The sequence below is a fragment of the Taudactylus pleione genome, unplaced genomic scaffold (genome assembly GCF_031769625.1).
Source record: "Taudactylus pleione unplaced genomic scaffold, aTauple2 ptg000619l, whole genome shotgun sequence".
Taxonomy (NCBI): domain Eukaryota; kingdom Metazoa; phylum Chordata; class Amphibia; order Anura; family Myobatrachidae; genus Taudactylus; species Taudactylus pleione.
In genome coordinates this window covers 4,442,859-4,587,037 of record NW_028285021.1, presented here as the reverse complement: position 1 = coordinate 4,587,037, position 144,179 = coordinate 4,442,859, and the positions used below count along the sequence as shown (strand labels likewise).

Below are 144,179 nucleotides of genomic sequence, written 5' to 3'. Positions count from 1 at the left end.
GTAACAAGTGTCAGCAGCCTCAGGCTATACAAGACCTCTCACACCCAGTCACTCGCATACACATTGTCTCTCACCAGCTCCCCCGCTTCTGGTACAGTGAGCACTGGGATTGGCTGCCATGGGAGGTCTGGCTGAAAGACCTAGGAACCTGCTGGTGGGTAAAGACTCGCCAAAGCCACTCACCTCTGTGCTAATACGTGTGTGACCTATGTGTGTGCTCCTTACATAAATCTGATCACACGCATGCACATAGGAGGCTGTGATACTGTACCCAAACACTGAGCGTGTGTGCTTTCATTAAAGAGGGGAGAACCAGGCGACCCCCAATGTCTAGAAGGATCCTTATAGGCAGGCTTACACAGTGACCGGTGTGTACAGCAAGTAACAGCTGTGTATCAATAGTAGCTACTGATTACATAACTTTACTATATACTATTTACTCGTATCTAACACTGACTATGGACCTGATTCAGACCCGGTCGCTAAGTCGAGCTCGCTCGGTCTGAGCGATTTTCGCCCGTCTGCGCATGCGTATAATTCGCAGTGCGCGTGCGCAAGCCAGTCTTTGCGATCGGATTTTGGTTGCTCGTAAGCCACTAACAGGTCGCTACTTTGAGTGACAGATAGTGCCGTCTGTGGGTGGTAACAGGGGAAGGTGCTTGTTAAACGGGGGAGTGGTGTTGCGGATGCAGGCGTGTCAGGCCGACAAAATGCCGTTTATTGGGCGTGCATAATTAGCAAAGTAGCATCATTGTACACGTCACCTGCATGTATTTCAGCCAGCACTGATGGCTGTGCTTGCGTCGGGGAAAGGCAACTCCAAGAGCTGCGAGCAGCTCCGATGGCTCTCGATGTTACCGATTAATCAAACAATTCCAGGAGATGACGTGTGTTGCGAGGGGAAAGGGGGCTTTTGAATATCTGTCCCCTTTTCGCCAGCGAGCGACAGCATCTTGCGAGCAGGTCTGAATGAGCTCCTGTGTCCATAACCAGTGATACAACAGAAAGGAGTTGTGCACTTTTGGACACGTAACCCCCCATATTTTGTTCTGTACCCACAATGTACCAAACAGGAGTGTCCCTCCCCTGGAACTGCCCACCTTACCAGAACTAGGGGCACTGGCCACAGAAACTACACATGAGAAGTGGCTGGAACCAGTCATGCTATTTGGTGAGGACACAGAGTGTATCTGCGCCATGTCTTCAGGTGGTAAGGATGGGGTGGTGGAAGGAGCAGATCACAATGAGGCAGGGTGGGCCCAGAAATACAACATGTGTGAGCTGGGTGCACAAATAGTGACAGTAAGGACCAGGCATTGGACAGGCACCAGAGGGATATTTATATGTGAGTGCAGCAACTCTGTATAAATGACCCAACACTGTCATTCATTTCTCCTGCATGATGTAACATGTCACCGTTTGCACTTGTCTGTGTGATGTCACTGGCTCCTAGCAACCTGTATGGGCCTCAGATCCAGAGTAGAATATAATGGTGGAAGGTTTGTCAGGCAAACAGCACTGTTATGTGTAAGTGTAAAGGGGAAACTGACCTCACGCCGATTATATGGCTCAGTAAGGAATCTATTGTAACATTCACGTAGCGCTTACCCAAAATCGTGTGATATTTCATCCCAATCTAACTATAGATAAGAGTCACACTCAGCGGCTTATTTATTAAGCACATATTGGGGAAATTCTATGAAAACAGAAGTTTCATGGGGATGCCCGGAAAACTGATACAGCCCCTGGATGTATGACGGGTGTTCTGCTAACAAACAAGAAAAGCAATAAAAACAATGATACGTATTACACTGGCACTAAATAAATAAACTCTGCTCTAATCCATGTATGTCTCCATTGGTGATCATAGAAAAAAGGAAGAAAGATGGAATATATTACAATGACAGTAGAATACAACGCTTAATAACTCTTTCCAGCTTAATAACTCTTTCCACGCCCTCTACAGGGGAGAATACTACAAATGCTCATGCCCCAAATAGGGTATGAAGGTAATGCTGGTCATACGATTACGATGGATAATATGGGCTGCACATCTGATCATAAGATACGATTTAAGAGCGGCGGATCGTATACTACCTAAATACTACACGATCTCCACACAATTCATCGTACGAGGCATCTAAAATTGTGTAATCGCCCCGAAATCGCGCTAGTGTATGGCCAGCATTAGACGCGTGTCACCACCATACACAACAAGATACTAAACTCACATTAAATACTACTGAACTACCAACCTGAGGCACCCCTTCAAGTGGCCTGAGGCAGCCCAGGGTACCACAGCACACAGTTTGAGAACCACTGGTCTATACACATTCAGACGCATGCTTGTACACCAGGGAAAGGGCTGATACTAGCATCTGGCAACAGATGACATAGCGAATACAGCTGCGTCCATCTCTGAATCAGCCCCAAAGAGAGCACTGCTAATTATTCCAATAGACTGTAATTCTGCAGTGATCTATGCAGTCAAATTAGTGCAAAATCTGCCCACAGTGCCCCTGGTGGGGATAGGAGGGTAGTGCATTCTGCAAACGTAGTCAGTGTCAGACTGGGGGACCCAGTGAAAGACCCACAGGGGGAATACAATGGTAGGGGGTGATTCATGTTTCCTTTTGGTGCATTAAAACAGGCCTGGGTATAATCAGTGTGAGGTTGCTTCCTGGCCCTCTGCCATCTCACTTTGGAATAAATGGGCAATGCTGTGTGCACAAGTAGGTCCTAACTGTTACAGAGGCAGCCAGTCCTATTCTATCATACAGACATAATATGTATCCACACTATACCCGTCACTATACACAGGTAACCCTGATATCATACAGCCAATATACACCAATCTCTATACACAGTCTATGCTGATTTCACACACCTGATATACACTGATCATTATATACAATTAACACACAGGTCACAATTTCATCACACAACCAAACACCTACAATATAGATCCTAACTATGTATTCGGAAGACCAATTACTTTATGCCATTTTATACCCCCCACTGAATCACTTTCTGCAGGGTCCCTTGGTCCACAGTCTGACAGTATTCTATAACCATACTATGACCTCTAAATAATAACACAAGCTATAAGATGGGTATACTATACACTATACGCTTTTCATGAATTATCAGGCGCTGTTACCTTTGTGACACGCAGACTAAAATGTCAGTGCGGTCACTTATATCATTTCCCATTTGTTCCTATTTGCGGATCGGGAATTTAACCACAAATTTACCATCATAAATCTGGATACATCATACAGTCTTACAATTATATACATTGGTCAGTGCATCACTCCTGAATACTCTTTTTGCGGTAATTGTACATGTATGTTAGGTCCGCCAAGCACAGCGTGCGCTGCAGTCAGCTTCTGGTGACCTGGTTTGTGTGACAACAACTGTCAGTCAGGTGTATAACCCGTCTCCGTGTTACATGTCAGTCAGGTGTATAACCCGTCTCCGTGTTACATGTCAGTCAGGTGTATAACCCGTCTCCGTGTTACATGTCAGTCAGGTGTATAACCCGTCTCCGTGTTACATGTCAGTCAGGTGTATAACCAGTCTCCGTGTTACATGTCAGTCAGGTGTATAACCCGTCTCCGTGTTACATGTCAGTCAGGTGTATAACCCGTCTCCGTGTTACATGTCAGTCAGGTGTATAACCAGTCTCCGTGTTACATATCAGTCAGGTGTATAACCAGTCTCCGTGTTAACTGTCAGTCAGGTGTATAACCCGTCTCCGTATTACATGTCAGTAAGGTGTATAACCAGTCTCCGTGTTACATGTCAGTCAGGTGTATAACCAGTCTCCGTGTTACATGTCAGTCAGGTGTATAACCAGTATCCATGTTACATGTTAGTCAGGTGTATAACCAGTATCCGTGTTATATGTCAGCTGGGTGTATAACCACTATCCATGTTACATGCCATTTGGGTGTATTACTGGTATGTGCGTTACCTGCCAGTAAGGTATATAACCGGTACCCGTATATCATGCAAGTCAGGTATAACCAGTAAATGCATGTCCTATGTACATATAGGTCTCTGATACTACAGGACATGGAATATTGCCCAGAAATACAAAGGGCTTGGACAAGGCCAACATTGTGGACCCTTATGTAATGCTTTAAAAAAAGTATTGCAGCGTAATATCTTTTATCCTGACATGACGTATGATACAGAGCCGCCATTTCCTGTGCAGGGCAGGGGAATGTCGGGACTCTCCCATGGTGCTGGGGAGAATATAATGGCCAGTCTACAGGTGGGGCAAAACACAGAGCGACTGACATCCGCATTATTCCCCAGTAGTGTCCTACACTGAGCTCTGTCCTTATAGAAGATGGAGCAAAAACACTCCGATAAACAGCTGTTTTGCTATGAAAGTCTAGGTTAAAGTAATTTACCATGGTATTTTTTCAGTGGTGGACACGTATATTAATGCTGAGGTAATAAACAGTGTTCCAAACCAAGCATAAGCCATCCCCCAATCATTTATAAAGTATTTCAGTATATTGTCACTCTGTAAAGGCTATTATAGCAGGTGACAATTCTATTACTCAACTTTGATTAATAGGCCCGGTATGCAGTCGGGAAGCCGGCGGACCTAATCCCGACAGCCGGCTTCCCGACTGCTTAATCCCAGCGAAGGTTAAATGAAAGGCGTCTAAATCTAGACGCGTGTCATTTTACCGACGCTGGGAGACCGGTGCCCGACATCCCGATCGAAGGGACGCCGGCGCCGAGCACGGACAGCCGCGGGGGGGAGGGGGATAGGGGGAAGGGTTAGGTTTAGGGCTCAAGTGGGGTACTTAGGGTAAGGCACTCCCCCGGGAGGTTAGGGTTAGGCTAGGGGAAGGGGGTTTAGGGTTAGGCTAGGGGAAGGGGGGATTAGGGTTAGGCTAGGGGAAGGGGGGATTAGGGGTAGGCACTGGTGGGGAAGGTTAGGGTTAGGTACCCCTAAGGGAGGGTTAGGGTTATGGGGGGGGGGGGGGAATTAGATTAGTATATACTTACCTTAGGACGATCGGGATTTCCTCCTCTGCCGGCCTGCTGGTGTCGGGATTCCAACCGCCGGGCATAGGTCCGGCGGTAAATCATACCGATTCCATAGGCACATAACATAGGAAATCAGTGACCCTAAAATGGACTCACACAAGAACTCTTCATGATTTGTAAATCACTGTCAGCTGCGTGCAATGATGTAACACACTGCATGACATCACCTGCCCTGTGTGAGGGTGAGGGGAGCCTGCAACAATGACCAATGCAGAGTATGATAATGTGCAAATCCCATCAGCTACATCGTCCTCTGCACAGACTCTGCACTGTCCCTGCGCTGCTCCCCGGGGTACAGACACCGAGCTGTGGGGGATGGAAGGGATCAGCTGTAGGTACACATACCCACACTCACCCGGCATGGGGGGGCAGCACACAGATTTCCTCTCCACCGTATGTTGGCAGGCATTGCCAGGCTGCTGCTGCTCTCTAAACCTCCCTCGCTGATGTTGCTCACAGAGCCACCGTGACCTCCCTGTGACATACTCCCTGTCTCAGCAGCCAAGAACAGGGATAGTCATAGTGGCACTGCGTCCCCCCCTCCTCGTCACTGAAGGCTCTACCCCCTTCCTCCAAGTGCTGCCACTCAGAGTCCAAGAACGTATACAGAAATAAACATTACGCGATTTCAGTGGCACCCCGCCGAGCTTCCTTGCTATGTTACAGGGCTCCCCTTGCAAACAGTGGCAGCGCCATAAGCCACACCCTCCCACAGAAGTGGGAGGGACTCAGAGTCACTGGGGCCCACAGGGGAATACCCCGGCCGGCCAGTCCGACCCTGCTTGTAGTACTCCAGAATTTACTGCTCTCAAGATACAGGGGTCTATTTACGAAGCAGTGAAAAGTGTTAAGTCTGTGATAAGGTGCCAGCCAATCAGCTCCCAACTGTCATTTTTCAAACACAGCCTGTGAGATGACAGTTGGGAGCTGATTGGCTGGCACCTTATCACAGACTTATCACTTTTCACTCTGTCTCCTAACACAGCTTAGTAAATAGACCCCATAGATTCCAACAAACTTTTCACACACAGCATCTGATTTATCTGATTTATTATTTTTAACATTTACTTATATAAACCCAGGCTCCAGCATATTCAGTTGGATAGAAAGAAATCTTAAAGGTGTAAAATTCTAGTCAGACACTAGGATTTGTACGAATGATAAGAAATAGATCTGCCTGTACCCCATCCTCTGGTACCTCCAGCTGTATCAGAGTTAGTGACATACCTGCCAACATTGTATGTGCCACCTCTCCGGGTAACAGGGTAATATAAGCACACCAGAGCTTACTACGCAGACACTCCCTACTAATAGCTTACACAATTATACACAGGAATACAGGCTTACAGTAGGTTGAATTTAGCAGACAATGAATGCTGATAACCCATTCCTAGTTACCTGTACAGCGATAGGTCTAACAGCGTGGGCAGTTAAAAACTAATATATACATTTTTTACGCTTCTTTGTAGTTATATAGTAAAATATCATCACTAACTTTCACTAGAAATGACTTTGCAGCATCAAAACCTTGGTGCACCTAAATATCTTCACACAATGATGTATTACCAGTACTAACACACAGCCTGCCCAGAGACACACATGGTAAGATGTCAGCTCACTTCTATGGAGCAGGGACACAATATCCATGAGGTATACAGAAATTCAGGATAAAGTACAGCAGGCCATGGACTCTATACCTTTGTGTTATATTAATATTACAGCATGAACATGTCCTACGGTATTAGTACATGGCCACATTGTGCATCTTCTTCTGGAGGCCACACACCTCACTGAGGACCAGGGTTATCAGTCTGTTATCAGGGTGGGGTGAGGAGCAGGGGCATTATGTTACCGGGCTCTCCCTGCTGCCTAGTGACACCTGGGCATATGTGCAGCTAATTACAGTAACCAGGGATCAGAGCTACACTGTGTGCTAGCAAAATGGAGGGTGGGGGAGGACTTGTTGTATACACCCACACTCACCACATATAAAGACAGAGCTGCAGCTGACCTCTGAGTGTGGGGAGTACAATAGAGCACAGAGGACACAGCACAGGAGCAGTGGAGGTGAGGGCTGCTTACCTGGTTCCTGCAGATAATTACAGCCAGGAGCGTCCTCTGGAGGTCCCCATACAGCGTTGCCATGGTGCAGATGAGCAGGGAGGAAGCTGCAGGGAGAGACACGTCCTGTGGTTGGAGCGCAGGGGAGAGCAGTTAGTGCTGCTGCTGCCGCCTCCTCTTCTGACAAACCTGCCACGTGGTACGATGTTTTCATCCCTGATTGGCTGAGACAGCTAATCCCTCTGTGACGTCATAGTGCAGGAGTTGACTGAGGCAGCAGCCGCTGATGCTGCATAGCCAGAGAGTTCCTCACCCAGAGTCAGACTGTACCCACAAACACATCACATGGGCTGAGGAGGTTACACAGTGTCACTGTCAGACAGATGCAGCTACTATATTCCCATATATGTGCCCCAACTAGTGCTTATTACTGTTATGCTGAGAAGTGAGCACTATGCTGGGACATCATACTGCATTAATATCGCCACCATTTACTCCTATCTCACCATACTGTACCTGTACCTTATCTGAGGCTTCTGTATCTTCCACCCTATGTTACTGTCCTTCCCACGTTATTTACACCTGTCCTCCCGTCTGTAATGCAGAATATAATCTCTCAGATTACACACCGAGCTGCTCTTCATCTGTCAGAGAACTACAAGTCCCATCCTGTCCTGCCAGTACACAGGGGCATATATATTTGCCTATTTATACCATAAAATCATATATACACCCACTACACTACAGAAAATTATAGAGGAAGTTTTATATTATTATGGCACAACATTTATAACTTTATTTATGGTGGCCCATATATTTATTAAAAGAATAAAGGGTGCTCAATTGGTATTTAATTATATAATGGGGGGACATAAATAGTATTATATAAAAGGGACATTTTTTATTTGATTTATTAAAAGTTTCTTATATAGTGCAGCATATAGCATTGCGCTTTACAATTGTAAGCATTAATAGAACAAAACTGGGTAATAACAGACAGATATATAGGTAGGAAAGCCCTGCTCGCAAGCTTACAATCTGTAGGGAAATAGGCATTGATACACAGGGATAGGTGCTATATATTACATTTTGGTCCAGCCAGAATGCAGTCATATACATTATCATTTTGATATACTGTATAGGGCTACATTTTATTTATTTATTTATTTTATTTATTACCAGTTATTTATGTAGCGCACACATATTCCGCAGCGCTTTACAGAGCATATTTGGCCATTCACATCAGTCCCTGCCCCAGTGGAGCTTACACTCTATATTCCCTATCACATGTATACGCACACACATACAAACTAGGGTTAATTTTTTGGTAGGAACCAATTAACCTACCAGTATATTTTAGGAGTGTGGGAGGAAACCGGAGTACCCGGAGGAAACCCACGCAAGCACAGGGAGAATATACAAACTCCGCACAGGTTTATCATTCGAACATATAAAGTGTTTATATAAGTAACATATTATAAAGAAGACACTGCTTTATAGATGGAGCAATTTAAAAAAAATGTCATTAATGGAGCAGAGATGACACTTTTATAACCCAGGTACCCACCAGCCAGGAGTACCAGGTTGGGCCAATCTCACTTAGCATTTAATGGGCATTCCAGCCTCTTTCATGTCATGTCTGAGGGTTGGTTTGGGCTGGAATAGGTGTGGGATGCTGAAGAGGAGACAGTGTGAATAAACCTGGGAGGCTTGAGCCAGGACTTCCTCGTGTATTGGGAGGTAGAGGAGCTGCAGAGGATGATGGGCCCGAAGATAAGAACAAGAATATAATGTCTTTATTAAACAGCAGGTTGGAATGAGAACTGGAGATGATAATACTGAATGGATGAGCAGAATCGAATGGGGCCGATGATGCTGGATTGAGAGCTAGATCGGTTTTTCAGACCGATGTTGATGATTTGAAGAACTTGATGGATTCGAATCCGATGTTGAAGAATTGATGAACTTGATCGGTTTGAGACTGATGTTGAAGAATTTAATAACTTAATTGATATGAGTCCGATATTAATGAATTGATGAACTTGATCTGTTGGGACCGATGTTTATGAATAGAGGAACTTAATTCCAATGTTGGAAGCATCGGATGAGACTGATGGTAGGAGGTATCGGCTGGAACCAATGGTGGTTGTAAGAACAAGTCTCAGTGGCAATAACCAGACTGGTGTGCAAGATTGTATAGGAGACTTGATTACCAGAACTACATTAGGAACTGGATAAAATGGACTGGACCATTCAGATACAGAATACCTGGGCGCTCAGTACTGAGCTGTAACTTCAGCAAGAAGCAACGTTGTACTGGCAACAGAGGCCAGTGTGGAAATGGAATTTATAGGGGAGGATCCCCAGGGATTGGTTGCTGCGATCAGCTGGTCTGGGAGCAGCGCTCTGAGTGGAGGAAAAGCATTGTGACAGAGTCCAACATGGCTGTGCCCATACTGTTGTTTAGGAGGGATCCCTGGCGTGCAGCTTGTGTGCCATCATGCTGGGAAGACACGTTGTGAGCAAGGGGCTGCGGAGAGCTATCTCCATGCTCAGTGACAGGACACTGAGCGGATGGGGCAGGAGCAGCACAGACAGACCTCAGCACCAGCCGGGAGATTTGTGCAGCATGAGTGGACGTTAAGAAAGTGGTTTTAATAGTCCGGAGCATGGCACACCACCATTAGCGTTGACGATATTCATTTTAGTCTCGAATCCTCTGAATAGTAAATCTGTTCGTTTGGGGTTTAAAAGATTCCCGCTATGTCAGTTGCTGTTACTGACAATAGCCTTTTCTCTCCATTACTTGCTGCACATCTCCCTAAAATATATTTGTCACCTCATTATGGCAATTTCTCTTCTTCGGAATAGGATTCACCAACCAAACTACCGGGATAATATCAAGAGACCCCTGAGGACTTCAGGCTCAGATCACAGAGGTGGTAGAAGTCAATATTCCCTCAGCTCCAGAGCCTCACTAAGGGGGAGCACAGGGGACAAGAGCCCCCAGGCCATCCCACACTCAGATGCCCCCTGGACTAAGGGATGTTGTACACAGCTCTCAAGTTAAGTTGGCATCCGCCGTGCACGGAGAGTAAAGCTGCGCATATAGGGGGAGCTTTATAGATAAAGTGCCAACCAATCAATGTATGTAATTTTCAGAGCCGTAACTAGACATTTTGGTGCCCTGTGCCAGAAAGAGTATTGGCACCCCCCTCATTTTTCAAAGGGACATAATGCACCCAATAAAGGGCCATGGCTTCATGGGGAGGGCCAGGGAAGAGATAGGGGAGGCCAGGAGATGCTAGGGATGAAATAAGAGGAAGCTACAAGTGAGAATGATAATAAACAGAAATTTGATAGGCCCAAACAGCGCCCCCTGACCTGTGGTGCCCTGTGCGATGGCACCGGCCGAACTACCCTAGCTACGGCCCTGGTCATTTTACAGGCTGCAGGGGCGGATTGGGAATGTAAAGTGGCCTTAGAAAAATTTCAGAAAGTGGCCCACGTTGGTTAACTGAAAGAGCAACACAAGGACTTTATTGCATGCCCAACAAGTGGCGCTTATTAGAAGGGGCGTGTCATGTGAAATACCATGGCAGCGAGCCACTCCCCTTGTTTTTGTCACACTTGGGGTGTGCTCAGCTCTCCAGGAGCTGCTGGGCATGTCCCCAGTCTCTCTCTCCAGTGAATAGACACCCTGTGCATGTGCACAGTATCTATTCAGTGGGTTAGAGAGAGCCTTACCAGTGGCGTATCTATAATGGGTGCAGTGTGTGCGGGGCACATGGGCCCCTGGGTCCAGGGGGGCCCAGCACCGCACACCCTGCACCCATATTTTTTTAAACTTACCTGTCCGTGGTCCCGAATCGGGTGTCAGCACTGCTCAGAACATCGGAAAAATGGCTGCACATTTTTCCGGTGTTCTGCGCATGTGCAGTAGACTCCGGACACACTCTAGTGCCCGGAGTCTACTAAGGCACCGGTGGCTGGCCAGCCGCATCAGCCGGCTGCTGGAGGGGGCCCCGCACGGGGAGAACACACGGGCCCCCTCCTCTCTTAAGACACCCATGGGCCTTACCTTACCTTTTTGTGGTTTCTCTGCAATGGGGAAGAAATTGATCCTTCCTGGACAGGTGTACGTTGGGGCTAGCATTGCCAGGAGCGCTTGCATGGAAGAAAGGGCTGGCTGGGACCTGTGGTTCCATGGTTGAAAGTAGCATCGGGAGATGCACTATTAGCAGGCAGCGTCTTAAGCTAGATGGATGCGCCCATGTTCAGGCGTCCAGTATAGCGAGGAGGGGGGGTTGATGAAGGGGTGCACTGCAGCGCATGGGGGTGCCTAACAATTATGGACAAGGCCTGCAAGGTGTACTTTGGGGCTAACATTGCCAGGAGCACTTGCATGGATGAAAGAGCTGGCTGGGACCTGTAGTTCCACGGTTGATAGTAGCGCCGGGGGATGCGCTATTAGCTGGCAGCGTGTAGGATATGTGTACGGCGCTGCGGTCAACTTGTGGCGCCCTATAAATAAAATGTAGTAGTAGTAATTTGTGTGGTGTCGATCTATTAACAATCTATTATTTGTCTACCTATTTGGTTTCGAACTTGGAACGTTGTCTATTAGTTGTCGATCTACGTTGTGTCGCCCTTATATACCTTTCGATCTTACATATTCGATATATTACATATTGATCTAAGGTCCCGTTCGACTATATTACTGTCTGTCTAAACTACATGTCGAACTAACATGGTCGAACAAGTTGTGTCCGATCTAATAATCCACACCTGTCAAACCCACCTCAGGAAGTCAAACCCTTCTCCTGTTTTTGTGTTCTTCTAGTGCTTCATTGGTCTCAATGATTTCTTTATCTATGGACTCAAATTCTGATTCATGGGTTTCTATCAGTACAGTATGTCTATTGGGAGGTTAGAACACACATTAAGGGCTCCATTTACTACAATCCGCATATTGAATGCGGATTGTAGTGTGATATTAACGACTGAATTTGCATTGCGAATTCAGGCAATATCACAGAGATTTACTACAAATCCCTTACAGGGACAGAGCTTGCGATAAAGCTCTGTCCCTGCGAATCCCCACCGCACACTAGTCACGGTATTTTTGCAAAAAATACCATGACAAAGTGCCCGCATGCGTCGACCGGCCGCTGCTGCTACCCCCCCGACGCTAAGCCCCCACCCCCCGTGAACCCCCCTCCCTTAATTACACTTACCTGCATGATCCTGGCCTCCGGTGATGTCCTCCATGCCTCCGGTCAGGTGATATCCCATACTGCACTGGGACTCGATCACCTGATGACCGGGCAGCAGTGCAGCATGGGAGACCAGCTGACCGGAGGGGAGTCATCACCGGAGTCCCGACCACCGGTCCCTGGAGTCAGGTAAGTGAATTTATTTATTTTTTTGCAGTGAATCAGCTTGCGGTCTGTTTAGACCACACAGCTGATTATTAGGACCGACTCCCGGCTCTGCTCTCCCCGTAAGAGTAGAGTAGGAGTCCGGTAACCGGTGGAGACCCTGGATAATGCCAACTTCAGGTGGCGTTATTATCACAGGGCCTCCCCAGGTATTTTTTTCACAATTTATTTATAGTAACTACCAGACAGATTACATTTCCCATTACAATTATGGGAAATGCAATCTGATTGCTAAAAATAAGTGATAATTAGGGCTTGGAGTAGAATTTTACGAATTCTACTACAATTGCCCTATAATAACTATAGGTGATACTAAAATAATGTGACTTTATTTTAGTCAAAATAATGTTAATAAGTAGAGCCCTAAGAGTGGCTTCCCATTTTGTCATGCAGGTTCAGTTGTATAAAGCAAGCCTGGGAATACTCACTGGCTGCTCTTTCTCCCGACACTATATATAATAAAAGTATACTGTATTGATAAAAAATTATAATATTTTCAATTAATCTGCTAGTCAGTATGAGCCAGCTGCTGGTCTAGCTCTAAAACAGTAAAACACACAAGAAAAACAGTCAAAATTTGTGACCTTGCACTGGAAAGGAGCAGCTCAGGATTCTTACCAGTGTTGTCAAGACTGGACAAATAAACATATACCAAGAGCAAAATAGAATCCTTGCGCTACATGGTGGAGTTACAATATGTAATGGAATACTGTAACCCCACAGTGGAGCGCAAGGTTTCTATTTTGCTCAGACACAAGAAAAACAGGCTGTGCTAGAATGAGTATAAATTGAAATCTGCTTTGTGATATTAATTACAAGAAATGCTTCTCTTTAAACCACATTCAATTTATTACTAAATATATCATAACAACTGGACACAATTTGCGAATATGTTGCAAACGCCATAATAATTCTTTGCTTGCCCATTGGGAATGGTAAACTTCAATTGCCATGTTTAGTAGATATAAAGGGTTGGGTACGGGACGCTGGGATCCTGACTGGGTTAGGATACCGACATCTGTCTGCAAGTATCCTAACCCTACCCGCACCCTAAACCTAACCTTCCACCCTAGTGCCTAAACGTAACCCCTAACCCTCCCCTCTAGTGCCTAACCATAACCCTCGTGCATGTCCCTAAAGTCTAACCCTAATCCTCCCTGTAACCCTACTACTTACTGACAGGATGCCGGTGCAGGGATTCTGACAGCCAGCATACCAACTACCTCCCGATATAAATATATATTGCAAGTGATTTGCCACAAGAATTATGGTCCATATAGGTCAAGAGACTCCTCTTATTAGGGGAATCACTTCCACTGTGTTTGTGGGTCTCTAATGTTGCCGACCATCTCTCTTTCCACCAGCTGATAACATTAGTGATGCGGGGGTCACAGTGTGTAGACAGCCTCTCATGTGAGGATTTCACGTCCGGTGCTCTCAGAGGTTAACAGACCTCACCTGTTCCCTCAATGCACTTTCGGTTAATGGAGATCTTGCTTCTGTACTAGGAATAGTGTCTCCACTGCTGGTATCAATGCATAATCACTGCAGCAGTCTGGATGCCAGTATAATTAGCGGTATATACATTCACAGTGAGCAAGCAGCATTCACTGTTTCAAATACCGGGACAAGGTATTAATGCAGTAATTCCGTAGGATGATGACACTTAACCTGGGTACACACTAGGTCAACAGGTCGTCCATTCGGGCCGACCTGACGATTGGTAAGTGTATACACATTTACCAATCGTCTACCTGATTTGCCAAGTTTGACAGCTCAACTGGGCAGGCATTTATATTACCCACCCAGTTGAGCTGTCACTCATCGGGAGCTCACCTGTAACCACCAGTAGATGAACGATATATCTTCCAGAGATATCAGCCATCTGTTGTGCGACACAGATAGGTCTGTGAACAACGTTGTTCACAGACATAGCCGTTGTATATACCCGGCGATGCACTATAGATGTATCGCCCGTTCAATGGAACGGGCGATATATCTATCAGTGTGTACCCAGCTTTATGTGTCTAAAACAGTGGTTCTCAAGCTTAAGCTGGCCACACATCTATTATCTGTCCAACCAGCCAACTAGATGATCGGTTGGAATGAAAATCTGGTAAGGTATGGAAGCAAATGACAATCAGCAATTTGCTCCTAAATGCTGGAAAATGGACAAAAACTATTGTTTGAACAAATAGTTTAGATCAAACATTTAACAAACATGTCTGACGACCATTATCATCTGTTTTCTGGCATGTAGGAGCAAATTGCTGATCATCATTTACTCCCATTCCTTACCAGATTTTCATTCCAACCAATCAACAAGTTGGCTGGTTGGATGTAAGTTGGTCTAGTGTGTGGCCAGCTTTAGTCCTCAGGACCCCACACAGGTTACATTTTCCAGATCACCTGGCAGGAGCACAGGTGTACTCATTACTCACTGAAACATTTTAAAAATATTCACAGGTAGAGCTAATTATTTCACTTGTGATTCTGTGAGGAAACCTTGAAAACATGCTCTGTGTGGGGTCCTGAGGACCAAGTTTGAGAACCTGTAGTCTAAAACTGCCCATAGCAACCAATTGGATTCTACTTAACATTTAACTAGCACCTTCTAGAAGATAATAGCTAGAATCTGATTGGTAGCTATGGGCAACATCACTTTTAAAATTCACTTCTAAAAACTCTCACTTCAGTAAATTTACCCCCTATTGTCAACGTGTTTTATCTCTACCAGAACTTTTTCATGACACATTTTTATCTTCCTGGACCTTCCTTTATTTAGAGCATCTTAATTGCTACAGTAAATCGCACTGAGTTGGGTCCAATTTAATTTCCAAAGTTCTACATTAAAAACTAAAGTCTTTTTAACATGTCACTTTTTTTTTAAATTGCTAAAAATAATTTTTGATCAGGGACCGGCTGGCAACCTTCAGCCCAGGGGGCAAACACAAGCAAACAAATGGCCCTGGCCTTTCTACCAGGAAACTGCAAAGAAAAAATGTGTGTAAAAAACTGTGTGGGGTTTGGATTAAGTAGTCAATTAAGTAATGTCAAAGAGCTATAAACAAAACAACACTTACCAGTCCCATCTGTTCAAACCAGAGAGCATTACAGTGACTGCTATACAATACACAGAGCATTCTAGTAATTAGCGGTTCGGTTCTCCAATGTATACAACACATATCTTTCGTGCGAGTTTAGCACCATCTAGTGGTGGTTTGTTTTATTGCATCTGGAATAAGGCGCTATCCCTCATGTTTTTGCAGCTCTCCGTCACCTCAAAATCACACTGCATTTTACATATATATTGCTTTTTTTCTCCTGACAGGCAAGGGGACATATAGCAACAGGGATACACTATTGTGCACTCTTTGAATTTGTTTTGACATAACAATAAAGGAAAGGGACCCACATGTCATCATTCGGTCCTTGTCCTTCCTCCTGGTTATGGCCCGTATTCAATTGGCGGCAAAAGTCCAAGACTTTTTCCATGTCGAAGTTTTCGCCGTCATCGCCAGTTTTGCCTCCGGAAAAGTATTGCGCTTGTCACCACGATTCGCCCTATTCAATTGCAAAGGACGCGAGAACGCGTCCCAGCAAAACTAAAATTGGCGAAAAGTGCTGTCAGATTTGGGGAAATCAGACTGACAACCCCCAAAAGATGCACTGACATGGGGGATCACTATGGGTACCCCCGATTAGCCCTGCTAAAGGTATTTGGGATGCTTTAATGCTCTCAATTGGTGCTATTTAGCGTCTTTGCACAAGTGCTAGCATTTAGCAGATTGTTTGTTTTTTTTGGGGGGGGGGAATAAGTAGTCCCAGCAAATTTGGGGTACATGAAAATGGGTGTAAGCATGGTTAAAAATCGCTAACGTGTTTTTTAAAAAAAGTTCAAAACGCACCTTCAGCATGCACCTGCAATCAAAAAAACAGCTTCGGCATACTTGGGGGACCCCCTGGAGACGACTTCGCTAGTTTTCAAGTTTGTCCCCCAACTTTGTTTTTTTTTTAAACAAACAAAAGTAGTTTTTTTGGGTGATCTAAAGTATTTTTTTTAACGCAGTTTACCTTTGGGGGACTGTCCCAAGGCTGCAGGGGTGTTGCCGGAATTTTGCACCCCAATCCCCCAATTCTGCACTTTTTTCCGTCTCCTTTCAGAGGCGAATCTTGTCCACTGGTTCCAAGGCGCAGACTTTTCGCACCAGCGGAAACTCTTTACAATTGAATACGGGGAAGTTCTCACCCGAAACTGCTAACGTTACTGCAGGACAGGAAACCGTAGGAACCGTTGGTGGATTAGAGTAATAGGCACATTAAGGTATGCATCCAGAGTGTCCATAGAACCATAAAATCCGAAGGCTTCAATGCCAGGACAATTGATTGAAGCGTTTCCATTCGGAACTTGGGCACTCTGATAAATTTGGGATTTGAGATTCAGAATAGGCCGATGAGACCCGTTCGACTTCTGTACCAAAAAAACAAGAGATATGGTAAGAACTTACCTTTGTTATCTCTGTTTCTACGAAGTCCATAGGGTCCACAGGGTTGACCTTGGGGTATAGCTGGATCTGGATCCACGGGCACCACGCAGTTAAAGCTTTGCTGCTCCCAGGATGCACTTGGGTCCGTCCTCCTCTATACCCCGCCCCGGCCACAGGCACCTCAGTTGGTAAGCAGCTAAGGCCGGAGGAGGAGACTAAACAGAGAGAAGGAAGACTGGAACACACAAGAAACCATACTCACAGAAATGGGAGACGGAAAACCGGTGACCAGCCACACAGCCCATTTGAAGCCAGGTGCGTCAGGGCGGGCGCCCTGTGGACCCTATGGACTTCGTAGAAACAGAGATAACAAAGGTAAGTTCTTACCATATCTCTTGTTTTCTACTTCAGGGTCCATAGGGGGTCCACAGGGTTGACCTTGGGGATGTCCCAAAGCAGTTCAACTAAGGGCGGGGACGCTCCTGTGCTGAAAGGAGTACCCGGCGCCCAAAGGATGCATCCTGAGAGGCGAAGGTGTCAAACGCATAAAACCTCAAAAACGTCTGAATTGAAGACCAAGTAGCCGCCTTACACAGCTGAACAGCGGAGGCGCCACGTCTAGCAGCCCAAGAGGGACCCACAGAACGAGTGGAATGAACCTTAACAGAGGCTGGCACAGGTAAACCCTCCTGCGCATAAGCCTCACAAATAACTGAACGAAGCCAACGGGCTAACGTTTGCTTGTTGGCAGGCCAACCCCTCTTGTGAAAACCGAAGAGGACAAACAAAGAATCCGACTTCCTAACCGAAGCAGTCCGGTCCACATAGATTCTAAGTGCCCGGACCACATCCAAGGAAGCCTCACCAGCAGAAAGATCAGGTGACTGAAAAGCTGGCACAACAAGTTCCTGATTAATGTGGAACTTTGAAACCACTTTGGGCAAAAACTCAGGACGCGTGCGGAGCACTGCCCTGTCCTGGTGAAAAATCAGAAAAGGAGGGCGACAGGAAAGCGCCCCCAATTCTGAAACCCTCCTGGCCGAAGCAATTGCCAGGAGAAAAATGGTCTTAAACGTCAGCCACTTGAGCTCCACCGACTCAAGCGGCTCAAAAGGAGGACCCTGCAAGACCCTCAGTACCACCGTCAAGTCCCACGGAGCCACCGGAGGCACGAAGGGAGGCTGGATCCTGAGAACACCTTGGAAAAAGGTGTAAACATCTGGCAGTGTAGCAATCCGTCGCTGAAACCACACGGATAAAGCAGACACATGAACCTTCAGAGAGGCCAGGCGTAAGCCGAGGTCCAAACCCGATTGAAGAAATTCCAAGATTCTGGAAACCCGGAACACCTGCGGATCATAGTTTCTGGATTCACACCACTGAAAATAAGTGCGCCACACCCTGTGGTAAATCCGCGCGGAGGCAGGCTTGCGTGCCCTAAGCATGGTACCAATCACTGAACTGGAGAAACCCCTAGACCTCAAGACGGCTGTCTCAAGAGCCACGCCGTCAAAGACAGCCGACCCAGATCCGGGTAAAGGCAGGGCCCCTGAGACAACAGGTCCCGACGCTGAGGAAGAAGGTACGGAGCGTCGATGGAGAGGCACCTCAGATCGGAGTACCAAGGACGTCTGGGCCACGCCGGAGCCACCAGCACGAGCGTGCCGCCGTCCTGCTTGAATTTCCGCAGAACCCGAGGAAGTAAGGATATCGGAGGAAACAGATACGCCAGGTGAAACGTCCATTTCACCGACAGAGCGTCTACCAGACAGGCGCCTGCGTCTCTTGTCCTTGACCCGTAAACGGGCAACTTGTGATTGTGACGGGAGGCCATCAAGTCCAGCTCCGGCAGCCCCCACCTGTCCACGAGTAGCTGAAACACCTCTGGGTGAAGCGACCATTCCCCGGGATGCACATCGTGACGGCTGAGGAAGTCCGCCTCCCAATTGAGGACTCCGGGAATGAAGACTGCCGAGATCGCTGGAACGTGACACTCCGCCCAAGCAAGAATGCGAGACACCTCCGACATTGCTGCCCGACTGCGAGTTCCCCCTTGGTGGTTGATGTACGCCACCGTGGTGGCGTTGTCGGACTGCACCTGAACCGCCCTTCCGTGAAGAGCGGGGCCGGACGACTGCAGGGCCCTGTACACAGCCCGCAGTTCCAGGATGTTGATGGGGAGAAGTGCTTCTTCCGCGGACCAACGACCCTGAAGCGATAATGAGCCGGTCACTGCCCCCCAACCCCGAAGACTGGCATCCGTCGTGAGCAGGACCCAGTCCGGGATCCAAAAGGGGCGCCCCTCGACCAGATGCACCGTCTGAAGCCACCAAGCCAAAGACTGCCGAACCTCCGCGGACAACACCAGCATCTGAGAGCGGATCCGGTGAGGTAACCCGTTCCATTCCGATAGAATCAGCCCCTGCAGGGGCCGGGAATGGAACTGGGCAAATTCCACCATGTCGAATGTCGACACCATGGACCCCAGAACTCTCATAGCTGAATGGACCGACAGGCGGCAACTGCTCAGGCAACTGTGTATCCGCAGCTGCAGGGAGGAGACCTTCTCTGGAGTCAGGAAAATCCGCTGCTGACGAGAATCCAGCAGGGCTCCCAAATGAACCATCCGTTGTGATGGAATCAGGGAGGACTTCTTCCAGTTTATCAACCACCCGTGTGCTTGAAGACAAGCAATGGTCAGGTGGAGATGTCGAAGAAGCACCTCCGGGGAGCTCGCCAGCAGCAGAAGATCGTCCAGGTACGGCAACAGACGTAGACCCTGACCCCGAAGGTGGGCAGCCATAACAGCCATCACCTTGGTGAACACCCTCGGAGCCGTGGAAAGGCCAAAAGGCAACGCCCGAAATTGGTAGTGATGGTTCAGGATAGCAAACCTCAGATACCGCTGATGTGCCGGTGCTATGGGCACATGGAGATAGGCGTCCTGGATATCGAGGGAGACCATATAATCCCCGGGTTCCATCACCAGAATGATGGAACGTAACGTTTCCATCCTGAACCTGGGAACTCTGAGGTATCTGTTCAGAGACTTCAAATTCAGGATAGGGCGATGAGAACCATTGGGTTTCTGTACCAGAAACAGAGTAGAATAGTACCCCGTCCCGCGCTGAGACTGCGGAACGGGAACAATGACCCCTGCTTGTAGCAAGGATTCTATAGCTACCTGAATCTGACCAGCTTTGGTCTTGTCCAGAGAAGGACTCGTACAGAAAAACTGGTGGGGCGGCCTGAACCGAAAAGACAGGGCGTACCCCTGAGAGACTACTTCTCGAACCCAGGCATCCGTGGTGGTATTGTGCCAACACTGGGCGAATTGGAGAAGTCGGCCTCCCACTCTGGGGTCCCCCAGAGAGAGGCCCGTCCCATCAGGCAGCAGGCTTATCCTCCTGCTTGGAAGAAGGGCGCCGAGCACTCCATGGCTGCTTCTTGGGCTTGGGTGCGGCCTTGGTCGCCGAATGTCTCGGGAAGGACTGGCCCTTGGCCTTACCCTGAACCCGAAAGGACCGAAAGGCAGAGCTCCTCACTTTAGCCGGCGCAGAGGCCGAAGGGAGAAAAGCCGACTTGGACTTAGCCAAAGTATCCACTATTCTGTCCAAATCCGGACCAAATAGTAAATCACCATTAAAAGGCAAGGCCTACAGACCCTTTTTTGAATCTGCATCAGCCCTCCAGGACCTCAGCCACAGGGAGCGCCGAGCAGATACCGCTGCAGCCGACACCCTAGAAGTGAGCAGGCTGGCATCCAAAGACGCTTCCCCAATATAGGAAGCTGCATCCCGCATCTGTCCCACTAACGCTCTCTGGATATCCGGAGCCTCATCAGGAAAGGTATCCTCCAAGGCATTGGCCCATGCCTCAATGGCTTTAGCCACCCAGGAGATAGCCATGGACGGGCGAGCCACCGCCCCGGAAAGAGAATAAATGGACTTTAAACAAGTCTCCACCTTCCTGTCCGTGGGATCCTTCAAAGAGGAGATAGACGGCAATGGCAACGTCGCGCTTTTGATCAAGCGGGTAACGTGGGAATCCACTGCCGGCGGAGTTTCCCATTTCCTGCCATGAGCTTCAGGAAAAGGATAGTTCGCCGCCAACCTCTTCTGTGGATGGAACCTCTTACTAGGTAATTGCCAGGCCGCCGCCATATGATCCGATAATTGATCAGACAGGGGGAACACAGTTGAGGTCACCTTGGCCTTTTTAAAATTAGGAAACTTCGACCTAGGAGCCGGCGCATCATCCTCAACATGTAGGATAGCCCGCACCGCCCTAACTAAGGCTGGAACATTAATGGAGGACTTAGCTTCCACCTCCTGCCCCATGACATCAGAGTCAGAGTCCTCATGGATTTCTCCATCATCTGAGGACACTTCCGAGTCCGACAACTGCGCAGCTAGTGAACTCACAACCGGACGTTTAGACACCCTTGGTGGCACATCCCCTTGCAACATAGACTGAAACGCCGAGGATGAAGCCGCCAGACTCTGTACGGAGCTGGATAGAACATCCACCCAAGGCGGAGGAGCCGTCGGAGCAACACTCTGCAAAGGCACTACAGACTGACACGTCCCTGGGGAAGACTGCACATACACAGGCAGTCCCGAGTAAGGACCCACAGTCTGGGCCCCGGGGGAAGACCGCAACATTTGTGGAACCCTCGGGGAATGGGGGATGGTGGGCTGCGGTAACGCCCTAGAAGGGACCGCTGATGGGACCGATAACCGGTCCGCAATAGACGCCAGCACCTGTGAAAACATCGCCCAAGGAGGGTCCTGTGATACAGGGGGGTTGGAGGGGCCCGGTACCAGCTGGCACCGCCCGCACAGACCATCCTGAGATAAGTCCTCCCCATCAACTCCAGCAGCACAGCGTCTGCAGGAAAATAGCACAGGAGCCACAGAGCGCTCAGTCTCCTCATCCGACATGATACCGTAAATACACAAGAAATAGGTATCACCAGAGTAATTACGGTTTTAACACCCGCGCACTCACCAGTATGCGACACAACAGCCCAGATATGGTACTGTGTAGCACACAACAGTATGTGACTGACCCCACAAATACGTGTTTTATATAAGTGAGGGTCTCAGAAAAACGCCCTTCCCCCACACACCTGCCGGGCCGTAGGAGAAGGAAAGGGATAGTTATAAGCTGACAGTAAGGAGAATAAGTCACAGACAGGCAGCACTAGCAATAGTCACATACAATGCAGAAAAGTTATACTCACTGCACCTTCCGCTACAATCAACCGCCCAGATTCAGTGTCTGGGAGGGCTATAGCGCTGTGTACACTGTCCTTTTGCAGGGGAGAGGTACACAGGGGGACCGGTCCACTTGATACCGCCTGGGAGTCTGCGATGTGCCAGTAAAGATGGCCGCCGGAGACCTCAGAGGAGGAGTGGCCGAGAGATAAGAGCAGCTCAGCGACGCCAGACTCCTAGTTGAAAGGCGCGCTGAGCTGAGGGGAGGAGCCGCTAGACAGGGAAGGCTGCCTCCCCTGGCTAGCAATTAACCCCCGGGTTGCCGGTCCCGCTACCAGCCTGATACCCTGGTGGTCTAGCGGACACGCGGGGTATTCCTCAATTGAGGGGGAGCCCGCCGCCGCCGCTAGCGCCTCCGGTCTGTCCCCAGAGACCGGAGGCTCCTGACTGCATTGAAGTATCCGCGGGCCGCCGCACGCGGCGACCCGCGGCTTACCTGATCCCCGTCGCGTCCGGCAGCAGTCAAGGGAGTCCCCAGAGCCCGGCTAGTACAGGCTCTGGGGTCCCGCCGCGATCCCCAGAGCTGTACTGGCGTCGCGGCGCCAGCGGGGAGAAGGAGCGGCAGCGTGGACGTCCTAAAGGACAGTCTGATGCTGCCGCTCTAACAGTGTAAAAAAAGAAGAAAAAAATAAAAAATTTCTCTTTTAAAATAAAGCTTAGGGGCTGCTCCTGCAGCCCCACTGCGACAGGGTGACCCGACTCCGGCCGGGCACCAACTAAAACTGAGGTGCCTGTGGCCGGGGCGGGGTATAGAGGAGGACGGACCCAAGTGCATCCTGGGAGCAGCAAAGCTTTAACTGCGTGGTGCCCGTGGATCCAGATCCAGCTATACCCCAAGGTCAACCCTGTGGACCCCCTATGGACCCTGAAGTAGAAAAGAGTGGAATAAAAACCAGTTCCTCCCTGAGCTGAAGGAACCGGTATTATCACACCTGAACATAGCAGGGAGTTGATGGCTTCCTGGAGGGCCAAGGCCTTGATGGGATCTGATGGGGGACCTGTACAAAAAAAAAAAGCTGGGGAGGATGCCTCAGAAAGGTGAGGGCGTACCACTGAGAGACCACTTCTTGGACCCAGGCATCTGTTGTTGTTTGACGCCAAGAGTCGGCAAATCAAAGAAGTCGGCCTTCCACCCTGGGATCCCCCAGGAGGAGGCCCGCCCAGTCAGGCGGAGGGTTTGTCATCAGACTTGGAAGCTGGACATCTGGCTGACCAAGACTGCTTGGATCGCAGCTTGGTGATTTTGTGAGAACTAGACTGCCTGGGAAAGGAGTGTCCTTTTGCCTTACCCTGGGGACGAAAGGACTGAACAGAGGACGGCCTAGGTTTAGGGGCAGCTGTTGATGGCAGAAAGGCAGATTTTGAGGCTGCCACGATTTTGTACAACTCTGCGCCAAACAGCCTGTCTCCAGAGAAGGGTACAGATTACAGAGCCTTCTTGGATTCAGTCTCAACTTTCCAGGACTGTAGCCAAAGGACCCGCCGGGCAACCACCAAGGTCGCAGATGCCTTAGAGGCAAGAAGTCCAGTATCCAACGCAGCTTCTCCCAAATAAGAGGCCACTTCCTGAATATGGGAAATGTAGACCAGTTGTTCCCTGGTAGCATCTGATGGCAGGCTATCTTCCAGTGCCTCTGTCCATCCTTCGATAGCCTTAGCTACCCAGGCCGCTGCCATAGCCGGCCGAGTAATAGTACCAGTAAGCGAGTAGATTGACCTGAGGCAAGTTTCCAGTTATCTATCTGTGGCATCCTTATGGGAGGATGTAGGTGGTAAAGGCAGTGCCACATGCAAATCTACAGCAGGAGGGACTTCCCACTTAGTACACTCACCAGTGGGGAGAGGGTACAAAGGCGCTAGTCTTTTTGGGACCTGGAACCGTTTGCCAGGAGTACCCCAAGCTTCCCCCATGAATTCAGTGAGCTGGTCTGATTAAGAGAATTCAGCCTTAACCACCTTTTGACAATTAAATATCGGGGTTTAGGCTTAGGGGTCGGTTCATCATCCTTTATGTTCAGGATCGATTTAACCACATTCACTAGACATCCACTGTCGAATGATGGTCCTCCTCGCCCGAGAGGGACCCGGGGAGAGAACCTTGTGCATCATCTGCCTCCTCAGATGATGATTCAGAATCTGGAAGCTGGGTAGACTGAGAGGATGAAGTCAGCCTATGTGCCTCAGCAGCTAACGGACTGTCTAACTGTAACATTTGATAGGAGGCAGTCGTTTGAGCCATATTCTGAGCTGAGTGTGCAAAAACATCCATCCAAGAAAGATGAATAGGGGATACCGACATAGTGAGCTGTAACAGCTGTGGGTATCCCATGGTGGGAGGCAGCATAGGAGCTGACAAACGGTCCACTATCTGCGTCATAACCTGGGATAAGGACGACACCCAAGGTGGCTCCTGGAGAGGGGCTGGTACAATGGGCTGGAGAGGTGGTAGATAAACAGCACACAGACCATCCTGCACAGAATCCTGAGGGTACAAGCCCACTGAACAGGATTTGCAAGTAACCAGCACAGGGGCCTTTAGAAGACATAGTGAAAACCAGCAAGCAGCACACAATCAGTGTATAGCTAGTAATGCAATGTGACACCCTTCACATATACAGGTAAATGTGAAGTAATATTTACCCATACACACCTGGTAGTAGAGGGTTAAAAATGAGCAGCAGGGATAGATATAACGGACAGTCAGAAAGTTTTAAGACAGTATATCACAACAGCAGAGCTAGCACAAATCACATACAATGCATATAAATATACTTGTAATGGGAACTGAATCAACTTACTCAAGCCTCAAAAGGCTGGTAGGTTTTTGCGCTGTAGAACCTGGGTACTGGACCCGAATCTCCTGAGACCTGGAGCTTCAAAAAAGCCCTCAGTAATGGCTGCTGAGTGGTGCAGCTCAGAGGCAGGAAACCTCTTGTGAGGAATCACGCTCTGGGCTGGGGGAGGGGCTGCCGAGGGAGAGTCTACCTCCCCACTGCTGTATCAACCGCTGGCCACCAGTATGGTCCCCGATGCCAGACTTAACGGCCATGGTGGTCTAGCAGAAGTACGGACGAACCAGACGCCCCAGTACAGCATCCTCCGGCTGGTCTCCACAACAGGAGGTAAGGACTGCATAAACATGCCATTCCCCGCGAGCGGGGCATCTCCTTACCTGTCTTCCCTGTTTGCCCAGCTGCAGCCCAGGGATCCAGTGGAGTGGCTAGCCGAGTTCCGCCGGTGCCTGCCGTAATCACCGGACTGCTCACCAGTGTTGCGGCGGGGGTAGACGGAGCAGTAGCGCAGGTGCTCATTAGGACGCCTAGCGCTGCTTGCTCTTATGTTAAAAAAATAAATAAACAAATTCATAAAAATAAAGCTTGGGGCTGCCGAAGTAGTCCCCGTCTAAAGGCACGACCAGTCCTGCCGACATGAAACGTAAAGCGGTCTGCCTGTGGCTGGGTTATATGTAGAGGAGGACCCGTGCATCTTGGGAGCTAAAGCTTTGACTGTTTGGTGCCCAGATCACTCCAACCACAACCCCCCAACCCCCCTGGTATCCCTGTGGATCCCTATGGACCCTGAAGAAACATGGATTTAGTGAGGAGCACACTTCAGCGTGCCAAGACTAACTTTTAATACTATTTAAGACTATCTTCTTAGTGGATACTTGTATATACACAAGGTATTATAAAGCCTTATATGTAATTACACATATACATTTTATTACAGGACAAAAACAAAAAGTAACAGAAAATATGCTAACGGCATGTTTGTAAATGGACTTAACAAAAGCCTGTTTAATATGGTTTAGGACGGGAGGCAGACAGTGACGGCGTAGTTATCCTGAGACGGGAGGTAGATGGAGTCGTAGTACATGCTTCTTATTCAAAGGCTTAGTACTGCCAACCCAAAAACATAAAAATGAAGTAAAACATAAAATAAAAGCTTAGGACTGCCAGAGCAGTACCCCGTTACAAAGGTGCGTCTTGATCCGCCCCTGGCCAGGGCTTTCTCTCTGTTGTGATGAAGGCAGAGGAGAGGGTACACACCTGGGGAGCCAGGCACAGCATGGGGGGTGCTCATGTGATCACTGCTCCTGGAGACGGGCTGTGCTGCTTCAGCCGATCCAACCCGAGCACACACAGCAGCAGTAAGCGGCATCTCCTGACTTAAGTGCCGGACGCAGTGTGGACAACTGAATAGCTCCTGGGCACTCATTCCCAGCGCCATTCAACATCGCGTTCAATTGAATTCCCCCCATTTACACTAAATAACAGTTTGGTCCATTTGCTTCACTATACAGCACAAAAAGATGCTGAAGAGAGGAGCAATGATAGGTAGAAAATGATATTATATTCAGATTAATTAGATATTAAAGTTGATGCTGGAAGTCGGCTATGTATGCGTACAGGAGTGTGACTGGCCCACTAGTCAGGGAAGGTGGAGACCGGGACTTTAACAAAAATGTTTTATTTAGAACAATACTTTGTGCTTTATTTTGTATAAATGCACAATAGTAAAACATTGCTGTGTCAGTTGGCAGCTCTGTTATAAAGGAAAGAACATGGGAACACAAATGGAGATGTGCTAAAATACAGGGTCTGTCTGTCTGTCTCTCTCTGTGTGTATGTGTATATATATATATATATATATATATATATACTACATATAGTAAACCTCATCAGGTATGTGACACAGATCACATCAGGCAGTATCTTATCCTGGGCAAGATACTAATGAATGCGGCTCCTCCAATCGGTCTATGACAGTGTCTTTCCTATGGTATTCCCTGGCACTGTCACACCACTAATTCTGTACATGCCTGTACCATTATTACTCCTTTGTCCTTTTCATAATCAACATTATGACACCTACTGTATATTCTTATAGTCCCTCAGACAGCTGGACCCGCTCAAATATGAACATAGAAGTTGTGGAACTACAAGCCCCAGCACACAAGGCATATAACGTTTTATTGTCAATTGGTTGCTTAATAATGGCCTGTGTAATCTGACTTCACATTGCTCCCAATTAAGTGTAATTTAAAACTCTTTACCTTAAGCTGGGTACACACAATGTGATCCATTGAACGATCTATTGTTCCGACGCGGATTGGAATGATAGATCACAGTGTGTAGGGACTATCTGCGTGCTCCCGCAGTCGCATGCAATATCATCCAGCGGGCTGTGCTGCATGGCCAACAGGACGATATTGTATGTGGTGCCGTTGCAGATAATGAAGGACAGACCAAGAGATCATTCCGTCCTTCATTACATTGTTCAATGTGTACCCGCGGTACAATAGGTCAAGCCGGCATAATGTGTACCCAGGATAAGTACCTTTGTCTGTTGATACTGCAGTGCTGGGTGCCGATTACCCATTCAGTGATCTCCCTGTTAGTCATGAGACTGAGCAATACAAGACTCAGTAGCTTGTGCTTTCAAGATTGGAGAAGCTCAGCATATAATAGCAGAAGTGCCGAAACAGCGCAGCACATGACCAGGACAAGTCTGAGCAGAACGCTCTGCACTGTAAAGTATAGCTACCTGCAGGTCTGGGTCAGGCGCACCTGGTTCCCATTCACAAGTAGGGTAGTGTGAAGTGGATTATAACTACTGGCTGTGCAAGATGGACAAAGTCCTGACACTGCTGGACAGTCTCCTAAATCTATTACTGCCCCACCAGTGCCTGATATTGCTCTGCTCTTTGCTACCTGTTCTTGCAGCTTATACGACCTGTAACTTCTGATACCTTACAGTAGCTCTGTTTCTGCGTGGATGGAATGGACAGAAAAGGGATAGATACTATTCACCACCTGTGAAGCCGAGCAACAAGTGAGAGCTAAAGGGACAATTCTAAATGGATTCAGCTGCATCAGTTTCTGCGTCTTTTCCGGTCACACGTCTGCGACTTTATACACATACTGCTACAAGCCCTTCCCTGGTATATATCCGTGTATCTGTATCTGCATGGAATAAGATGCCTACACAAACACCACTTGGCGCATCATTAGATACCACCATAAGTTGCACTATTGAAACTTGCATTAAAAAAGTAATAGACAAATGTATGTGCGATAAATCAACAGGATGCAGCCTAGCAAATACACAGAGAGGATGTCACATTAGCTTCTTTACATGTTGCTCAAATGAGTAGATCTAAGTGTCTCAGCCTTGGTGCATCTGATGAATGTGTGTGCTCATTATGACGTGTATGGGGAAATAAAAAAAAGAAGCAGCATAATCAATAACAGTTCAAACACCCTTTAGTGGAGGGTAATGAATAAGGAGGAGAGACAATAGACCCCTCAAGCCTTTAGCGGACTGTCCAGAGTGCCCGCTCTGCCGCCGCAAGTGCCTACAACGGGCATGTCAGTGTCAGAACTGGACCATGGAGCAATGGAAGAAGGTGGCCTGGCCTGAGGAATCACGGTTTCTTTTACATCATGTGGATGGCCAGGTGCGTGTACCTGGGGAATAGGTGGCACCAGGATGCACTATGGGAAGAAGGCAAGCTGGCGGAGGAGTGTGATGCTGTGGGCAATGTTCTGCTGGGAAACCTTGGGTCCAGGTATTCATGTGGATGTATGACATGTACTACCTACATAAACATTGTAGCACACCAAGTCCACCTTTTCATGGCAACAGTATTCCCTGATGGCAGTGGCCTCTTTCAGCAGAATAATGCACCCTGCAAAAATTGTTCAGGAATGGCTGAGGAACATGACAAAGATTTCAATCCGCTTGAGCATCAGGAAAACAAGGCCCGAGCCATGGAGGTCCCACCTCGCCCGTTATAGGACCTGCTGCCAACGCCTTGGTGTCAGATACCACAGGACACCTTCAGAGGTCTTGTGGAGTCTATGGCTGACCGATGTGCACATGTGCCTCCACCCTGAATGCAATGCGCTGCACACGGTGACGCCAGTCTTGCTATTTGTATTCTGCTAGCATTAACAGAAACTGAAACCGGATCAAATAGTGAACTATTGTCTGGGGAACTTTCACATGTAGCTTTGTGTTGGCTACATAATGTAATATGGTAAATATAAAGGTTTCATAATCTACTACATACATTGTCCTCATTAAGACCAAAATATTGTTTTAGAGGTGTGTATTGTATAATTAATACTCATTTTAACATGAAACAAAAACTTGCTTCCACAATTGTAACTTACGAATAATCATAGTGTGCTAAAACAAACTAAACAAACAAAAAAAAAATTAAATCAGACAACTCATGTAAAAGATTGACAACATTATCAAGTTTATTCACAATTTCCAGGTGGAGAGAATGAATATTTATGGAGGGGTGAATTCCTTTCTGCTGGGGTGACAGAGATACCCATAAGCTAGTACAAAGCCCCTCCCTCATAAGGTGAACAACTAAAAATCCTGATGATTTATATTTTTTTCTTCTCTTAATATGTTAACAAAATAAAAAAAACAAAATAAAACAACTTTTTAGACTGAGCACTGAACTCACCCCTCCGTATCGCAGTCCATAGCAAACCTGTTAAATGCAGTCCCCTCCATACAACCCTAGTGACGCGATTATGGCTGGATGGTGCAGGGAGAACCGGTCACCATCCACACAGTAACCAGACCCCCCCAACACCACATTCAGCAGTCATGCAAACACACCCCCACCCCAGGCTGCCAACCAGAACGAAAAGATAAAAAAAAGAAGATCAGACATACCAACTCTGGGCACTTACAGACAGACATGAAAGTTACATACGTCACTGTATAGAAGTTAATTTCACTTTATATAGGTAACCTCTTAACATGAACAAAATGCAACAAGACTAAAACACTGGGAAGAATGCAAGGAAAAAGTGATCTATAGACACTGCTTCTAATGGGGGGGGGGGGGGGGGGTGATGCACAGATGTTCCAAAAAATATATATCACTTTGGGTCTGCGTTGTGGAGAGAGAGTACGGCTTCTGAGAGAGTCCAGGCGAGACTGTTGGATGGGAACGGTGGTTGAGACCTGTGCTTTAGTTGGTCCCTGCATGAAATGGAATAAATCCCAGAGGGGCTGCAATAACAGTTGTCACTTTTTGTTGGAGGGCCAGGCATCAATTCTAGGTCACGACAACAAAATGCGAGTCTCTTACTTTAAAAAAGAAAAAGAAAAAACAAACAAAATGCATCTGTGCAGCATTCTGGAGACCTGCAGAGAAAAGACCACTTGGTTACATATTTGTTCTCAAAAATTCCATAACGTAATGCACCAAGCTTCATCATTTCTAAATCAGAGTCCGTGTGGGCTAGGTTACAAATGATATCACACTAAGCTAAGGGAAACAATTCAGGCTTTAAGGACAGCACTGGCTTAAAAGCAAAATGGTTGTTTATCTTACATGACTTTTCTCAACATGTGTGGCCAGGAGTAAACGTGACTATTAAGTTAGAATCTTGGAAGATATAAAAGGGACATCAAAGATATTACAAGTTATGAAGCGTCTCTCAATCACAATTACAAACACTAAAATTGGGAACTATACTGGCGCCAGCATCCACACAGTAAGTATTGGGGTTAGGGGTAGAGCACTAGGGGGAAGCAGTATAAAATGTGTACCACCAGGAGTAAAACAGGCATATCATACAGTGGATCTCGAAAGTATCAAGAGTAAAAGTACAATTTCAGTGCATGAAGCTTCAAGTGCCTGTTTTACACTTGCTGGTGAGGATCTAGTACACATTTTATGGTGTTTACATAGACATTTTTTAATGCACTATGGAGTCACTTGTCTAGGTTTTTTTTTTTTAGATTGATTTTATACCCTAAGGATTTGGGTACTTCGATGCACATTTACAGGTATCTTGGCGTTAAACATTTTCAAATAATCTATATATAGAACATATGTGGTTAGCATGAACACAGGAGAAAAAACACTAAGGGAACAGGATTGATCTGTCATTTCAGTATTTAATACACTTTCATCAGGGTGCATATCAAATACGATATACAGGTTGAGTTTCCTATATCCAAAATGCTTGAGACCATTAGTATTTTGGATATCAGATTTTACCTATTTTGAAATATTAGCATACCATAATGAGATAACTTGGCAATGGGACCCAAGTCTAAGCACAGAATGTCTATGTTTCATATACACCTTATACACACAGCCTGAAGGTCATTTTATACAATATTTCTACTTCAGGGTCCACAGGGTTGACCTTGGGGTATAGCTGGATCTGGATCCACGGGCACCACGCAGTTAAAGCTTTGCTGCTCCCAGGATGCACTTGGGTCCGTCCTCCTCTATACCCCGCCCCCGGCCACAGGCACCTCAGTTTTAGTTGGTGCCCGGCCGGAGTCGGGTCACCCTGTCGCAGTGGGGCTGCAGGAGCAGCCCCTAAGCGTTATTTTAAAAGATAATTTTTTTTTCTACTTTTTTTACTCTTTGAGAGAGGCAGCATCAGACTGTCCTTTAGGACGTCCACTCTGCCGCTCCTTCTCCCCGCTGGCGCCGCGACGCCAGTACAGCTCTGGGGATCGCGGCGGGACCCCAGAGCCTGTACTAGCCGGGCTCTGGGGACTCCCTTGACTGCTGCCGGACGCGACGGGGATCAGGTAAGCCGCGGGTCGCCGCGTGCGGCGGCCCGCGGATACTTTTTATGCAGTCAGAAGCCTCCGGTCTCTGGGGACAGACCGGAGGCGCTAGCGGCGGCCTCCCCCTCTATTGAGGAATACCCCGCGTGTCCGCTAGACCACCAGGGTAACAGGCTGGTAGCGGGACCGGTAACCCGGGGGTTAATTGCTAGCCAGGGGAGGCAGCCTTCCCTGTCTAGCGGCTCCTCCCCTCAGCTCAGCGCGCCTTTCAACTAGCAGTCTGGCGTCGCTGAGCTGCTCTTATCTTACGGCCACTCCTCCTCTGAGGTCTCCGGCGGCCATCTTTACAGGCAGGCATCGCAGACTCCCAGGCGGTATCAAGTGGACCGGTCCCCCTGTGTACCTCTCCCCTGCTAAAGGACAGTGTACACAGCGCTATAGCCCTCCCAGACACTGAATCTGGGCGGTTGATTGTAGCGGAAGGTGCAGTGAGTACTAACTTTTCTGCATTGTATGTGACTATTGCTAGTGCTGCCTGTCTGTGACTTATTCTCCTTGCTGTCAGCTTATAACTATCCCTTTCCTTCTCCTACGGCCCGGCAGGTGTGTGGGGGAAGGGCGTTTTTCTGAGACCATCACTTATATAAAACACGTATTTGTGGGGTCAGTCACATACTGTTGTGTGCTACACAGTACCATATCTGGGCTGTTGTGTCGCATACTGGTGAGTGCGCGGGTGTTAAAACCGTAATTCCTCTGGTGATACGTATTTCTTGTGATTTATGGTATCATGTCTGATGAGGAGACTGAGCGCTCTGTGGCTCCTGTGCTATTTTCCTGCAGACGCTGTGCTGCTGGAGTTGATGGGGAGGACTTATCTCAGGATGGTCTGTGCGGGCGGTGCTAGCTGGTACCGGGCCCCTCCAACCCCCCTGTATCACAGGACCCTCCTTGGGCGATGTTTTCACAGATGCTGGCGTCTATTGCGGACCGGTTATCGGTCCCATTAGCGGTCCCTTCTAGGGCGTTGCCGCAGCCCACCATCCCCCATTCCCCGGGTGTTCCACAAATGTTGCGGTCTCCCCCCGGGGCCCAGACTGTGGGTCCTTACTCGGGACTGCCTGTGTATGTGCAGTCTTCCCCAGTGACGCGTCAGTCTGTAGTGCCTTTGCAGAGTTTTGCTCCGACGGCTCCTCCGCCTTGGGTGGATGTTCTCTCCAGCTCCGTACAGAGTCTGGCGGCTTCATCCACGGCGTTTCAGTCCATGTTGCAAGGTGATGTGCCACCAAGGGCTTCTAAACGTCCGGTTGTGAGTTCACTAGCTGCGCAGTTGTCGGACTCGGAAGTGTCCTCAGATGATGGAGAAATCCATGAGGACTCTGACTCTGATGCCATGGGGCAGGAGGTGGAAGCTAAGTCCTCCATTAATGTTCCAGCCTTAGCTAGGGCGGTGCGGGCTATCCTACATGTTGAGGATGATGCGCCGGCTCCTAGGTCGAAGTTTCCTAATTTTAAAAAGGCCAAGGTGACTTCAACTGTGTTCCCCCTGTCTGATCAATTATCGGATCATATGGCGGCGGCCTGGCAATTACCCAGTAAGAGGTTCCATCCACAGAAGAGGTTGGCGGCGAACTGTCCTTTTCCTGAAGCTCATGGCAGGAAATGGGAGACTCCGCCGGCGGTGGATTCCCACGTTACCCGCTTGATCAAAAGCGCGACGCTGCCAATGCCGTCTATCTCCTCTTTGAAGGATCCCACGGACAGGAAGGTGGAGACTTGTTTAAAGTCCATTTATTCTCTTTCCGGGGCGGTGGCTCGCCCGTCCATGGCTATCTCCTGGGTGGCTAAAGCCATTGAAGCATGGGCCAATGCCTTGGAGGATACCTTTCCTGATGAGGCTCCGGATATCCAGAGAGCGTTAGTGGGACAGATGCGGGATGCAGCTTCCTATATTGGGGAAGCGTCTTTGGATGCCAGCCTGCTCACTTCTAGGGTGTCGGCTGCAGCGGTGTCTGCTCGGCGCTCCCTGTGGCTGAGGTCCTGGAGGGCTGATGCAGACTCAAAAAAAGGGTCTGGAGGCCTTGCCTTTTAATGGTGATTTACTATTTGGTCTGGATTTGGACAAAATAGTGGATACTTTGGCTAAGTCCAAGTCGGCTTTCCTCCCTTCGGCATCTGCGCCGGCTAAAGTGAGGAGCTCTGCCTTTCGGTCCTTTCGGGTTCAGGGTAAGGCCAAGGGCCAGTCCTTCCCGAGACATTCGGCGACCAAGGCCGCACCCAAGCCCAAGAAGCAAGCATGGAGTGCTCGGTGCCCTTCTTCCAAGCAGGATAAGCCTGCTGCCTGATGGGACGGGCCTCTCTCTGGGGGACCCCAGAGTGGGAGGCCGACTTCTCCAATTCGCCCAGTGTTGGCACAATACCACCACGGATGCCTGGGTTCGAGAAGTAGTCTCTCAGGGGTACGCCCTGTCTTTTCGGTTCAGGCCGCCCCACCAGTTTTTTTGTACGAGTCCTTCTCTGGACAAGACCAAAGCTGGTCAGATTCAGGTAGCTATAGAATCCTTGCTACAAGCAGGGGTCATTGTTCCCGTTCCGCAGTCTCAGCGCGGGACGGGGTACTATTCTACTCTGTTTCTGGTACAGAAACCCAATGGTTCTCATCGCCCTATCCTGAATTTGAAGTCTCTGAACAGATACCTCAGAGTTCCCAAGTTCAGGATGGAAACGTTACGTTCCATCATTCTGGCGATGGAACCCGGGGATTATATGGTCTCCCTCGATATCCAGGACGCCTATCTCCATGTGCCCATAGCACCGGCACATCAGCGGTATCTGAGGTTTGCTATCCTGAACCATCACTACCAATTTCGGGCGTTGCCTTTCGGCCTTTCCACGGCTCCGAGGGTGTTCACCAAGGTGATGGCAGTTATGGCAGCCCACCTTCGGGGTCAGGGTCTACGTCTGTTGCCGTACCTGGACGAACTTCTGCTGCTGGCGAGCTCCCCGGAGGTGCTTCTTCGACATCTCCACCTGACCATTGCTTGTCTTCAAGCACACGGGTGGTTGATAAATTGGAAGAAGTCCTCCCTGATTCCATCACAGCGGATGGTTCATTTGGGAGCCCTGCTGGATTCTCGTCAGCAACGGATTTTCCTGACTCCGGAGAAGGTCTCCTCCCTGCAGCTGCGGATACACAGTTGCCTGAGCAGTTGCCGCCTGTCGGTCCATTCAGCTATGAGAGTTCTGGGGACCATGGTGTCGACATTCGACATGGTGGAATTTGCCCAGTTCCATTCCCGGCCCCTGCAGGGGCTGATTCTATCGGAATGGAACGGGTTACCTCACCGGATCCGCTCTCAGATGCTGGTGTTGTCCCCGGAGGTTCGGCAGTCTTTGGCTTGGTGGCTTCAGACAGCGCATCTGGTCGAGGGGCGCCCCTTTTGGATCCCGGACTGGGTCCTGCTCACGACGGATGCCAGTCTCCGGGGTTGGGGGGCAGTGACCGGCTCATTATCGCTTCAGGGTCGTTGGTCCGCGGAAGAAGCACTTCTCCCCATCAACATCCTGGAACTGCGGGCTGTGTACAGGGCCCTGCAGTCGTCCGGCCCCGCTCTTCACGGAAGGGCAGTTCAGGTGCAGTCCGACAACGCCACCACGGTGGCGTACATCAACCACCAAGGGGGAACTCGCAGTCGGGCAGCAATGTCGGAGGTGTCTCGCATTCTTGCTTGGGCGGAGTGTCACGTTCCAGCGATCTCGGCAGTTTTCATTCCCGGAGTCCTCAATTGGGAGGCGGACTTCCTCAGCCGTCACGACGTGCATCCCGGGGAATGGTCGCTTCACCCAGAGGTGTTTCAGCTACTTGTGGACAGGTGGGGGCTGCCGGAGCTGGACTTGATGGCCTCCCGTCACAATCACAAGTTGCCCGTTTACGGGTCAAGGACAAGAGACGCAGGCGCCTGTCTGGTAGACGCTCTGTCGGTGAAATGGACGTTTCACCTGGCGTATCTGTTTCCTCCGATATCCCTGCTTCCTCTGGTTCTGCGGAAATTCAAGCAGGACGGCGGCACGCTCGTGCTGGTGGCTCCGGTGTGGCCCAGACGTCCTTGGTACTCCGATCTGAGGTGCCTCTCCATCGACGCTCCGTACCTTCTTGATCAGCGTCGGGACCTGTTGTCTCAAGGGCCCTGCCTTTACCCGGATCTGGGTCGGCTGTCTTTGACGGCGTGGCTCTTGAGACAGCAGTCTTGAGGTCTAGGGGTTTCTCCAGTTCGGTCATTGGTACCATGCTTAGGGCACGCAAGCCTGCTTCCGCGCGGATTTACCACAGGGTGTGGCGCACTTATTTTCAGTGGTGTGAATCCAGAAACTATGATCCGCAGGTGTTCAGGGTTTCCAGAATCTTGGAGTTTCTGGAATCGGGTTTGGACCTTGGCTTACGCCTGGCCTCTCTGAAGGTTCATGTGTCTGCTTTGTCCGTGTGGTTTCAGCGACGGATTGCTACACTGCCAGATGTTCACACCTTTTTCCAAGGTGTTCTCAGGATCCAGCCTCCCTTCGTGCCTCCGGTGGCTCCGTGGGACTTGGCGGTGGTACTGCGGGTCTTGCAGGGTCCTCCTTTTGAGCCGCTTGAGTCGGTGGAGCTCAAGTGGCTGACGTTTAAGACCATTTTTCTCCTGGCAATTGCTTCTGCCAGGAGGGCTTCAGAATTGGGGGCGCTTTCCCGTCGCCCCCCTTTTCTGATTTTTCACCAGGACAGGGCGGTGCTCCGCACTCGTCCTGAGTTTTTGCCCAAAGTGGTCTCAAAGTTCCACATTAATCAGGAACTTGTTGTGCCAGCTTTTCAGTCACCTGATCTTTCCACTGGTGAGGCTTCCTTAGATGTAGTCCGGGCACTTAGAATCTACGTGGACCGGACGGCTTCGGTTAGGAAGTCGGATTCTTTGTTTGTCCTCTTCGGTTTTCACAAGAGGGGTTGGCCTGCCAACAAGCAAACGTTAGCCCGTTGGCTTCGTTCAGTTATTTGTGAGGCTTATGCACAGGAGGGTTTACCTGTGCCAGCCTCTGTTAAGGCTCATTCCACTCGTTCTGTGGGTCCCTCTTGGGCTGCTAGACGTGGCGTCTCCGCTGTTCAGCTGTGTAAGGCGGCTACTTGGTCTTCAATTCAGACGTTTTTGAGGTTTTATGCGTTTGACACCTTCGCCTCTCAGGATGCATCCTTTGGGCGCCGGGTACTCCTTTCAGCACAGGAGCGTCCCCGCCCTTAGTTGTACTGCTTTGGGACATCCCCAAGGTCAACCCTGTGGACCCCCTATGGACCCTGAAGTAGAAAACAAGAGATATGGTAAGAACTTACCTTTGTTATCTCTGTTTCTACGAAGTCCATAAGGTCCACAGGGCGCCCGCCCTGACGCACCTGGCTTCAAATGGGCTGTGTGGCTGGTCACCGGTTTTCCATCTCCCATTTCTGTGAGTATGGTTTCTTGTGTGTTCCAGTCTTCCTTCTCTCTGTTTAGTCTCCTCCTCCGGCCTTAGCTGCTTACCAACTGAGGTGCCTGTGGCCGGGGGCGGGGTATAGAGGACGGACCCAAGTGCATCCTGGGAGCAGCAAAGCTTTAACTGCGTGGTGCCCGTGGAACCAGATCCAGCTATACCCCAAGGTCAACCCTGTGGACCCTATGGACTTCGTAGAAACAGAGATAACAAAGGTAAGTTCTTACCATATCTCTTGTTTTTTAATAATTTTGTGTATTGAACAAAGGCCCTCATTCAGAGCCGTTTGCTATTTGCGGTCGTTCGTTCAAAAACAAGGGGTGGCTATTCAAATGATCCGTTCGCACATTGCAGTCTGTTCACACCTCTAAGTCTGAACGAGCGAGCAAAACATACGCTCGTTTATTTGATAAAAACGCCCCCTGGCCGCTCGCACCATACGTCATGTCCGCTATTTATTAGATTAATCGAGTACATCGTACAGCGTATGAACTGCTCGCTATTCTTGTGGTTGGTTTTTTCAACCGCTATTTTGCGAGCAGTTCTGAGTTAAAAAAAACCAAGTGACGTGGTCAATGATGCTGCTGTATTAATTATGCACTCCCTTAAAACTCCCGTTCTGACCTTTAAGCACGCCTGCGTTCGAATTCCACTCCCCCGTTTTCAAGCACCTTCCCCTGTTACCACCCACATACGCCTCATTCTGTCACTCAAAATAGCAGGCACTCGCTATATAGCGTACAAACGATTTTCGGCCGCACTGACTGGTTCGCGCATGCGTACTAAAAACCGTACGCATGCGCAGATGTGCGAACATCGCTCGGAACGAGTGTACTGCCGCTAGCGAGCAGCTCTGAATGAGGGCCTAAGTTTGCTTACATTGAACTATGAGAAAGCAAAAGGTGTCAGTATCTCAGTCTGGCCCCAAAAATTCAGATTATCCAATTAATTGAATATGCACTTTACAGTCTACAAAAAACATTTGGAGCTGTGTAGGAGATGCTACTTGGCACTGTACTGACAATGGCCCATACTTTTGCACATGCCAAATTTACTATCTTTTTAAATCGTTAGTATCTGTGCAGCAAAGTGTTGTGTAGTATATCCAACCATGTACCCTATAGAAGTTGTGTTAACTTCTTTTCACTTGGATTATTCAGTAAAAACATTCCAGGAAAGTGATATAACATGGAAACAAAATCCTGCCTACAATTAACACAATGTCATGGGTCGATAAGCTAGATGAGTAGTTCTCAAACTCTGTCCTCAGGACCCCACACAGGTCACATTTTCGAGACCTGGAAAACATGCACAGTTTGGGGTCCTGAGGACCGAGTTTGAGAACCTGTGGGCTAGATATTTGTATCTGTCATAACAAAAATAGTAATTCATCACCTGTTAGCGATAAGAAAAACAAACTAGTGGGAGCGCAATGTGTCATAAATAAACCCAGGTGGTAATAATAATTTAAGAGTAATGGGCTCGACTGAAGGAAAAAATATCACTAAGACGTTAATGAATAAAATATAATGTACATTTAATAAACATAGATGACAGACCATAGCTGGTCAGCGATATATTAAAAAGATATATTGCTGTGACTCAAAAGAGTGTTGAAAGAGATATATAGCAGAAATTACACCATATGTAAATACACAGTATGAAATAAAAACAAACACACAAAAAGACACATATATATATAAAAAAACGGGATTCAATCCTTCCGGCGGACAGCACAGATTTGCAGAGCGGCATTCCGGACACTCCCATCTGACCATGCTACTCGATCACTGCCATACTAGTGCAGGTATATTCATTATTTGCTCCATAGGCTATCATCTATCCATATCTATCACACATCTAACGTGTGATTATATCCATATGAGTCTATTATGACTTTTTGCATGATCGTACCTATTTAACCATATATGACAATCAAAGGAGCCTGATTGAATTACTTCAACAAACTCTGTTTTTTAACCTTGCTTCTATTCATTTAGAAGCCATCTATTTACCGATTGAACCATTCCACATTTTTTTTTTTATATATAAGTGTCTTTTTGTTTTTATTTCATACTGTGTATTTACATATGGTGTAATTTCTGCTATATATGTCTTTCAACACTCTTTTGAGTCACAGCAATATATCTTTTTAATATATCGCTGACCAACTATGGTCTATATGTCATCTATGTTTATTAAATGTACATTATATTTTATTCATTAACGTCTTAGTGATACTTTTTCATTCAGTCGAGCCCATTACTCTTTAATTATTATTACCACCTGGGTTTATTTATGACACATTGCGATCCCACTAATTTGTTTTTCTTGTGGTAATCTATAGAGGCTAGCCACCTCTCTTGTGGTTGAGCTGCCATAGATTGTCTTATTCTCAGCCCAGTGCTACAGCGCCTCCTATTTGTGTTTTCACCTGTTAGCGATGTCTGTCCTTGTTGCGGTGACGGTCATAGTAATAGTCATCCGATTGGTCTTCATGTGGGTCTCTGTGGCGCCGGCTGCTGCCTTCTCGTGATCGGCTAGGTGACCTGTCTCTGGATCGGTGACGCTTCCTGCTGTCAGGAGAAAAGCAGAATTATAAGTTCTCTCTGTTGGTGTGATATGGTCTATCTATGCACACAGACAATGCCTCGCTGGTGTGACTTGGGCTTCTTTATCAGTACCTTGAAGAGTTGGCCTTGTCCTGTATGCCATGCAGACAATCTCGCAGAGAGGTCAGGAGGACACGACAGCGTTCATCATTGGACACGCGAGACTCCTTAATGACAGCAATTGCTGTTTCGAGCGTTTTTATTGCAGTCCCATAATCCCCTGTGGACAGAACATTGTTAAAAGCCAGATACTATGAGAAAGTGGTTTTGTCGGTAAGGGTAGGGGGATAAGGAGGTCTGGGGAAAAAGAAAAATGTGACAATCAGAACCTGATGTTGCCCCACAGACTGCGTTGGAAAGGGCGCTCCTTGAAATTGCTCTATTTCTGTTCATTAACTCTTCGAATTCTGCGTCACACACAGGGAGTTTCATGTCCCTATAAAACCAAAATAGATGTTATTATAATGGCCGACATATAAATTGTGTAGTAACTGGTATATTGGGGATGCTTTTAAGTATATAGGGCCTGATTTAGAGTTGTACGTAAACCTGTTGGTTTACAAACAACTCCGATGATTAATGATCGGAACATGCGCAGGATCCGAACTGTGCATGTGTCCATCGCGGACTGTGATGGCGGTGGCAACCCCCCCTAAGCCGGAGCATGATTGACATGCTGTGGCCGCTTGAGGGGTGATAACCAGTGTACTTAAAAACGAGGGCATGTGAGGCGTGTTTTTAAGGCGTGCCGATGCCTGATCTGCGTCCCCCGCCATCCTGTGTAACCTGAGGTTTACTCAGATGGCCGATGTTTTTGCAGATGATCCGGATGATGCGTCCTCAGATGCAGCAGATCACAGAAGCTTGCAGGAGGTGTCTATTTAAACAAGGCGCATCCTACAGCATTGACATATTAACATACTGCCGCTGCGTCCAAAGACGCAGATGCTGGGTACTCAGTGTACAGCTCTGCATCAGGCCCACAGTCACTAGTGGAGCCTTCTCCTCAGTGAGATAATACTTTCAATCAAGAGAGCTGCATTAAGAAATACTATTGTTAAAGAAGAAGTACCTGACAGCAATCATCTGTGCACAAATCCAAATAATACAAGACGCTAATGAAGTTTTATCTATACACCATAAAGAATAAACATTTTTCAACACTCATCACCTTTATTTAATTATAACACTTATATTTACATTTAATTATTTCCACTTACCGTCCTCTCATATAGGGGTTGGCATGCATCTTGAATTGATCATGTGTAGGTGCCATCATAGAATTTGGAGGAGGAAAGAACGCAGGGTTTAGATGAAGAGCTGGAGGCACGCCACTTGGGGGCGGCATGCCTAAGGGGGGTGGCAACCTCGATGGCGGTGGCATTAGGTGGGGATAGTGCACAGGAGGCATTGGGGGAGCTCTGTATGCAGCTTGCATTGTGGGTGCCGGTGGTGGGGGAAGCGACATTGGGGGTTGAGGAAGAGACATGACGGGGATTCGGGAAGGGTTTTCAATGAACGGTGGGCGTACAAAGTACGGCATTATGCCTTTGGGAGTCTCTGGAAGCGGTGAATACACAGCAGTATCAGTCGGGGTGGCAGAACCATCTGCAAAGTCCACAGAACCTTTTGCATTGGGTCTTGGGGGTATTTCTGCAAAGAACAGAAAATAAAAGATGAATACATATAGAGCATCAGCCAATGGAGAGATAGGAGACAAATGAAATGCCAATAAAATAGAACACTAAATGATTGGGCAGAACCAGTGGACAGGGCAAGGATTTTGAATGAGAACTTGCTGTAACATAAAACTGAACCATTTGTACAGGATTATCTGACCCACCATCTAAACTTGGCCCTGCTTCCCATCAAACTGGCTGCACTATGAAACTACGAGTCTTCTCCTATGCAAAAGTACATGTGATTTAGTTGTCCATGTTACAATGACTTTGGCTATAGATCATCAGTCCTCTTGATCACTCTAATCCTCTGTGGAGGCTGCCATTGCCTGTATAGCTGAAAAGTTATGGGAGCAGTTTACCTTTCCTTATAGGCAACCACATATAGATCAAACAAGGTGCCTACACACTTACCGATTTTTTACACGATCTGGCTGATTCCGACGCATCGGAACGACAGATCGTGTAAAATATGTCCTAATCTTGAATCTCCACTCATTTTTACACCAAATTGTGTGCAGGACTGCCGGCGAGAGATTCAAGGTAATTCGTACACGATATCAGATCGTGAGCAAATCGGTCAGTGTGTAGGCACCTTTAGTGGGCAGAAGAGAATGCAGTAATAGGATACAAGCTCAGCAACCATTATACCCAAGTTCACAGCTTGGGATCAGAACCAATCACTAATGGGTGCCAGACGTTCTTACTTTTTCGTGCTATTGCCTCAAAATAAGAGAGGTTCTGGCGGTTGGCCGGCCGAACCTCAAGCTTCTCCCCGTCCAGCTTCTTTAGAGGCACTTGTTCCATAATCTGATTCACAGCTGTTTCTGAACACACCACCACCTCTGCGTACCTGTGTTACAGGAACCATTAACAATAGTGCAAGCAGGGTACAATATCACACAAGTGTTTCACAGTCCTATATAAAAAGCATTTGGTAACATTCACAAACGTATATGTTCGTGTTTCCATACCTCAGAAGGAATTAAGAAATATGAAATTCTGTGAGGCTTCCAGACCGAAGGGAGGGTTGGGGAAAGGATTTCCTTTGCACTCCTCAATGGCTATGGGCACTTTATTCATAGATTCCTGCTTGAGAGGATAAAGGAACATTGCTTCCCCTGTGTTCAACTGCCTTAAATGTACAACTAAACACAAAAATGAAAACACTTAAATTAAACCTCCATCTTGAAGCTGGAAGCTTAAAGTCATTTTAAAGAAAGAAACTAACAAACTATTTACGCCGTCAGTTCTGAAATCTTACTAACTGGCAGTGGTTTATGTTCTCTCAAAGCTGGCAGGATTATGTTTTATAACTATTAAGTTGTTTTTTTTTCATAAAAGGGGTCTGTGTATCAGCAAAAGTGGAAGAAAATGAATATGAAGGGTCACAAATGATGGTAAGTATCGAGAAAATGCAGGGGCCCATAGCAGTGGTGAATATACTTCCAGTCATATCTCCTTAGCAAGTAAAGTTTTACAAAATCAACAAGGTAACACTGCCCGGTAATGCACTAAAGAGTCACACTTCTTCCCACCAGCCCAACTAATCCCATGACAAAGTCACAGAGCAGGGTGACTTCTGTGCATAGAGAACAGCAGCCAATACACATTGGACCTCATTCAGACCTGCTCGCAAGCGGGTCGATGTTTGGCTGTGTGCACTCGCAGCGGCCGCACTGCGCATGCGCAAGCCCCGGAGCGAGAGAGAAATTCTCTCGTTCCGGGGCTCACTACAAAAGGGGCGGCTGTCTATGTTGATCGACAGCTCGCCCCGTTTTGTAGGCAGAGGGGTGGTTTCACAAACGGAGGCATTCCCAAGCTAACGCTTGCCGTTTGTGGGCGGCCCCACTGACATCACCAGTGATGTCAGTGGGAGAGCTTCCGGCTCTATTAGAGCCGAAAGCTCTCTGGGGCTTGCGGCAGCCGACACCCTACCTCAAGGGTCTCGTCGCAAGCCCCGATGGTCTTGACCATCGCGACCATCATCCTGGTCGTTCGTTAAGGCTGTGGGTGGTAACCCACAGCCTAGCGAGCGGCCAGGAGGCCGGATCATTTTTAAGATGTGGCCGGCATCATTCAGAGCGAGCGCTCGCATTCTGCAAGCGGCTCTAAATGAGGTCCATAATATTACTGTGCTTCTAAGTAATTGGAAACAGAATGGGCCCAGGCATCTCATGAACAGAGATTCATTGAATACTGTTAGCATTCATTCCGTAATTACATAACCGCAATCCAGGCTTTTATATTCCAAGGCTCATTGCTTTTTGGATGTTTTATCTGACAATTATGTAGATCAGGTTAACGTTACCTAGATAAAACAGTAAGTTAAGTTAGACACTAACACTACAGGGGTGAGGGATCTGGGTGAGGTGGAACCAAGTTTCTCACATGATAATACAGGTAGAAGGTAATGATTTAGAGAACAGAATATAAGCACAATATCTGGGGGTTGGGTATGGCATCCTGGTAGTCAGAATCCCAACCCAAATCGTCAAGTGTCCTAACATCCCCCCGCAGCCTAACCCTAAGGCCCCCCCACAGCCTAACCCTTGTCATTGGAATGCCTAAGGTCGGGATTCTGGCGAAAAAAAATTCTGACTGCTTTTGGGATTCCAGCGTTAGTATTCTGTCGGCATCTCAACAAAGTTCTGCGATCCGAGCGTGATCAACTTTCACCAATATAGCAGCTTACACAAAACCCGTTATAACAACTGCATGAACAGTACTGTACTAGAGTTAATGTTCTAAGCCATGGACCCTTTTAAAAGGATTAAAGGTATTGAAACTTATTTGTGAATGTTACAAAATGTACTTTTGTTTTTTTCTTCTTTTTTATTATCACAACAAATGTTTTACTAAAAAAAAAAAAAAAAAAAAAAAATATCTGCCACCTGCCCCATCCTCACCCTTTTGACTGGCCATTCGCCCGGTTTTCTGCAAATTTCACTTCCACACGGTCACTGACACCGATAGAGCGTATGAGAGAGAGAAGCTGCCGATCTGTCGTCCACTGGCGAATGAAGGAGGAAATCTATTAAAGCTGAACAACAGACTATGAAGAAACAGTACTGTGCAATTGCATTCTGGCTACTGACGGGGCAAGTTCTAATGACCTGTGGCTTCTCTTATTCATGACAAGTCAGGGAGCGAAACTATCTTTCTTTAATTTCTTTATAACAAAAATAGGAGAAAATGCATACAGTAAAGAAATGATCAGTCAGCTATGCAGAATCAATACAAAGCAGACATCATAAAAAAACATAAAAACACAGTTGAGCAGTCAGAACAATAACATAAAAAGATCATGATCTATTTGCATGGGATCCACTCCAGGTGTTATTTCACAGAGACTCAGTTTTTCTAAAGCAGGGCTTGACAAATTTTTCTAAAATCTAGGAGCCAGTTCTTTCAACGGACACTAGCCTCTCTCTCCCCAATTTTACCAAGGTCTGGGACCAGGAACTTGGAGTCGGCCTAACTGACGAAGAGTGGGAGAAAATATTTAAGTTAGCTCATGCCTGTTCTCCTAGTGTTGGTGTTAGGGAGACTCAATATAAACTGTTATCGCGTTGGTACAGATGTCCAGATACCCTCTCCAAGATGGGGATTGGGGTTACGAATATATGTTGGCGTTGCTCTGGGGCCCCGGGTAACCCACTCCACATCTGGTGGCAGTGTCCCATCCTTCAGCCTTTCTGAAACGAAGTTCTCAACCTTGCTGCAAAAATTCTAGGAGAATCGGTCCCTACAGACCCAGCGTTCTGGCTGTTTCATCTATCACCTGGACCCCTCTCGAAATAGAAGAAATCTTTATTATGCCATTTGAATAATGCTGCAAAAGCAGTCATTCCGGTGAAATGGCGCTCCTCCTCGCCTCCAACAGTTATGGAATGGTTTACAAGGCTGGATCTATATATGGATGATATACTGTCCTCTGCTGATGGTGATTATGAATCCTTCAGAGATACTTGGTGTCGCTGGTTGAATTTCAAGGACTCTGTGTCCTTTAAAAATTTCTTATCCTCTTCCCGCCCTTCACCTTCCTAGATTAAGCCTTAAAAAATGACAAAACCTACGCCCCTACATATGCTTCAGAATTTAATTAACGGCTATACATATCTTTTTTATTATTATATTTCTCTCAATTCCCCCCCCCCCTTTTTTTTTTCCCTCCCCCCTCTGACCTTGTCGTCTAGTTATGTCTCTGTCTGTTTTTTTTTCTTTTTCTTTATGCTCCCTTTCTTTTTATTTTCATTTTCCATATAAATGGGTCTTCCATTTTTGATATGTTATGTCGTCACTGGTAATTTTTGTGATTGAGATTCAAATATTTTTCCAGTGTCTTAATATTTCTACACTGTGTTTTCCGACAATGACCCGGATATTGTTTATAAGTATTTGTATTGTTATTCTATTGAGTCTTTTTTTTTTTTTGTATAATAAAAAATACAATTTGCACTAAAATCTAGGAGCCAGACCACCGTCCCCCCCAAACAAATTACAGGAGTGAGTGAGAAGCACAGCAACTGTTATACACACTATACTAGTCCACAAAATGGTCACAGTTGAATGGATACAGAAAAATGGAGGCCCCCTCACTGCTCTGCACAGCTCTCCTGCTACACCCCCCACCCTCCTCCAGTAATAACGGACCACATTTCACATAAAATAATGGTGCCAGAAAGTACAACAAAACCCCCTCCCCCGTGGTCACACCATAAGACCCTACTACCGGAGAGCTCTATGCAGCTGGAGACAGTAGACAGCTGGGATGTAAAGGAGGATCAGAGTAGACTGAGACAGACAGCAGGGATCAGAGCAGGCCAGGATGGAGAGGAGTCGTCGGTGCAGGCCGGGACGGACAGAGGCACAGCAGTCACCGCAGGCGACACTCGGCACATGCACTCCTGTGCATGATATGAACACCGCAATACTATCAGCACGAATCTCCACCGGAGCTGATGAGGATCTGCTTCCTCTCTCACTGCAAAATCTAGTAGCCAGGCAGCCAAATCTGGTAGCCATGGCGACCTGGCCCCCGGGATTTGTCGAGCCCTGCTCTAAAATCACTGATATTTATTGGTATTCGACTATTTGGTTGTTAATATACTTTGGGGCATATTCAATTAGACGCGAAAAGTCGAAAAGGATTCCCTTCCCGTACTAGTCACAGACTTCGCGTGTTTTGGAGGCGAAAACTTTTCGTGCACGGCCCGCTTTTTGCTCTATTCAATTCCAAAGACATGAAAAGGAGTCCCGGCGAAACACAAACATGCGAAAAGTGCTGTCAGATTTGGGGAAATCAGCCTGACACCCCCAAAAGATGTATTGGGGATTAATGTAGATGCCCCCAAATAGCCCTACTGAAGCTATTTGGGGCACTTAAATGCTCTCAATAGCTGCTAATTAGGTCTTTGCACAAGTGGTGAAGAATAGCATTTAGCAGTGTTTCTGGTGAAATTAAGTAGTCCCAGCAAATTTGGAGTACATGAAAATGGGTGCAAGCATGTTTAAAAATGGCAAAAGTGAAGTTTAAAAAAAAACGTGAAAAACGCACCTTCGGCAAGCACCTGCAATAAAAAAAAAAAAAACACCTCCCCCATACTTGCAGACCCCCCAAAAGCTTATTTTGCAAGTTTTTAAGTTTGTACCCCAACTTTTTACTTTTTTGCGCCCATTTTCAAAATCATTTGTTTGGGCTGTTCTTAAAAGAATTTTAGGATTTTTTTTATGCAGCTAACCGTTGGGGGCCTGTGCCAAGGGTGCAGGGTGGTTTCTCCACCTTTGCACCCCAAAACCGCAATTCTGCACTTTTTTCCGCCTGCTTTCATAGGCGAAACTTTTTCGCCTATACCAATGCATTGACTTTCCGCCTAGGCAAAAAGTCTTTAGAATTGAATACGGCGAAACGTTTGCGTCTGGCGAAAGGACGTCATCGGCGAAACTGACGAAAACAGCTTACCGCTGCAAATTGAATATGCCCCTTTGTATATGTTCTATATTGCAATGTGTGAATGCTACAAATCTTTTTACCATATGTCCCTTCTTATACCTTATGTGTTGTCTTCACTCTTATATTAGTCTTTATATTCATTTTTTGTATATAATTTGTTATTCCAGCTGTGGATTTATATTTGAGTTTGGTCCAGAGCTGGTCTCTGATTTGAAACATTAGGACTTGGTTGGCCAACATACTGTCTGTTTCTTATTTGTGTGACCCTGTTGGGACATACGTATTGCGGTCTACTTTTGTATGGTATCTATGCCAGTTATGTGAACAGATCCTCTCTGGTAACATTAGAATGTTTCCATCTGTACTTTATTTGCTTTGTTGAAAAATTTTCTAAATATTTTTGCAAAAAAAAAAAAAGATCATCATCATGTGGGAAGCTCACTGCAGAATGGTACCGTGCGAGGCGATGGGGGAATCAGACGTCCGACATATCGGGCAGAGTCCCCACACAAGGTGGTCAACCGCCCGATATGCCAGCTCCCCCTTCCTCCTCCCGCATAGCGCTGCATGGGATTGCACATCGCATCCCCTGATCTACTGATCCTGCAGGGGGTGGGGTGTACGACCCCACGGGAGCACGGTTTGTCCCATATCATGGCCATACACGTTGTGATATAGCATAAAAATAGGGTAAATAGATTTGATTGATTTAAATATATGCAATATTAAGCAATAATTAGCACTAACATTACTATATGGGGATATAATAACCTGTTTTTAATGCATATTGTATAAAGAATTTTTTTTTTTTAAATGATAAGCCTTACTGAGGACAAGAGATTTTTTTTGTACCTATAAAACAGATAGTTAGGGTAGGGGAGGGAGAGATCAAGGGAGGGGAGGTAAAAGTCGAGGAAGCCTGCGAAACAGGAGCCCAGAAAGAGCTGAAGGGACAAAAGGAAGCAAATAGAAGCATTAGGGGAGTAGGGAACTGTGGAAGGAGAATTCCAATCCTAGCAATCACACAGACGTTCTCTACCAGCTCGTCATGGGGTCTACTAAGAGTCTCAACTGGATAGCTCAGATGCACACTAAGGGGGGCAGTAGGGTACAGTAACACCAAGAAGGGCCGTAATCTATTATTTTTATGGGTTGCCAGCCTACATGGCTTTCCCTCTTTACACCACCAGCTTGAAGTATAGTGAGAATATTTAAAATAGAATTTAGAAAAAAAAACATTGGTGTAGGGTTTAATTCAGTTCTTTCGACACGTTTGTTAAAAATGACGTGAAGTTGGCGGTATAAGGAGACTGTTTGATGGAATACTCACCCATGAAAAGTTACCAATATATAAAGATGTTTTCTTGCGCAAATTATTGTATCTGTACAAAATCGCCGGCGTCCTGTTTGACTTTGTGGAGGAAGCCAGCACAGGGGAGGGCGGCTCCAGGTCATTAGCCTTCCCATCACTGTGGGAGGAGACTAGAGACGCCACTGCCAATAGATCATCATACAGGTCTACCTGCTCCGCAGCAAACTCAGATTCCTAGGAGGAGAAAGCAGTCATTAGTGGATAAAATCAAACTACCACGATACCAAGGCAGAGATCCTAAGTAACCCACACAATGCAAATATAACACAATCATCATCGATTTTTATACTATGTCAAACTCAAATGCACTTTACAACTGGCAACCTAGTACAGGATAAGACTCCCAGAGCTAAAATGCTTGGGACCAGGGTTTTATTTTTGGATTTCGGAATATACCGTATTTTGGAATATATGCATACTATAATGAGATATCTTGAGAATGGGACCCAAATCTAAACACAGAATGCATTTATGTTTATATACACCTTATACACACAGCCTGCAGGTCATTTTATACAATATTTTCAATAATTTTGTGGCTCAAAAAAGTTTGTGTACATACATTAAATTCATTTATGTTTCATATATACAGCCTAAATGTAATTTTATACAATATGTTTTAATAATTTGGTGCCTTAAACAAAGTTTGTGTACATTGAACCATCAAAAATCTCAGACATGCTAAAAAAAAAAAAAAAAATCTATCTCGGAATTCCGTATTTTGGAATATTTGTATATGGGAGACTCAACCTGTAGTAACAAACAAAAGAGAGGTAAGAGGGTCCAGCTCACAATCTTACAATGATTTTACGGGGGTTTGCAATAGGACGTGCACTGCTAATAGCCGGCATTCTAAAGGTAAATATCGGGCGTTAGGGGGAGGGTTAGGGTGCTGATTTATGGTTAAGCATTAGGAGGGAGGGTTAGGTTTAGGGTGCAGGGAGGTTAGATTTAGGCACCGGGGAGGGAGTGTTAGGTTTAGGGTGCGGGGTGGCGGAGGTTAGGTTTAGGCACTAGGGGGAGGGAAGGTTTAGCCACTACCCCCTGCAGTTCCTCTTTCCTGCCTGGGGTGTCACTCTCTGCTCAGGTGCTTCTAGGACACTCGGCTAATGCATCAAACTGCTGAGATACAGACCAGAATGTGCTAACAGCACCAGAGCAGATAGCAACACCCCAGGCAGGAAAGAAAAACTGCCCAGGTTGTGACAGGTGCAGGGTGCTGGAATAAACACTTATTAAAAAATAAAGTTTTTTCATCCTAACTATAATAAAGCTCCTAATTCCATTTATATTTTTATACAATGGCAGTAAGTTCCTAGAATAATACAAGAAAAAACGAGGAATTCAAATCAAATACCACAAAGCAATGCTATAAAATAAAAGAACATATTACATGCAAGACCGAAGGGGTTGTAAAAGAGGAACTACAAAGGGCGCACACCTTTACTAATGCAAATCCACACATATGAGATATGGTTCTCATATGGACTTAGGAATGCAGTGTTTTCATGAATTCCTTTTTCTTTGACAAACTGTACATTGAAGATTTTATTTAATGATTTTGATTGCTAAAGAGTTACACAGCCTAATATGGGAAGACAATTTGTCTGTGTAAAATGCAATAGATTCTTCAAAAAAATAAAAATGAAATGACAAAAACAAGAGAGATTACAAGGCAAGAGAACACAAACATCACAAATTAAAGGTTGGTAGGTTTCCCACTTAAATAAGCTTCGGTGGAGGTCACTCAAGGCCTGGGAGCATTCACCATAATATAAAGCCAGAGCATGGGAACCTCCATAATCTGTAGAACATGTGTTCTAAGACAAATGATCAGCAGAAACTCTGGTTTGCATTAAGTGCCAGGAACCTACTAGATATTACTAGCGATGGGGAGGACCACTAATGTATTTCTATATGGAAGTGTGTGTGATAGAGCTCCACAGAACTGTTCAGCACTCTCAATATATGTCAGCAATGACCTGTCATTCAGTCTCTAATTAATTTGTTCATACTGTTCAGGCCTCATACACACTGGCATTTTCTAGGAGAGCTGGAAATGTTGAATGCTAGAAGCACCAGAGCAGAGAGCGACACCCCGGGCAGGACAGAGGAATGCACAGGTTTGGACAGGTGCAGGGTGCTAGAATGAAAACTAGTAGCTATCATTTATCATCATCACTTATTTTACAAAGACACATTAATGCACACATAAATTCTGTCTAAATTCAGTAACAGAGAAAGCAGAACTGTCTGCTTAACAAGCTAACTTGCAGAATATGTGTAACGGCCTGTAATCAGCAGCGACCAACATAAAAACTATTCACAATTGAATATTACAGCTATTCAATAATAAGTGATAAAATATGAATTTGGCTATTAAAAGCACAGTGCTTTAAAACACTAGGGAACTAACAATATTGAAGCGCTCTATTTTCAAGTGCACAATCTCCCCAATGTCACATTGGCCAGAAAGGAAAAAACAACCCAAACCCTTTTTTTTTTTTTTTAATCACAGAAGCCACAAAGTATCCCAGTGCACTACCTCCAAATAAATAATAAGAGATATGGCAAGAACTTACCTTTTTTCATCTCTTTTTCTGCGAGGTCCATAGGGTTCCACAGGGATACCTTGGGTTATAGTCATGGCTTGGCCATCGGGCACCACACAGTTAAACTTTGTACTCCCAGGATGCACTGGGCCCCCCTCCTATAACCCCGCCCCCAGGCCAAGGCACCTCAGTTCAGTAATACGCAAAGGTCATAGGAGGAGAAAAAGAGAGAAGGAAGTCTGGAACACACAAGAATCACATAACCACAACAGGGAGACGGAAATTCAGCGACCAGACCCATCTGAAGCACAGGGCCAGGGTGGGCGCCTTGTGGAACCCTATGGACCTCGCAGAAACAGAGATAACAAAAGGTAAGTTCTTACCATATCTCTTATTTTCTGCAGCAGGCTCCATAGGGTATCCACAGAGATACCTTGGGAGTGCCCAAAGCAGTATCCACAAGGGTGGGGCACTCCTGTGCAGAACAGAGAACTTGCCACCCGAAGGAAGCATCCTGAGAGGCAAAAGGTATCAAATGCATATAACCTTACAAAGGTATGGACAGAGGACCACGTGGCCGCCTTACAAAGCTGTACAGCCGAGGCGCCACAGCGAGCTGTCCTTGAAGGTCCCACAGACCTTGTAGAATGAGCAGTGACAGAGGGCGGAACAGGAATGCTCTCATGAATGTAAGCCTCAGAAAACGCCATGCGAATCCACCTGGCCAACGTTTGCTTGTTGGCAGGCCAACCCTTCTTATGGAAACCATAGAGGACAAACAAAGCGTCCGACCTCCTAAGGGAACCGCTACGGTCCACGTACAACCGTAGAGCTCGTACCACATCCATTGCGACCTCACCTGATGAAAGGTCTGCTGAGTTACAGGCCGGCACTACAATTTCCTCATTAATGTGGAAACTAGAGACCACATTAGGCAGTAACCAAGGGCAAGTCCAAAGCACTGCCCTGTTCCTGTGAAAAACCAGAAAGGGGGGTCGGCAGGAAAGAGCCCCCAAATCTGACACCCTCCTGGCGGAAGCAATAGCCAGGAGAAGCACAGTCTTAGCTGTGAGCCATTTGAGATCCACTGAGCCCAGTGGTTCAAATTGAGGTCCTGGGAGAGCCCGAAGGACCACAGCCAACTCCCAAGGAGCCACAGGAGGCACAAAGGAAGGCTGTATGCAAAGAGCACCCTGCATAAAGGTGCGAACATCCGAGAGTGGAGCAATCCTCCGCTGAAACCACACAGACAGTGCGGAAACATGTACTTTCAATGAGGCTAGACGAAGACCCTTATCTAAGCCTGCCTGGAGAAAAGCCAGAACCCTGGATATCCGAAATACCTGGGGAATGTACCTCCTGGGGCGTGACTGGCAGAAGCAGGTTTCCGAGCTTTAAGCATGGTGTTAACCATCGAGCCGGAGAACCCCTTAGCTTTTAGGGGGGATGTCTCAAGAGCCACGCCATCAAAGACAGACGACCCAAATCCGAGTAAACACAAGGACTGTGAGACAACATGTCTGGACGTTGAGGCAACAGCAGCGGAGTGTGTATAGAGAGACTCTGAAGATCTGAGTACCAGTGACGTCTGGGCCACTCTAGTACGATCACGCCTCCTTCGTGCTTGAACTTCCTCAATACCCGAGGAAGGGAGAAAACTGGTACGCAAACTGGAAGGTCCACCGAACCGACAGAGTGTCTACCAGGAGAGCCTCTGCTTCTCTTGTTGTGGACCCATAGAATCTTAGCTTGCGGTTGTGTCTGGAGGCCATGAGGTCTATCTGTGGAAGGCCCCATTTGTCCACCAGGAGTTGGAAGACCTCCTGGTGAAGTGACCACTTCCCCTGGATTTACATCGTGTCGACTGAGGAAGTCACTTCCCAGTTGAGTACTCCTGGAATGAACACTGCCGAGATGGCTGGTAGATTGTCTTCCGCCCAAGTCAGAATGCAGGATACCTCTTTTAGAGCCGCCTGACTTCAAGTTCCGCCTTGATGATTTACATAGTGGTGTTGTCTGACTGAACTTGTACGGGTTTTCCCTCGCAGAACCAGTCTTCCATGGAGCATCACTCTGAACACTGCCCGAAGTTCCAATATATTGATCGGAAGAGCAGATACCGGTGACGTCCACTGTCCTTAAAAACGTGTGGACCTGTCACTGCGCCCCATCCCTGGACACAGGCGTCCGTCGTGAGAAGGACCCAATCTGGGATCCAAAATGGGCGCCCCTTGTTTAGGTGAGATGTCTGTAACCACCAAGAGCACCTCCGGCTGAAAGCACCCTTGTCTGTGTCTTTATCAGATCATGTGATCCATCCCATCTGCAGAGGAACATCTTCGGTAGAGGTCTTGAACGAAACTGGGCATAATCCACCATGTCGAACGTCGACACCATGGAACCCAGTAATCTCCAAGGGAATGAACACCCGGCGACCCTTGAGACAGGAAGGTATCCTGGTCTGTAGGGCTGAGATGTTCTATGTTAAGAAGATTCAATGCTGCTGAGAGTCAAACAGTACTCCCAGATGGATCATCCTCTGGGATGGCAACAATGTGGACTTTTTCCAATTGATCAGCCAGCCGTGAGTCTGCAACACCGATACTGTCAGGTGCAAATGATTGCGAAGTACCTCCGAAGACCCTGCTGGAAGAAGCAGGTTGTCCACGAAAGGTAGCAGGCGAACCCCCTGTAACCGCAGATGAGAAGCCATGACCGCCATTACCTTGGTGAACACCCGCAGAGCCGTGAAAGGACCAAACGGCAGGAAACAGGTAATGGTGATCCAATAGAGAAAATCTGAAAAACCTCTGATGAGCCGTAGCAATGGGGATATGCAGGTAGGCATCCTGAATTTTCAGTGACACCATGAAATCCACAGGTTCCATAGCGAATATAATGGAATGTAAAGTCTCCATCATAAATCAAGGGACCCTCAGTAACTTGTTGAGAGCCTTGAGATTGAGAATAGGACGGAAAGAACCGTTCGGTTTTGGTACCAAAAAGAGATTGGAGTAATAACCCGTCCCCCTGAGGGACAGGAACTATGACCCCTTCTTGGAGCATAGAACCTACCACTTTCTGGATTTCTAGAGTCTTTGTGGAATGAAGACCTACCTCCGGAGTGTAGGAAAAAAACTGATGGGGAGGCCTTCTGCTGAAGGAGAGGGCGTACCAGTGAGAAACCATTTCTCTGACCCAGGTGTCTGTGGTAATCATCCACCAGTACTGGGTGAACCGAAGAAGTCGGTCTCCCACCTTGGGGTCCCCCAAGGGGAGGCCCGTCTCATCATGCTGAGGGTTTGTCCTCAGGCTTGGTGACAGGGCGTCTAGCACTCCAAGGCCGCTTCTTGGACTTGGGTGCCTTCTTGGTGACTCCTGATGGTGTGGAAAAAGACTGCATCTTTTGCTTACCTTGAAGGAGATCGTCCTTTCTGGCCTAAGTAGCAGTCCCAGATGGCGCCGGAGATGATGGCAGACATGCAGACTTTGCAGCTGCCAATGTACTTACAATTTTATCCAAGTCTGGGCCGAAGGAGACCTGACCAATAAACGGTAAGCCTTCCAGGCCCTTCTTGGACTCCACGTCTGCATTCCAAGAACATAACCACAATGATCGGCGAGACGAAACTGCTGCTGCTGAAATCCTGGAAGTAAGCAGGCTAACATCCAACACTGCTTCGTTAATATAAGTAGCAGAATCACAGATATTACCTACCAGCACCGTCTGCTCCTCAGAAGCATCAGAGGAGAAAGACGACTCCAGGCGTTATCTCTATTTCTACGAAGTCCATAGGGTTACACAGGATACCTTGGGGATGTCCCAAAGCAGTATCCTTTAAGGGTGGGGACGCTCCTGTGCTGAAAGGAAAATTTGCCGCCCGAAGGAAGCATCCTGAGAGGCGTAGGTATCAAAGGCATAATACCGTACGAAAGTATGGACAGATGACCACGTGGCTGCCTTGCAAAGCTGGACCGCTGAAGCGCCACGTCGAGCTGCCCACGAAGGACCCACAGACCTAGTGGAATGAGCCCGAACAGGAAGGCCTTCATGAACATAAGCTTCAGAAATAGCCAGGCGAAACCCATCCTGCCAACGTTTGCTTAGTGGCAGGCCAACCCTTCTTCCGGAAGCCACAAAGGACAAAGAGTCCGACTTCCTAAAAGAAGCAGTGCGGTCATCAAAGTTTTATGGCCTGCACCACATCTAAGGTGACCTCACCAACAGAAAGGTCCGGTGAATTAAAGGCCGGCACAATAATTTCCTCGTTGATATGGAAACTAGATACCACTTTCGAGAGAAAACCAGGGCGAGTGCGAAGCACAGCCCTGTATCTATGAAAAATGAGAAATGGTGGTCGACATGATAGAGTCCCCAATTCTGAGACCCTTCTGTCTGAAGCAATGGCCAGAAGAAACACCGTTTTAAGGGTAAGCCATTTCAAATCCACTGAGCCCAGTGGTTCAAATGGACGTCCTTGAAGAGCTCTTAGGACCACAGCCAAATCCCAAGGCGCCACAGGTGGAACAAAGGGAGGCTGAATACGCAGTACACCTTGCATGAAAGTATGGACATCAGGAAGTGTAGCAATCCTACGATGAAACCATATAGATAGGGCAGACACCTGCACCTTCAGAGAAGCAAGGCGAAGACCTTGATCTAAACCTGCCTGTAGGAAAGCCAGCACCCTGGATAACCGAAAGACCCGAGGGAGCATAGCCTCTTGGGCGACACCACTGAAAGAAAGCATGCCATACCCGATGGTAAATGCTGGCAGATGAAGGCTTCCGAGCTCGTAACATGGTGTTAACCACAGAGCAGGAAAACCCTCTGGACCTCAAAAGGGCAGTCTCAATAGCCACGCCGTCAAAGACAGCCGACCAAGGTCCGGATGATGACAAGGACCCTGAGATAACAGGTCCGAACGTTGAGGCAACAGCATCGGAGTGTCCACTGAGAGACTCCGAAGGTCTGAGTACCAGTGCCGTCTGGGCCACGCTGGAGCTATCAGTAGGAGCGTGCCGCCTTCTTGCTTGAATCTGCGTATCACTCGAGGAAGAGGGGAGAACGGAGGGAAGAGGTACGCATACTGGAAGGTCAAACTGACTGACAGGGCGTCCACTAGATAATCTTTTGCATCTCTTGTTCTTGACCCGAACACCAGCAGTATGTTGTGTCGGGAGGCCATGAGATCTATCTCCGGTAGGCCCCACTTGTTCACCTGCAGCTGAAACACCTCCGGGTGAAGAGACCACTCTCCTGGATGCAAGTCTGCTTCCCATTTGAGGACTCCTGGTATGAACACTGCCGATATTGCAGTGAGATGTCTTTCCGCCCAAGCTAGAATGCGGGACACTTCTGTCAGAGCCGCCTGACTGCGGGTCCCTCCTTGGTGGTTTATTTAAGCCACCATGGTGGCATTGTCTGACTGAACCTGCATGGTCCTCCCGTGTATGACCTGTCTTGCCTGCTGGAGAGCCTTGAACACTGCCCGAAGTTCCAATATGTTTATTGGAAGAGCAGCTTCTGACAGCGTCCACCTTCCCTGGAAGTAGTGAGGACCCGTCACTGCTCCCCAGCCTCAGAGACTGGCGTCCGTCGTCAGAAGGACCCAGTACGCAATCCAAAAGGGGCGCCCCCTGTTCAGGTGAGTAGTCTGCATCCACTAGGCCAGAGACAGACGTACCTCCGGGGGAAGCACCATTGTCTGTGACTTTATCCACTGGGGCAACCCATTCCATCTGGAGAGGATCAACTTCTGCAGAGGTCTGGAGGGGAACTGGGAAAACTCCACCATGTCGAACATCGACACCATGGAACCCAGTTACCTCATCGCCGAGTGAATAGACACCCAGCGACTCCGCAGGCAAATGTGATTTTTTGCCTGGAACGCAAAGATCTTGTCCTCCGTCACAAATATTTTCTGATGTTGGGAGTCCAATAGAGCTCAGAGATGGAGCATCCTCTGTGATGGCACCAGCGAGGACTTCTTCCAATTTATCAGCCAGCCGTGAGTCTGCAGTACAGTCAATTGCAGATGGTGCTGAAGTTTCTCTGGAGACTCCGCCAACAACAAGAGGTCGTCCAGATACGGCAACAAGCGAACCCCCTGCAGCAGGTGAGCTGCCATAACTTTGGTAAACACCCAAGGCGCTGTGGCCAGACCAAAAGGCAGTGCCTGAAACTGGATATGGTCGTTGACCACTGCAAACCTGAGGAAACGCTGGTGCGCTGAGACAATAGGGATATGCAGGTAAGCATCCTGAACATCCAGCGACACCATGAAGTCCCCAGACTCCATTGCTAGGATGATGGTACGCAGAGTCTCCATCCAGAAATGAGGAACCCTCGAAAATTTGTTGAGGGATTTGAGGTTGAGTATTGGCCGTTAGGACCCATTAGGTTTCTGTACCAGAAAAAGATTGGAGTAATACCCCAATCCCCTCTGAGACAAAGGAACCGGCACTATGACCGCATCCTGGAGCATAGAGCGCAATACCTTCTTGAACTCCAGGGCCTTGTCCTGATTGGACTGAATACCCATGGTGAAAAACCGTCTGGGGCACTCCGCCAGAAGGAAAGGGTGTACCCTTGCAAAACTACTTCTCTTAACCACGTGTCTGAAGTGGTCAGAAACCAGCTTTGGGTGAATTGAAGAAGTCGGTCTCACACTTTGGGGTCCCCCAAAGCGAGGCCCATCCTGTCAGGCCGCAGGCTTGTCGTCGGACTTGGGAGCAGGACGTCTGGTACTCCAAGCCTGCTTCTTTGGCTTTGTAGGTTTCTTGGCAGCAGGCCGCCTCGGAAAGGACTGTACCGTGGGGGTTTCCTCTGGGTTCTATAGGGCCGAAAGGACGAAGAGCCCGACCCTGATTGGACAGTAGCCGATGGCAGGCATGCAGACTTAGCTGCCGCCAGAGTAGCCACAATTTTGTCCAGATCAGGGCCAAAAAGGACTTCTCCATTAAAGGGTAAACCCTCCAAACCCTTCTTGGAATCAGCATCCGCCTTCCAAGAACGCAACCACAAGGTGCGACGAGCTGCCACTGATGCCGAGGAGATCCTAGAAGCAAGAAGGCCTATATCCAATTCCTCCTCATTAATGTAGGTGGCTGAGTCCCTGAGATTACCCACCAACTCCACCTGTTCAGGTGCTGAGTCCGTGTCCAGAGACGCCTCCAAAGTATCAGCCCAGCGCTCCATGGCTCTAGCCACCCAGCACACAGCCATAGTCGGTCTGCACACCCCTCCTGCAAGGGAATACATGGATTGGAGACATATTACAACCTTGCGATCCGCAGGATCTTTTAAGGAGGACATGGAGAGCATAGGTAATGTAGCACTCTTCACTAGACGTGTGACATGAGAATCCAATTGTGGAGGGGTTTCCCACTTAAAGAAATAATTTTTCGCAAAGGGATATGCCACCGTCAAGCGTCTTTGAGGCTGGTAACGTTTACCCGGAGTTTTCCACGCTTCCCCCAGATGATCCACTAGCTGCCCAGATAGGGGAAATACCGTAGCGTCACCTTTGATATTGTCGAAAAAGGAATATTTTGATTTGGCCACGGGGGGTTCGTCATCTTCAATAACCAAGGCCGTGCGGACCACACGTATAATGCCCGGTATATATACCTTAGACTCCGTCTCCTTAGTACGGAAAGGCTCCTGGTCAGAAAGGTCAAACATTTCTCCGTCATCGGATGACACATCATCCAGATCATAGTGATCAGTGTGAGATTGCAGCGGTCGCTTATGCGGCTGTAATGGTGACTCCCCCTATAATACGTCCGACAAGTGTTGCACCGTAGTGGACAGGGAGCTAACCCACGCAGGCTGAGTGACCTGGGGGCGAAAGTGGACGACTCTGGGGTACCACTGTCTAGGAAAACCCTGTAGGGACGACACCATTGACTGCTGTGAAAACCCCATCTGGCGCAAAGCAGGGGGCATCGCTAGTAGTCCCACCAGGGTTGTAAGCGCCTTAGCAAAACAAGTCCAGGGAGGTTCCTGCACAGGTGCAGAGACAGTCATAGGGCGTGAGAGAAAACACACCTTACATAATCCCTCAGAGTGTCCATCACCCTCCACCAATTGTACATGACATATGGAACATTTTGGATGCAGGAGAAAATCACGATCACTGTCAGACATGATGAGTGACACTTAAAAATGTATGTGACACACCTCACAGACAACACAGTAGTAGTGAAATATAAGCCCCCTGGACATCTCACAGCAAGGGCTTTAGCAGAGAAGAACAGGGATTGGTAAAAAGGCTGACAGACAGAAATACAGTACAGGCAGCAGCGCTAGCATAAAGTCACATACAATGCAGAATTCAACCCTGCACTATTAGCGCTGAGCTCAACTACCCAGACACAGAGTCTGGTAGGAAACAGCGCTACATACTCTGACCTGCTACTGGGGAGGAGAGGTATGCAGGGGGGACCCAGACCACGATGCCAGCGTTCAGCTCCAGCAGCGTTTGCCACATATAAAAAGATGGCCGCCGAGGAGCAGAGAGGAGGCGGAGTCCGGGGGAGGAGCGGCTGCACTGGCTCAGACTGCTGTGGAGAGGCAGTGTGCAGCGGGGGAGGCACCGGCTGCTGTGCAGGGATGGCGCGCTCCCCTGGCCTGCTTTTAACCCCCGGGACGCCAGAGCGTTTCTGCCCCACCGCGGCCTGCTGTCCTGGGGGGTAGTGGAAGCTCAGGTGCAGTACCTGGCTCCACGCTGCGGCCAGTCCCCAGGGAGCCCCCGCTTACATGCGTCAGCATAGTGTTCACTCTAGCTCTAGCGGCAGGCAGGGCGCCGGAGCTAGAGAGGGCAACCTTGTGCGCGCGTCGAAGGCGCGCGCGTCCGAAAAGGGGGCGTGGTCATGAAAAGGGGCATGTCTATAAGACGCGTCCCCTTTTCGTCATACTTGGGGGCGTGCCTGGCACTTAGAGACACGCCGGGCAGCCCCCAAGCGCTGCAGAAAGGGAGAATAGATGCCGGGCGCATGCGCCCGGCGTCTATTCTCCGGCAGTGACCGGATCACCGCACAATTCTCCACCCGTGGGACACTGCGTCCCACGGGTGAAAACGGCACCCGCAGGCTGTGAGGGCAGGGCGCTTTTTGCCCTCCAGAAGGAGGGCAGGGCGCCGCGCCCCGCTAAAACAGCCTAGCGGGAACACTATCAGCACTGACTGTCCATGCTGTACACCCTAGATGTACAGCCACAGCTGTCTTGATAGACTTCAGGGGCCAAATTTTTAGCCCCCCTCTGTAAAGGTGATCCGACTCCGAGTCGGGCACCGACGATACTGATTGCCTGAGGCTCGGGGGCGGGGTATAGGAGAGGGACCCCAGTACATCCTGGTAGGATGAAAACCTTAACTCTGTGGTGCCCGATGCCTGACGTCATCACCTATACCCCACCGTATATCCTGTGGATACCCTATGGACCCTGAAGTAGAAATTAAAAATAGAAAACATTTTTTAAAATGCAAAGATGTAAAGTATAATCCAATGTCATATTCTTGCACTTAGCGCCAATGCTCACAGAAATTATGTCCAATATCCTCTAATGGAAACAGGTTGGGTATCATCCAACCTAAAGGCAAACGTAGTCCAAATATCACAAGTAGGTGCAAAGGTTGTGTGAGGCCCACACCTCTATTGTGTATAGGTATATACCTTACGATCCGCAGTCCGGATGGGTGTAAAAGGTATTGCTGGCTAAAACAAAACAAAAAAAAAAAAAAACACCAGTGGGTCTAAAAGTACCTGGAGAAAGTCCGTAGTACTTTACCCGCAGTGATCCCCACCGCCAACGCCATACAAATGCATCAAATGTATGCAGAGCTCTACATGTATAGTACCTGTAGGGCATTTGTCACAAGTGTGCATGTACAGAACTGGTCCTTGAACAGGCGGAAAAAAGTACTGTCAGTTTAGGGTATCCCGCCCCCCTCCCTCTGCTGCATCTGTACTGGCGGTATAGACTGCCCATACACACTGGCCGACGGATAGATATATCTGCCATCGTCTGTGCAACACAGCTGACGCAATATATCTGTGAACGACGTTGTTCACAGACATATCGCTGGTACACACTGCAAGACGTGCACCAGATATATTGGCCGATCAATTGATCGGCCAATATATCTGTCAGTGTGTACCCAGCTTAAGTCACTGGCTTCTTGTTCACTTAATTGTTAATGTACTTTGTAAGGCGCTGCAGAACACTTGTGGCGCCATATAAATAAAGTATGATAAGTTTGTGCTCAATTCAACGTGAATTGAATAGCAACGGGAAGGAGCTCCCGGAGCTATTCAATTCAGTGCGCCGTTAAGCCCGACTAATGGGGTCATCCACTAGACGATTTTATCCCTGTCCAACCTCTTAACGATTTTCCCTTGAAGTTTCCCTTGAAATTTGATCTTCCACTCTGAACAATTTGCAAATGATTTGCAAAAGACCCAACGATAAGCTATGTTGTTTCAATCTGTGATTTAGAGCTTTCAGCTATAGTGGGCAGATAGTGGTTCATCGTTTAGCGTGAACGATGTGTAAACGATTTGTAAGCAATCAAGTGAAATTGACCTGCATGTTCAGTTGATGGAGGAGACGATCAAACGACCAGCGGGAGCGCGCATCGTACATCGTTAGAAACAATTACTGCACGATTTGCAAACGATGTTCAAACGATGTTTGAACGATTATCTAACGATTTTATCATTATCGTCTAGTGAATACCCCCCTTAAGGATTTCTTCTTGCATCCCTCCTAAGGTGCGAGCAGAAATCAGACAAAGCTACAGGTGTGATGCAGTTTTCTGCCCTTAGTGTCGTGGAAACAGCATAGCGCCGGGCAGTTTAGTCAGAGCATGACGGTTCTCGCGACTAAACACCATGTTTAAAGGCACGAAAACCAGCATTCTCCAACAAAACAGCGACTGAGTTTAATAGTTCCGGGAGCTCCTTTCCGGCACTATTCAATTTGTGTTGAACTGAATTGAGCCCAATCATGGTGCTATGCATTTATCATGTGTGTATACGTACAGGACATGTCTGTGCAGTGCACTTATGTGTGTACATGTACAGGTCTCATTCGTACCGTGCATTTGTACCATGTACGGTTCATGTTTGTGCCGTGCACATACCATGTGTGTGTATGCACAGGTCATGTCTGTGTTATAAAAAGAAAAACAGGCACTTATAGTCCAGTGTGTGTTATTGCACACCACTAGAAAGTACTGCTACCACACCAGGTTAACAGAAAAAAGGACAATTAGTGGTGGTGCTGCACCTCTAATTGTCCTTTTTCATGTCTGCGTTGTACATTTATTGTGTGTGTGCATGTACAGGTCATGTCTGTGTTGTGCATGTATCATTTGTGTCAATGTACAGGTCATGTCTGTGTTGTGCATTTATCATGTGTGTGCATGTACAGGTCATGTCTGTGTTGTGCATGTATCGTGTGTGTGCATGTACAGGTCATGTCTGTGTTGTGTATTTAACATGCGTGTGCATGTACAGGTCATGTCTGTGTTGTGTATTTATCATGTGTGTGCATGTATCGTGTGTGCATGTACAGGTCATGTCTGTGTTGTGCTTGTATCATGTCTGTGCATGTACAGGTCATGTTTGTGTTGTGCATGTATTATGTGTGTGCATGTACAGGTCATATTTGTGTTGTGCATGTATCATGTGTGTGTATGTACAGGTCATGTCTGTGTTGTGCATGTATCATGTGTCCATGTACAGGTCATGTCTGTGCTGTGCATGTATCATGTGTGCATGTACAGGTCATGTCTGTGTTGTGCATTTATCAAGTGTGTGCATGTACAGGTCATGTATGTGTTGTGCATGTACAGGTCATGTCTGTGTTGTGCATGTATTGTGTGTGTGCATGTACAGGTCATGTCTGTGTTGTGTATTTATCATGTGTGTGCATGTACAGGTCATGTCTGTGTTGTGCTTGTATCATGTTTGTGTATGTAAAGGTCATGTCTGTGTTGTGCTTGTATCGTGTGTGTGTGTGTGTGTGCATGTATGTACAGGTCATGTCTGTCGTAGCTGTATGTGCACTGCATGTACAATAGGAGTATTCAGAGCCGTAATCAGACTTTTTGGTGCCCTGTACCAGAAAGAACATTGGCGCCCCCCTAATTTTTTAAATGGACATAATGCACCCAAAAAAGGGGAATGGCCTCATGGGAAAGGGCCAGGGAAGAGAGAGACTATACAGCGCTGATGGACCTGTGACGTCACACCCACGTGACCCGGCCTGAAAGGGGGAGGGGCAGGGATGCTAACGGGTGACCAAAAGTGTCCGCTTGCCACGCTTCGGGCACGGTGGCTCGCTGCGCTCACCACAAATATTTATTCCCCCTCTATGCCCTAGTGGATGGTAACACAGGAGCGGTCCAGCCTCCTGCAGCGGTCACATGGTGGATACGTCACAGAGGTCCTTTAGCCACATAGGAAATAGCAGCAACCGAAGAGATAGGGGAGGCCAAGAAATGCTGGGGATGAAATAAGAGGGAGCTACAAGTGAGAATGATAATAAACAGAAATTTTACAGGCCCAAACAGCGCCCCCTGCCCTGTGCCATGGCACCGGCCGCACTACCCTAGCTATGGCCCTGGGAGTATTGCATGACGTGTGTATGGTACAAGCACCTGCAGATGTCTCAATAGCTGCTCATCAGTCTGTGCGTCCGTCCGGGCCTCCCCCACCTGGACGAACTCCTCGTCGGCGTAGATATCAATGAGATCCGTCCCGTCCGCCATTACCGGCTCCGGATGCTGAATCCAGAATGTAACCAGGTGATCTCCCCGCCCGCACTGGTGCTCAGTCCCCGGGCCCGGTACCGCTGTCCGTAATACACAGAGTCTACTCGCTGATCCCGCGCCCACCGGAACTTCCGCTCCGCGAGATTCCCGTTCGCCCAACTTCCGGTCCCGGGAGTGACGTCACAGCAGTGCCCAGTCCTGACCTGAGAGTGTCCTCCGCACCGCAGCAGCGGGATGTTCCCAGCGGCGGTGATCAGAGCCCGTGGGGTGAGACAGAGACGGACCGTGTCCTGCCCTGTGTATACTTTGTGTCATTCTAGCACCAGTGTATATATAATCACCTATACCTGTATACTGTGTGTCCTCCTAGCACCAGTGTATATATAATCACCTATACCTGTATACTGTGTGTCCTCCTAGCACCAGTGTATATATAATCACATATACCTGTATACTGTGTCCTCCTAGCACCAGTGTATATATAATCACCTGTATACTGTGTCCTCCTAGCACCAGTGTATATATAATCACCTATACCTGTATACTGTGTTTCCTCCTAGCACCAGTGTATATATAATCACCTATACCTGTACACTGTGTCCTCCTAGCACTAGTGTATATAATCACCTATACCTGTATACTGTGTCCTCCTAGCACCAGTGTATATAATCACCTGTACCTCTAGCACCAGTGTATATAATCACTTATACCTCTATACTGTGTCCTCCTAGCACCAGTGTATATATAATCACCTATACCTGTATACTGTGTCCTCCTAGCACCAGTGTGTATATAATCACCTATACCTGTATACTGTGTGTCCTCCTAGCACCAGTGTATATATAATCAGCTATACCTGTATACTGTGTCCTCCTAGCACCAGTGTATATAATCACTTATACACCTCTATACTGTGTCCTCCTAGCACCAGTGTATATATAATCACCTATACCTGTATACTGTGTCCTCCTAGCACCAGTGTATATATAATCACCTATACCTGTATACTGTGTCCTCCTAGCACCAGTGTATATATAATCACCTATACCTGTACACTGTGTCCTCCTAGCACTAGTGTATATAATCACCTATACCTGTATACTGTGTCCTCCTAGCACCAGTGTATATAATCACCTGTACCTCTAGCACCAGTGTATATAATCACTTATACCTCTATACTGTGTCCTCCTAGCACCAGTGTATATATAATCACCTATACCTGTATACTGTGTCCTCCTAGCACCAGTGTGTATATAATCACCTATACCTGTATACTGTGTGTCCTCCTAGCACCAGTGTATATATAATCAGCTATACCTGTATACTGTGTCCTCCTAGCACCAGTGTATATAATCACTTATACACCTCTATACTGTGTCCTCCTAGCACCAGTGTATATATAATCACCTATACCTGTATACTGTGTCCTCCTAGCACCAGTGTATATATAATCACCTATACCTGTATACTGTGTCCTCCTAGCACCAGTGTATATATAATCACCTATACCTGTACACTGTGTCCTCCTAGCACTAGTGTATATAATCACCTATACCTGTATACTGTGTCCTCCTAGCACCAGTGTATATAATCACCTGTACCTCTAGCACCAGTGTATATAATCACTTATACCTCTATACTGTGTCCTCCTAGCACCAGTGTATATATAATCACCTATACCTGTATACTGTGTCCTCCTAGCACCAGTGTGTATATAATCACCTATACCTGTATACTGTGTGTCCTCCTAGCACCAGTGTATATATAATCAGCTATACCTGTATACTGTGTCCTCCTAGCACCAGTGTATATAATCACTTATACACCTCTATACTGTGTCCTCCTAGCACCAGTGTATATATAATCACCTATACCTGTATACTGTGTCCTCCTAGCACCAGTGTATATATAATCACCTATACCTGTATACTGTGTCCTCCTAGCACCAGTGTATATATAATCACCTATACCTGTACACTGTGTCCTCCTAGCACTAGTGTATATAATCACCTATACCTGTATACTGTGTCCTCCTAGCACCAGTGTATATAATCACCTGTACCTCTAGCACCAGTGTATATAATCACTTATACCTCTATACTGTGTCCTCCTAGCACCAGTGTATATATAATCACCTATACCTGTATACTGTGTCCTCCTAGCACCAGTGTGTATATAATCACCTATACCTGTATACTGTGTGTCCTCCTAGCACCAGTGTATATATAATCAGCTATACCTGTATACTGTGTCCTCCTAGCACCAGTGTATATAATCACTTATACACCTCTATACTGTGTCCTCCTAGCACCAGTGTATATATAATCACCTATACCTGTATACTGTGTCCTCCTAGCACCAGTGTATATATAATCACCTATACCTGTATACTGTGTCCTCCTAGCACCAGTGTATATATAATCACCTATACCTGTATACTGTGTCCTCCTAGCACCAGTGTATATATAATCACCTGTATACTGTGTCCTCCTAGCACCAGTGTATATATAATCACCTATACCTGTATACTGTGTTTCCTCCTAGCACCAGTGTATATATAATCACATATACCTGTATACTGTGTCCTCCTAGCACCAGTGTATATATAATCACCTATACCTGTACACTGTGTCCTCCTAGCACTAGTGTATATAATCACCTATACCTGTATACTGTGTCCTCCTAGCACCAGTGTATATATAATCACCTATACCTGTATACTGTGTCCTCCTAGCACCAGTGTATATATAATCACCTATACCTCTATACTGTGTCCTCCTAGCACCAGTGTATATATAATCACCTATAGCTGTATACTATGTGTCCTCCTAGCACCAGTGTATATATAATCACCTATACCTGTATACTGTGTGTCCTCCTAGCACCAGTGTATATAATCACCTATACCTGTATACTGTGTGTCCTCCTAGCACCAGTGTATATATAATCACCTATACCTGTATACTGTGTCCTCCTAGCACCAGTGTATATATAATCACCTATACCTGTATACTGTGTCCTACTAGCACCAGTGTGTATATATAATCTATACCTGTATACTGTGTCCTCCTAGCACCAGTATATATAATCATCTATACCTGTATACTGTGTCCTAGCACCAGTGTATATGTAATCACCTATACCTGTATACTGTATCCTCCTAGCACCAGTGTATATATAATCACCTATACCTGTATACTGTGTCCTCCTAGCACCAGTATATATAATCACCTATATCTGTATACTGTGTCTTCCTAGCACCAGTATATATAATCACCTATACCTCTATACCGTGTCCTAGCACCAGTGTATATATAATCACCTATACCTGTATACTGTGTATCCTCCTAGCACCAGTATATATAATCATCTATACCTGTATACTGTGTGCTCCTAGCACCAGTGTATATTTCTACTTCAGGGTCCATAGGGGGTCCACAGGGTTGACCTTGGGGTATAGGTTGGGAACCAAATCCGGGCACCACGCAGTTAAAGCTTTTAGCTCCCAGGATGCACTTGGGTCCACTCTCCCTATAACCCCGCCCCCCAGCCAGAGGCACCTCAGTTTAAGTTGGTGCCCGGCCGGAGTCGGGTCACCGTTACTGCAGGGGGGCTGCTTAGCAGCCCCTAAGCTTAAAAGAGTTTTATTTTATTATTTTTTTACTACTCTTCAGAGCGGCAGCATCAGACTGTCCAATGGACGTCTGAGCTGCCGCTCCTACACCCCGCCGGCGCTGCGACGCCAGTACAGATCTGGGGATCGCAGCGGGACCCCAGAGTCTGTACTAGCCGGGCTCTGGAGGAATCCCTGGGCTGCTGCCGGATCGACGGGGACAGGTAAGTCGCGTGGTCACCGCTTGCGGTGACCCGCGTGTACATGCAGCCTTATGCCTCCGGTCTCTGGGGACAGACCAGAGGCGCTAGCGGTGGCGGCGGGCTCCCCCTCCATGGAGGCATACCCCGCGTGTCCACAGCCCACCAGGGATTATAGCGGCAGCGGGAGCCGGCATCCCGGGGGGTTAATTGCTAGCCAGGGGAGGAAGCCTTCCCTGTCTAGCGGCTCCTCCCCTCAGCTCAGCGCGCCTTTCAATAATACAGTCTGGCGTCGCTGAGCTGCTTCCTCCGCGGGCCACGCTTCTTCTGAGGTCTCCAGCGGCCATTTTCTCTCTGTGGTGCTGCAGAACTCTTAGGATGTCAGTGAGCCCAGTCCCCCTGCGTACCTGGCCATTTTGGGTGAGTGTACACAGCGCTATAGCCTTCCCAGACACTGAATCTGGGCAGTTGAATGTAGCGACATTGTGCAGTATATTATATGTCATGCTTATGTATGTATATATATTTTTCTGCATTGTATGTGACTTATGCTAGTGCTGACTGTCTGCTTTTTCTCTCACCTGTCAGTGTATATCTATCCCTTTTCTTTATCTGCCCTAATACAGGTGTACCTGGGGTGGTTCTGAGACCTCACATATATATATTTGTTAATATCTGTGAGGTTTGTCACATACTGTTGCGTGCTGCACGTTGCCATATTTTAGATGGAACTGTGAGTTGCGTACGCTGATAATGGGTTCCTGCAGCTAATCTTAGCGTCAGTCAGGACCGGTATGGCGCTGCTTAATATTTCCGTTAAGATAGTCAGATATATCTGACCAGGAGATTGCACACGATACTGCACCCATTATTGCTATCCTGCAAGTCATAGCCTGCAGGAATTAGTGCGGAGGATTTTAACTCAGAAAGGTTTACGTATGCGGCACCATCTGGTGCCGGGCCCCTTGCACGACCCCCTTAAAGGGCGTTGTTTCTCAGGATCCTCTCCTTTGAGGATCGCCGGGCGGGCCCCATTGTCGTCACTCGCTTGGAGTTACTTCACCATACTGCCCTTTTGAACTCGGGGTATCTCGCAATTTCTTGCAATTTACCCCTGTGTCACAGACTATCGCTCCCTGCCGGGGTTTTTCACAGTACATGAATTACCTCCGATACCACATCGGTCTGTCATTCCCCTTGCAGGGATTACCACAACGGCCACCCTGGTGGATGTCGTTTTATACGAAATACTAATTGGCGTGATATACGCCCTGTGGTTACTGACCAGTGGCTCTGCCGTGAACTGGATGGTATATTCGGCTCTTTCCCTCTCACATGGGGGGGAGCCGATCTCAAGTATTATTATCCCTGCTTTGGGGCTGGTAGCCAGGCTCATTCTGGATATAGAGAATGTCGATCCTGCACCAGTATCATACATCTCCCGTTTTCTGCCCAGCGGGTGGATCTCATAGCGGGAGTCTGGCTGTCCCCAGATACGAGGAGTCACAAAGGCCTCCTGTTTCCCATTCCCTGAGGGTCCTCACAAGTAATGGAAATCCCCTTCTGGGATGGATTTGTATGTTAATCATCGGGTTACAGGCATTAATACGCCTCCCATCCCGGCCTGGACGAATTTTACGGATCCGTAGGTGGTAACTTTGCCTGAAATCAATGTACTCGTTTTCAGGGCCTGTTGCCCGTCCTACCATGGCCATCGCATGGTGATGCTTTTGTGACGTTTTTCCCCTCCAACACGTCTGAGGTTCAAATATCTTTTTGCCGCTCACAAAATATGCAGTGGTCATATGTGGGATTACCTCATGGGATGCCGGTCTTCTAACTTTCAGGGTTTCGGCGGCGTCTGTATCCGCCGCAGTACCCTATGGCTGCGTTATGGGAAAGCAGAGGTGCACACTCCTTCCAGGGGGAAGTTCTTGTTTGGTCCTGACCTTGACAAGATCGTTGCATCATTGGCAGTATCACTAATGGGGAGATACCGTCTTTAGCTACTCCCACTACATTCGGACTAACTCTGTTAAGTCTTTTTGTCCTCAGGGTCAGCCTAAAGGCCTGTTTTTTCCTAGGCTGTCGGCCTCCACGGGGGCCACCATATCCAGTACCGAGCAGTCCTGGACTTCCGGACGACCCTGTTTCTACACCTGAGGATATACCCTCAGCCTGACGGGACAGGTCTACATCTGGGGAATTTCCAGAGTGAGGTACTGATTCTCAACGGCCTCTCATTGCTCATGCAGCCTCCTCACAGGCATTGTTACACGGGCCCTTCTTCAGAACTGATCAGGGCCTTACAATCCCAGAAAGCTATACAGTCTTTGTGGTAAGCAGAGCTATTTCGGCCAACCTCACTATCTCAGTGAGGGACTGGTTGTTCTACTTTCTTTTTGGGGCGGTGACCGACTGGTCCTCCTTTGCCTATACTCTGTCTCAAATCCCTGAATCAGATTCCAACGGTGCCTTGACTCAGGTGGAATCGTCCATGCTCCATCATCCGATGTTTGGAACCTGGGGATTTTATGGTATATCCGAGTATTCAGGATACGTACCTACGGGTACATACAGAGCCCTCTCATCAGCATGGGTTCAGGTTTGCTGTGCCACAGCAACACTTGTAAGTTTCGGGCTCTGCCTTTTGGGGCTGTCCTCAACTCCACCGGGGTTTACCAGCTTTATGGATTTTCTGACAGTTCACCTGTTCAGTGTATCCGAATGCTCCTTTCTCTGGACGGTCTCCTACTTTTAGCAGGATCACCAAGGTACTTTACCGCCAGGTCAGGATAACCGGGGCTTCTTCTCGTCACAGAAAAGTCCTCCCTGCATCCCTCACAGGGTTTTCTTCATCTGGGAGCACTGCTGGATTCTCAGAATCTGAGAATTTTTCTGGCGTAAGACAAGATCTCCACTCTTCAACTTCGAGTGTGCGGATATCTACGCAGTCGACATATGTCATTACTCTTTGTGATGCGCGGTCTACCAGAGTGTCTACCTTTTGGTAGGGTGGAATGTGCTCAGTTCCATTCCAGGCCTTGCCATAATTGACTCCCCTCCAGATGGATCGAGTTTTTTCCATCGGATCGCTGTTCGAACGATGATACTTTCTACGGAGGCGAGTTGGTCTCTGTCCGGGTGGCTATGGCCATCTCGTCCAGGGTGTTCTTTGCTAAAGACAGTGTCTGGTCCGCATTCATTTCGGGGCAGTTGGACGTCTGTCGCTTCTGCCCTGCCACTTACCTTGTTGATACTTTAAGCTGTCTTGGACTTTCACTCTGGCCTAACCCATTTGTCACGGTAAACCTGAATAGGTTCAGTCCGACAGTGTCACAACAGTGGCTTCCATCTAGGCAACACTGGTAGTTGGGTGGCAATGTTAGGAATGTCACCCATTCTGACATAGTCCAAGGGTCTTCTCCTGGCCAACTCTGCGGTGTTTATTCCCGGAGCTCTCCATTGGGAAGCGGGCTTCCTCAGCCGTCACGGCGTGCATCCCGGGGACTAGTCTCTTCTCCAAGAGAGGTTTCAACTCCTGGTGAGCAGAGGGGGCCTCCCTGAGGGGATTGATCCCCATGGCCTTCTGACTCGATCACACATTACCGGTGTTACAGTCCAGCTCTAGGAGTACTGAAGCTACCTTCAGTGACTCTTTGTCAGTGAAGTGGTCCTTCCACTTTGTGTACCTGTGTCCTCCGGTCTCCCTTCTTCCTCGAGGTCTTCGGAAGTTTAATTCGAGACGGAGGGGCTTTCCTTCTGGGGGCTCCAGGTCGTCCCAGACATCACTGGTACTAAGATTTTCGGAGTCTCCTCCTCGATGCTCCGTTCCTACTGCTTCACTATCTGGACCTGTTGTCTCAGGGTCCTTGTTTTTCCCTGGATCTGGATCGCTTGTCTTTAACTGCGCCCCTACTGTGGTCCTCGGGCTTCCCTGGCTCTGTCTTCATTGAGATGTTTAGAGCAGATAGGCCAGACTTTGCTGGGATCTGCCACGGACTGTGGCATACATAATTCTTATGGTATCGTACCTGTCGATACGATCCTCCGGTGTCCAGGATTTCCAGATATTCTGGCATTCCTTCCAGCTGGCTTGGGTTTCACCCTTGGCCTGGCCTTCCTGACAGTGCGGATCTCTACACTGTCGGTATGGTTAAGATATGGAATTGCTCCGCTCTGATATCCAGTTCATCCTTTGGAGTGTTTTCTGGATTATGTCTCCACTTGTCCTCCCTAGGGACTCCTGGGGAGTTAGTAGTGGTTCTTTGTTCCCTCCGGGGACAGTCAATGGAACCGCTGGTTGTGATAGCCATTACATGGTCTATTGTTTAAGCTCTCTCTCTCTCTCTCTCAGGGTGTTTAAATCAACCAGGAGAGTGTCTGAATGGGGAGCGTTCTCATGTGGCTCCCTCTTCTGGAGGGCATCATGTCAGGGTGTGAGTTGCTCTCGCCCTGTGTTTCTTCTTAAAGTGGTTTTTAGGTTCCATATTATTCTGGAACTTATGGTATGGCCATTCAGTTCCCAGTCCTCTCGGCTGTTGTGGCCTCATGGACTGTGGTCCGGCCTCTTTGGCTTTATGTGATCCGTTCAAGTTCCTTATGGTAAGCGGACTCCTTATTGGTGGTCTGCGGTTTCTGGTTTTAACAGGAAACGATGGCCGGCCTATAATGAAATGTTGACTGGATGGCCTCGTATGTCTTCCTCAGGGGCCTACCCATGGGTGGGCATTTCTGTCGTTGAGGCTTGTTTTTTTCTCGGGCCGTGTAACCCTCGTGGGCGGCTCGTCGTGGCGCCTCGGCTGTTTTGCCTTACTAGGTGTCCACGTGGTCTTCTGTCCATACCTTTTTAAGGTTCTAGGCATTGGTTTCCTTTGCCTCTCAGGATGCTTCCTTTTTGGCGACGGATTCTCCTCTCAGCACAGGAGCGTCCCCACCCTTGGTTGAACTGCTTTGGGACATCCCCAAGGTCAACCCTGTGGACCCCCTATGGACCCTGAAGTAGAAAACAAGAGATATGGTAAGAACTTACCTTTGTTATCTCTGTTTCTACGAAGTCCATAGGGTCCACAGGGCGCCCGCCCTGACGCACCTGGCTTCATATGGGCTGTGTTACTGGTCACCGGCTTCCCGTCTCCTTTTCTGTGAGTATGGTTCTAGAGTGTTCCAGTTTTCTCTCTCTTTTTCTCTCCTCCTCCGGCCTTTGGCTACTTACAATCTGAGGTGCCTCTGGCTGGGGGGCGGGGTTATAGGGAGAGTGGACCCAAGTGCATCCTGGGAGCTAAAAGCTTTAACTGCGTGGTGCCCGGATTTGGTTCCCAACCTATACCCCAAGGTCAACCCTGTGGACCCTATGGACTTCGTAGAAACAGAGATAACAAAGGTAAGTTCTTACCATATCTCTTGTTATAATCACCTATAGCTGTATACTGTGTCCTACTAGCACCAGTGTATATATAATCTCCTATACCTGTATACTGTGTGTCCTCCTAGCACCAGTATATATAATCATCTATACCTGTATACTGTGTCCTAGCACCAGTATATATAATCACCTATACCCGTATACCTTGTGTCCTCCTAGCACCAGTATATGTAATCACCTATACCTGTATACTGTTTCCTAGCACCAGTATATATAATCACCTATACCTGTATACTGTGTCCTCCTAGCACCAGTATATATAATCACCTATACCTGTATACTGTGTCCTAGCACCAGTATATATAATCACCTATACCTGTATACTGTGTCCTCCTAGCACCAGTGTATTTATAATCACCTATACCTGTATACTGTGTGTCCTCCTAGCACCTGTATATATAATCACCTATACCTGTATACCTTGTGTCCTCCTAGCACCAGTATATATAATCACCTGTATACTGTGTCCTAGCACCAGTATATATAATCACCTATACCTGTATACTGTGTCCTAGAACCAGTATATTTAATCACTTATACCTGTATTCTGTGTCCTAGCACCAGTATATATAATCACCTATACCTGTATACTGTGTCCTCCTAGCACCAGTATATATAATCATCTATACCTGTATACTGTGTGTCCTCCTAGCACCAGTGTATATAATCACCTATACCTGTATACTATGTCCTCCTAGCACCAGTATATATAATCACCTATACCTGTACACTGTGTCCTCCTAGCACTAGTGTATATAATCACCTATACCTGTACACTGTGTCCTCCTAGCACTAGTGTATATAATCACCTATACCTGTATACTGTGTCCTCCTAGCACCAGTGTATATAATCACCTGTACCTGTATACTGTGACCTAGCACCAGTGTATATAATCACTTATACCTCTATACTGTGTCCTCCTAGCACCAGTGTATATATAATCACCTATACCTATATACTGTGTCCTCCTAGCACCAGTGTATATATAATCACCTATACCTGTATACTGTGTGTCCTCCTAGCACCAGTGTATATAATCACCTATACCTGTATACTATGTCCTCCTAGCACCAGTATATATAATCACCTATACCTCTATACTGTGTCCTCCTAGCACCAGTGTATATATAATCACCTATACCTGTATACTGTGTCCTCCTAGCACCAGTGTATATATAATCACCTGTATACTGTGTCCTCCTAGCACCAGTGTATATATAATCACCTATACCTGTATACTGTGTTTCCTCCTAGCACCAGTGTATATATAATCACATATACCTGTATACTGTGTCCTCCTAGCACCAGTGTATATATAATCACCTATACCTGTACACTGTGTCCTCCTAGCACTAGTGTATATAATCACCTATACCTGTATACTGTGTCCTCCTAGCACCAGTGTATATAATCACCTGTACCTCTAGCACCAGTGTATATAATCACTTATACCTCTATACTGTGTCCTCCTAGCACCAGTGTATATATAATCACCTATACCTGTATACTGTGTCCTCCTAGCACCAGTGTATATATAATCACCTATACCTGTATACTGTGTGTCCTCCTAGCACCAGTGTATATATAATCAGCTATACCTGTATACTGTGTCCTCCTAGCACCAGTGTATATAATCACTTATACCTCTATACTGTGTCCTCCTAGCACCAGTGTATATATAATCACCTATACCTGTATACTGTGTCCTCCTAGCACCAGTGTATATATAATCACCTATACCTGTATACTGTGTCCTCCTAGCACCAGTGTATATATAATCACCTATACCTGTATACTGTGTCCTCCTAGCACCAGTGTATATATAATCACCTATACCTCTATACTGTGTCCTCCTAGCACCAGTGTATATATAATCACCTATAGCTGTATACTATGTGTCCTCCTAGCACCAGTGTATATATAATCACCTATACCTGTATACTGTGTGTCCTCCTAGCACCAGTGTATATAATCACCTATACCTGTATACTGTGTGTCCTCCTAGCACCAGTGTATATATAATCACCTATACCTGTATACTGTGTCCTCCTAGCACCAGTGTATATATAATCACCTATACCTGTATACGATGTCCTCCTAGCACCAGTGTATATATAATCACCTATACCTGTATACTGTGTCCTCCTAGCACCAGTGTATATATAATCACCTATACCTGTATACTGTGTCCTCCTAGCACCAGTGTATATATAATCACCTATACCTCTATACTGTGTCCTCCTAGCACCAGTGTATATATAATCACCTATACCTGTACACTGTGTGTCCTCCTAGCACCAGTGTATATATAATCACCTATACCTGTACACTGTGTGTCCTCCTAGCACCAGTGTATATATAATCACCTATAGCTGTCCAGGGCTTGACAAAGTTTTCTAAAATCTAGGAGCCAGGATAAAAGTGTAGGAGCCAGATCACTGTCCCCCCAAAAACAATTACAGGAGTGAATGAGGAGCACAGCTCTGTGTGTTATGCAACTGTTATCCACACTATACTAGTCCACAAAAGGGTCGCAGTTGACTAGATATAGTAACATGGAGGCCCCCTCACTGCTCTGCACAGCTCCTCTGCTCCACCCCCCACCCTCTAGTAATAACCGACCACATTTCATATAAAACAATGGTACCAGAAAGTACAACAGAACCCCCCCCACCCCTCGTGGTCACACCACTATCCCTCTGAAGCTGCTCCGCAATCACTGTCCATGCATAGACCCTATTACTGGAGAGCTCTATGCAGCCAGAGATAAGCGACAGTAGACAGCCGGGATGTACAGGAGGATCAGAGTAGACTGAGACAGACAGCATGGGTTAGAGCAGGCCAGGATGGAGAGGAGTCGTCAGCGCAGGCTGGGATGGAGAGGAGGAGTCGGTGCAGGATGGGACGGACAGGAGGAGTCAGCACAGGCCAGGACGGACACAGGCTCAGCAGTCACCGCAGACGACACTCAGCACATGCACTCCTGTGCATGAAATGAACGCCGCAATACTATAGGCACGAATTTCCACGGGAGCTGATGAGGATCTACTTCCTCCCTCACTACAAAATCTGGTAGCCAGGCAACAAAATCTGGTAGCCATGGCGACCTGGCCCCTGGGATTTGTCGAGCCCTGGATTACACAATATCGACAAAACATCAGAGCGCTGGTCATAAGACTTCAAGTATTCGAACTAGTAGAGTGCTCAGGACAATCGCCATGCTATATATAGAGGAACGTCCCTGCCCCTCTCTGTACTCCATCTGAACCATTTTATAAAAGGGGACAAGGAAGAAGAAGAGGATTTGCAATCAGCCGTCTCGAATTGGAAGTGGTTTTGAACCTTATTTTCAATAGTTAGACTGGGTACATTTGTGGTCCTCCATAGTTGAGCAATGGCAACTTTAGTGGCAACTAATTAACCTATGTACCTATGTAATTTCCCCAAAATAGAAGTGAAACAGGGCCACTAATTGGTCTACAGGATATACACCCCTGTCACCTTACCAATCATGTTGAAATCCTCCGCCCAAAACAGCTGTATACGGGGACAGGTCCAAATAACATGCAGAATGTCACCCAGGTACCTACAGTTTCTCCAGCTGTATTTGGGAGAAGAGGGCCAGATCTTATGCTGTCTGTCTGGAGTGAAATTTAGTAAGCAGATTTTTTTTTTGTTATTACTGTGCCGAAGAGCACAGAAAAACAAAAAGAAAAAAGTAAAATTTACTTGAGGATCAGTTTAAAAAAAACATTTCCGAGTGATTAATACATCGGGATACCTTAAAACAAGTACGGAAGATAACCAGTTCTCTGATAGAGACAGGGACAGATACCTTTCCCATTTCCTTTGACAAGCAAATTTACCTTTTTTAACTTCCAAAAGGATTGGTACCACCATGTAATTCTCCCTTTTATTGCTGGGAGATTTAAGCCGAGCTAGAACGTATGCTGGGAAAGACAACTTTTTTAAAGGAGCAGGTAACTGACTCAGGAGCCAATGTTTTAATTGCAACATATTTGCTACTGGTGTAGCATATGTTACTGAAGCAGGAAGGTGATATGGTACTGTTATATACTGGTGTAGCATATGTTACTGGTGCAGGAAGGTGATATGGTACTGTTATATACTGGTGTAGCATATGTTACTGAAGCAGGAAGGTGATTTGGTACTGTTATATACTGGTGTAGCATATGTTACTGGTGCAGGAAGGTGATATGGTACTGTTATATACTGGTGTAGCATATGTTACTGGTGCAGGAAGGTGATATGGTACTGTTATATACTGGTGTAGCATATGTTACTGGTGCAGGAAGGTGATATGGTACTGTTAAATACTGGTGTAGTATATGTTACTGGTGCAGGATGGTGATATGGTACTGTTATATACTGGTGTAGCATATGTTATTAGTGCAAGAAGGTGAAATGGTACAGTTATACACTGGTGTAGTATATGTTATTAGTGCAGGAAGATGCCATGGTGTTGTTATATGCTGGTGTAGTATATGTTGCTTGTGCAGGAAGGTGACACCTTCCTGCTCCAGTAACATATACTACACCAGTGTATAACTATACTATGTCACCTTCCTGCTCCAGTAACATATACTACACCAGTGTATACCTATACCATGTCACCCTCCTGCTCCAGTAACATATACTACACCAGTGTATAACTATACCATGTCACCTTCCTGCTCCAGTAACATATACTACACCAGTGTATAACTATACCATGTCACCCTCCTGCTCCAGTAACATATACTACACCAGTGTATAACTATACCATGTCACCCTCCTGCTCCAGTAACATATACTACACCAGCGTATAACTATACCATGTCACCTTCCTGCTACAGTAATATATACTACACCAGTGTAGTCCTATACCATGTCACCTTCCTTCTACAGTAATATATACTACACCAGTGTATGCCTATACCATGTCACCCTCCTGCTCCAGTAACATATACTACACCAGTATATAACTATACCATGTGACCTTCCTGCTCCAGTAACGTATACTACACCAGTGTATAACTATACCATGTCATCCTCCTGCTCCAGTAACATATACTACACCAGTGTATACCTATACTATGTCACCCTCCTGCTCCAGTAACATATACTACACCAGTGTATAACTATACCATGTCACCCTCCTGCTCCAGTAACATATACTACACCAGTGTATAACTATACCATGTCACCCTCCTGCTCCAGTAGATTATACTACACCAGTGTATAACTATACCATGTCACCCTCCTGCTCCAGTAGATTATACTACACCAGTGTATGCCTATACACCAGTATATAACTATACCATGTCACATTCCTGTTCCAGTGTATACCTATACTATGTCACCCTCCTGCTCCAGTGACATATACTACACCAGTGTATAACTATACCATGTCACCCTCCTGCTCCAGTGACATATACTACACCAGTGTATAACTATACCATGTCACCCTCCTGCTCCAGTAACATATACTACACCAGTGTATAACTATACCATGTCACCCTCCTGCTCCAGTAACATATACTACACCAGTGTATAACTATACCATGTCACCCTCCTGCTCCAGTAGATTATACTACACCAGTGTATGCCTATACACCAGTATATAACTATACCATGTCACATTCCTGTTCCATTGTATACCTATACTATGTCACCCTCCTGCTCCAGTGACATATACTACACCAGTGTATAACTATACCATGTCACCCTCCTGCTCCAGTGACATATACTACACCAGTGTATAACTATACCATGTCACCTTCCTGCTCCAGTAACATTTACTACACCAGTGTATAACTATACCATGTCACCCTCCTGCTCCAGTAACATATACTTTACCAGTAAATAACTATACCATGTAACCCTCCTGCTCCAGTAATATAGACTACACCAGTCTATGCCTATACCATGTCACCTTCCTGCTACAGTAATATATACTACACCAGTGTATGCCTATACCATGTCACCTTCCTGCTCCAGTAACATATAGTACACCAGTGTATGCCTATACCATGTCACCCTCCTGCTCCAGTAACATATACTACACCAGTATATAACTATACCATGTGACCTTCCTGCTCCAGTAACATATACTACACCAGTGTATAACTATACCATGTCACCCTCCTGCTCCAGTAGATTATACTACACCAGTGTATGCCTATACACCAGTATATAACTATACCATGTCACATTCCTGTTCCAGTGTATACCTATGCTATGTCACCCTCCTGCTCCAGTGACATATACTACACCAGTGTATAACTATACCATGTCACCCTACTGCTCCAGTAACATATACTACACCAGTGTATAACTATACCGTGTCACCATCCTGCTCCAGTAACATTTACTACACCAGTGTATAACTATACCATGTCACCCTCCTGCTCCAGTAACATATACTACACCAGTATATAACTATACCATGTCACCCTCCTGCTCCAGTAACATATACTACACCAGTGTATAACTATACCATGTCACCTTCCTGCTCCAGTAACATTTACTACACCAGTGTATAACTATACCATGTCGCCCTCCTGCACCAGTAACGTGCTATACCAGTATATAACTATACCACGTCACATTCCTGCTCCAGTGTATACCTATACTATGTCACCCTCCTGCTCCAGTGACATTTACTACACCAGTGTATAACTATACCATGTCACCCTCCTGCTCCAGTAATATATACTACACCAGTATATAACTATACCATGTCACCCTCCTGCTCCAGTAACATATACTACACCAGTTATCTTCCTGCACCAGTAACATATACTACACCAGTGTATGCCTATACCATGTCACCCTCCTGCTCCAGTAACATATACTACACCAGTATATAACTATACCATGTCACCTTCCTTCTCCAGTAACATATACTACACCAGTATATAACTATACCATGTCACCCTCTTGCACCAGTAATGTGCTATACCAGTATATAACTATACCATGTCACCAGGAGGGAGGTTTAGGGTTGACCATTACCATTTTCATGTCGACGTTTTGACCCTGTTGACCTCCTTACATGTCGACCTGCAGTGCCGACCTTTTGTCCCAGTCGACCTATTAGGGCACCCAGTGGGGACTTAGGGTTAGGGACGCCCTCCTGGGAGGGTTAGGGTCAGGCTAGGGGGAGGGAGGGTTAGGGTCAGGCTAGGGGGAGGGAGGGTTAGGGTTAGGCTAGGGGGAGGGAGGGTTAGGCACCCCCAGTGGGATTTAGGATTAGGCACCCCCCCGCGGGACTTAGGTTTAGGCAGCAGGGAAGGGGGGGTTTGGGTTAGGCACAGGGGGGAGGTTAGGGTTAGGCACCCCTAAGGAGGGTTAGGTTAGATCAGTAGATACTTACCTTACCACGATCGGGATTTCCAGCGCTGTCGGGCTTCCGCTGCCGGACTCTGCTGGTTTGTCGGGCTGCTGCTGCCGGGATTCGGACTCCCGGCCATGCGGCAGCCGGGATATCATACCGATTCCATAACTATACCATGTGTCCTTCCTGCACCAGCAACATATACTTTACCATTAAATACCTATATCATGCGCTCTTCCTGTACCAGAAACAGATACTACACCAGTATATACCTATACCATGTAATCTTTCTGCACCAGAAACAGATACTACACCAGTATATACCTATACCATGTAATCTTTCTGCACCAGAACAGATACTACACCAGTATATACCTATACCATGTAATCTTTCTGCACCAGAACAGATACTACACCAGTATATACCTATACCGTGTAATCTTTCTGCACCAGAACAGATACTACACCAGTATATACCTATACCATGTAATCTTTCTGCACCACAACAGATACTACACCAGTATATACCTATACTATGTAATCTTTCTGCACCAGAACAGATACTACACCAGTATATACCTATACCATGTAATCTTTCTGCACCAGAACAGATACTACACCAGTATATACCTATACTATGTAATCTTTTTGCACCAGAACAGATACTACACCAGTATATACCTATATCATGCGCTCTTCCTGCACCAGAAACAGATACTACACCAGTATATACCTATACCATGTAATCTTTCTGCACCAGAACAGATACTACACCAGTATATACCTATACCATGTAATCTTTCTGCACCAGAACAGATACTACACCAGTATATACCTGTACCATGTAATCTTTCTGCACCAGAACAGATACTACACCAGTATATACCTATACCATGTAATCTTTCTGCACCAGAAACAGATACTACACCAGTATATTATTATTATTATTACCAGTTATTTATATAGCGCACACATATTCCGCAGCGCTTTACAGAGAATATTTATCAATTCACATCAGTCCCTGCCCCAGTGGAGCTTACACTCTATATTCCCTATCACATGCACACACACATACACACTAGGGTTAATTTATGTTGAGAGTCAATTAACCTACCAGTATATTTTTGGAGTGTGGGAGAAAACCGGAGCACAGGGAGAATATACAAACTCCGCACAGGTAGGGCCTTTGGTGGGAATCAAACCCATGACCTCAGTGCTGTGAGGCAGTAATGCTAACCATTCCTGCACAGGTAACAGATACTGCATCAGTATATAACTATACCATGTGTCCTTCCTGCATCAGTAACAAATACAGATGTAGCCACGCTCATCGTTGCCGCGATGCGTCCACATGTGTGTATGCATGGCGCAGCATTCGCCAGGCTGCGAGTACTCGCTGCCGGCGTTCACTCCATTGAAGTCTATGGTGGCCATGTGCACGCTATAAACGCGGGCACACTAGTCGCGCCATCCATGGGATAGATGAGCGTGGCTACATCTGTACTATACCAGTATTTAGCTATACCATGCAGAGCCGTAACTAGACATTTTGGTGCCCTGTTCCAGTAAAAGCATTGGCGCCCCCCTCATATTTCACAGGGACATAATGCACCCAAAAAAGGGCCATGGCTTCATGGGCAAGGGCCAGGGAAGAGATAGGAGAGCCAGGAGATGCTGGGGATGAAATAAGAGGAAGCTACAAGCAAGAATGATAATAAACAGAAATTTGACAGGCACAAACAGCTCCCCCTGACCTGTGGTGCCCTGTGCAATGGCACCGGCCGCACTACCCTAGCTACGGCCCTAATACCATGTATCCATCTTTGCACCAGTAACAGATACTATACCAGTATATAGCTATAGGGTTGGGTTCACGATGGCAACGCTGATAATGTCGGCGGTCAAAATCCTGGCAGCGTAATCCCGACGGTGAAAGGAGTTTAACAGGAAGTATCATGTAGTTTACTTGTATTGTCGTATCAGAGATGTGCATTAACATCTCCATGTTCTTCTTGTAGAGTGCTCTTCTCTCTTCCATCTATGTTTGCCGGGGACCAAGGTTTATTACCACCAGTGATAGAAGAAATGATACTGAGATCCAGTTGCCTGCTTGGAAAGAGCGCAGCAATGAAACACCCAAGATAAAGAGAGCAAGACTCTTATATGAGAGCCGTAAAAGAGGCATGCTGGAAAACTGTATACTGCTCAGGTATGTAATGGGCTGCGTGTTATAGTGATACTTCTATATCACGTGTCCACGGCTTACCTAACGTGGCCGAATACTGCTCTAAGCTAACACATATAAAGTGTAGCTATGCTATGCAGCGCCTCATGGTGACCAGTCACACACTGGCTTGCACAGTCTCACTTCCTGTAGATCATTAAACACTAGTTGCCACTTTGGTTGATATGGGTTACTGCACACATAAATGTTTATTAATTATTGGAAAAAAACCATCTGTCTTGACAAACATGCTGTTAAGGTATTCGTGCCTTTAAAATAATTGCCCCACTTGTTATAATTTCAGTTTGACTGTTTAGCATGAGCAAAACAACCTCCACATGTGCATCCCTGACTTGTCTATTCTCACCTGAGCTATTGTTATCTGTCACTGTCTGATCTTCATCCCTATGAGCCCAGCGGGAAGCAATCGGGAAGCCGACTGCCTATATACCAGCAGCCGGCTTCCCGACTGTCTTATCCCGGCAAGGGTGAAATGCCGGGCGTCTATATGTAGACGCCCGCATTTCCCCGACGCCGGGAGACCGGCGCCCGGCATCACGATCGTAGTGATGCTGGGCGCCGCGAGCGGACAGCCGCGGGGGGGGGAGGGTTAGGTTTAGGGCTCCCGGGGGGGACTTAGGGTTAGGCACCCCCCCGGGAGGGTTAGGCTAGGGGGAGGGAGGGTTAGGGTTAGGCACCCCCCCGGGAGGGTTAGGGTTAGACTAGGTGGAGGGAGGGTTAGGGTTAGGCACCCCCCGGGGGACTTAGGTTTAGGCAGCGGGGAAGGCGGTGGTTAGGGTTAGGCACTTAGAGGGGGGATTAGGGTTAGGCACTTGGGGGGGAAGATAGGGTTAGGCACCCCTAAGGAGGGTTAGGGGGGTTAGGTTAGTCTATACTTGCCTATCCACGATCGGGATTTCCAGAGCTGTCGGGTTTCCGCTGCTTCGCACTCTGCTCCTGTCGGGCTGCCGCTGACGGGAATAATCATGCGGCCGGCGGTATATCATGCCCATTCCGAGCCCAGCTAGTGTCATATACTTCTATATACATTTTATTAGCTGCATTACCCTTATGCCTTACATAGCAAGTACAGATGAGAGCATTACACTAGGAGAGGGCAGACTGATTCATCATTGAAAGTTGTCTGTCTCCTGTCCTGTATCCCGATAGCCAGCTTTCATATCAGGAACTAGTCATGCTCAGCGCCTCCCGTCACCAGTCATCCTCACTTATACAGCGTATAAGAAAATAATTCTGCTTGGAGAAACTGGCTGCCATGTAGAACCCCAGAGATTCAGGTTCATATTATTGTTTTATCATGTGAAATCTGCCAGCTCCCTGTTTGCGGGCCTGCTATGGCCTAATTCAAAATAGAAAGGGTTTTCTTCATGATGAATCGGTCATCCATAGCACTTTTCTTCTCTTGCCCAGTTCATCTGATGGAAGGAATGATGGCCTCGACCTAGCAGGCACCAACCCAAATGACGAATCGCCTTCAGTGCCACGAGACACATGTTGGCAAAATGCCTATCTATATGAATATTACATACACCGGCAAATGATATCATTTGTATATCGTTAGAACTACCCTATTCTTCTATTGTCCGTATTTTTCTCCTGTGAAGGATCTAACTTGCCTCACCTGTATCAGCCTTTACACACGTCTTCTGTCTCTTTCTAGTCTGTTTGCCAAGAAACACCTGAGCACCATGACAGACACCCAGCTGTCACAGTATGATCGGCTAATCAATGAGCCGAGCAACGACTGGGACATATACTACTGGGTCACAGGTACAGCTACCATAATGAGCTTTAGCTTGTAAACTGTTTAGTCGCTTATAGTATTACCCTCCCTCTCTTGCAGTCACCTCTTTGCCTTGTGTTAGTGTTTCTGTCATTCTGTTTACAGGGGTCCAGGATATCCCAGAGCAGTTTGACAACGAGATTATGCATTTGCTAAAGGAATTCGCCAAGAACCGGGAGATGGAGCAACGTCTGAGGCAGCCAGACCTGGAATATCTATTCAAAGAGTCCCAGTGACTAGGGGGAGTGTTTCTCTAAGGGCTGTTGTCAAAGGGCACATCCTTACATAGACTGCAGGGTCTTGGTGTTCTACATTGAAGCTTGTATGCCGATCGTCTACAGACAGCCGTACGGAACTGAACTGTGTAAATAAGAAGCTATATAGGAATGTGTGATGGGTGAGTGTTGTAAAATGATCAAATTGTGAACATGAGAAATGAAAGTTGAAGTTATTATGGATTTATTATTAAAGCTTATTCAATCTGCAATGTATATGGCAAGGAAAGTGTGTATATTACTCCTTCAAAACCTATATATGCACCGTGTGTGTGCGTGCGATCTTGCGGTTGTCTGCGAGCCTCATCCATTCTCTGTGTGCCAGTAGAGGCATCTCTCTCCTAACACGGAGGCCTGAAGGCAGATATGAAGCGGAGTACTATTAATGCATTTAGCGGGGCCTAAGCACTGTATTTCATGTATATTATCCAGCTTGGTTATGCGTAATCTGTGAATACTGACGTTTCTTGCTTTTTGCACTTTATTTCCACAAGGAACTGGCATTGAATAAGCAAGCTCTGGCAGTGCTCGGAGTAGTGGGTCTTAGATTAAGATGTGAAAGTCTTTGGGGCAGGTGTAATGCATTTTTTAGAGAGTAATGAAATCCAAAAATGAAGCCCTGGTATACAAATAAAACTTTTTTTGTATCACCACATTTGTGTATTTATTGACATGGTACATTATATGCTGATCACTGTGGGGAATAATACGGGTTTAGTATAAAAGATCGACATTCAGTAGGTCGACACAATCTGAATGCAGATAGTAAAAAAGACGACATGATCATTAGGTCAACCATCATTTTGTAAATGTGTATTTCGGTCGACAGGGTTAAAATGTCAACATTTAACATATTGACACTGAAATGTCGACACATTGTTGTTTTGTTTTTTCTTGTTATTTTAGCCAAACCATGTGTCAACATTTTAGTGTCTACATGGTAAATGTCAACCCTTTGACTGTGTCGACCATTTAACCCCAATGACCTAAGTACATGTCTACAGAAGGATATTCGACCTAATGACCATGTAGATCATTCAGAATGTGTCGACCTTTTTATAATTGACCGGGATCCAATATTACTGCATGCTGGCTTCTACAGTAACCACGTCAATGCAAGTGTATATCCTCCGTTTTGCAAGAAATTTGTAGAGTCCTGGATGTGTAACAGAATTAACTTCATGAATATCATTAGGACGTATGAGAAAATACTTTGAGACCCTGAGTATACTTTAAGAACTTCTGCTTTAGGGCCCTACATAGTGTCAGCATTTTCCTAATGTAAGAGATTGTTTGGCCTTTGAGAGGTGCGATAGTTCAACCTAATACACTACACGGAGCTCTGGACCCCACAGCACTCAGTGGAGAGGGGTTGGTGTATGTTGCTGCAGAAAGCTGTGTAATGAGCCTGTAACTGATGCCCCAGAATTGTCTGTCTCTTTTATCATGCAATAGTTTCCGCAGGACTTGACAGTGACACACGTGTGAGCAGTTCCCCTTCAAGTACAGTACATAGCCGTATGATTGAGGGAAAGGATGATAATGTTTCCAGGATAAGGAGAATATTGATGAATAGGGGTGAAATATTGTAAAACTTACTGTATAATCATCATCACAATAAGTTTGTTCACAGGATGTATGTTTTTCTTTTACCGGTGTGCATCAATCATACAACATGTTGCTGGACCAAACAATTATATTTGAGACATCTTGAGGTCTTATTAATAAACAAGCATGCAGAAAGAGCTCAGATTGTGATCATATAGTCCTATATATTCAAGGGGAAGACTTTTATATGTGCACAGTTACTTAAGTAATAAAGTTCAACACACAAAGTCATGCATGTAATTCATGTTATAAAGACATGTCTCATCACTCATGATTAAATTAAGCTGAAATGAACACGATCTTTTCAGGAGTAAAAACAAAAAGTTCAAGTTAATGAAAGCAGTGTCATAAATTAGTGATAAATAATTGCTGCCATTCAAGGTGACCGTTAAACCAGCTGTTCCTGCAAACAGTTTTCCAGGGGTAGTTCTGAAAAGTGAAACATGGGAGCGCATTTTTGTATGCGCAAAGCAGATAAGTAGTCACATTTGCAGTGTTTCCCAACCTCGGTCCTCAAGGCACACCAACAGTCCAGGTTTTAGTGATATCCACACTTGAGCACAGATGGTGAAATCAAAATAACTATGGTACAAATTAACACACCTGTGCTCAAGTATGGCTATCCTTAGAACCTGGACTGTTAGTGTGCTTTAATGGCTTATAACAGAAAATGGAAATGTTAAAAGAATGTGAAACATCTCAAATTATTGGACATTTTCATATATATGATTTGCAGCGTCATTTGTCCACTCCTACACTGGAGACAGAAAAGTAAAGGTGAATTTGATCTCTAGTGAATGGAACTCTGCACATTGTTTACGTTACCATAGTGACTGCAGCCTAGTTACTGATGTCAGCACTCTGTTAAGGCATTGCGTGCTCATGAAAGCTCCTGAACATTTCCTAAAACCCTAGTGCCTGGATTGGGACTTCTCCCAGTTGGCAGGATGTCTCCAAGGATTCCGAGCAGTTTAAAAGGAAGTGGCGACCCTTTGAACTTCTATTGTACCAACTATAATAGCTCATATGGTAAGAGAAGTGTTGTTGTGAGTAGGGAATATAAGGTAGGTGTACAATTTGCTTGCATGAAGTGACCTTCGCCTATGGGTAAATTGTTCTTTCAATAAGGCTTGTGTACAGATTGCATAAATTGTGGCACCTTACCTTGTGTTTTGTGCAAGTCGTCCTTATTAGCATCAATAAGTTGGAAGCAGAAGAAAGGGTCTCTGTGTAGGGGCAGACTTGGAAAAGAGACACGTTAAATGTGGAGAGCTAAATGTAAAGGAATAAGCCTTAACTTTTCTTAGTATCAACTAAAAGAAAGCCATTAAAAAGACAGATATTAATAAATCATCCAAATAATGGGCCCGATTCAGTACCGATCACAAGTGCAACTACGGATGCACCACATGGAACGATTGCCATTCCGCATGCGAATAAGCTGCACGTGCGCAGTGATCGCATTGCGATTATGGACGCACAGAGGAATCCATTGCAGAGTGAGTGACAGGATGTCAGCGTTTGGGGGTGATGACGGGGGAGTGGTCGGAGAAACGCTGGCGTGCTCGTCCACTTGAGCGCCGTTACCTGGGCGTGGATAAATTAGCTACTGCGATTGCCTACGGAGCGCTCTGCGTGAGAGGAGACTTGCAGTGTCTGCGGCTGGTCAGACCTGCGGTAAATGCGTGAATGGCCGATGTGCGTCAATGGTACGCAGAAGAGCGAGATTGGACGGATAGGAGAAAGCAGCAGTGGGCGTCATTATGCCGGCTGAGCTTCAGCAAGCATTTCCATATTTTAGCAGCTGCGTGCCATATGGATTCGCAGCTACGATTGCGATCCGTACTGAATCAGGCCCAAGTGCTAAATAGCACAGCTACTAGATAGTTATCAAAGTGGTCATCAGCAAGCCTCTGATAATTGTAATACAGTTGCATGATTATTTCTTCACGTTATAAAAAGCTATTATAAAGATTAAAGTGTGTAGAACTAAATGTGTCGGCTTCATTTAGAATCCGCACATACAAATTCATTTAAGAAGACTGTTGCAGTGTGATAAATCGTTAGTATGTTATTGCAGCTTCTCATATGCTTTGTACATATATCAGTACTGATACGCTCTGCCTCAGCTCCCGGCCGGCTCCTGCCCCTGCTGTGGTGAGGCAAGGACAGCTGTAGCTGTCAGAACAGTCAATGCCACTGATCGTTCATACATTTGGCTGCACATCTGCGCCCTATCTTGAAGATCGCACCGATAATGACGGGGGCTAATTGCACGGCTATGGATAATTGAGAACAAAATGGAAGCTGAATGATTAAGTTTTCATTATAAGAGTAACTTTGCCTTTAAAATGTATTTGCTTATATTTGCAAAGATTTAGTTTTTTATCATTTTAATCTTTGATTGGTTTATGTCAAAATCAAGTTTGGTATATAACTTTTGCACAATCAATGTATTTTTGCCTGCTTTGTACGGATGTACATAATAAATCTTCAAGGAGACTTCATCGTGTATTAATTCTTCCATGTCAGCATACACTTCACCACATTGCTACATGGGGGAGAAGCGCGATCAGCGCACATAACATGCGCTGACACCACTAAACCCCAATCACGCTGCTTCATACATCTACCAAACAGTTATCTATGAGACATTCCCATTACAATGAACACTTACAGGAAAATATAAATAAATATATTTTCCCTTTAAGTGAAATTCAGGGTTTTAGTAGAGACTCTGTGTAGCCTAGCTTTGTGTTTCCTGGCTGTGTAAGTAAAAGGCAGTACAGATGATATAATGGTTAGCATTACTGCCTCACAGCACTTAGATTGTGGGTTTGATTCCCACTACGTCCCTATCTGTGTGGAGTTTGTATATTCTCTCTGTGCTTGCATGGGTTTCCTCCGGGTACTCCGGTTTCCTCCCACTACAAAAATATACTGGTAGCTTAATTGGCTCCCAACAAAACAAAACAAAAAATAACCTGTGTGTGTGTATGTAGTAGGGAATATAGAGTGTAAGCTCCCCTAGGGCAGGGACTGATGTGAATGGCCAAATATTCTCTGTAAAGCGCTGCAGAATGTGTGTGTGCTATATAAATAACTGGTAATAAATAACTAAGGAGTCAGATCTTGGATAATTGGTCATTAGTGGTCTGACTGGTGTAGTGTGTATACATGGTGTGGCCTAACCAGTTACACAGAATCAGAAGCATTGGTGGATGACACACACAGTGTCTGCTACCGTGTCCAACGCAGCTACTCCCGTGTTTGCGCCTTGTCAGTCGCATGTCTGCGACTATATGCAAATGCTGCTACAAAGCCCATTACGGGTGCACATCCGTACGTCAGCATGTACACGGACTGAGACGCCCACAAATAGTGTCTGTAGGTGCCGAAATACCAATTGGTATGCACCATAGACACTTAACTCCATGGCAGGAGCAGTTTCCCTGTCCGAGTATGGCCTCCTATCGGAGCGGTTGAGTGTCTCTGTACACAACTGCTTTCAGTGATGCCCATTAGTTGGATCATTTTAACAATGTCAACATCATAATGGTCGGCATGGTGGTGTCAATATTATGAATGTTGACCGAATGACTATGGACCTCATTCAGAGTTGGTCGCGAGCGCCGATGCACTCGTAACCGACTCAATGGTTTGGCCTGCGCACGCGCAGCGGCCGCACTGCGCGTGCGCAAGCCGCAGAGCGACAAATAAACTGTCGCTCCGGAGCTCGTTACCGAAGGGCGGCTGTCGATGTTGATCGACAGCTGCCCCAGTGTGGTAGGCGGGCCAGGGGGGTGGTTTCCAAAATGGAGGCGTTCCTTTGCGAACGCCTACCGTTTTGTGGGTGGCCGCACTGACATCAGTGATGTCAGTGGGGAGCTTCCTGCTCCATCAGAGCAGAAAGCTCCCTGGGGCTTACGGGTTCCCAGACCCTACCCTAGGGTCTGGTCGTAAGCCCCGATGGTCGCGATGGTGATCACCATCGCAAATATCAACCTGGTCGCTCGTTAAGCTGTGGGTGGTAACCCACAGCTTAACTAACGGCCAGGAGGCCGCACTTCAATAATGAAGTGGCCGTCCTCATTCAGAATGAGCGGTCGCTTCTTGTGACCGCCTCTGAATGAGGTCCTATATCCCTATGATTCGATGCTGCAGCCCTGCTTCATAAGAGCACCGACATCTTGAAAAACAGACATTACTTTGTAACCCTGGTCAATAAGGAGACTGCCATCTTAAACAGTAGCTGCCAGTCCTTCACCAAAGTATAGATAATGCCCTTTATCAATGTCTCTGATATACTCTCTGTACAACATTTAAGTCTTGACCACAAAGGCCCGTGTTCTTGGAACATACATACTCCTGTTGTGTGGGAGGGTGTGTTATAAAAGATGCACAATGTAAAGGTCGACAGGTTAAAATGTTCGACTTTTTGTAATGTAATTAAAATGTAATCCTAATTTGAACCCTCCCGCTACTGCCTAACCCTATCCCTCTCCCTGGTGCATAACCCTCTCCTTGGTGCCTAGCCTTCCCCCTAGGTGCCTAACCCTAACTGTCCCCTCTAGCAACCTAAACCTCCCCTTTGTGCCAAACCCTTCCACTAACCCTAAAAATGATGAAAGACCATAAAAAAAAAGGTGTTGACCATTTCTACCTGTCAATTATTTGACCCTGTTGATCTACTGAACATTGACCATCTCATGTGGACCTATTGACGGTCGACCTTTTCAATATTTTATCCGGATACTGCTGGAGGTACGTTCTTTATCGGTGCATACATGCTTATTATCATCTTTTATTTTAAGGCACCACAAAGTTTCTGCAGTACTGTATAAGGAATATGCTTAGTAACATGAAATATTATGGTGTGTAAATTAACATCTAGAAACCGCATGTAAGAATAAAATCATACACTAGGTAAGACGAGGACAAGGGGTGAGGATAGGGCAATTCAATAACTTGTAGGGCATGTAGTGGTGGAGGGGAGGTAGTCGGGCATTCCCAGATGGGTGCGAGCTGAAATCGGCGAAAAGTGACCTGTTTGGGTTAGCCGATGTACACGGCTAAACCCGACCACTTTGAGCGTGATCAGCGCGAAAAGCTGGGACAATTGAATAGCGGCCCGCGATCTCTCGTCACTTTAGATGGGCGATCCGAGCCGAGAAAACAATTGAATTCCACCCTATGAGTCTGTACAGAAGATAAGGACCGACACGCGGTGTCAGAGTCACTGAACAGACTTGGAGACAATAGACAAGAAGCACAGGTAGCATGGATAGTGCTAATGGAGGAACACACGGAAAGAGGGCCCTGCTTATGAGAGCTAATATACTAAGGGGAGAGGTGAACAGTTTAAGGATGAATAGGAAAGAATGACAGGTCAAGGTTGGATAGGTAAGTGGAGATTTCGGAGAAGGGCTGATAGGCTTAAATGTGGAGATGAGAGAATTGGGGTAATGGATATTGGGGTGGGTAACATGTACAATGTAAAATTCCTTGCTATCCTGTATAAGTGAACGTGCTCAAGTACTGTCCTCTGGAAGGAGCAATCTTCATTAGACTGTCCCTACTATCATAACTACCCTTTTGCATTCCTCATAGGGCAAATACAATAATACATATATTGAAGAATAAGGTGTATTGGGAGTTCTGTTTAGTTTTATAATGTTGTGTGTTTAACCTTTTTATTGTCTTGTGTCTCATTGAGCATGTACTACAGTATTTATAGGAATGAGAAATAAAGGCTAAGTAATAAAATTAATTGGATAATGTGGGCAGTAAGTGTATTCATAAAAAGGTAGCCACTCAATTAACTATGAACTAATGACTATGAAGTACAGGAGTGATAGGGTACAATATGTACCATGCACTGACTGGCAGTGATGGATCCAGAGATGGTGATATGCATAGCACCGACCCCTCCTGTACTCTGATTGGTGGATGACCTATGTCATCCACCAATCAGTGTGCTACTGATTTTGTACACTGCATGGCTGTGCCTGAAAAGCAGGAAGTTGTGAATAAAACAAAATCAGAACAAACAGGGAGAATCCTCTGCTGCCTATTGGCTGCAAGTCACTCTTATATAGTGCAGGATCCCCTCCCTCCACCCACCTGGATCCGCCATAATTGACTGGTCTCTAGTGGACGTGGATCTCGTAAATATAGCTTCTGCCCACAAAATGGTTATTTTTATTGAGTTATTAGTGACATAGGCTCCTATAACTAAATTTATTATATGGGTCCTGACTCCTAACCCTTGAGTTGCATGTGTCCTAACTAATTAGCTAACACTGTAATGAAACATTAAAGTTATTTGTTCTCACAATATTGTTGCAGGTCGCTCAGAGTTAGTTACTGACCGTGTCCAGCCTACTGGTATTCTTACCCATGGCAGCACCGGGTACCAGTCCAACCTTAGGCCAGCTGTATACTACTCACCCAACCTGGACCGAAAGGATAACCCACATATGGGGTGAGACTTTAATTCCTCTTTTCTTTTGTATAGTTTGCAAAGAATATAATTGTTTATAATAGTTTTCCAAAGCCTCTTTTATTGCCTGATTAAATACTTAGACACCTGAGCTAGAGCTCTTACCTTTTCTTCATTACAGTCCTTAGGGGACACAGGGACTACGCTGGAGTATAGGGTCGCAGGTGGAGTCTGGGCAGCTTTCTGTAGCAGCCCCTAGAGCTCGAGCATTCTCCTTTCACTTCTTTTGTCCAAGGAAAGCCAACGGGTAGTCTTTTTCAAGGTCTCAGAATTCTTCCGCTAAGACCTCCAAGCCCAGAAGCAAGCAGTCCTGGCTTGGCTGCCAAATCAGCCGACAAACCTGCCAATTGATGGGGTGGGCCTCTCCCTAGGGGACCCCAGTGTGGAAGGCCAGCTTCAGCTTTTCTCCAACGTCTGGATGACAACCACGTCAGACACCTGGGTTTGCGGCGTAGTCTCGCAGGGCTAAGCTCTGACTTTCAGGAGGCGTCCACAGGCACGTTTTTTTTACCACAGGCCTTCCAGGAAATCTGGGAAAAGCAAAAGCTCTGTGGGAGTCAATTCGCTGTCTACTAGCCTCCAAGGTAATAGTTCATGTTCCTCAGGATCAAAGATGCTCTGGCTTCTATGCAAATATCTTCTTGGTTCAGAATCCAAATGGCTCCTTCCACCCAATTCTCAACCTGAAATCCCTAAACAAGTATTTGCGGGTCCCCAAGTTCTGTATGGAGTCTTTGCGCTCCATCATTTTGGCCTTGGAACCTGGGGGATTTCATGGCCTCCTTAGATATCTAGGATGCTTATTCCGATTTGCAGTCAAGGAGGAGCACTACCAGTTTTGGGCCTTGCCCTTTGGTCTCCATCGCTCCTTGTGTGTTCACGAAGGTTATGGCAGCTCACTTGTGGCGCAAAGGTATCTGAATTCTCCCTTACCTGGACGTTCTTATCCTAGCCAGATCTCCGGATATGCTCAAGGAGAACCTTCGCCTCACAATAGATCTTCTACAGTTGCATGGGCAGGTCATCAATTGGAAGAAGTCCTCCCTGACTCCGACCCAGGAGATGCTTCTCTTAGGGGCCATGTTGGATTCACAGGTTCAAAGAGTGTTTCTCCCAGTGGACAGAATTCGAGGGCTCTTACTTCATTGCCGGGTGTCAATTCTCACCTGCATGCAGATCCTGGGATCTCTGGTCTCCACCTTCGACATGGTGGAGTACGCCCAGTTTTACTCCCGGCCTCTCCAGGCGGAGATTTTGACTCATTGGAACGGATCTCATCCCCAGATCAAGTTGCAGACAATCGTCCTATTTCGGGTGGTTCGTCTCTCCCTTGCGTGGTGGTTCCAGAGCTCCCTCTTGGACAGGGGTCACCCGTTCTAGATTTGGACTGGGTCCTTCTCACCATGGATGCCAGTCTTCGCGGGTATGGAGCTGTGACCTGCAAGCAGTTCTTCCAGGGTCGATGGACAGCTCAGGAGAGCTATCTCCCGATCAATGTCCTGGAACTTCGAGCTGTCTTCAGAGCTCTCTGTCAGACTCAGCAATTCCTTCAGCATCGCCCAGTTCAATGCGACGGCCATCACTTACATCAAACATCGGGGCGGCATTCGCGGCACCATGAAAGAGGTTAGTCGCATATTCCGTTGGGCAGAGCATCTGTCGGCAGTTTTCATTTCCGGGAGTCCAAAATTGGGAAGCAGACTTTCTTAGTCATCAAGACGTCCACTCCGGCGAGTGGGCCCTTCTTCCAGATGTCTTCAGCTTCTAGTTCATCATTGGGGCATGCCAGAAGCCGACCTGATGGCTTCTCGATACAACCACAAGGTACCAAATTACAAATCTCGCACCAGAGACCCGGGGGCTCTCCTGGTGGATGTCTTTGCGGTGCGGTGGACTTTCAATATCATGTACATATTCCTTTCTATCTCACTTCTGTCAAGGGTTCTCCGCAAGTTCAAGTTGGAAGGCGGCACCATGTTTCTGGTAGCTCCTGATTGGTCGCGGAGGGCATGGTATGCAGATCTTCTGAGTCTCTCAATCGACTCCCCTCTGACGCTCTCTCCATGGCTGGATTGATGCTCTCTCTATGGCTGGATCTTCTGACTCAGGGGTTGTGCAATCGACGCTCTCTCCATGGCTGGATCTTCTATCTCAGGTGTTGTGCTTCCACCAGGATCTGACTCGCCTTGCCTTGACAGGGTAGCTTTTGAGACATGCATCTTGAGAGCTAAAGGTTTTTCGCGGGTAGTCATTCACACCATGTTGAATGCGCGGAAACCTTTTTCCGCCAAAGTTTGACATCGGATTTGGCGCGCTTACTTCTCCTAGTGTTCTTCCAGAGGTTTTGATCCCAGACCCTTACAACTTTCCAGAGTTCTCTCGTTTCTACAGTTCAGCCTGGATTTGGCTCTTCGTCTGTCTTCTTTAAAGGTACAGGTCTTGTCTCTTTCGGTTCTCTTTCAGATACAGCTTGCCTTGCTGCCGGATGTTTGTAAATTTTTTCAGGGAGTTCTCCACGTGCAGCCTCCGTTTGTTCCTCCGGTGGCTCCATGGCACTTGGTCACTGGTGCTTTGGGCTCTTCAGTCATCTGCCTTCGAGCCTTTGGATTCGGTATGCCTTCGTCGGCTCACATGGAAGACTATATACCTACTGGCTATTGCTTCAGCTCGGAGAGTGTTGGACTTGAGCGCACTGTCATGTAACTCTCCTTTTCTGGTCTTTCATTCGGACCGGGCCATTCTTCAGATTCGACTTGGCTACCTTCCTAAGGTGGTTTCCAGATTACATCTCCATCTCAATCAGGAGATTGTAGTACCTGCTTTTCAGTTGCCGGAGGATTCAGCGGATGAGACCTCTTTAGATGTTGTGAGAGCTCTCCGCATCTATGTAGAACGTACCAGGGATATTTGGAAGTCAGATTCCCTTTTCATTCTCTATGGTTTCCACAAGCATGGCTAGCCGGCTACAAAGCAGACTTTATCCAGGTGGCTCCACTAAACCATCTGCCACGCGTAAATGGCGGCGGACCGGCCGTGGTGACTGCTCATTCCACAATATCGGTTGGTACCTCTTGGGCAGCTCATCGTGGTGCTCCGCAGAGCAGCTTTGCAAGTCGGCCACATGGTATTCTGTTCACAAGTTTATCCGCTATTCTGCTTTGATACCTTTATCTCCACGGATAAGGCCTTTGGGTGATGGGTTCTCAGTGCAGCTCAGGAACGTCCCCTCCCTTAGGGAGTTTGCTTTGGACATCCCCAGCATAGTCCCTGTGTCCCCTATGGACGCTAATGAAGAAAAGGAGACTTACCTGTTAAGCCCTTTTCTTATAACTCCATAGGGGACACAGGACACCCACCCTGATGCACCTGATTGGTGGGGTTTTATCCTCGTTTTCTGGTTTCCCTGTCTCTTTGGGTGTTTGTAACTATCTATGTGTGTGTGTGTGTGTGCCGGTCTTCCTTCTTCTCCCTGCTCCTGCCCTGGGCATGCTAACTTGACTGGCCTGCCTGAGGTAGGGGTGGGTTATTGGGAAGGAGGAGCCTGAGCTGCTCATTCCTGAATATTTTAACTGTTTGGTGCCCAGACTCCAACTGCCAGCCTATGCCCCAGCATAGTCCCTGTGTCACCCTATGGAGTGCAAAGAAAAGGACTTAACAGATAAGACATAAGTCTCCTGTTTTCTGTTCTACCCATGGTTAGCTCCTCTAAGAGACATACTCACCTTGCTCATCTTCTCCTGTATATCAGGCTGATGCTACGGAACAATTACACATCGATCACTAAAAGGGATTTCAATGCTCATCAACAGATCACAGGAGCTGAGCCGCTTCCCAACACATTCCCTTACCTGCAAAGCGGATACATTAACAGCATCAAGGTCACAAACCCTACATCCAGAACCGTGAGTGTTGTAGGGATTTATAATCTGTGGCCATTGTAGAGGAACATTTATTGTATCGTATAATTATATTACTGCTTCAAAATGCAATAATGATAACATTTGTGTATGTCAGATACTTGGCCCACTGAATAACAAATATAGTGTCCGCAAGGCACTACCTCTAAATATAGGAAAAGTTATAAAATACTGACGGCTGAATAGCCACCAGTTCTCATACCGACGGAAGCCCAATGGCAACATATCCCGACAGGGGCACGTAAGTACCCTAACCCTCCCCTCTCCCCCCCCTCACCCTCCCTTAGTGGTGCCTAACCCTAGCCCTCCCCCTGGTGGTGCCTAACCCTAACCCCCTCTTCCTGCACCCTAAACCTAACCCTCCTGGGATTTCTACGCCTATCTTTAGTCCCGGGTCGGCCTTCCACTGTTTCAGGATTCTAATGTCACTACATCCCCTAAATATGTGATGCTACTTCAGGTTTCTTTCACCTGAATATTCCAGGGCAGTCTCCTTAAGAAAAAAATAAAGTGTATGTATCCACACATGGATGTTAATATGCTGTTGGATTATTAATACACGTTGACTTGCATCATCTATTGGAGTGCCGCCTTCCTTTGTTTCGTGCTGGGTATACACCCATGCCAGAAGGATCCCTTTGTATATATATACACACATATACATATACAGTATATATATGTGTATGTATATATATATATATATATATATATATATATTTAATCAGTTATGCATGTGAGATCTACTACAATTTTAGTGAAATCACCTCTGTGTCTCACGTGCCAAAGAAAACACACTATCACCAACCCTATAGGCGTGTGTACTGAGAGATACTGCTCTGGACTGTTGGGAAGAAATAAACTTGAAGCCATAACAAATATTTGGAAGTAAAGAACTGATGTCTTGGACACTTTGGAGTAAATTCAATTACAGGCGGTGGTCGATGAGCATCAGTACGATGCTCGCCTGTGCACATATCAGCCAGTGACGGTAACTCTGACATTGCAAGTTTTCCTGAATAACTCCAGTAGGGGTGGTCGAGATGGTAATGCTGCCCATGGGGCGGCACTGTCACTTCCCCGTGGCACCATCATTTTGTTTGCAGGGTGTCTGGAACGGCACCCTGCAGCTCAGAGAGTCCTTGGGCGCTCTAGTCCCAGTGGCCCCGCCCCCTTCCTGTGACATCATGATGTCATAAGTTCAGGGTCAGGGCCAGCAGAGTGCAGAATTTTGCCCTAATATGGCTAGCAGTAAAGCATCCTGTGACCATTCATGTGTGGGGTTGCTTCTCAGCCAAGGGAGTGGGATCACTCACAATTTTACCTAAGAACACAGCCATGAATAAAGAATGGTACCAAAACATCCTCCAAGAGCAACTTCTCTCAACCATCCAAGAACAGTTTGGTGATGAACAATTCCTTTTCTAGCATGATGGAGCACCTTGCCATAAGGCAAAAGTGATAACTAAGTGGCTCGGGGAACAAAACATCGAAAATGTTGGGTCCATGGCCAGGAAACTCCCCAGACCTTAATCCCATCGAGAACTTGTGGTCAGTCCTCAAGAGACAGGTGGACAAACAAAAACCCAGAAATTCTGACAAACTCCAAGCATTGATTAGGCAAGAATGGGTGGCCATCAGTCAGTATGTGGCCCAGAAGTTGATTGACAGCATGCCAGGGCAAATTGCAGAGGTCTTGAAAAAGAAGGGTCAACACTGCAAATATTGACTCTTTGCATAAACTTAATGTAATTGTCAATAAAAGCCTTTGACTCTTATGAATGCTTGTAATTTTACTTCAGTATACCATAGTAACATCTGACAAAATGGTCTAAAAATACTGAAGCAGCAAACTTTGTGAAAACCAATTCTTGTGTCATTCTCAAAACTTTTGGCCATGGCTGTATGCTGCTATTTATATTTCTTTGTACTTCTGCTGAGCTTCGATAAACATATGATTAAAAAAGGTTTACAAATGAAATAAATTATGCAGCCTCCTATGAAAGTAGGATACTGAGCTGCCAACCAGGGCCGGCCCTGACCAATATGGTACCCTAGGTAAGATCTTGGCAGGTCCCCTCCCTGGAAATAGATGCCACATCAAAGCAGCGTCAAACCGACAACTTAAGGTGCGTACACACTACTTCGATATGCTCCCTGAGCGATATCGTGTAGTGTGTCCCCGGCAGGCTGTGCTCAATGTCGTTCATGACATTGAGCACAGCCGCTGAATGATATCATTAACGATATCGTTCAGCGCCGGGCTCTCTCCCCCATTCCCCAACATGCAGCAACCTGACGAGGTCGTCAGATTGTGCTGCATGTTCAGGCGATGGACAATGTCGGAAACGACCAGAGGGAGTGCGCATCGCTGGTCGTTTCCGACATAAAAGTGCACAATTACTGAGCGATTGCACGATTATGATGTCGTAATCGTGCAGTAGCTCAGTAATATCGCCCAGTGTGTACCCACCATTACTCTGAGTGAGAGGGAAAGATTTAAGCTGGAGCTCCTTAAATTGCAGCCTTTAAATTAAAGCCAATTCCACATATCATAATTATACATGTTATTATTCACTGCACAGCTCTGACTCCTCCCGGCCTGCTTGCCTCCTCTTACCGGACTGCCTGTGCTGTGCCCTCCTTCCGTCTCTGCCTCCCCCTCCTTTGGCACGCCACCCTGTTCCCTACCTGCCTCCCTCCTATTCCCGGCCTACCTGTGTCCTATTCCAGGCTCCGCCTTCCTTAGCCCACCTCCCTCTTCCTTGCACTCTGGGCCCACTGCATATTCGAAGATTGATAATCACTTTTATATTTCATCTGATCACAGCGCCGTGGTTTCCCCTGGCTCACAGGACATATTGGGCCTGGTCCAGAGATGAACACAATAGCGATTCTGTATGCAGATTGAGTGATTGTTTGCCATTGGACATGCCTATAAGCTACACTGCGCAAGCGCTGCAATTGCACTGCGATTACGGACGCACATTATGGACAGGTTCTCAGCTTTTGGGGGTGGTCAGAACAACACAGGCGTGTCTGACTGTTTAAATGCCGTTTAATGGGCGTGCATAAATTAGCCCTTGCGATTTGCGTGAAAGGAGTGCTGCCGGGTCTGTGGCTGATCAGACCTTCCGCAAGTGGAAGATGGCCGCTTGATCTGCGTCGGTGTTACAGATATTTACGCAGGAATGCGTCGTCGCACGCAGGTAAAAAGGCAGCAGTGGAAGTTTTTATCCTCGGGTGGTCTTTGCATTGCATTGCGTTGCGTACGAAAACGCAGCTGTGATCGCGTCCATCCCTTATCAGGCCCAGTGTACGAGCAGGATCTGCAAACTCTCATCTCCTCACAATGCATTTGTCTTATTGTCACAGGGTCCATCATTCCAGGGTCCAACAGAATACAAAACCAGATTCACTGTGCCGACACTTCATCACCCAGGTGAGCCCTATATGTAATTCTAGTATCCCTAATGCAGAATAGAAGCATTAAACGCCACTGTATACAGACAAGACTTCAGTCCATATATACAAAATCATCTTCACTTGGCAGTTTTATCAGCTTGTTAGGATATTTCCGCTGACAGCTAACCATGGCTGGAACACAAATCTATACTGACTTATTTACCATTCAGTTTCAATACATAAAAATGGGAGGGTTGTGAGTCCTCTTTGCATCTGAAAGCAGGATAGAGTACATACATCTATAGCTGCTGGGCCTATGAATAGTTGAGGAACTATGGGCCTGATTCAGACCCGGTCACAAGGCTGTGTTCGCACGCAGGTGTCCGCAGTCAAAGTATGCAAATCCCGCGATCGCTAGCAAGACATTAGCACGCCCACTCTGGGCCGTATTCAATTTAAGGCGAAATGTCAGAATTGGCGAAAATGTATCACCGGTGACGTAATTTTCACCTATTTTCATTATCCCCGTATTCAATTACATTTACTATTCGCCGGGGCGAAAAGTCAATGTAAAAAAACCGGGGATAAATATTCGCCTGTCTTTAAGCTGGCGAAAAAATATGCAGAATTGGGGTTCAGGCTTAAAAAAATTAGCCTGCTCCCTTGGGTATGACCCCTTAAAATGATCTGTGTAAAAAAAAAGAAAAAATCGGGCACCCCCAAAAATTTTTTTGCATTTTGGGGTAAAGAAAAATTAAATAGGAAAAACCACTTCTAAAATAGTTAAATAGATTCCAGAGGGGGTCGGAAGTATGCGGCGGGTGTTTTGTTCAATGCGGGTGACAGCGGCAGGTGCATTTTTGTAGAATTTTAAAAAATCATTTTAGGGACTTAAAAATATGCTTGCACCCATTTTCATGTACCCCAAATTTGATGGGACCATTTTAAAATAAAAAACAAAAAACAGTGCTCTTCTGCATCACTTATTCAATGTCGGGAAAAAACACCTGATGCGGCTAATACAAACCCCGACTTCCTTCGGCAGGCAAAAATGGGGGTACCCATAGTGATCCCCCATGTCTGAACATCTTTAGGGGGGTCCCAGGCACATTTTCCGAAAATTCCCGTTTTTGTTCGTAGATAGTGCAAACAGTCAATTTAAAAAAAACGGAGATAATTTCTTCAATTGCCTTCGGCAGGTGAAAAAAAGTGCAGATTTGGGATTTAGGTGTGCAGGCTTAAAAAAAAAAATAGCCTGCACCTTTGGGAATGCCCCCTTGAAACGAAATGTGCAAAAAAACAAAATAAAAAAAAAAATCGGGTGGAAAAAAATTAAATACAAACCATTTCTAAAATAGACAAATTAAATCCACAGGGGTTCCCTTGCCGCATGTTTTCTTCATTGCGCAGAGTAGCGGCAGGTGCATTTTTGTAGAATTTTTAAAAAATGAGTTTAGGGACTTAAAAATATGGTAGTACCCATTTTCATGTACCCCATATTTGATGGGACCACTTTTAAAAACGAAAAAAAAAAGCTTTGTGCTCTTCTGCTATTTAAAAACCAGACTTTCTTTTGCAAGCAAAAACGTGGGTACCCATAGTGATCCCCCAGGTCTGGACATCTTTAGGGGTGTCCTACAATTATTTCCCGAAAATTCCCGTATTTTTTAGACGATCAAAGTTTCGCCTGTTCCCGATTTTGCCTACTTTGGAATTGAATACGGGGAATAGCGGGCATGCGTGCGATACTTTGCCGCCTGGAAAACAGGCGTAGGAGGCGAAAAGTCCAGCAGGCGAAAAGTCTGGACTTTTCTCCTCAAATTTAATACGGGCCTATGTCTTGCCGTTCGATCGCGGTATGAAATTAGACGCCCACCACCCTGACATAAGACGCCAACTTTCCCTTAGTAACATACGTCATCTCCAGGAAGTGTATTAAACAATCAGTAACATCGGCTGACATCGGACCCATATGCACCACTTGTGGCTGACCATACCCTACCGCAAGCACTGCGAGTGCTGCTGTGTTTAATTCAGCCATGTGACGTGTATGCTGACAATGCGTATTAATTATGCACGCCCCTGAAATAGCGTTCCATTGCACAGATACGCCTGCGTTCGCATCACCACCCCCCCGTTACAATCGACCACCCCCTGTCACCATCCTCAAAGGGCCCATCCTGTCACTCATGCTTGCGGACAGTCTCTGTACTGGCTGCGAACGCTTCCCTAATGCAGCGACTGGTTCGCGCACTGCGTCTTGTACGCATGCGCAGATTGCAAACATTGACGGGCTGCGTGCGAACGCAGCCTTGTGACCGGGTCTGAATCAGTACTTACCACACCGGTCGGGATCCTGAACGATCGGGCTTCCGTCATCTGTATTTCAACCAGCGGCTGTTCAGCCGCAGGGATAGCATACCGATTCCCCTTTTTGGTTTGTGCCTCAACGCTAGTATTCCTCTCCCTTTGCTGATAGGAGTCAGACAGCTGAGCCAGCCCACCCCTGGAATATATAGTACATTGGGCAGCTAGTTTTAGTTCTTTTTGGTCTAATGGGCCTGATTCAGCAAGCAACGCAAGTGAGGGAACGCATGGTGCGAGACGATGTTTGCGTTCTGTGCATGCGTATGCATTACATTACATGTGCGCGAATAGGTTGCGGAGTACAATAAGGGCTCTCTCAGAGTAGCATGTAGAGACCTTTGATGTTGATTGACAGGAAGTGCCGTTTGTGGGTGGCAACGGGGGCAGTCGGCCGAACGCAAGCGTGCCTGTGTGTTTGCACGCCGTTACAGGGGCGTGCATAAATTAATCTCAGTGGCACCGCACGCAACCGGGCGCCTCTCTGCGTGCAGGAATCTCTCAAGTCCTGCGGCAGGAACAGATTTACCCTTAGCTTACACGCAGCTTCGATGGCACTCGATGTTCCCGATGTGTTTACGCTGTCAATCACAGCATAGGTGGGCGGCTTTATGTTTTGCTGGGTGTCTGCTTCTTGTGCTGCGGTCTCCGTGCGTATGCATTGAGTTCCTGCAGATGTTACTGGGGTCTGGTGGTTTTCCTTACCTGAGCTAGACCATTGCACTAGAAGCTGGTGGCTAATAATAACCAGGGCTGATGCATAACCTTTTTGGATGTCATTCAGAATTATTGATCAGGATGCGATCATGAAAAAGCACATGCAGGGACAAGGGTCCCTGCGATGGGGATCGGTATGAATGACCGCCGGACTAGAGCCTTTTGGTCAAAATCCAGATGCCGGCAGGCCGAACAGCGGAGATCCCAATGGAAGTGAGCAAACTACCTGACCCTCCTCTCTTCCCCCACCCCCCAAGCCTAACCCTAACCTCCCCCCTAGTGCCTAACCGTAACCCCCCCCTGGGGTACCTAAACCTAACCCTCCCGGGGGGGGGTGCCTGGCCCTAACCTTCCCCCAGGGGTGTCTAACCCTAACCCCCCCTTCCCCTAACCCTCCTGGGGGGTGCCTGACCCTAAAACCCCTCGGGTGCCCTAAACCTAACCCTTCCCCCACGGCTATGAGGACGCGCGTACAGTACTTACCTAATTCGGTCCCACGTCGTTTTTCGGCATTGGGATTATGATAGGCGTTGGTATTTCATCGTCTATCAATAATCCCTAGCCTGCAGTCTGCCGTCGGGATTCATACGACTGCATCCCTCTGCGATGTGCTGGGAGTGAAGTGACAGCATCAGCGGTCTCTTCACTTCTGTGCTGGGACTCCTGTGCATACACGGTCTACTGACCACACAAGCATTGGCGTCCATTGCCGGGGGCGGTACCTATGGAACCCTCTCTCCGCTAGATTTGCAATAAGCTACAGCAGCTTACACATTCCGGAACTTGATAAAACTGACAGCATCGCAACCCCTAGAGAAACCTATGCGGGTTAGGGTGCCGTCGGAAATGGAGGTACAGCAGCAGATATCGGAGCTATCTGTTGTGATCCCTCCATAATACATTAGGGTGATACTTAATATTTGCAGGTATCCCCCGAAAACAGGCGTTTTTTTCTCTCTAGGGAATGCACTGCAAATACTATATGATAAATGGGCCCCTTTGTAACTGTAGAGTAAATGATTAATCTGATAAATAATACCCTGTGACTCTGCCATATTGCCTCATAGCCTCTTAGCTCTTTTCATGTTGATAGGGAGACTGGCATGAGTGTAAGGTATATTGTACAATAAAGTCCTAGATGCACACTATATGATTTGGATAGGCATGTTGGTGTAAGGTATACTGTACAATAAAGTCCTAGACGCACACTATATGATTTGGATAGGCATGTTGGTGTAAGGTATACTGTACAATAAAGTCCTAGATGCACACTATATGATTTGGATAGGCATGTTGGTGTAAGGTATACTGTACAATAAAGTCCTAGACGCACACTATATGATTTGGATAGGCCTGTTGGTCTATTGTTTAGGAATTGAACAGTATTATTATTGAGCAGAGACAGATAGGATGGTGTCCTCCAGCTATTCTAAAACTTCCATATATTCCATATATTGTGTCTGCCTGTCCCTTCTGTGTTCCTTATATTGTGTCTGCCTGTCCTGTCTGCGTTCCATACCGTGATTGTACTAACTACCTTCCCGAGTCCCTGGCTCATACAGCTGGTACTTAGAGTTCCCTTTGAGAGGACAATAAAATGTGTTATGCGGCGGGTTGTCAGTTTTTTAGCGGGCCTCAACCATTGCATTCCCTTGGTGAGCCCTTCATGTTCCAGTCCGACACTGGATATTGGCTGTACACACTGAAAGATATCCAAGATCGATATCTTTCAGTGAAGGCATCCTGCCACATCTCTGAACAGGCAAATCTTGATGAAATCGTCCAAATTGGCCTGCATGTTCGAACACCCTGAAATAAAATTCTCAAAGAAAAGCAAGTACCTGGGAAACCCTGAAAATCTTAGGGTCATACTTTCTGTGGGAACACTATTGACCAAAATAGTGCCAAACTCTGTAATAGATGCGGGCAAAGGAAGGCTTTTGTGCCCTAAGCATCGTCTGAATCACAGAACTGGAGAAACCTTTGGCTCTTAAGATGGAAGACTCAAGAGCCATGTCATCAGAGACAGACGAGTTAAGTCCGGATGCAGGCAGGGACCCTGCGCTAACAGATCCGGCCGTAGAGGAAGAGGAAACGGAGTGTTTTTGGATGTTGGTTGATGATTTTGGATGATGGTTCTGCATGTCGGTAAACCAATGGCATCTGGGCCAAGCAGGAGCTGCTGGTATTACTGTGCCAACCTTCCTGCTTGAATTTTCTGAGGACCCTTGGGAGGAGAAAAATCTAAGGAAAGAGATATGGCAGCTTGAACTCCTACCTCACTGCCAGTACATTCACGAAGGCGGCTGAGGGATCTCTGGTCCTGGACCCATTCCAGGGGACTTTGTGGTTGAGACATGAGGCCATGAGGACTACGTCTGGTAGGCCCCATTTGTTTACCAGGAGTTGAAAAACCCCCAGGTGGAGAGCCCACTCTCCAGCATGCATGTCCTGACGACTTAGTAAGTCCGCTTCCCAGATGAGGACTCCCGGGATGAATATTGCTGAGATAGCGGACGTTCTGTCCAGATCACTCTAGTACAACACGGGAAACAGTTGCACCAGTTGCAGATCCTGCCTCTCTTAAATATACCAAAATTAATTTATCAAATTCAGCATGTTATAGAGGGGTGCAGCTCACTGTAGTCGAACAGCAGTATTAACAAAAAGATAAGTGTTTTGAGCGCACTGGTCTGAGATATCATTAAAATATATATATTTTAATTAATTGATTAAAATGTTCTGTGTATAAACGGTGAAATATTTTAAATCAACTACTTTAGTAAGTAGAAGGGATCTTTATTTTGTCCTTTACTGTTCACTTCATTTAAGCACTTTATTTCCTATACAGACCTATAATATTGTGGTCAAAACATTCCACTATGTCTTCTGTATGTGTTATTCAGATTGTAGCATTGGATAAGATCCCTTGTAATTATAGGTTTTGGTAGTCAGCTAGACGCCCTTTACTTTCAAGAGCACTAGCAGTTTAGTTCACGAGTGTTAGTTCTAATTTATATCAGTTTCAGGCATCGGCCATTTAACTGGCAACAAATACTTTTTCAGAGACACAAACCTATCTGTTCATTATTAAATTTCCCTTGTATTTTGGGCATACATTAAGCCCTCAAATTATACAGCAGACGGGGGTAACACACAGAGGCATCACATACCTTGGTGACACCTGGTGCGGGCACTCTGAGCCCTCCTGGGCGGCGTAGGCGTGCGCTCCCGAAAGGGGGCATGGCTTCACGGTAAGGGGGCGTGGTCTCGTCTGCGAAGCTACGCTCCTTATGTGTGCCGATCTTGGGGTCATTACCGCCTCCCGTTCTAGGCACACAGTAGGCTTCCCCGGGACTCCTGCAGCTGTTGGGGCAGCCCACAGTCTCTCCCTGCCTCTCTCCGCGTCCTGGCGTCACGGTGACACCATTCGACGGGGTGACACCAAAATCGCAGAGCAGCTCTGCTCTTTTGGTGTCACCCCCTTCGGATGGTGTCACCCAGTGCGGCCCACACCCCTCTTGTGATGCCAGTGGTAACACACACATGGTGTATTAGTATAGGAGCATAGAAGAAATGCTAACAGTGAGGCATCCCTCACAGATTCCAATTAATTGATTAAAATATTCTGTGTATAAACGGCGAAATATTCAAAATCAACTATTTTAGTAAGTAGAAGGGATCTTTATTTTGTTCTTTACTGTTTCACTTCATTTAAGCACTTTATTCCCTATACAGATCTATAATATTGGGGTCAAAACATTCCACTATGTCTTCTGTCTGTGTTGTTCAGATTGTAACATTGGATAAGATGCCTTGTAGTATAGGTTTTGATAGTCAGTTATAAGAGTATTGCTAAATAATGTAAAGCTGGGCACCCACTATACAATTTTCTGTCAGATCTGGCTGGTTGGAATGAAAACCTGGTAATGTATGGGAGCCAATGACAGTCGTCCATTTGCTCACAAACACTGGAAAATAGCCAAAAATGGTAATTCAGACAAATTGGTTAAAACACAGAAATGTAACCAATTTGATCATTTTTTTAATCCTTTTTTTCAGTGTTTAAAACCATATGATCGACTGTCATTTGCTCCCATACATTACCAGGTTTTCATTCCAACCAGCCACATTGGACAGATATCTGACAGATAATTGTATAGTGGATGTCCTGCTTTTTAGTTTAGTAACATACTAGGATTGGAGATGTACACACTTTTACAATCTGATTACAATGATTAAGCTTTAGGTCAGTGTTGGCTAACCTTGACACTCCAGCTGTTATGGAACTACATAACCCAGCATGCACTGCTACAGTTTTGCTATTAGGGCATGCTAAAACTGTGGCAGGGCATGCTGGGATATTTAGTTCCACAACAGCTGGAGTGTCAAGGTTAGCCAACACTGCTTTAGGTGAAACGTACGTTGGACTCTGTGAGGGATGCCTCGCTGTTAGCATTTATTCTCTGCTCCTATACCAGTACACCATATGTGTGTTACCCCCATCTGCTGTATAACTTGAGGGCTGAATGTATGCCCAAAATGCAGGGGAATTTAATAATGAACAGATAGGTTTGTGTCTCTGAAAAAGTATTTGTTGCCAGTTAAATGGCCGACGGCTGAAACTGATATTAATTAGAACTAAACTGCTAGTGCTCCTGCAAGTTAAGGGCGTCTAGCTGACTATCAAAACCTATACTTACAAGGGAACTTATCCAATGTTACAATCTGAATAACACACAGAAGACATAGTGGAATGTTTTGACCACAATATTATTGATCTGTATAGGGAATAAAGTGCTTAAATGAAGTGAAACAGTAGAGAACAAAATAAAGATCCATTCAACTTACTAAAATAGTTGATTTTAAATAATTCACCATTTATACACAGAATATTTTAATCAATTAAAAGTTATATTTTAATGATATCTCAGACAAGTGCGCTCAAAACACTGTTATCTTTCTGAGAATACTGCTGTTCTGCCCAGATCAGAATGTTTGTCACTTCCCTCATGGCTGCCTGACTTCACGTGTCTCCCTGATGATTGAGATAGGCTACCGTGGTCGGACTGGATCTGGGCCGGCCTGCCTTGCAGTAGATCCCAGGGTCGTAGCTAGAGTAGTGCGGCCGGTGCCATTGCACAGGGCACCACAGGGCAGGGGGCGCTGTTTGGGGCTATCAAATTTCTGTTTATTATCATTCTTGCTTGTAGCTTCCCCTTATTTCATCCCCAGCAGCTCCTGGCCTCCCCTATCTCTTCCCTGGCCCTTCCCAATGAGGCCAGGGCCCTTTTTTGGGTGCATTATGTCCCTTTGAAAAACGAGGGGGGCGCCAATGCTCTTTCTGGCACAGGGCTCTGGTAGACCCTGTGCCAGGATGAGCGCTTTGTATACTGCACGAAGCTCCAGGATGTTTATGGGCAGGTGACTTTCCTGGTTTGTCCATCTTCCCTGAAAGGTATGATGACCTGTCACCGCCCCCCATCCACGAAGACTGGCGTCCGTGGTGAGGAGCACCCAATTTGTAATCCAGAATGGGCGACCCTTGTCCAGATGAGCCTTTTGTAGCCAACACGAGAGAGAGAGAGAGAGAGAGAGAGAGAGAGAGAGAGAGAGAAGAACCTCCGGAGTGAGAACGATCCTCTCGGACCTTATCCGATGATATTGCCCATTCCACTGGGAGAGAATTAATTGTTGCAGAGGCCTGGAGTCGAACTGAGCATATTCCACCATATCGAAGGTGGATACCATTTACCCAAGGACCTGCATTGCTGATAGAATGGATACCCTTTGCTTGCGTACTTGCAATAACAGGGACAAAATCTTGTCCTCTGGCAAAAACACCCTTTGTGTGTGAGAATCCAGAAGTGTTCCCAGATGTACCATCCGCTGTATTGGAGAAAGAGAGGATTTCTTCCCATTGATGACCCAGCTGTGCATCTGTAGGCAGGCAATGGTCAGATGGAGATGGTGTTGTAGAACAGCTGGAAACTGTGCCAATATCAGAAGGTCATCCAGATATGGCAGTATTCAGATTCCCTGATGCCTGAGGTAGGCCGTCATAACTGCCATTATTTTGGTGAAGACCCGAGGGGCCTTTGATAGAACAAAAGGCAGTGCCTGAAATTGGTAATGTTGTTGCAGGACAGCAAACCGTAGAAATTGTTGATTGGATCGCGTAATAGGCGCATGCAGATATGCATCCTGAATGTCCAGGGAAGCCATAAAATCCCCAGGTTCCATCGCCAATATAATTAACCGAAGAGTCTCCATACAAAACTTGGGTACACGGATAAACTTGTTGAGGGTTTTCAGATTTAGAATAGGGCGATGAGACCCATTTGGTTTCTGAATCAAAAATAGATTGGAATAATAACCCCTTCCTTGTTGAACCACAGGAACCGGGATTATCACCCATGCCCGCAGCAGGGAGTCAATGGCCTCCTGGAGGGCCAAGGCCTTGATAGAATCTGATGGGGAGGATGCCTCCGGAAGGTGAGGGCATACACCTGAGAGACCACTTCTCGGACCCAGGCACCTGTTGTTGTTTGATGCCAGTAGTCAGAAAATTGAAGAAGTCGGCCTCCCACCCTGGGATCCCCCAGGAGGAGGCTGCCCCATCAGGCAGAGGATTTGTCATACGAATTAGAGGCTGTACGTTCCATAAAAAGGTAATGATTCCAGAGCCTTCTTGGATCTCGTATCTGCTTTCCAGGACCTTAACCAGGGGAGGATTGGGCCACCGGGACAGCAGGAAGGTTCCCGCTAGTCCCATCCCCTCCTCTGCCCGGCCGGCTGACACATTGTCTGTCAGCAGGCCGCTTTAGAAATTGCCAGTGCCAGCAGCGAGCAGCCGCACTTGGAAGCTGTCATCACGCTGGTGCAGGGGCGGAGCTAGGCGGGTAGACGGACTTTGAATGTTAGTTACTGCTGCTGAGGCGCCGGGTAGTAGCAGGCAGCAGCATCACCACGGCAAGAGCAGGAGCAGCAGGGAGGAGCAGGAGCACGACAGAAGGTCACTACTAGCTTAGCCGGGAGGAGGGGCATTGGGGGCGGACAGATGCTACACTGATACCGCACCATGTTGTTTTGCTCTTTGACGCCACTATTATGTGTAACAGAAGCAAGGGATTTGTCAGATAGAGGGTGGGGGCAGGGCAGCCGGCAGTATACAACCATGAGCTTCATAGTGTAACAATACTATAGTAGGAAGCACATGATTATGTATGTACTGACAGCTGCCCTCTGCTCTCTGACAAACCCCTGGCTTCAGTTACACACAAGGAAATCAGACCTTCTCCCCCTGTGCACGGAGCCAGTACAGTATAGGCATCTGCAGCATGGGAGGGGGCGTGGCCACAAGTATTGGAGGCGGGGCAGGCTCTAGGTGTGAGCTGATTGCTGAATTATGAAGGTCCAGAGCCAGGAGAAGATGGCCACCACCAGGTAGGTAGGGGTGTGTGGGGAGTGGGATGCAGACTATGGTCACTACCAGGTTGTGTGTGGTGGGGTGTATGTAGAAGATGGCCACCACCAGAGGAAAGAGTGTGTGTATGTAGGGGGGTATATGGGACCCAAAACCTCCTTCAGCACAACAATGACAGTGGTAGCTGTGCGTCTCATCTAAAGGAGGGTAGGAGGAGCAACCCAGAGGCGGGATAACCTCATCTGGATTGGTGTCTGGGCTGGGGGAGGGGCTGCCGGAGAGAGCCTACCTCCCTTATGCTGTATCACTGGCCTTATAACATGGCCGCTGCCACTGTCCCTGATGCCACACTGACTTGCCCCAGTGGTTTAGTGGGGGAGCGGACTCCCCTCTACAGCAACCTCCGGCAGGTTTCCAACTGCCGGAGGTACGGACTGCCACGTGGTTCCCCGCGAGCAGATAACCACCATACCTGCGTCCCCGTGCTTCCAGCTGCAGTCCCATGTCCCAGCATCGCCGCTAGCCAAGACCCGCTGTCAGCCGCCAAAATCACCAGTCCAGTTACTGGTGTTGCGGTGCCGGCAGGGGTAGGTGGAGCAACAGCACAGGCGTCCTTTAGGATGCCTAGCGCTGCTTGCTCTAATGTAAAAATAAATAAAAAATAAATAAAATAAAATGCTTGGGACTGCATGAGCAGTCCCCCTGTTATAAAGGTGCATCTGAATCCTGCAGCACCAAACAAACGACTGAATGCCTGTTGCCAGGTTCAGGGTATATGTGGAGGAGGACCTGAGGCATCCTGGGAGCTGAAAGCTTAACTGTTTAGTGCCTGGATCACTCCAACCACATTTCCCAGATGGTATCCCTGCGGATCCCTATGTACCCTGAAGTAGAAAGATATATAGCTTATTTGGACATCTAGTAACAATCTTACCATATACCAGGAGGCACAGTTAACTAATTTCTAAAACTTAATGTAATACTATGAATGAATTATAAATATTTTATATTCATTAATCCATATTAGTTTGCTGTTATTTTTAGATTATCTTTACCGTAGGTTCAACAGTTGAATATAAACATTTTCATATATGTCCCCAGCTCTATCTCACATTATATATGTATATGAACAAACTTCTCTCTCTCTCTCTACAGGCTCTCCTCAGAGTGAGGTTATTGGAGCTATGGAGAATTCAGGATACACAGAAGGCTCAAACTTGGAACCCATAACATACAATCCTTATTCACAATACCATGTGCCGGTAAAAATTTTAAGAATGGGATTGATCCATAATGCTCTTGTCAGATGGCTGTTCGGCAGGAATAGAAGGAGATGGATTCACTAGAAACATGCATGTTTTTAATGCATCCAAAATAAAATGCAGTTCTAGCCTGCACAGAGTCCTGAGAACCCAGTCTTAATTCACTACTAGCTAGCGTTCAGTGTTGTCACTGGTTCCTAGAAAACTGACAGACTGAATTCCCATTGATGTTGGTTAAATTCACAAACAATCTGCCCCTACTCTTTATGCCATCCGATGCACTTTACATACACAACAAAAACAGTGGAGCAGTTTAGATGGCTTGTAGTCTGCATCCCGATGCTCACAACACCGGCAGTGGGATCCCAACAGGTCAGAATGCCAACAACTTTTAACGATAAGTATGATGGTTAGGGTTAGTCCGCAGGAGGGTAGACTGTGGGGGGGGGTAAGGCTGCAGGAGGGGTGTGTTAAGGTGCGTACACACTAGACGAGAGAGGAATGGCTGCGCGATTACAACATTGTAATCGCGCAATTGTTCTTTATCTTGTGCAGTGGATAATGTGTCCACACTGAACGTTATGTCATTCAGTGCAGGCACCCTCCCTCATCCCCGAACATGCCCAACCTGTCGTTATCGGCAGGTTGGCCAGCATATTCAGGCAAAGATAGATGTCAAAAACGACCAGCGGGAGCGCGCATCGCTGGTCGTTTTCGACATTGTACTGGACATTTATGAACGATTAATGAGCGATTGAACGATAACGATGTCGTAATCGTTGAATGGCTCATTTTAATAGTCTAGTGTGTACACACCTTTAGGCTGCAGGAGGGGAAGGTTAGGCTGCAGGAGGGGAGGGTTAGGGATAGGCTGTAGGGGAGGGTTATGCTGCAGGAGGGGGGAGGGTTATGCTGCGGGAGGGAAGGGTTAGGCTGCAGAGGTGGGTTAGGGTTAGCCTGCGGGAGGGTTAGCATGAAAATACTTTCCAAAATTCGCTGCCATTTTTACCGTCGGGATTCTGACTGTCGGCATGCCATACCCAGCCCGTTTAGATTAATGGACAATGTATGCCTTATTTCGGTCACTCATTGATGTTTATTTCTGTTTGTGTGTCATAGTGGGGGAACCACCAGATGATGGGGCACAGCATCACCAAGACAGACTTTCTGCCCGGTCCCATTTTGAAGGTAACCACTAGCAAATGTTGTCATTTATTTTTTATTGGACCCTACACAATTTTCTAGAGACTACTAACTATTAAACCATACTTGCCTACTTTTAAAAAAGCATTTCAGGGAGATTTTGAAAGGAACACTTATGAGCGCGGTGTTAATGTAGACGTGCACTGCATAGCATAGTTACTCAGTAAGATCTACTTGTTGATGAAGAGACACCAATATGTTTCAGGGCTCGTTCATGTATTGTGTTCTACTCACAAGATTCCACATACTGTAAGTGGCCATGAGAAATTTAATTGTTAAATGCTCGTAGTCATCGGGATCATTGTGCCTTATAACTAATGCAGGGAAATGGCACTGATGATCCCATTTGAATGTATACATCTCTAAATGTCTTTTTCTTCAGGGTCCATAGGGATCCACAGGGATACCATGGGATATTGTAGATAGAGAGATCCAGGCACCAAATAGTTAAAGCTTCAGCTCCCAGGATGCCTTGGGTCCTCCTCCATATATACCCCGCCCCTAGTCATAGGACTTCAGCTGTTTGTTTGGTGTGGCAGAATCAAGATGCACCTCCGTAATAGGGGACTGCTCTGGCAGTCCTAAGCTTTTATTTTATATTTTTGGGTTGGCTGTACTAACCGTCTGAATTAAGACGCATATACTGTGACTCCATCTACCTCCGCCGGGCAATAACACCAGTAACTGGGATGGTAATTTTGGCGGGTCGTGGATAAGCTTGCTAGCCGCAATGCAGCGACCTGGACTGCAACCGGATGTACAGAGATGTCAGGTAAGGCAATTCCTCGCTTCCAGGGAATTGCACGCACCAGAAGCTGCTGCTCTCAGGGCACGGGATTGTCCGCATCCTCACTACACCACTGGGGCCTTATCATCTGACGCCGCGGATCAGCAGCAGAAGCTTCAGCTGCCACACATCCAGCGTACCCGGCTGGTTAACATAGCCTAGGGGAGGTAGGCGCTACCCCCGGCAGCTCCTCCACCAACCCAGATCCAGTCCCTACGAAGAGTTTTGTGCGTCTGGGTTGCTCTGCCTATCCTCCACGTGTATATGAGATGTTCACGGTCTACGCTCAGTGCGCCCTGTAGCTATTGGTCTCAGGAGAGTTTGGGTCAGTCTCCCTGTATACCTCTCCCTTGGTTAAGGTATATAGGCCCTCATTCAGACCCACTCGCGAGCAGCTGTCCGCTTGCAAGTGGGTCGATGGTCCCCACTGCGCATGCGTACGACGGAGGGAGCTCCGTCGTGCGCATGCGCGAGACCTGACGAGCGAAGGACTTTCCTTCGCTTGGAGTGTCTCATCAAAGGGGGCGTGCTGTCGATGGTGACTGACAGCACGCCCCCTTTGGTGGGCGTGCTGGCCAGACGGAGGCGTTCCCAAGGGAACGCCTACCGTCTGAAGCCGGCCCACTGACATCACTAGTGATGTCAGTGGGAGTGATTTTGGCTCTGATAGAGCCAAAATCACTCCTGGCCTTGCGGTTGAAAAACCCAACCGCAGGCTTTTGCTCGCAGATTCGATGGTCGCGATGGTCAAGACCATCGCGACAATCATTTTGCACGCTCGTATATGCTGTGGGTGGTGATCCACAGCTATACGAGCGTCCAGGAGGACGCTCCATATTAATGGAGGTGGGCCCTGATTCAGAGCGAGCGCTCTGGTCAGAGCGTCCGGCTCTGAATCAGGGCCATAGTGCTCTATATCCTACCATTCCTTTGTGTCTGTGTAGTTGATTTAGAGTCGATTGTAATTTTATTACATATGCATTGTATGTGACTGTTTGCTAGCTGCTGTATTGACACTGTCTTTTATTTCTGTCTGTCAATTGTAACTATCACTGTTTTTCTCTCTCCATCCTCTTGGGGTGGAGGTCTTTCTCTGAGTACTTCACATTCATTAAGATTTTGTGAAGGCTGTCACATAACATTGCAATTATTGCCTATATTTGGAACATGTCAAGAGATAGAGGTATACAGGAGGGGGGAGTCCTCTGTGCTGGTTTTATGTAAATCATGTACGGCTTATTTTTCCCCTCAGGACATTAAGGATGGTTTGTGTGTTGTCTGTTATAAAGAGCCACCTAACCAGTCCAGTTTATCTATTCCTGGACAGGAGCCTTCTTGGATATCCTTTTTGTCCCAGGTAATAAAGCAGTTTGTGCATCGTATGGCTGCTCCCACTATGCCTCCTTGGATGGGGTGTCCACAGCATGCTATGTTTGCACCTCTTATGCATTTTTCCTCAAAAGATGTTGATGGCCATTCTAGTCAGAATATGGCACAGTCTAATATTGATAGCAGACCAGTAGTTACTAAGGCGCCTAGGAGCAAGTTAGCTTTTTATCAGTCTGCTCAACATATGGATTCAGACACATCATCAGAGGATTCATGCGCAAGGTTCCTCTCCAGGGTCTAGCTCGGAGGAGGAGGACCAGCCATCCACAGTGGATGTTCCTTCTTTGGTGAAGGCGGTTAAATCAATCCTTACTATGAGCTGGTTCATCATCCTGAATGTCTAGAAGGCTCCAGTGTTTAAGCAGCACCGGAAGGTGGTCAAAACGGAGTTCCCTGAATCTGAACAGCTCACTGAGCTAATGGATGAGGCATGGGGTAACCCTGACAAACGTTTTTAAGTATCCATTCCCGAGAGATACCTCCTACTGTGGATGCTCATGTAACAGATTTAATAAGAAATACTCCATTGCCTATTCCGTCGGCATCTTCCTTGAAGGATTCCATGGATAAAAAGATTGAGGCGTGTCTTAAAATGATTTTTTTAATCATCTGGAGCTGTTACTCATCTAGCTATGGCTGGATCCTGGGTAGCAAAAGCAGTTGAAGAATGGATGTGAGCATTGGAAAATTCTTTACCAAATTCTACTAGAGAACAGATGTACAGTCAGGTGCATAAATATTGGGACATTGACAGAATTTTCATATTTTGACCTCTATTCACCACCACAATGGCTTTGAAATGAAACAAACAAGATGTGCTTTAACTGCAGACTTTCAGATTTAATTTGAGGGTAATTACATCCAAATCAGGTGAACGGTGTAGGAATTACAACGGTTTCTATATGTGCCTCCCACTTTTTAAGGGGCCAAAAGTAATGGGACAAACTAAACAATCCTAAATCTAACTTTCACTTTTTAATACTTTGTTGCAAATCCTTTGCAGGCAATTACAGCCTGAATTCTGGAACGCATAGACATCACCAGACGCTGGGTTTCATCCCTGGTGAGGCTCTGCCAGGCCTCTACTGCAAATGTCTTCAGTTCCTGCTTGTTCTTGGGGCATTTTCCTTTAGTTTTGTCTTCATCAAGTGAAATGCATGCTCAATCGGATTCAGGTCAGGGGATTGACTTGGCCATTGCATAACATTCCACTTCTTAACCTTAAAAAACTCTTTGGTTGCTTTTGCAGTATGCTTCGGGTCATTGTCCATCTGCACTGTGAAGCGCCGTCCAATGAGTTCTGAAGCATTTGACTGAATATGAGCATATAATATTGCCCGAAACACTTCAGAATTCATTCTCTTGCTTTTGTCAACAGTCACATCATCAATAAATACAAGGGAACCAGTTCCATTGGTAGCCATACATGCCCACGCCATGACACTAACACCACCATGCTTCACTGATGAGGTGGTATGTTTTGGATCATGAGCAGTTCCTTTCCTTCTCCATACTCTTCTCTTCCCATAACTCTGGTATAGTATATGTTACTGGAGGAGGAGGGTGACATGGTATAGTTATACACTGGTGTAGTATATACTGTATCTCTCTCGTATACGGGAAGCGGCTTCCTATCTGGGAGAAGCTGCTGTAGATGCTGGAATATTAGAATCTAAAGCAGCAACAAGCTTCAATAGTTGCACGAAGGGCCCTTTGGTTAAGATCCTGGAAAGCCGATACAGGATCAAAGAGGGCGCCAGAGGTTTTACATTTCTAAGGAAAAGTACTTTTTGGAGCAGAGTTGGATAAAATAATAGCTACTCTAGCAGCTTCAAAGTCAGCAGGTCTGCCATCTACGGCGACTATAAAGTCTAGACAGGTTTCTTTTCGGTCCTGCGGTTCTCAGGGACGAGCAAGGGAACAGCCTTCCTCTAAGGCAAAATATCAAGGTGACAAACTAAGAGGTCTGGGCCGGCAAGATGTCCAGCTTCTAAGACGGACAACAAACTTTCTGCCTGATGGGGCGGGCGTCCTCCTGGGGGATTCCAGGGTGGGAGGCCGACTTCTTCAGTTTGCGGATTGTTGGCGCCAAACAACAACAGATGCCTCTGTCTGAGAAGTGGTCTCTCAGGGGTATGCCCTCACTTTCAAGAGGTATCCTCCCCAGAAGTTTTTCAGCACAGATTCCCCATCAGATGCGGTCAATACCTTGGCCTTTCAGGAAGCCATTCACTCCCTGCTGTAGGCGGGGGTAATTAGTCCCGGTTCCTGTGTTGCAACAGGGAAGGGGTTATTATTCCAATCTATTTCTGGTTCAGAAACCATATGGCCCTATACTAAATGTACCCAAGTTTCGTATGGAAACTCTCCGATCAATTATTTTGGCAATGGAGTCGGGGGATTACATGGTTTCCCTGGAGATTCAGGATGCATATCTACATGTTCCTATTATACAATCCCACCAGCAATTTTTTTTGTTTGCCGTCCTTCAACAACATTAGAAATTTCAGGCTCTACCTTTGGCCTATCTACAGCTCCCTGGGTTTTTACCAAAATAATGGCAGCCATGACGCCTTATCTCAGGCGTCAGGGAGGCAGAATTTTGCCATATCTCGACGACCTTCTGGCAATGGCACAGACTCTGGTTGTTTTACAAAACCATCTTCAACTGACCATAGCCTGTTTTCAAAAGCACAACTGGATCACCAATTGGAAGAAATCATAATTTTCTCCAACACAGCAGACATGTGCACAGGTACATCTGGGAGCTCTTCTAGATTCTCGGGCACAGACTGTGTTTCTGCCAGAGGACAAAATTGTGGTCCTATCCTTGCCAATATGCAAGCTGCTTCGAAAGCGAAGGGTATCCAATCTGCTAGCAACGCAGGTCCTGGGTACACTGGGTACAATGGTATCCACCTTCGACATGGTGGAGTATGCTCAGTTCATTTCCAGGCCTCTGCAAAGATTGATTATCTCCAAGTGGAATGGACAGTATCATTGACTAAAGTCCCAGAGGATCCTTCTTACTCCCTCCTGTGGTGGCTGAGAAAGGATCATCTGAACAAAGGGCGCCCATTCTGGATTCCAAATTGAGTGCTGCTCACCACAGATGCCAGTCTTCGCGGATGGGGAGCAGCAACAGGTCATTACACCTTTCAGGGAAGATGAACAAATCAGGAAAGTCATCTGGCAATAAACATTCTAAAACTGCGAGCAGTATACAAAGCACTTATCAGGGCACAGGACCTGCTCCAGGGCAAGATGGTCCAGATCCAGTCCAATAATGCGACAACAGTGGCCTACCTCAATCATCAGGGAGACACAAGAATTTACGCAGCCATGAAAGAGGTGACAAGGGTTCTGATTTGGGCAGAACGTCATCTTCTGGCCATCTCGGCAATATTCATACCGGGAGTACTAAATTGGGAAGCAAACTTCCTAAGTCGCCAGGACATACATGCCGGAGAGTGTTTCAACTTCTGGAAAACAAATGGGGTCTGCCAGAAATAGATCTCATGGCATCACGTCACAACCACAAGGACCCCAGGTATAGGTCCAGGTCCACAGACCCATTAGCAACCTTCTTGGATGCACTGGCAGTAAGATGGGACTTCAAGCTGACGTATCTCTTTCCTCTGATTTCCCTCCTCCCAAGAGTTTTTAGGAAACTCAAGCAGGAAGTCGGAACAGTAATAATGGTGGCTCCGGCTTGGCCCAGATGTCATTGGCTCATGGACATACAGAATCTGTCAATAGACAGTCCGTATCCTCTTCCTCTATGGCAGGATCTGCTAACGCAGGGTCCCTGTTGGCATCTGGAAATATCTCGTCTGGCTTTGATGGCGTGGCTCTTGAATCTTCCATCTTAAGAGCAAAAGGTTTGTCCAGTTCTGTAATTCATACAATGCTTAGGGCACGAAAGCCTGCCTCTGCACGTATCTATTACAGGGTCTGGCATTCTTTTGGTCAGTGGTGTGCCCACAGAAAGTATGATCCTAAGGTGTTCAGGATTTCCAGGATACTGTTTTTTCTCCAGGCGGATTAAGACCGTGGTCTCCGCCTGGCTACTTTGAAGGTGCAGGTTTCTGCACTGTCAGTCTGGTTCCAGAGGAAGATTGCTCCATTGCCATATATTAGAATTTTTTTTCAGGGAGTTCTGCGAGTTCAGCCTCCTTTTGTTCCACCGGTAGCACCGTGGGATTTGTTGTTGGTTCTTAAGGGGCTGCAAGCTCCCCCAATTGAACCCTTGGACTCTGTAGATTTGAAATGGTTGACAAAAAAGACACTTTTTCACCTCGCTATCTCTTCTTGCATGCAGAGTCTCTGATTTGGCAGCACTTTCTTGTCGCTCCCCATTTTTGATTTTTCACCAGCATAAAGCTTTCTTCTACAAAGGAGGGTTACCTTCCTAAGATAGTGTCCAGTTTTCATGTGAATGAAGAAATTGTTCCAGCTTTTCAGGCTCCAGATCTTTCTGTAGATGAAGCCTCCCTGGATGTAGTTCGCGCTCTCCGTACCTATGTGGAGCGTACAAACTCTGTTAGAAAATCAGATGCTTTTTTGTATTATATGATTTTCACAAATGAGGAAGGCCAGCTAATAAGCAGACTCTGGCGAGATGGCTACGCATGACTATCTCTAAGGTGTACACACAGGCTGATCTCCCTGTCCCAAGCACAGTGACAGCACATGCTACTCTGTCTGTAGGGTCATCGTGGGCATTCAGCCATGGTGCCTCTACTGAACAATTGTGCAAGGCAGCCACGTGGTCTTCAGTCCAGACTTTTCTTAGGCTCTATGCCTTTGATACTTTTGCCTCTCAGGATGCTTCCGTTGGGCGACAAGTTCTCCTTTTTGCTCAGGAGCGTCCCGCACCCTAGGGGAACTGCTTTAGGACAACCCCATGGTATCCCTATGGACCCCGAAGAATAAGAGTTATGGTTGACTTACCTAGATAACTCCTTTTCTTCGAGGTCCATAAGGTCCACAGGGCACCCACCCTGACGAACCTGGCTGCATGGGTAAATTTTTTCTTTCGAGCACAGATTCCCTCATTTTGTGTAAGAGTGTTTCTGATGTACGATTGCTCTTCCTTCTCCTGCCTTGAGGTTTGTTAACTAAACTAAAGGCCTATGGCTGGGGGGGGGGGGTATATATGGAGGAGTACCCAAGGCATCCTGGAAAGCTAAAGCATTAACTGTTTGGTGCCTGGTCTCCAACCATAATATCTGCACGGTATCCCTGTGGACCCTATGGACCTCAAAGAAAAAGGAGTTATCTAGGTAAGTCTACCATAACTCTTTTTTTTTTTTTTTTTACCCAAGTACCTAAAAGCTACATAATGGGGGTAAGGTGCAATCACGGAGATAATCTTCAGGGAGATTACTACTAACAATCAGGGAGATTTGGCACACATAAGTATTAGACACCATTGAATGGATTAAAATGTTGTTAGGAATCTATGTATAAAGTCATGTATCTAATATACCAGGACTTTCTATGACTTGAGGCCTCTCCAACAGTCAATATTTTCTATATCTCCTCCCAGCAGCACAGGTGATTTTTTCAAGTCAGTTCAGCCAGTGATAAGACCACCTGTGCACCTGCTAGAAGATACGGAAACACACACAGCTGATGGGACCAGAGGACATTAAAAACAATATTAAAAGGTCTCAATTGCTTTTAGCTATTAATCTACTAGAGCAAATTATATCACACTTGCGATTTAAGGAGCAGAATATCTCTGCTGTTAATAAACACTGGGAAAGGTATCCCTAATTACTGCACGTCACACCAACAGGGGTGCGTGCCTTCCAGAAGTGCAGAGTATGGCATGGCCCTGGTAAAATGTGGCATACCCCAATTTGTCCATGCCCTCTTCACACTCTGAAAAGTTGGTATGTGTTAGAAGTTAGGGAAACAGTATTGTGCTGGCAAAGAGAAAATGCCATATACTTAGGTCACATGAATTAACAGTATATAGCTGCTGGTCTTCATCATTCTATAACACACAGCTTCCAACATGCAGATGACACCTGTAAATGATAAAGATCATTTAAGAGCCACAACACTAAACAAAAGAGTATTTATTCTATGTTGGTGCACTGTTACAGTTGGTAAATGAGCCTTAATACATGCATGTAACTGATTGCTTGCTATGGATTATTGCAGATGTAGTGTGAGTATATGTGCTCTAGCATGTCCTGTTTATATCCCTTTGTAGGGCAATGAGCCGCTACCAGTTTTGGCCAAGGCCTCTAAAAGAGACAGTGGTTTCACCAGAGAATCAAATCAAGTTCATCATCCCAAAGTAAGTCTCTGATCACATTGTGCCATCATCTATGTGATTGCCCTTCTCATTGTCACTTGTTACATATAAATAGGTCCCTTATGATGGCTCCCAACCTGTTGCCAGTATGAAGCAGTTGGAAGAACCTTTGGGACGAGTGTGTGTTGGTAGGAAGGTCAGTATAAAGAAATGGTTGGGGGGTGGGGTGTAAATATTTTGGAAGTGGGTGACAAATGGCTTCTAATTTTCCTATTTCAGGAACTGTCCGGATTCAGTAACAATAATCACATCTATGTAAAACCCAGGAAGGAGCCACCACGTCATTATCTGACTGACTACAGCCTAAGGTGCTATATACAAAGCAACGTATCCATCACTGACCAATATATCTTTGTTCCATAGATTAACACAAATAATCCACTAGCAATGTGTCCTCTGGTTTAAAACTACTATTGATTTTATGATGTATGTGGTTATTTCCTCTGCAATAATATAGCATGACCCCTTCCATCAGCTAGAAAATGCTCTGGTTCAGGACTTCCCACTTCATTTATGATTGCAGTCACCTGTGTTAAACTAGTTCATTGATGAGCATTGTGTTTAAACACAGGTGACTGCAATCATAACTGAAGTGTGAAGTCCTGGAGCAGAGCATTTTGTACCTGATGGAAGGGGTCATGTTGTAGGGTATGATAATACAGGCTGAAAAAGTCCCTCTGTTTAATGAGCGCATCCCTATAATGTCCAATACATGACTGCTGGGCACTGGTTCCCAAAGTAAAACAAAAGCAGACAACACTATGTATTATAGTGCAGGATATTTTCTGAACTCAGAGCAAAGGCATTTGTTCTCAGACCTCTTTCTCACCTACCCCAGGTTCAGTTATGCAACACCTATTGGGAGAGATCAGGAGGGTTGGACACGTGGTGGGATCCAGACCCAACGCCGAAGTGGCTTCCTTGCAAATAATGAAGCACATATAAGTGGTATTTAAGCCATATGATAGGTGAGAACAAGCTCAATGTCTCCTTCCCACTGTGCTTCTCTGCTATACCACTGCCTAATGCTTTATATTTGTCTTTTACCCAACAGGGCAAACGCCATGAAGATCTTGCACCATTGTCGCCCAGGTGCAAATAATTAAAAAAATAATTATTTGCTGTTATGCAAACAAAATAAAGATCTTTGTAGACTGTTGGAACCTCAGATTCTGTATGTGGAAATGGTACTTTGTGGGGGAAAAGTAAGTGGGAACTGGTGATTTGTACCATCGGTAAACGTCACATCTGGTGGCATTGTATGGTCTACTGTAGTGTAATCTTCAGCAACCAGTAGGAACTAAACACAGAATCACTAATCCCTACACTTCTCTGCTTTAGCCAGCAGTAATCATACTCTACTTTAAACACTTTATAGTTACATTGATTTTTTTTAATTCACTGCATATACTTTTCTATAAATATTAATTTTGCATCATTTTAAAATACCTAATGATCAGGGCCACTAAAATATAAATTTGATTGAGCGCCAGGGTTCAAAACTACATAAATAAAAAAGAGAAAACAGTAAGTAAATAGGTAGATGGTAAAACCATAGAAGAAAATAGAGAGAACAGAACATCCACATCGCGGAGGATGCTACTCAAACCCCTTCCTGCCAGTGTCGGTTGAGTTTGAAAGGGATGTAGTCTGGAAGCCGACAGTCTAAATGCCGACCGCCGGCTTCCAGACACTGTAAACCCGACTAGGGACGAATGACAGGTGTCTAAATCTAGACGCCTGTCATTTGACCGTCATCGGGAGACCGGCGCCCCCGGCATCCCAATCTAGCGGATGCCGGGCGCCGCAGCGCACAGCCGCAGGGGGGGGGGGTTAAGTTTAGGGCTCTCGGGGTAGGGGATTTAGGGTTAGGCACCCCACCGGGAGGTTAGGGGGAGGAAGGGTTAGGAATCCCCGGGGGGAGGTTAGGGTTAGGCACCCCCCGGGGGACTTAGGTTTAGGCAGCGGGCACGGGGGGGAGGTTAGGCACCCTAAAGTAGGGTTAGGGGGTAGAATTAGATTAGGTTATACTTACCTTTAGGACAATCGGGATTTCCTCCTTTGTCGGGCAGCCGCTGTCGGGAATTGAACCGCTGGCCATGCGGCCGGCGGTAATACATATCACACCCGTTTCAAACACCGCAAAATATATAGGAGCCATCTGCACAATAACCTCGCCATCAAGTACTGGGAACATCAGGCAATAACTTATGCAATCAGGAAGTGGGAAGAGATTACCATAAGGAAAGTGATGTGAGGTTTTGTGCTAGGTGCAATGGGTGAATTTTTTTTATACATACATCTTATTTCCATTTCAAAGACATTTCCTATGTAATTATTTCTGTATAATTTGTGCAATAAATAGATCGGTCTGTAATTAGCAGTGTCTGACGGGTCCTTTTCAGGTTTGGGAATAATAATATTGCCCATTATGGTTGCACAATGGTTTGAGGCCTCCTGTAAAATTTTGTAGAAAACCTAATGCAAGGATGGGACTAATATACCAGAGATATGCAATAATGTGTGGTAAACACATCAGGTCCTGGGGCAGATGATTTTAAGCGGTTTATGGCTCATTTTTAACTTATCAGACAACATGTCGACATTAAATCGCTCTGCGTGTTTTGGAAATAGATTTTATGAAAGGTAATTTGGAAAGCCTGCAGTGCTACGGAGAAGCAAGAGAAAGGGGCCTGGGTATATCACAAAGGAAATCATAGAGCCTGCAGAATTCTTCCACAATTTCAGCAGACTCTTAATTAAAGCGGCACCAACTCTGATCTTCAATCTGTTGTTCAATCCCGGCAACCTTTTTTGCTTCAACTTATTAGTGGGAATGGAATCGGCTTTGTCAACCTTATCATAGAACCGATGGCACAGCTTCTTTAAGGTGGCAGCAGTTTTCCAAGTGTAACAGTAAGATGACCTGAGGGCGTCAATTTGGCCAAGAATGGCATTAGAGGGGGTGAGTTTGTGTTGAGCCAGGAGCATGGATATCCTCACACGCAGAGCCTAAACTTCTTGTATAGCCATCTGTTTTTGGGGGCCTCTGATGGTGGCCTTGCAGACCTCCCAAATGACACATAGGGAGATCTCGTCAGGAGAATTCATCTCAAAGAACTCTACTATAGCCGAGGTAATTATCCAAATGCCACCTGTAGGACTACTTTAAAAAATAATCAGGAAAAAAACACCTGTGGTCTGTCCACAGGAAGAGAGTCATATCTGCCTTAGTAACTGCATGTGTGAATTAATGAGACACAAAAAACATGTTCACTGCTGAGTTGGTGAGAGACTAGCAGTGGGTATAATCTCTGGCCTTGGAGTTCTTCAAACCTAGAAGTGGGAGGGGTAGACTTATCTAAAGTTGGACACAAGATGGAGTTCCAATCACTTCCCAATATTATGTGCCCTAGAACACTCTCAATGCACTGGAACAATTTGGTAAAATAAGGACCCGATTCTGAGTAGAAATACAGAAAGGTATTCGCTGCAAAAAGGAAAAAATCTGCTGGCGCAAATATAAAGAAAATTTGCCTCTTAATAATGTGAGATGAGATGTGTCACTAAAAAGGAGTGTGAAGGATATGTATAATGTGGTTTATTCTGGTAAAATGTATCATATGATTGATGATTCAAAGGTAATCTCTCTAAAATCTGTGCTAAACACATTTGAAATAGTAATAAAAGATGAGTACCGTCACAAGTGTGACCGTCACACACTTGTCAGAGTACATCGACAAGTTACTACAGCGTTTGGTTTCCTCACAGCAAAGTTACCTAAAAGACACCACTCAAGTATTGAAAATAGTAGAGAAAAACTGGAGCCCAGACCTCATCCTGTGAAAGCCCTCTATACCTGTATAGACCACAAAGATGGTTGCAAAGCAATAGAACAGGTACTTCAAATCCAATCAGAATTACCAGAAGAACAAATACATTTTGTGATAGAGGGCATTAAATTTATCCTCATTCACAACACATTCTGGTATAACAACTCCCACTATAGACAGGTTTGTGGAACAGCTATGGGGACAAAATTTGCCCCTAGCTAGGTGAACCTGTTTATGGCAAAGTGGGAGGAAGATCACATATGGAACAACAACCCCCATCAAGACAATATTACAGTATGGAGAAGATACATAGATGATGTGATAGTCCGTGGAAAGGATGTAAGGAAGATCTAGAAGACTTCTCCAAGTACATCAATTCTAATAACATCAATTTAGAATTCACAGGAACTCACAGCAAAACAGATGTGAACTTTCTAGATCTTACAATTTTCATAAAGGGAGATACATTATCCACCAAAACATACACTAAACCTGTATACTGCAACAATTTCATCCCAGCTAGCAGTAACCACCACAAGAAATGGATTGATGGAATACCAGGCAGTCAATTCAAACACCTTAGAAGGAACTGCTCTAACACTAAGGATTTCACAGATCAAACATCCACTCTAAAAGAAAAATTCTTAGAAAGAAACTATAACAAACAGGGAGTAGACAAAGTACTGAAAGATACTGGAAAGAAGAGACCAACTAACATACAAAATAAAAGAGGATAAGAAGGAGGAAGTACTATTTAGAACAGAATTCAACAGCCAACATAAAGAAATGGAGAAAATCAGAAAAATACTGACCATCCTAGAAAAAGAAGAGGATTTGAGGGATATCATAAGGGAACACCCAAAAATTTTGTACAGAAGGGCACCCAATATCAAAAATGAACTGGTATCAAGCTTCTTGAAAGACAACACAAAACAGAAAGAAACGTAGCTAAAAGAGAACAAGAAAGATTTTTTCTATTGCAATCGATGTAAACCATGAGGCACCACCAAAAAACAAAAGAAGAATTTCAAATAAAGGACAAACTAAGCTGCGATTCAAAAGGAGTAATATACCTGCTTAAATGCTCTTGTGGCCTTCAGTATGTGGGCCGCACAGCTAGAAAAATACACATAAGAATAAGAGAACATCAAAGAAACATAGAAAAAGGAGTTACCAAACACAGTGTGCCAGATCATTTCAGTCAGAAACACAACAAAGACCCCAATGTCCTAGAATTTATAGTCATAAAAAAAACTTGAAGTCCCCTGGAGAGGAGGCATCTATACTGACATCATCTCTCAGGAGGAAAGCAAATGGATTTACAACCTACAAACACTTGCACCGAAAGGATTGAACATTGGCCCTCATTCAGAGCCGTATGCTCTGAGCAGAGCGCACGCTCTGAATGAGGGCCGGCCTCCATTTTCATGGAGCGTCCTCTTGGACGCTCGTATAGCTGTGGGTCACCACCCACAGGCTATACGAGCGTGCATTGTGATGGTCGCGATGGTCGAGACCATAGCGACCATCGAATTTGCGAGCCGGAGCCTGCGGTTGAGGTTTTCAACCGCAAGCTCCGGAGTGATTTTGGCTCTATCAGAGCCAAAATCACTCCCACTGACATCACTAGTGATGTCAGTGGGCCGGCTTCTGACGGGAGGCGTTCCCGTGGGAACGCCCCCGTCAGGGAGGCACGCCCCCGGCACGCCCACCAAAGGGGGCGTGCTGTCAATCAACATTGACAGCACGCCCCCTTTGATCGGACACAACGAGCGAAGGACTTTCCTTCGCTCGTCGCGTCTGGCGCATGCGCACGACGGAGCTCCCTCCGTCGTGCGCATGCTCAGTCCATAACATCGACCCACTTGCGAGCGGACAGCCGCTCGCGAGTGAGTCTGAATCAGGCCCATAGACTTTGAACTGGCCAGCTTCCTAAAAGAAAAGTAACAATTCAACCCCAAAATAATGGTCTGCAAACCTCTTATGTATGTGAAAGATACAGTCACACATCCCTGACAACACCCAACTACTTCCGAACTTGGAAGCTAAACGGGTAGGGCCTGGTTAGTATTAGGAGACCTGTAGAATACCAGGTATTGTATACCCACACAAGAGGAAAAATGACCTAATTACTGGGAGTAGGAATTGTCATGACAGAGAAGCTGTGAGCCCAATGAACAAATGAGGAAGAAAACAGGATAAGAAATGATGTGGGTCATATCGAAATAGAAAATCGGAACAAAGTAGGAACACAATCCATGCCAACCACACCAAAATAATGGAAACAAAACATATATTACCCATAAAGTAGAAAAATTAGAAACAAGGTAAAACACCCATATATAATTATACACAATTATTAACAACCTCCCAATCCTCCTCTTCATATTATCTATCCTCCCTCATAACTATAGACTCACCACAAACAAATAGCCTACTTAAATCAAGAAAATTAACCAATCATCGGAATAACCTGTTTGATTTATCAAAATTGCACTACTCTCCCAAAACAAATACTTTCGAATAATCACATCAGCCCCTTTTTTAGAACTCCACACACTTATTATTTTCAAATGTATACATTTCAAGCATTATAGGTTGACATTTTCAACATTTTATTATCTGTACTCAAAATACACAACTAACTTCCATTTGATAATAAAACACACTCGGCTAAAACACCACTTCATCAAACGTACTGCATACAACTTATCAACTTGGTAGATTGACCAGTGTGTAGCGCGCAATAAGGTACACGGAAGTGTTGGAACTGTTTGTACAACACGTAGTGTGCAATAGGGTATACAGAGGAGTTGTAATGTAATGCGATACATTGAGTATACTGCAATAACCCTGGAGATTAAATGCAAACAGGTGGCATTGGTGCAACCAAATACCCTGGTGCGGAGTCTAAGAGCCCCACCAGATTTCAACAGGAATCCCTGCAAGAGGACATGGACTTTACTCAGTGAGGACCCAAGTCGCAGCTCAGTATAGTTGGTTCCCACTCTGTGCTTACCTGGTATTAGCACCCCACCTGGAAATGCCGAAGAAGGAAATGCGGATGTGGATGTGGTGCTGTCGAGGAAATCAAATGCCAGCAAACTATACTGGTGAATATAGTTCTGGAGCAGGATCACTTTGTAGAACACAATAGATACCCAGGCACTGGAGAAGTGCACAGTGGCTGACAGATGGGCGATTCTCCGAATAAGTCATTCATACTGGAGGTTAGTGGTAACACCTGAAAGAGGTGTTATGTCATCTTTAACTGGATTCTATTAAGCAATCAGTTGCTTGCTGAGTGTTGTAGGCAGGTAAGTGGTATCCATGACTCCTGGTACCTACAGCTATAATCTAAGGCTGCTTCTAACGTATTTATATCAGATTCAGCCAGTGTGTTTTTTGTGCAGCACAGATGGTATAATGGTTAGCATTATTGCCTCACAGCACTATGGTCATGGGTTCGATACCCACTGCGGCCCTGTGTGGAGTTTGGGAGGAATATATACACTCCAGAAATATACTGGTAGTTTACTTGGTTCCTAACAAAAATGAACCCTAGTGTGTATGTGAGCATGTGGTAGAAAATATAGATTGTAAGCTCCACTTGGTCAGGGACTGATGTGAATGGCCAAATATCTGTGTGTGCACTATATAAATAACTGGTAATAAATAACAGTGCTATATCAAGATGGCCACCATATATTAACATTTATACAAAAGCAAAAATAGTGGTGCATAGCAGAAAATTAGCCAAACACAATTTGAATATCAACAGCCAAAACATTACGATCGCAATGAGGGAGGAACAAAGAACAGCCCTGGTTGTTTAGTCTGCGGTAGATTCTATAGAAAGAGTCCAGGGTATTCTTGGCAGCAAGTGGATTATCAAAGTATGGTTTGCCATCATGAGATATTTGCAGGACTTGTCAAGGGGACTCTTGCAGATGGGAGAGAATTAAAGTTATGGTAGACTTACCTAGATAACTCCTTTTCTTCAAGGTACCATGGGGATATTATGGTTGGAAGACTAGACACCAAACAGTTAAAGCTTCTGCTCCCAGAATGCCCCGAGTCCTCCTCCATATATACCCCACCCATAGGACTTCAGTTTAGTTAACAAGCCTCAAGGCAGGAGAAGGAAGAACAATTGTATACCAGAAACACACTTACATGTGACCGAAAGAAGATAACTCAATGAAGCCAGGTGCGGCAGGGTGGGTGCCCTGTGGACCTCGAAGAAAGAGTTATCTAGGCAAGTCTACCATAACTCTAATTTTCTTCGGGGTACATAGGGATCCACAGGGATGTCCCAAAGCAGTTCACCTAGGGTGGGGGACACTCCTGAGCAGAAAGAACTCGTCACCCAATAGGAGGCAAAAGTATCAAATGAATAAAACCTAAGAAAGGTGTGGACAGAAGACCACGTGGCTGCCTTGCACAATTGCTCAGCAGAGGCACCCCGAGTAAATGCCCATGATGGCCCTACAGACCGAGTAGAATGTGCTGTCACAGTGTTTGGGACAGGGAGATCAGTCTGTGTGTACACCCGAGAGATAATCATACGTAACCATCGAGCCATGGTCTGCTTTTTATCTGGCCATCCTCGTTTGTGAAAAACATAATACAAAAAGTGCATCTGATTTTCTAACAGAGTTTGTATGCTCCACATAGATACGGAGAGCACGAACTACATCCAGGGAGGCTTCACCTATAGAAAGGTCTGGAGCCTGAAAGGCTGGAACAACAATTTCTTCATTCACATGAAAACGAGATACTACCTTAGGAAGGTAACCCTCCCTTGTACGAAGAACAGCTTTATCCTGGTGAAAACTCAAAAATTGGGAGCGACAAGATAGTGCTGCCAAATCAGGGACTCTGCGAACAGAAGAAAAAGTGTCTTAGCTGTTAACCACTTCAAATCCAGAGTCCAAAGGTTCAAATGGGGAAGCTTTAAGAACCAAAGACAAATCCCACACCGCTACTGGTGGAAAAGGAGGCCGAATTCGCAAAACTCCTTGGAAATAATTCTAATATCTGGTAATGAAGCAATCTTCTTCTGGAACCAGACTGACAGTGCAGAAACCTGCACTCTCAAAGTGGCCAGGTGTAGACCTTTGTCTAATCCTGTCGAGAAGAAAAGTCGATACCCTGGAAATCCTGAATATCTTAGGATCATACTCCATATGGGAACACCATTGACCAAAAGAATACCAAACTCTGTAATAGATGCGGGCAGAGACAGGAATCCATGCCCTAATCATCGTTTGAATTACAGAACTGGAAAAACCTTTTGCTCTTAGGATGGAAGATTCAAGACCCACACCGTCAAAGCCAGACGGGGTAAGTGCGGATGTCGACAGGGGCCCTGCGTTAGCAGAGCCTGCCATAGAAGAAGAGGGTATGGACGGTCAATGGACAGATTCTGGATGTCGGTGAACCAATGACGTCTGGGCCAAACCTGAGCTACCAGTATTACCGTTGTGCCTTCCTACTTGAATTTTCTACTCTTGGGAGTAGAGAAATCGAAGGAAAGAGATACACCAACTTGAAATCCCATCTTACTGCCAGTGTGACCACGAAGGCTGCTGATGGGTCTCTGTACCTGGACCCGGGGACCTTGTGGTTATGGCGTGACGCCATGAGATCTCTCTGGTAGACCCCATTTGTTTACCAGGAGATGAAAGACACCCAGATGGAGACACCACTCTCTGGCGTGTATGTCCTGGCAACTTAGGAAGTCTGCTTCCCAATTGAGTACTCCCGGTTTGAATATTACCAAGATGGCCGGAAGATGATGTTCTGCCCAAATCAGAACCTTTGTCACTTCCTTCATGGCTGCATAACTTCTTGTGCCTCCCTGATTGAGGTAGGCCACTGTAGTCACATTGTCGGATAGTCACATTGTCGGATCCAGGCCTGTCCTGGAGTAGGTCCTGTGCCATGATCTTTGCTCTGTATACTGCTCGCAGTTCCAGAATGTTTATTGGCAGATGACTTTCTTGATTTGTCCATGTTCCCTGAAAGGTGCGATAAGCTGTCATCACTGCCCCCATCCGCGAAGGCTGGCATCCGTAGTGAGAAGCACCCAATTTGGAATCCAGAACTGGTGCCCATTGTTTAGATGATCCTTTCTCAGCCACCACAGGAGGGAGTGATGAACCTCTGGAGTGAGTAGGATCCTCTGAGAAGTTATAAGATGATGCTGTCCGTTCCACATGGAGAGAATCAATCTTTGTAGAGGCCTGATGGAACGGAGCATACGCCACCATGTCAAAGGTGGATACCATTGATCCCAGGACCTGCATCGCTAACAGAATGGATACCCTTCGCTTGCGTATTTGCAATGATAGATCCGCAATCTTGTCCTCTATTGAGGTTTTTTTTTAGAGATTTAGTATAGGGCGATAAGCCCCATTCGGTTTCTGAACCAGAAACAGATTGGAATAATAACCCCTTCCCTGTTAAGACCAGGAACTGGGATTATTACTCCTGCCTGCAGCAGGGAGTGAATGGCTATCTGAAGGGCTAAGGCCTTGACCACATATGATGGAGGATCTGTGCAAAGAAAGTTCTGGTGGGGATATCTCCTGAAAGTGAGGGCATACCCCTGAGAGACCACTTCTCGGACCCAGGCATTTGTAGTTGTCTGATGCCAATTATCCGCAAATTGAAGAAGTCGGCCTCCCGACCCCTGGGATCCCCCAGGAGGAGGCCTGCTCCATCAGGCCGAAGGCTTGTTGTCCGGCTTAGAAGCTGGACATCTTGCTGGGCTACACCTCCTAGTTTGTCGCTTAGACTTGCGGAAACTAGTTGGCCTTAAGGAAAACTGTTCCTTTGCTCGTCCTTGAGGATGGAAGGACTGAAAAGAAACCTGCCTAGAACCAGTCTTTGATGTAGATGGCAGACCTACCAGATTTTGAAGCTGCCAGAGTAGTGATTATATTATACAACCCAGCTCCAAAAAGCATCCTTTCCATAGAAAGGTAAGACTTACAGCACCCTCTTAGATCCTGTATTAGCTTTCCAAGATCTTAACCAAAGGGCCCTGCGTGCCACTATTGATGCTGCTGATGCCCTAGAAGCTAAAATTGCAGCATCTACTGTAGCTCATCCCAGATAGGAAGTGGCTTCCCATATGTGGGAGATATTCATAATCTGTTCTCTGGTAGCATTTGGTAACGAATCTTCCAATGCCCCCAATCCATTCTTCAACAGCTTTGGCTACCCAGGTTCTAGCCATAGCTGGACGAGTAACCGCTCCAGATGACAAAAATATTGTTTTAAGACAGGCTTCAATCTTTTTATCTATGGAATACTTCAGCGAAGACGCTGATGGAATAGGCAATGCAGCATTTCTGATTAAATGGGTTACATGAGCATCCACAGTATGAGGTACCTACCACTTAGCACATACAGAAGGTGGGAACAGGTACAATGATGTTATTCTTTTATTCACATAAAATAGTTTATCAGGGTTACCCTATGCCTCCTTGATAAGCTCTGTAAGCTGTACAGATACAGGGAACTCCATTTTGACCACCTTTTGGTGGTGATTAAACATTGGAGCCTTCTTACTATGAGCTGGTTCATCATCCTGAATATCTAGGACTGATTTAACCGACCTCAGCAAAGGAGGAACATCCACCGTGGATGGATGATCCTCCTCCCCAGAGCTAGATCCTGGAGAGGAACCCTGTGCATCATCTGATTCCCCTTAGGATGCGTCTGAATCCATATGTTGGGCAGACTGATAAAAAGATAACTTGCGCTTAGGCGCTCTGGTTACTACAGGTCTGCTATCAACATAAGATGGTGCCATACTCTGACTAGAATGGCCATAAACAATCTTCCATGAAGGATGCATAGGCGGTGCATACATAGTATACTGTGGACACACCATCTAAGGAGGCAACGTAGGAGCAACCATTCGATCCACAATCTTCATCATAACCTGTGAGAAAGAGGAAGCCCAAGATGGCTCCTGTCCAGGGACAGGTAAACTGGATTGGTGAGGTGACTCTTTATAACAGACAACACACAAACCATCTTTTACGTCCTGAGAGGACACATAAGCTTACATGGAACCAGCACAGGCTGCTCCCTCTCCTGTTTCCCTTTATCTTTTCACATAGTCAATAAAGGAAATAATTGCAATGTTATGCGACAGCCTTCACAAAATCTCAATTGAATGTGAAGTACTCAGAAAGAAACCTCCACCCCAAGAGGATGGAGAGAAACAGTGATAGTTATTATTGATTCCTAATAGTCGCTAGTCCCTATTTAGCACTGCAAGTCATTTAAGAAAGAATTGCTTTCCAGTCCAATCGTGTGGTTCCAAGGCACAAAAAGTTATTTATGTAAATAAAAAGTAACACTGTGAAAGATTTAACAATTAGAGTAAAAAGCAATCAATAATAGTACAAGCTGATACATACGCATGCGCACTGGTCCCAGTATACAGTCATCAATCCAGAAGTCTGTGATCATCAAAGAGGATGACTGTACTCTGGAGTCGGGTCGCAGCTTATATACCTTACAGAGTTCTACGTTAACAAAGGAACTAGTTTACAGGTTTCCATTGGTTCTTGCTTCTGGATAATCTGGTCATTTGTTGATTCATACATTGTCATCAGGGGCATGGCTCAGTTCTCCAATGGTCTCTTTGTGTAGTTTCCCGCCGAACAACTGGCTACAACACTGCATACAGATAATAACATTCTATGCAATAAATCCCTATCATCCATAACTAGCGGACGCAAGATGCGACTCCTTTGCCGATAGGAACGGAAGTCTGCACTTAAACAGGGATTTAGTATGATACCAAACATGACATGTCCACTAGGTTCTAAATCTTAGATCTCGTTTAAGTACATATTACATCATAATTATTAGACAATAATACATTTAATAACACTGGTTATTAACTATAACGTGTGGGAACCATCTTGCACATGTGTCCGCATATGTGCGTCTGTGTGTTGAATTAGCAACTATATACAAATGAGCGTCCATGTATAAGTATGTGCATACGCATATGAGCGTCCGTGTATATATATATATATACATTTATATGTGTGTGCGTTATGTGCATCAGTGTATGTGTGTTTGTGAATACGCAGTTTAGCGCATCGGATTGTGCGATGCAAAGTAGCGTCGTGGTTTACTCGACATCAGACTATAGACGATTAGATCATCAGATAATAATTGTGAGTGATCATATTCAATTATTTGACTTCGACAGTCCACCCTTTGATAGCAAACATAAAACTATCACCTTCTAATCTTTCTAGTCATGCATAATAATCTATTATTCAATGTTCTATACGGTGCGACACAATTTGGTCACGGAACCGTCACTAATGCGTTTCAAGAGAGGTTAAAGCAAACCTTATATGCACTCAGCGGATCTATAGGGCACCATTGGTAAGATGTGGGACCTCATCGAAGCTATAAAGGAAGTTTGGGGGAACTGAGACTACATTATCTAGGATGTTTAATGGAACATTTACAATAATTATTATTATACATGACTAAAGCTGGCCACACATCTAAAGATTATCTGTCCAACCAGCCAACTAGTAGATTGGTTGGAATGAAAATCTGGTAAGGAATACAATCAGCAATTTGCTCCCAGACGCTGAAAAACGGGCCAAAACTGTTGTATGAACAAATAGTTTAGATCAAACATTTAACAAACTTGTCTGACTGACTATTTTCATCTGTTTTCTGGCATTTAGGAGTAAATTGCTGATCATCATTTACTCCCATTCCTTACCAGATTTTCATTCCAACCAATCAACAAGTTGGTTGGTTGGATGTAAGTTGTTCTAGTGTGTGGCCAGCTTTAGCCTATTCACATATTATCTGATGGCACGTTCAATTTCAGGGTTTTAATAGTTCTTCATTAACCTTAGTACCTATACCATCACCATTTACCACCATCATGATCTAATTTTCACGATTTACCTTGGTGTTACATTTTCCACTTTTTACCACAGTAAGAACACATCTGACACAAGCCAATTACTAAGATGACAACAAGTATAAGAATAAGAAGCTTACCTACACTAGCTACCATCTCCTGGACCCACTCTCCTAGACCGGCGAACCATTTTACAGGGTTTAACCAAGAGAACCATTTCTCTACCTTTACCTCTGTCTCATACAATGAAGTATTATGATCTACCGATACTCCCACTTCAGTTGTAGGATTTCATCCATTTTCCAGTCTATCACCTCTTTGGGCCATTAGTATTATTGGTGATGTACGTGCAACACTTGACACCAAATTGGGTTGCCAAAGTCACACAATATCCACCAGTAACAGCTGTCAGGTATTTTAACAGTATCCTATGTTGTACCAATTCCTGTTTAAAAGCCTGTAGCTCCTTACTAGTATACTTGAAAGTGTCATCATACATCTCGGTTATGTTGTCTATTAATTTAGCCAGGTCTTGGATATACCTAAAATTTAAAGTTTCCCGAGTGATCCTGGTGGGATTTAATGCTACCAAAATTTGGAAGCCAGTTGTTTCACTAATCAACTGTGTGGCTATATGTTCTTCACCAGGTATCATATTTCTTTTGTCACGATGTTCATACTGTGTATGTATTGAGGCGGTGCGGTTTTATGGATACCGATCATTTCATCATGTGTAAGGGTCATAATTTCTAGTACCATCCTTCCAAGATAACATAAACCTTCAGAACTCGGAGAGAGCCACTTGTACGCTTTCCTTCCACATATAAAATACACATCATCTGGGAGAATGTAAGGAATAGAATGCATCATTATCATCGAACACATTATTTTAAACAAAGAATCCTGCCCCTATTTCTCTCATTTGACTGGTACACGTTTTTGGCTGTATAACATTTGCACAGTATCCTAATGCTACTCTGCCAACCATTAATTTGCTGTAACTACGCGTGTACCGATACCGAAAGTATCTCCCACTTGCAATAATACTGCGTACAAGTTCCGAATCGATAGGCTCATTATCTGCTCGGTGTGAAAAGGTAATTGTCTGATTGTTCCCGGTCACCTCCCAATTTCCTGGTTTTCCGAAATTTGGGATCTATCTACGTGGTACTGGTGGAGCTTAAGACTAGGGGTCTAGATATATTAAATTTCTTGTCCACCATTCTTCCCCCATGTAATTCAAGTACCTCTGCTAACTTTAATGGGTATGGCACAAATCCCGAATTACTATATCCTTGAGGTACTTGTGAGCACACCCAACATTCAGTCTGGTTTAAGACCTTACCCACTAAGGAATGGTAATCCTCTAAAGGATGCCCGCCCAAATACAGGTTACTCTTGGACTTTCATCGCTGGATGCATTTCTCATTAACTAGGGATCCACAGTACTCACAAATACAGTATTCCTCAGACAATAATCTTTCACACCATCTCCGAGTTTCATGACTAGCAGATCTCTTAACCGTCCCTGTACTGAATTTGACCATATACCGCCCTGATTGTTTTACCGCTCTCTCTCCCGACCCAACTCCATTGACATCACTATCGGCCTCCCTCTCCGTCATCTGTCCTCAGTCACAGAAACAGGAAATCCCGAAAAAAATAAGGATGAGGAGAACCCTGGAAGGAAACAAAGATACAAAAACAGCCCACCACTCCATTGCTGGAATAGTGGTCTGCACACGCCTCTGGCTCAGGTGTTTCACTGCAGTCTCTAGCTCTCCTGGAACAGGCTCGCAATCAACAGGTCCACGTTATCTGTCTCGACTCCGCCTTGTATCTCCTCCAGGTTGTTGATCTTTCTGCAGTGAGTGGAATGGACCCAGGTATCTCTTTCCGCTACCGTCAACGATGTGGTACTTGTCATCAACACCTGATACGGACCTACCCACCGGTCTGTCAAACAACCTAAGCGTAAGAAATTTCGGATCATAACATTCTCCAGGTTCAACATCATGACAGTTTGTTTCTGGCATATCAGGTGACATTTTCAATTTCTGTTGCTGTTGTTTCAGCTGTCTGCTCATTTTTTATAAGATATCTCACAGTAACCTCATTATTACTCTTCAAATCATCCTGTGGACTTACAATCAGATGAGATTGTCTCCCAAACAGTATCTCAAAGGGGGACAGATTAAGAGGAGATCTAGGAGTGGTTCTGATGCTATGGAGGACAAGCGGTAAGGCTTCTGGCCATCCTAATCCAGTTTCAGCCATGATCTTACCATTATCCTACCCAGTTTATTCTTAATAGTACCGTTCACTCTCTCCACCTTTGCACTGGCTTGCGGTCAGTAGGGGGTGTGAAGTCTACTATTGATACCCATAAGCTTATACATGTTCTGGAAAACATCACCAGTGAAAGGAGTACCCCTGTCAATTTCTATGATTCTAGGGATACCGTATCTGCATACAAATTCCTGAACAATCTTTTTAGCAGTAAAAACAGCAGTATTAGTGGCAGCTGGGTATGCTTCTACCCAATTAGAAAATACATCTGTACAAACTAATACATACTTGAGATTCCTGCAAGGTGGTACTTGGATGAAGTCAATTTGTATTACCTGAAAAGGACAGTCTGTCGGAGGGATGTGGGATGGCTCAGTGGAGATTGTCTTCCCGACATTTTTCCTAAAAACAAGTCAGACAGGACATTGCTATCTTTCCAGCTTGAGAAGAAAAGCCTGGTGCACACCAAAATGCTCTGACCAACTTGCACATACCTTCTTTTAAGCAATATAGAAGAAAAAAGTAGGGCTATGGTGTGGGGCACTCTTGTTAATTGATAATTGAATTAGTTTAATACATAACTTTTATTAGCGACAATAAAATAAAGTACCATATAGTAAATTTAAAAATAGATGGTGTAAATCCATCATCAAAGTCAAAATTCACTTGATATAATATAATCTAAAGGCGAATTGTAAATATGTACACAATCAAAACTGGATATATTGGATTGTTAATTAACTTATATTGAGATGTCTATATTAATATTGTCTGGCTTTGTGCAAAAAACAATCCCAAGGTATCTTTTGCTACAGCAACTGGTATTCCCTGGGAGTCACCTTCCAAGTACTAATCGGGCCAATTACAGTTTAGCTTCCAAGATCAGACGAGATTGGGCAATCAAGTAATGTATGGCTGTAGGTAATGTAGGGAAATTTGCACAATTACAGCACAGAACAATATAAATGTAGGACTAATTTGTATCAATAGTCCATTTGTTGGTTAGATATCCCAAAATCAAAGAAAGAATGCACAAGCAGACTTTATTTGTGTCACATATCAACATAATATGTCAAAAATAGTGATGGCGAAGTAAAGTATACAGTAGTTTATGCTAATAAAGCCTCATTAGTGAAATGAAGAGGCACAGCATATATATTATACATTCATAATAAGCCACACAAAAAAAGACATATAAAATTGATTATACAAATTAGTGAAAAGTGAATGGTATTAACAATATCCATCAGGCTAGGAGCATTCATTGTATATATCAAAATAGGAATACATGTCAAATAATGACAAAAAATAATACAAAGAACACAGCATTCTAACACATTTAAAATTAATAAAAGCACACCTGTTAATGATTCAATTAGGTAAACAAAAGGAATCCCACTGAATACTAATGACTAATATGCAAGATATCACTTTGTAAATTACCGCATATACAGATATACATATATATATGTCTCCATGTAGAGCTGGACACAAAATAACTATAATGAGAATTCAATTAACTCAAACAATTGTGTCCAGAAATAGATACAAAGTCCTACATGTAGCGTAAGTCAATCAAAAGAAAGCCATGGAAAACCAGTACCGCTATGGCTCACTGGAGAGACATATTGGTAAGTTAGTCACGCCTTATCGGCGATTACCAGTGTGATGATAATAAAGACAGGGTGCATGTGTATGAAAATTATGTAGAAAATAAAAGCAGTTCTATTATGAACTGTAGATCACTCTTGTGTCTGTCCACCTGCTGTCATAAGAATATGGTGAGCATACAGCGCTATAAGATCACACATAACCTCACATTTATACATTAAGACAGGCGTTATGACACAGGGATCCTGCTGTGTAATGGTGCAAATACAATACCACTCTCGTATCCAAAAATCCAGAAAGATCCAACCCATATGCTGGCTGGATATCTGTGCAGAGTGTATATAGCTGAGAGGACGCGCGTTTTGCCCGGCTGAGGGCTTGTTCACCTCATCCATATCGTTCTACTGTGACTCACATGTATAAATACCAGAGCCATTAATCATCCACTTAGGCAGAGATTGATTAGAAAACGGTCGGTTTCCAAAAGGATAGCTCCGCCCCTGTTGGCGTCATGTGATCGGGCTGAGCGCCAATCACGATAGCAATATGCCGCTTGGCATGCTGGTAGATGTAGTTTGCACTAGCCTGTTTAACTAAAGCTAATAGTGCAGATATATTAACAAACAGTTGGGGGTAGCTCCGCCCCTTGTGAGATCATGTGATCGGGCTATTAGTATCATGTGATCGGACTGAGCGCCAATCACAATAGTAATATGCCGATTGGCATGCTGGTAAATGTAGTTTGCACTGTCGTGCTAAATTACAGCTAAAAGTGCAGATAGATTAGGTTAGTGGACAGTTGAAAGGTAGCTCCGTCCCTTGTAAAATCATATAATCGGACTAGACAGATCAGGATATGACACTTTGCATGCTGGTACATATAATTTAGTCTAGTTCTGCGGTTTTTATAAGGCAGTGCAGAGATGGATATAAGGTCCATAACAAGAAAAGAATGGATTGTAAATTTACTATACAGCCACAAAAGGTATTTTTGTGGTCTAGAGTGAAAAAAAAAAAAAAAAAAAATTAAATTAAATATAAAGAATAGATTAAAAATTAAAGAATCAGTACTCCATCTAGAACATATGTAGAGGTATTAACTAAATGTGGGTAATGTGCATTGCATCCTGGTAGATGTAGTTTTGGCACAAACTCATACCAGGTATTAGAAATAATCAGTAGTCAATCATTATTTCTAATACCTGGTATGAGTTTGTGCCAAAACTACATCTACCAGGATGCAATGCACATTACCCACATTTAGTTAATACCTCTACATATGTTCTAGATGGAGTACTGATTCTTTAATTTTTAATCTATTCTTTATATTTAATTTCATTTTTTTTTTTTTCACTCTAGACCACAAAAATACCTTTTGTGGCTGTATAGTAAATTTACAATCCATTCTTTTCTTGTTATGGACCTTATATCCATCTCTGCACTGCCTTATAAAAACCGCAGAACTAGACTAAATTATATGTACCAGCATGCAAAGTGTCATATCCTGATCTGTCTAGTCCGATTATATGATTTTACAAGGGACGGAGCTACCTTTCAACTGTCCACTAACCTAATCTATCTGCACTTTTAGCTGTAATTTAGCATGCCAGTGCAAACTACATTTACCAGCATGCCAATCGGCATATTACTATTGTGATTGGCGCTCAGTCCGATCACATGATACTAATAGCCCGATCACATGATCTTACAAGGGGCGGAGCTACTCTCAACTGTTTGTTAATATATCTGCACTATTAGCTTTAGTTAAACAGGCTAGTGCAAACTACATCTACCAGCATGCCAAGCGGCATATTGCTATCGTGATTGGCGCTCAGCCCGATCACATGACGCCAACAGGGGCGGAGCTATCCTTTTGGAAACCAACCGTTTTCTAACCAATCTCTGCCTAAGTGGATGATTAATGGCTCTGGTATTTATACATGTGAGTCACAGTAGAACGATATGGATGAGGTGAACAAGCCCTCAGCCGGGCAAAACGCGCGTCCTCTCAGCTATATACACTCTGCACAGATATCCAGCCAGCATATGGGTTGGATCTTTCTGGATTTTTGGATACGAGAGTGGTATTGTATTTGCACCATTACACAGCAGGATCCCTGTGTCATAACGCCTGTCTTAATGTATAAATGTGAGGTTATGTGTGATCTTATAGCGCTGTATGCTCACCATATTCTTATGACAGCAGGTGGATAGACACAAGAGTGATCTACAGTTCATAATAGAACTGCTTTTATTTTCTACATAATTTTTATACACATGCACCCTGTCTTTATTATCATCACACTGGTAATCGCTGATAAGGCGTGACTAACTTACCAATATGTCTCTCCAGTGAGCCATAGCGGTACTGGTTTTCCATGGCTTTCTTTTGATTGACTTACGCTACATGTAGGACTTTGTATCTATTTCTGGACACAATTGTTTGAATTAATTGAATTCTCATTATAATTATTTTGTGTCCAGCTCTACATGGAGACATATATATATGTATATCTGTATATGCGGTAATTTACAAAGTGATATCTTGCATATTAGTCATTAGTATTCAGTGGGATTCCTTTTGTTTACCTAATTGAATCATTAACAGGTGTGCTTTTCTTAATTTTAAATGTGTTAGAATGCTGTGTTCTTTGTATTATTTTTTGTCAGTATTTGACATGTATTCCTATTTTGATATATACAATGAATGCTCCTAGCCTGATGGATATTGTTAATATCATTCACTTTTCACTAATTTGTATAATCAATTTTATATGTCTTTTTTTGTGTGGCTTATTATGAATGTATAATATATATGCTGTGCCTCTTCATTTCACTAATGAGGCTTTATTAGCATAAACTACTGTATACTTTACTTCGCCATCACTATTTTTGACATATTATGTTGATATGTGACACAAATAAAGTCTGCTTGTGCATTCTTTCTTTGATTTTGGGATATCTAACCAACAAATGGACTATTGATACAAATTAGTCCTACATTTATATTGTTCTGTGCTGTAATTGTGCAAATTTCCCTACATTACCTACAGCCATACATTACTTGATTGCCCAATCTCGTCTGATCTTGGAAGCTAAACTGTAATTGGCCTGATTAGTACTTGGAAGGTGACTCCCAGGGAATACCAGGTGATGTAGCAAAAGATACCTTGGGATTGTTTTTTGCACAAAGCCAGACAATATTAATATAGACATCTCAATATAAGTTAATTAACAATCCAATATATCCAGTTTTGATTGTGTACATATTTACAATTCGCCTTTAGATTATATTATATCAAGTGAATTTTGACTTTGATGATGGATTTACACCATCTATTTTTAAATTTACTATATGGTACTTTATTTTATTGTCGCTAATAAAAGTTATGTATTAAACTAATTCAATTATCAATTAACAAGAGTGCCCCACACCATAGCCCTACTTTTTTCTTCTATATTGCTTAGTGTGTACATAATGGGCTTTGGGAGCACCACCAACGATCATAGATTACGGATAATTATCTGCTAATGAGAAAAGGTTGGTTTATAATCTAATTTATTATTCTTTAGTTCTGTGCAGTATCTTTCCCTCTCTTTGTGACTATGGTTTACTGAGTTTACTTCAGTTTCTGATACTAGCACGAACCTTCTATATATAATGATATAGAATTCAAAACTTTGTTCAGTACCATATTATGATTTGACACACATTTGTTGTAAGATATAGAATTCCATATCGATCTAAGACTTGTACCCTCAATACAATCATAGTTGATCAGTAATATGGCTTCCTTTTCCCTTAAAGACCAGTTAATAACTAAAAGACAAATCCCAGATAATCTTGATGATATATTCTCAAACTTATCACTTACGAATGTGACCAAGGATAACTGGGAGGTGGATCTATATAAACTCAAGTCTATATTACAACGCAGAACAAGAGTATCTTGGGATGTAACAACCCTTGAAAACTATCACAAACACAAGATCACCCCTAGAGGTCTAAGACCGAAAATATTTCCAGCATTTAAACTGGCCACGGAGAATCTGAATAAGGATTGGGAAGCAATCCTATTGAAGTGCTCCCAAGACTTGATGTCTATTTTGATAAAGCATAATCACATCATATTAGACGAATGTGAAAAGAGATTGAAATACTTGGGAAGAAACTGGAAAATTGGGAGAAGGAGTCAATATTTCAGAAAACTGTGGAAAAACACAAAAAGGAATTGGAAGCATATGAGTTGGAAATTATTGAGAGGAAGAAACTTAAATTCAACAGAGATAAACAGGATTTTTTGTCTGGGAATATCTTCAAGTGGAGCAAATCATATAAACCTAACTATAAACCGCAAGAATCATATACTTCATC

The 144,179-nt window shown here is 45.8% G+C and overlaps 3 protein-coding genes across 4 annotated transcripts; 2 read left to right on the top strand and 1 right to left on the bottom strand.

Annotated features, from left to right (window-relative positions):
• Positions 1-29,586: 29,586 nt before the first annotated feature.
• CPSF7 (cleavage and polyadenylation specific factor 7) lies at positions 29,587-64,599 on the bottom strand. 2 transcript variants are annotated; one of them, XM_088454552.1, is made up of 9 exons: positions 64,241-64,599; positions 48,979-49,194; positions 44,602-44,705; positions 42,400-42,545; positions 41,234-41,666; positions 40,343-40,449; positions 40,086-40,233; positions 39,836-39,974; positions 29,587-30,519 (listed from the first exon to the last, which is right to left on the bottom strand). In XM_088454552.1, exons 1-8 carry the CDS (start codon positions 64,349-64,351, stop codon positions 39,839-39,841), a joined length of 1,401 nt encoding a protein of 466 aa, XP_088310678.1. In that variant the 5' UTR covers positions 64,352-64,599; the 3' UTR covers positions 29,587-30,519; positions 39,836-39,838. The 2 variants fall into 2 exon arrangements, with proteins under 2 accessions (XP_088310678.1, XP_088310677.1); XM_088454551.1 differs by having other exon boundaries at positions 39,836-39,977; positions 64,241-64,593.
• Positions 64,367-85,888, top strand: SDHAF2 (succinate dehydrogenase complex assembly factor 2). Its single transcript, XM_088454555.1, has 4 exons — positions 64,367-64,621; positions 82,951-83,141; positions 84,838-84,947; positions 85,066-85,888. The coding sequence occupies exons 1-4, from the start codon at positions 64,589-64,591 to the stop codon at positions 85,194-85,196; spliced, it is 465 nt and encodes a 154-aa protein (XP_088310681.1). The 5' UTR covers positions 64,367-64,588; the 3' UTR covers positions 85,197-85,888.
• Positions 85,889-87,437: 1,549 nt separating this feature from the next.
• On the top strand, positions 87,438-123,964 carry SAXO4 (stabilizer of axonemal microtubules 4). The gene is made up of 11 exons (XM_088454554.1): positions 87,438-87,872; positions 93,192-93,327; positions 97,094-97,247; positions 100,635-100,701; positions 112,327-112,433; positions 113,553-113,621; positions 122,039-122,125; positions 122,199-122,279; positions 122,363-122,451; positions 122,982-123,111; positions 123,198-123,964. Exons 1-10 carry the CDS (start codon positions 87,791-87,793, stop codon positions 123,097-123,099), a joined length of 990 nt encoding a protein of 329 aa, XP_088310680.1. The 5' UTR covers positions 87,438-87,790; the 3' UTR covers positions 123,100-123,111; positions 123,198-123,964.
• The last annotated feature ends 20,215 nt before the right edge of the window (positions 123,965-144,179 follow it).

Excerpts from the sequence above, each read along its gene's own strand:
- CPSF7 (XM_088454551.1), bottom strand. The coding sequence starts at position 64,351 with ATGGCGGACGGGACGGATCTCATTGATATCTACGCCGACGAGGAGTTC. Across the intron at positions 40,234-40,342 it reads AGTCTGTGGGGCAACATCAG|GGGATTATGGGACTGCAATA; the intron begins GTTCTGATTGTC and ends TTCTGTCCACAG. Across the intron at positions 39,978-40,085 it reads GACAAGGCCAACTCTTCAAG|CAGGAAGCGTCACCGATCCA; the intron begins GTACTGATAAAG and ends TTCTCCTGACAG.
- SDHAF2 (XM_088454555.1), top strand. The coding sequence starts at position 64,589 with ATGTTCCCAGCGGCGGTGATCAGAGCCCGTGGG. Across the intron at positions 83,142-84,837 it reads GAAAACTGTATACTGCTCAG|TCTGTTTGCCAAGAAACACC; the intron begins GTATGTAATGGG and ends GTCTCTTTCTAG. Across the intron at positions 84,948-85,065 it reads CATATACTACTGGGTCACAG|GGGTCCAGGATATCCCAGAG; the intron begins GTACAGCTACCA and ends TTCTGTTTACAG.
- SAXO4 (XM_088454554.1), top strand. The coding sequence starts at position 87,791 with ATGTCTCCAAGGATTCCGAGCAGTTTAAAAGGAAGTGGCGACCCTTTG. Across the intron at positions 87,873-93,191 it reads CAACTATAATAGCTCATATG|GTCGCTCAGAGTTAGTTACT; the intron begins GTAAGAGAAGTG and ends ATATTGTTGCAG. Across the intron at positions 93,328-97,093 it reads AAGGATAACCCACATATGGG|GCTGATGCTACGGAACAATT; the intron begins GTGAGACTTTAA and ends CCTGTATATCAG.